Source organism: Melospiza melodia, chromosome 5 (assembly GCF_035770615.1).
Source record: "Melospiza melodia melodia isolate bMelMel2 chromosome 5, bMelMel2.pri, whole genome shotgun sequence".
Classification (NCBI taxonomy): Eukaryota; Metazoa; Chordata; class Aves; order Passeriformes; family Passerellidae; genus Melospiza; species Melospiza melodia.
The window spans coordinates 19,923,308-20,041,700 of record NC_086198.1 but is presented as its reverse complement, the minus strand read 5'-3'; the positions used below and the strand labels follow the sequence as shown (position 1 = coordinate 20,041,700).

The following is a 118,393-nucleotide window of genomic DNA, read 5'->3' as shown; positions in this document are numbered from 1 at the left end:
TAGAATTTCTCTTCTATTTATACATCTTTTGGAGTTGCCACAGGGACATAATGAGCCTGAATATGTGCGAAGGCAGCAGAAGGAAACTAAGTATATGCAGGAGTTAAAATCTCTCTATTTGTGTTCTTTCTCTACTTTATGAACTTCTGTATGGAAAAATTACTGGTTTAACAGCTTCTCTTGAAATCCTTCCAGGTGAAAATTAATTTCTCTCCTAAAAAGTGTTTCCATAAATGACAGGCTAAGTTTCTGCAAAAAGTACCTTCACCTTAGAGGTGAAATACAGCATTTTCTAAGCTTTTAGCCCCATAAATTTAATGCAAGGTCCTATTTGTGCACCAAGCAGTGTGCTGCTTTATTCTGTTTTCACAACACTCGACAACTCACTGTGTCCAAAGCCCCAGCTGTAGTTTCACTGGAGTCATATGGGCGTAGATTTGGCCACACGAGAGTAGAGTGATTAATAATTCTGTCTGTGCTGTGTGGAAGATAATTACAATCTGGTTCAGTTCCCCAGATCTAAAAGCTAGGCAGATATTTTAACACCTCTCACAATAATAATACCTGCTCATAAGATTACCTAAATGTTTCCCCCTATAAATCCAGACTCCCCACCACTCATCAGTATCACACTGCAAGCTGAAGGAAACTGGAAATTTGTTCTTTTCTTGAAATTGATTTTTTGTTTAATTTAGTATAATAAAAGTAGATTAATTTGCATGTTGAGCAGGTGGCTGGAGCAGATGATGTCCTGATGTCCCTTTCAACCTAAACTATTTTGATTCTGTGAAAATGAGGTCAATTATTAAAAGCTGCCTTGGGCTATTACAGAAATTAAGTGGACTGTGGCCAGCTTCAGTGTTTTGAAGCCATAATTTGGATTAGACTGTCAACTGCAGTTTTAGAGTCAAAGATCTCCATTATGTCACTTTGGGAGAAGCTACCAGATCTGCTGAAACATAAACCATAAGCATTTGAATTGATATTGCCATCTATGAGGTCGTTAATGGATATCACTTTATGGAGAGGGTTCCCACACATCCCTTGCTGCTCCACTCTTGGGTTCCCAATCTCCATTTTTTTTTCCCTTCTTATCTATCACCCAGTCATCCAATCTCAATTTAGTGTTCTTCAGCTGCAAGAGACAAAGAAGACACTGAGAATTCTGAGTGACCAAATGCCCAGACAACTCATGTCAGCTGTAGAAATTCCTCTGCACAAAGCAAAGGACACAGAATTGACAAAAAAATCTACAAAATAAGAACACCATTTGCATGATCCCTAGTTTTTGTGTAGACTCTACTATACTGCTAGCTCAACACAGACTGTCTTCTCCAAGGTCTCATTCAGAAGATGTTGAGAAGATGACCCCTTTCAAATCCTTTCAGTACTATGCAAAGCTTTAGCTTCCTTGTTACCCATGCCAGACATCAACTCCTGCTCCCCAGGCCTAAGGAGTGGCTATCAATTCAAGCCCTCACCACTCAGCACAGCATTTATCCCAACCTTTGCACTGCCACATCATAGACCACTTTATCCCATACCTAAAACCCAACATGCACACCCTTAGGGCTTGTTGTAAATACTCCAGTCCTGTGTAAGTGACAGCAGCCTATGGCAGCAAGCCAGGAAATTCAACACAGAACAAATGCTATCTGGTGGGATTATACTGATCCAGAAATGTGGAAGGTGGAGAATGACATTCAGAGCCCTTTGCTGCTGCCAAGTGCCAACCCAACACCTTTCAAACACTCTCTTGGCTCATGAAGACTCACTTTTGTGGTGCAGAAGGAATTTGCAGCACTACCACCAAGGTCTACAATATGGCCTTTGCACACACCATGTATCCGTCCCTGTGCTGCATCAGCTACTGCCTGAAATATCTCTGTTACTCACCAGCCTTCCTTAAGAAATGGGACAATCTTCCCAGGGAAAAATCATCCTTCACTACTGCCTTGAGGTCAGTGCTGCCTCTTTCCTGCTACAGAAGGTCACAAAGCCTCTTCCTGAAAAACAAGGCTCATGTAGGTATTTCAGCTGAGTCCTGTATTCCTGCAGGAAGGAGGCTGAGTGCACTTCCAATTGTCTAGCCAAAACTTTGAGATGCAGCATGTCCTGCACTGTGGAAATCCAAACAGCACAATCTGGGCAAGAATTCAGGAATGCCACAGTAAGTGGAGAGGAAGCTTCAGACCCTGACAGGCGTAGCCCAGCCCCACCACCACCTACACTCTTGGCTCCTGAATGGGAGAGGATCATGCAGTGCCATTGGCACATCAGTAGTTCAAGTTTAGAACAGCAGTGGCTCTAAACTGTTGGCCTGGCTAAAAGCCAAGTTTATATTCCAAGTACCTTCAAATGCTAGTCTAATGTCACCTATTGCAGACACAGTGCCCATATTCTGAAGAAGCACAGTGCTCCTCTTCCTCCCATCCACAAACCCATTAGTGGTGTTTCCTGCTTGCTCAGTGGAATCACTTGCCCCAATCCCCTGCAAGTCTGATCCTGCCGCCTGTCTTGTATCTATATGAGGATCACAGAGCAAACAGTTTTACCTCCTAAGTCCAGGGGTCGGGCAGCCTGAATATAAGTCCTTTCTTGGGTTTAAACTCTTCCAAGCCCCAACCAGGCTGTGCCCTTCAGACTTCTCTTCTGTCAAGTGATGCTGTTTGTACCATAAAAAAGTGGACCCTCGACTTCTTGCCTGGAAGGGCTGAGTGGACTGGCAAACACATGAAGCATTAGGAATGCAGAGGCAAGGATTCAACAACTCTCTGCAAGAGACAGCAGTTCTTCATTTGAAAAAAAAAAAAAAAAAACCAAAACCAACAAATTATTTACAGTTTTAAAAGAAATTTGAAAAAAAAAAATCCAGTGTCCTGAGGACACACAGGCATACACAAAAGGAAAAAAAAAGATAAAAGGGTGTTTCTAATTTATTGGAAGTATTCCCCTTTGCCTAGTGGATTAAATACAGCAACATCTTGCTTTCAGGACACCTTGTGAAACTGGTTAAAAAACTGCCATCTCTCTGCCTAGCTGATATCTAGCTGATGTCTCAGGGGTGAGTCTGCACCAGCAATTTTTTCAGGGCACTCCTCACACATCCATTAATTTTCAGAAATAACTGTTAGTAATCCCCTGCCCACCCATTTCACTCCTGCAGCACCCTGATTCTGGCCTCACAAGCAGCATAGGAGGAACCCCAACTAGCCCATCAGCTCTTGCTGGGCAGTTTCCAAAGAGACAGAATACACAACTTTATTACCATATTCAGTCCCACAATGCAAAACTATTATTATTATTATTATTATTATTATTATTATTATTATTATTATTATTATTATTATTATTATTATTATTATTACTACTACTATTCAGTCAAATTTGGCTGTGTACATCTGCACAGGCACGTGGGGAAGAGCTCTGGGTAGACCTACACACTGGCCAATGATGAACATTGCTGCAGTTGCAGGGGATTGCAGGGCTGTGAAGCCATGTTTAGGAACCTGTGCCATCCCACAGCAGTTTGTAGCTTGATAGCAAGAACAGAAGAAGAGGAGGCACCTGTTTTACGAGGGACTGACTTTCTGCTGTGCCTTTGTCACCTCTCTGTGGTGACAAATGGCCACAGTCTCTGTGTGAATCACCGCAGTCACCCCAGCAGGAAAGCAAGGATCTTGCCTTTTACCTGCAAGAGAGGTTATAAGTCTCTTAAAACTATTTGCTGAAAGGATTATTGCACTAGCTCTGAGATGTGTAATTTATGGATTTAATCAGTGGAAGTCCCCAAGTGCAAAGTTTGTAAGGTCTGTCGCAACATCAGAAAGAAGAGCCTACTTGAAAGGAACAAAGAAAGTGACAAGGAAAGAAACTGAATATTTTTACTAAGTAACATAAGGGGTTACGCTTGTAATCAAGCCTCCTAACATTAAAATCTAATTATAAGAAGCAAGACTCTGTTCCAAGCTGATGAAAGGTGGATGCACATCTGTGGTGAAAGGTCCTGCTTTTCCTTGGCATTTGCCTGTGGTGACTTTAGTAGTGGACTGTAAGAACTTCAAAGAACACTAGCCCAGGCAGCAGTGCCTTGGACTTCCCGAGCGGGCTTTGACCAGCAGCAACACCAGCCTTAGGAGGGCAGCGCTCGCTGCCGCCCACATCAGCGCTTTGGCTCGCTCGGGCCCAGCGGACCGGCAATCACGGGCCCGCTCCGACACTCCGGCCACCGAGAGCAGACCGGCAATTGCTGCCCCGCTCCGACACGCCGGCCACCGAGAGCAGACCGGCAATCGCGGCCCCGCTCCGACACGCCGGCCACCGAGAGCAGACCGGCAATCGCGGCCCCGCTCCGACACGCCGGCCAGCGAGAGCAGACCGGCAATCGCGGCCCCGCTCCGACACGCCGGCCACCGAGAGCAGACCGGCATTCGCGGCCCCGCTCCGACACTCCGGCCAGCGAGAGCAGACCGGCATTCGCGGCCCCGCTCCGACACGCCGGCCACCGAGAGCAGACCGGCAATCGCGGCCCCGCTCCGACACGCCGGCCAGCGAGAGCAGACCGGCAATCGCGGCCCCGCTCCGACACGCCGGCCACCGAGGGCGCTGCGGGCGGCGCGCTGCGCCAGGCTGGGACGGAAGCGCGAGCGAGCGCAGCTCGGGGAGCGCCGTGGCGCATGCGCGCCGCCCGGCGGCCGGGGCGGAGCCAGGCCACGCCGGGTGCAAGATGTCGGCGCAGGGGGACTGTGAGTTCCTGGTGAAGCGGGCCCGGGAGCTGGTGCCGGGGGACCTGTGGGCGGCCAAGGCCTGGCTCATCACGGCACGGAGCCTCTACCCCGCCGACTTCAACATCCAAGTGAGCGCCGCCGCTGTCGCACACGCTCGGTAGCGGGGGCCGCGTTGCGGCCCTGCTTGATTGACAGTCAGCTCAGCCAATGGGAGCGGGGGGGGGGCGGGGTTGCTGGGTGCCGCTGTGACTTCGCGGCTAAAAAACAAAAGAAAACCCTTTACTACTACTGCTACTACTGTACTTAGTTAAAGTATCTCTCCTCATTATGGCTTCTGTGGAATCTTGGGGGCTTTGCATTGCATTTGGCTGGGTTCAAACCCTGGTCAAAGGACTCTCTGAATTCCAAGTTTTCAGTTTGTGTAAAAATTAAGCCGGGTTTTCGCCATGGAATGTTAAGGGTTGGTTTAAAGATCATCTGGTCCAACCCCAGTTCCATGGGCAGCGCCACCTCCCACTGGACTAGGTTACTCCAAGCTCCATCCAGCCTGGGCTTGAACACTTCCAGATGTGAGGCACGCACGGCTTCTCCGGGCAGCCTGTTCCTGTGTCTCACCGCTCTCACACTAGAGAATTCCGTCATTATATATTATATAAAGTTCCCCTCTTTCAGTTTGTACCCATTACTACTTGTCCTAGCACTTCCTGATGAAGAGTCCTTCTCTGACTTCTCTGTTGGCCTCCTTTAGATACTAGAAGGTTGTAAGTGTTAATGATATTAAGTATATTTTCAAGAAGAATTTTATGCCTAAATTAATGTGTGATTAAATTGTCTAACGCACCTTCTAATTTCTGCAAATGTTGCAGTCCTTTTATTTTCTATTATTCATACTGCTGTGGTAAATCGAGGGCAGTTTTTTAGAGTGGAGGGACTGATGTGATTGATAAATATATTTGGGAAAGCTGATGTTGCGTTCTTGCATGCTGCAGTATGAGATGTACACTATTGAGAGGAATGCTGAGAGGACAGCGTCTGCAGGCAGGCTGCTCTACGACATGTAAGTAATCAGAGCTGGAACTCTGCTTTTATCCCAGGTGCTCCATTCATGGAATCAGTTTGGAAAAGACCTCTGAGATGATTGAGTCCAGACTATGACTAAGCACCACCTTGTCAACTAGACTGTGGCACCAGGTGCCACATCCAATCTTTCCTTAAACACCTTGGGAGGGTGACTCCACCACCTCCCTGGGCAGCCCACTCCAATTGTAATTACCCATTCTGTGAAGAAATTCCTCCTAATACCCAACCTAAACTTTCCCTGGCATCTTAAGACCATGTCCTCTTGTCCTGTCACTGCTTGCCTGGGAGAAGAGACTGACCCCACCTGGCTACAGCCTTCTGCCAGGGGCTTGTAGAGAGTGATAAGGACACTCTTGAGACTCCTTTTTTCCCGGCTAAACAACCCCAGATCCCTCAGCCACTCCTCACAGAACTTGTGCTCCAGACCCTTCACCAGCTGCACTGCCATTCTGTGGACAGATAAATGTCAGGATTTCCAAAAATATAAACTTAAGAGTTTTTGAAAATCTGTGTGGGTAAGTTAAGCACAAAAGGTCTAATTAATTAAAAATAAACAATGAAAGGTTTTATTTTCTGTTTTGCCCAAACACATACTTTTATGGGAAGGCTTTGTCTTTGAGACAGATTTTGAGATCATTGTACATTCCTTAACTTTGTTACAGGTTTGTCAATTTTCCAGACCAACCTGCTGTGTGGAGGGAGATCAGTGTTATTACATCAGCATTAAGGAATGACTCCCAGGACAAGCAGACACAGTTTTTAAGAGGTAAAGATTCTACCCTGAAGTAATCTAAAGATGAGCCCTCTGATTATTTATCTAGTTTGACAAGTAAATGTCAGTTTTTCTAACTTTGCCAGTGGACTGCAGGGTTTGTTTTTTTCTGTCAATTCATTCATAGCAGACTTCATTTGGTGTGTTAGGCTTAGGAAAACGAGGGAACATGACAAGCTGATTTCCATTGCTTTGTCTCTGATATAGGTAGGCCTACTCTGCCAGAACAAGAAGCACGGAGAAGAGCAATTGAATGGGAAATAAGTGGAATGGGACTTAAATCAGAGATTGCAGAAAGCAGTGTATGGTTGTAAAAATTGAGTGAATTCTTGTTGATGTAGTGAGGGATATAAAAATGAATGGTGTCCAGAAGGGCTTGGCATTCACTGCTGGCAACCACAGGCAATTTTGAAAGCAGGATGTACACCTGAGAAACTGTAATCTGCTGTTTGAATACATGCTTCAGAAGCTCTAAGAATATTCCAGTTATGAAAACATTTGATTTTTCATGGGATCTATTTATTTTTGAAAGCAAATGCCTAAAACACATGAGAGAATATGTGAGTTTCTTTTTAGTGCCTCACTGGATGTTTAAATTGAAAAAACCCTACATTTTAGTAATGAAAGTATTAATTGTAGAAGTAGAATGTAAGTAAAAAAAGAAATAAACAGTTTTGAGAAAGCATCTTGAAATGTCCAATACTGAAGTATTGGGATTTAGAGTATTCCACTTACTAGTAGTCTTACTTGTCAATTCAAGGTCCTTGCACCCAAATAAACACTATTACAGATGAATATTTATTTGGTCTTCTCTGAAAGAAACAGACTTTTTTTCAGATACGTGTGTTAAAAGCAGAAAAAGCATAAGGAAATCCCTTTTTGTTCAGCAAAGCAGGGTGATTGACTTTTATGCTTTGTCATATTTACAACTATTTGTCATATTGTCATATTTACAATTCAGACACCACAAGTTAAATGTTTCCTTTTTTTTTTTTTTTTTTTAAGGATTATTTGAGACCCTTCCTGGTCGGGTGCAGTGTGAAATGCTCCTGAAGGCAACAGAGCAGTGCTTTAACACGTTAGAAAGGGCAGAAATGCTCCTTCTCCTTCTGCGGCGTTTCCCAGAGACCGTGGTGCAACATGGGGTAAGAGAAGAGGAACTCACAGTAATTATTAAGGATATTGGCACTCGGTTTTTTGAGGTTCTGCTGAAATGTGTTTTCCTTAATGAGAGGGTGGGTCTTTTTATTTATGTTTAATTGTAACATATAGTTCAGACTGCTGTATCTTGAGCTTACCACCAGGAAGGGATTGGGCAGGATACAAATGGAAGCGAATAAAACAATAGTTTGTTTTGTAAATGAAAGAATAACAGTCATATATTGCTTTCATTTGTCTTTGTGTGTCATTAGTGAAACAGTTTCATGCACAGTTTTTCTCTTGGTCTGGTTTTGTTATCTTCTGACATTGCTTTTTATCTGCTATTAAGTGTGGATAGTTTAACTGTGTATTGGGAGTCTGGCACATACTGTTGCCATAGAATTGTTACTGAATTACTGTTCAACCCCACTGAATTGCAGTTCAAAAAGTTTCTGAAACCACTGGTCCAGTGTTTGATTGTCACCTCTGCTCACACAGGTAGGCCTTGGAGAAACATTATTAGATGCTGAAAGTATTGAAGACCAAGAATCTCCAGTGAATTGTTTTAGAAAATTATTTGGTAAGAAAATATTAATGTTCTTGTTTTACAGTGCTACTTTGTAGTGTGGCAATGTTCTGAGGTCAGTAAACTTCTTTAATGATGCTATGATTAGAAAACTGCTTTAGTCAGAAGAGGCTCAGGCCATGTTAATCCAGGCTGGCCATATGGTACAAGTTGGTCCTGGAGCCATTCATGTGAGGTTCTTTCTGGTGTCTGGTCAACCAAAGATGAAGGCTCCCATTGCTGATTGAGAAACCTTACGTAGGAGAAATAGAACAAAACCCCTCACAAACCTAAAGGATTTTTTGTTTGTTTTCTATTTTAGTTTGTGATGTTCTTCCTCTGATAATTAACAACCCTGATGTACGACTTCCTGCCAGCTTGTTATATAAATATCTGAATAAAGCAGCAGAATTTTATATTAATTATGTAACTAGATCTGCGCAGACAGAAAGTCAATATCAAGGTAAGAATATTTTCACAAAGTCAAGCTTTCTTAGAATGTGTCTTAGTATCACTGATGTCCATAAATAAAACATGCATTGTTTTTATGTTAATGTATCCCACAGACAAGGATACCACTAATAGTAGTATTTAGTGTTTCTTAGTTCTTTGATTCCAAAATACCAAGATGGTGCTTCAGCTACTTAGTCATGATGCTCATGATGCTTCAGCATATGAGAGGTGGGACGAAATGCCCTTATCTGGCCAATCTGCTCTCTTGTACAAAGGCAGAAATGCCTGCTGCTCCCTCTTAAACATAAGTTTTACATGTTTTCTTCTTGAAAATGCATCAGTTTGTTTGATTTCTTTATGAAGGGAAGAATGTGCTGGTTTTCCTAGGTTCACAAGATTCCTCTGATATTATGTCTCCAAGCAAGCGCAGCTCTCAGAAATATGTAATAGATGGTCTCACAGAGAAATCATCCCAGATTACAGATCCTTGGGAGAGGCTGTTTAAAATACTGTCTGTGGTGGGAATGAGGTGTGAGTGGCAAATGGATAAGGGAAGAAGGTAAGAAAGCTCTACTTTGCTGGGTGTTTCCCCTCATGGAGAATTTGGCTTTTTTATTCTTAATAAGAACAATTCTCATTGAAGAACAGTTTTAACACAAAAACATTTTTGGTAAGTTCACAGCACCTTTTCTTTCAAGACTGTACAATGGAAAGCAAAAATGGGGCTCTAGAAAGCACTTTCAAATTAGTCTCTAAAATCAGCTTTTGATGATGTTAAAAGTCATGCATAAGCACTATAGTGCTGTGGGTAACCTTCCCTATGTGCCACAGTAAAGAGAAGCATGGTAAATGTTTTGTGAAATTTCACTAGCATGTATTCCCAGCCTCCACTGATTTGATGCTGGGAGATATCCTCAGCAGAAACATTGAGATTTTCATACTCACTATGCATTCTTTTCTTTAGTTGCAGAGTCTGTGTAACATCCTGAATTCTTGTTCTCTCTCTTTCCCTCAGGAGTTATGGTGACATTCTGCATCGAATGAAAGATCTCTGCAGATACATCAGTAACTTTGATAGTGAAGCCCACATTAAATACAAGAATCAAGTAGTGTATTCCACGATGTTGGTCTTCTTTAAAAATGCTTTTCAGTATGTCAGCAACATCCAGCCATCACTCTTTCAAGGTTAGTTTCTAATGTTTCAACTTCTGTAACGATCCCTTCGTGGGTTCATTGCTAATGTCTTAAAGATACTTTCTCATTAGTCTTTTGAAACTTTCATCTCACAAAACAACATTTATATTTGCTATGACTTGTCATAATTCTCCCAAACCATTAAGCTTGCCAACAGTAGTTCATAACAAATGTGTAGTGGATCAGACCAAAGATCAGTCTAGCTTAGCACTGTGGTTTCAACCTTGGCCAGCATTAGTTGATTGTCTAGCAAGGAGAAAAGACAGACCAAATGTTATGGGAAACATCCTTAGGGTTGATTCCTACTCTTCCATGAGCATTGTGTTTGTTTCATTTCTCCTCTGATTTTGTTTCTTTGAAGCTGACATTTTCCTGCTTTCTTTCAGTCAAAATAAGTGAAGATATTTTTGCACTGGAAACACACAAATTTGTAATTAAGCAAACAAAATTGAATAGGAAAAGATTTCCTGACATTCACAAGCTTACAACTTGTCTTTCTTTATATAGCTTAAGCCTAATCTTTGAGGTGTGTTTTGCACATTTCTCCTAATTAGTTACCTGTGCATTTTCCTACCCACTCACATCTGCATTTGAGACATGCTAACATTACTTGGAGCACCTTGGATTGCTTGTTTTGGCATTAATTGGACTTTTCAAGGGTGGCCCAGAAGCTGAGGAAAGTTTTTTGGGTTGATGCTTTTGGGGTTTGTTTATAACACTCTCTGCTAGAAAACAATTAAAAACTCTGTAAACTTTGATTCTGGAGCTCAGACAGAAAAACACAGTGCTGATCTTTGTATGCCTGTGTAACTTTCAGTACTGTAAGAGAAGGTCTGCGGCCCCAGTCAAGTGTGACAGTGGATTTTCTTTTGTTTTAGGACTGGAGGTTTTGCAATAAAGACTGCGGTGTACTTCTAGTACTGGGAGGAGAATACTGGTTTGGAAAGCAAATCACTTAGCTGGCAATAATTTAAGTCAGTATGAGTCAAAGAAAAACCCAATATTTTTCTTCTCTGGTGTTAAAACTAGGCAGCTCTTGAGGTTCTAATGGTGAAACTCTTCCAGCATCCCAGTTATGGTATACTTTGCATTAATGAGAATCGGATATGAATCTTCTCTATTTTCAGTTTTCACACGTGAGATTCTGACATAGTGGAATACATGATGGTACAGGAGAGGTGATTGCAGTGTGCTGTAGGTGCAATTTCAATGGTGGAATTTATTGACCTGTATTTGTTAGGTAGAGCAAATTGGCTGTTTCTTCTAACAGGAGCTTCTGTTGTAGTGAACTCAGTACACATCACTTTTGAGTAGATGTGAAAAGCTTAATAGAAGTTTTTTTTTAATGTCAAGAGATGAAATGAATCATCTACTAAACTCTCAAATTAACTCTTTGCGGTTACAAGTGAAACCTTAGCCTCATATCTTTCTGCAAATAGAAGAAATGCACAAACTGAAAGTACTTGTTTGCACTAGTGTCTTACTGAGATTTCAGAAAGAGAAAACTGATTAAAGGATTCCTCTTCCCTTTACATTTCTCTTTGACTGAGCTTTGCACATCTATATGCAGCTTGATTGTGCAGGAGAAAATGGTTTTGGAAGGAAAACTGTCTCACTCGTGATCACATATCCATGTTGGTTGAGATTAAGAAGTGTTGTTCCTATTTTATGTCTAGTGAAACTTAAGCACTGGAGTGTGAAATAATAGGTACCAGATCCTGCTGAATGTGACAACAGTAAAAGTAGAAATTGTTTTCTGTGTTTCAAAATGAGTATTTTCTATTTTTTGGGAGTGAAGATGAGCTCTGGCAGTCAACTAAAGGTTTAATTCTGTTTACTAAAATTGGTGGGGACAAAACTGACACTGAGTGATCCTACTGGGGAAATCTTGTCATAAAATACACAAACTTCTTTGTGGGCTGGGTGCCTGTCAGCATATTGGTTTGCTTTCTCATGAGAAATATTTTGAGAATATTGTTGTGCTTTGCCATATTTGTGGCTGTTAACTTCAGAGCCGTTTGTGCTTCAGAGTTCATCTGTTGAATAATTTTACTTATTTAAAGCAAATAATGCTTGAACAGAGAGCACCTGCTGCCTGAGTATATTTTATGCCTGCTCCAGAAGAAAGGGATTCAGAAATACTCTGAAGCTCTCAATCAGACGCTGGTGATGTCTGCTAAATGCACTCTGACTGTATGGCTGCATTGAGGAAACCACTGCTTTACCAGAATAGTTTAAGTGACTTAATTTAAGATTGTTTTCTGTAGCATTATAGTCATTACTTGTGAAGGAAGAAACCCCAGCTTGCTGTAGGCATAAGACCTTTCAGATCAGTTTAGGACAATTGTGAATTAATTTATCTTTAAATCCAGGTCCAAATGCTCCCAGCCAAACTCCTCTGGTGCTTCTTGAGGATGTACCCAACATCTATGGAGATACAGATATTGATCGTAACAAACACATACACAAAAAAAGGAAACTTGCTGAAGGAAGAGAAAAAACAATGGTAACTTTTGTAGACTTTTTAATTCATAACAAGAATGGCATTGCTACTGGAATTTAAACAACAATGGCTTTGACATAGATGTAAAAATGATGTAAAAAACGTATTTTTAGAGCTACCCTGAATTAGCTGTTTATGACCACAATTTTCAAACATTTTTTTCCTAAAGCCAGCAAGAATGAAGCCATTTTTGCACCAATTGCTCTAGACACATGTTCTGCTGTGAATGCCTTAACTTAAAAGGAGTTCAGCAGAGGCACTTAAAAAAGTAGCTATAGCAGTCAGGTAATTCAGGTAGTAGCTATAGCAGTCAGGTATTCTACAGGTAAACTAACAAAGTAATTGACTTTTCATGATTGGAACTGTCAATATATCTATTGGTTTAATGGTAGAAAATGACTATTTATAGAATTTCTCTGCTATAAAGAGAGTACAAGGATTTCCTTTGCATTATGCCACTGTAGGCTTAAATGGAGTCGTAAAGTGTGAAGTGTGTATGTACAGATAATCTGGATGAAGCTCAGTGGTGGTAAACAGAATAAATTTGTTTGGGATACTGCTCATCACACTGTGCCACTGAGTTCTTGGTAGCAAACCCGATGGATCTAACCTTAAAGCAAGCTAAGTGAAAAATCACTTAAAGCCACTTAAACTAGGACTGTGGCACCTCTACATAACTGTCTTCTTGTGTTCAGTGGAACTCCTGAAGAAAGTATAAATTAAGAAGTTAATCTCTGTGTTTTATACTGACTTCTAAGCAGAGCTCAGATGATGAGGATCCTTCTGGGAAGGCAAGAAGTCGCCATATTGCAGTAAATAAGGCTGATCTTGCAAATTCTATTGAGGTATTAGAGAGTTTCAAACTGGCAAGAGAGAGCTGGGAGCTGCTTTATTCGATGGAATCCCTTGACAAAGGTAAGGTATTGCATTTAGAATTGCATAGACTTTCTGTGTAGAAATCACTTTTTTATTGTTAAAATGGAATTCCTGCCATTATGAATCCTTAAAATTGAAATTGCTTTGTGTCCTGAGTACTTCTGATAGAAGTTCCAGTAAGAAGCTTTATCAGTTGTTGCATTTCTGAATATTTTGTTGCTGTATTGCATTTCATTCTTGATGCATCTTTGCTTATTCACCCTTATTTCTCTTGGAGCAGTTGCTCAGTAGTAGGGCTGATAGTGCTCAGTGAGGATGTGCTGCTTTAGTTCATGATTAAGAACTTGTGTTTCTACTATGTCTCCCTTTCTGGTAATAACTGGTGTGATAATCTTGAAAAAAAAATCTCTCCTAAAAAGCAGGCAAACAGTACCACCTAGCTGCTTTTAGGTTTCTTGGACATGGTGAAGAGAAGCATAATCAAAAAATGAGTGTATAGGAAGAGGGTATCCTATATGTGAAGGATTTCATCCTCTTACTGTTTTGGTGCCATTTTTTTAAATTCTTAAATTCAGTTTATATATATATATATTATTGATGTTTAACCCAAAGCTGTGAAACGTTTCATATTCTCTTTGGTTTTTTCTTCTCTAATCATGTAACACAGAGTTCACCAGAATTTGTTTGTCATGGAAGACTGAAACCTGGCTTTGGTTAAGAATCTTTCTTACAGACATGATCATCTACCAGGTAAAAAAAAAGAATGCTATAAACTAGGAAAAACACCATCCTTGTGTTGCTCTTCTTTCTAGTAAATAGCAATTTACTTCTTTCTTGTAAATAGTAATTCTGATTAGCCAGTTTGACTGCTTATAGTGTCTTTTATGCCTTAAAGTAAGACTCTTCTGGGGATAGAGCTACACTGTTTGCACCACAAGCTTGATACACTGCTTTGGATGTTTCTGTCCCCATAGCTGTTGTTTGAGTCCAGCTAATTTTGGCATATGGAAAAACATCTATGTTCTCCACAAAAATTAGGCTGACTGTGCTCATTCCAATTCCATCTACAGAAGAAAGCTTGTTCTTTATTTTTCCTTTGTGAGTCTTTTATTTTTGCCGCTACTTGTGCCTGAACAAAAGCTATTTCAAACTTTATTAGTCTAAATAAAGTAATGATTAATTCAAGAATATAATTATTTGATTCAGTTACAAATATGATTTTGTAAACTGTAAATTTTCGTAAATTTTTAAAAAAGAATTTTGTTTGTCTTCTGACTGCCTTGTAAATGATTAACTCACACACAGTCTTGTACACAACTCATCACTGGAGATTATTTGTTTAGATTAAAATTTTGAAGGCTTCTTACTTGGACACGCACCATTTTGAAAGCTTTCTGTAAGAGAACTTTTTCTCTATCTCTCTACTTACTGCGTAGAAAAGACCCTAACAGTTTGTTTTTTTTAATATTCTTTTTCAAAGGGGCAGTACAAAAAAGCAATTAGCAGCCTACATCACTTGGCAGCTCTTCAGGGCTCTCATTCTCCCCAGCAAATTACAGGACAAGGATCTTTAGAAAATCAGCGAGCACTAATCCAGTTAGCATCGTGCCACTTTGCCCTTGGAGAATATCGGGTATGTACAGCATTCCACACCCTGGGCCTTCAGCAGCTGGCCCTGGGCTTCCCATTTCTCTTTTCCCTTAGAATTTTCCTGGGAGCCTGCTTTCAGCAGCATATCAAACATAAGCCAGGGTCTACTGAAAAATCCATGCTTTACTGGGAGAATTATACTTTGTGCCACATCAACTGACTGTCCATTAGCAACTCTTCATATATATGTGTATAGTCTTTTTGATAGTGAAGATTTGGGGGGTTTATTATGATTTTTGGTGGCTACATGTGTTTGAGTTGTCTGTAAATGTATCCTTAATTTGAATTCCTTGATTTTACTGAATTAGTTCCTTAAACTGAAGGGGAATTCTTTTAGATACAGGCTTCATGTGGCAGGGAAAAGAAAAAGTAAAGGAACTTCTGTGATAATCTTAAAAGAGAGTTAGTTATTAGCTGACGATATGAAAGACACCAGAACAATATTGTCTGGCCTGACCTCTGAACTTGCTCTACTTTTGCAATAGATGTTTTGTTTGCAATTTTTAATATTGCAGCAGTGTGTGATGGTCTGAGGTCAGTCAGAGTCAGCACTGACAATAAAGGCTCTGTCTCTAAGGATCTACCTCATCCTGGTACTGCTGGACAAGTGCTTTTGTCCCTTCCCTTTTAATACTTTTTCACTGGAAATGTGATCATATATTCCCACAGACTCCTTGCCAGAAAATAGCATTAAAAATTCATTGAATTTCCATCATGCTGTCAGATTGCCATTTTCCTTTCTATTTTTACCATGAACAAAATAAATTTTACAAAACTATTTTAATAATTAATTTAAAAACTTAATCCTTCAAAACAAAATAATTTTGATTGCAGTTTTATTGATCTTATCCTCTTGAAATCAAGAATGCCAATACAATTTTTTCGCAATTAAATTGATGTATGTAGGCTCTCAGAAGTTGTTTAGTGACAGCCAAGTGTTTTTGCTTTGCCAGACTGTACTGTGTATTAAGTCAACCCAAGTTCTGGCAAAGAATTTTGTGATTGATTTGTCCTTTTGTGGTGTCTGAATTTTTTTATCATTATTAACATATTGGAATATTTAAGAAGTTGAATTTAAATTTAGCATTATCATGTCCCTTCTTTTACAGCAAACGTGCGAAAAAGTGCTTGACCTCATGTGCTGTATTTTACTTCCAATTCAAGAAGGAGGTAAAGTACAAGAGGAGCAACCCAAAGTCAAGTCAAAATTCAGGAAAGGTATGGAGTTGCTATTACCCTAAACTCAGTGTTAGCTGAATTTTTGTATTATGAAACGGGAGGAAGTTTTTGATTTCCTCTTGGTTTTGTATTGAGGTTTTCTTGCTTGTACCTTTTAAAGTATATTGGTGGCAAAGTCCTACCACAGGAAAAGAGAAGTGAAGAAGAAAAATTTAAATGTTTCACTTCACATTTTGAATCAGTCATAATTTACATTTAAAGCTTTCCTCCCTACCTGAGATGTGGTAATTTTGGATTTGTTTTGCTCCATTTCAATTTCTTTCAACCTACCTGTTGTGAGACCCCTAAAGAACTGTTCTGTTGCAGGGTCTGATTTGAAGCTTTGGCCCTGTACCAGTAGAGCTATCATGCCTTACTGCCTTCATCTGTTGTTAGCTTGTTTCAAGGTAAGATAGCTCCAAGCTAATTGGAGCTTTCTTGTCCTTAAGGGCTAGTTTATGTATCCTGAAACTACATGGCCATATCCCAGGGCTGTGCCTCAATCCTTCTTACCTAAGTGGGTATGGGGAGAGTCTTCCTTCAGAGAGGGGAGTGGAGTTTTGAAGGAGGAGGGTTTGTTTTCTCTTTTTTTTCTCTATTTGTTTTAGTTTTGAGCAGAGAAGATAGAAGAGATCTCAGAATTTTTGTCTTTGTTCAGACTTCTCTTATAATCAGTGGGAGAGGATTTGGTATTTTGTCTGGAAATTTCCAACCTACTTCAGAAGTGTATTTCATTCTGCCTTAATATATACTTTTAAAGAACTTCTGTATTTGCACAGATCTAGGTGAGATAAATCCTATATGGTTTTGAAAGCAACGTGTATTTCCTGATTGTCTGAATATAATTTTTTCCCCTGTAGCTCAGAGCTTTCACAGACAGCAGAGATGATATGGCCCTGGGCCATGTAGTTGTTCTGCTTCAGCATGAGTGGCCAAGGGGTGAGAACTTGTTCCTGAAAGCCATCAACAAAATCTGCCAGCAAGGAAACTTCCAGTATGAGAATTTTTTCAACTATGTCACAAGTATCCTTTCTCTAACCAAGAATGTCTTTCACATCCTGTGCTGTAGTGTTGAAAAAGCTGTTCGTTTCCACAGCAGCTCTTTCTCTGAAACATATTCTGTATTTATTTTCATTCCAAGAAAACCTCTTGTAGTAGGCTCAGTTCACAATGGACTGTAAATATGCCTCCTGTGCCTTGGCACTTGAGAGTACCCTTAAGTACACTGCCATGGCATTTCCACTCAGGAAAACAGCAGGAGCTCAGGCTGCTCATGCAAGTGACAGCAATCTCTTCATTAAGAAATACAGGGCATTATGTACAAAGCTGTTAACAAAAAAGACAAAGTGGTACCTGTGCTGCAGAGCTGCATGATTTTGGCTCTTGTTTGTGAAATGCTTTCTGTGGGTAACATGTTTGGATTGAGTAAGATAATGAGCTATGTCAAAGATCATGCAGAGCATGTCTGATTTATCTGTTCAGCTGTCTGACATAAATTTTGATCATCGTACACACAAATTGACAGTTTCATGTTTAACCTAAACAGACAACTAGCCATGAGCCTCAGGAAGCAGTGGGGTCTAACTCCTATCTGTGACAACTGAATAAGCTGTTGTGTTAAAGGAAATGGAAAAAAAAACCCCCACAAAACAAGCAGCTAAACAAAGGATCAAAGTAGAAAACTAAAAAGGGTGATCATGTGCCACTGTGTTGGCCCTTGCTTCAGATGCAGTGTCAGTTTGCACTGCTTTCATAACCTGGAGTGCAGGAAAAGGAAGTGAAACCCAGGGAATTTTGAGATCAGCCTTCTTTACCTCTGACTACATACGAAGAAACAAAGAAAGAAAAGAAACTAACGGATGTGTTCTTCACTTTGAAAAGCCATTTCTCATCAGTTTGTGGAGGATTAGGAATACATGCTGTGATCTTCTTTATCACTTTTAATAATGAGGTACTTCAGTAGCTTTTTAGTTTGACTCTCAGCAGTGTGGCTTCAGATGGGAGGCATGAGAAAGAATGTTCTCAATCATCGTTTCCCTACTCAAATCTTTAACATTTTCTTCAGATATTGATATGTTGGAGGAATTTGCTTATTTAAGAACACAGGAAGGAGGGAAAATTCATCTGGAACTGCTGCCAAATCAAGCAATGTTGATCAAGTAAGGATAAAAAAGCATTTACTGTTTTCTTTGGCAAAAAAAAAAAGGGAGTATGTTCTGGTTGTCTTTGCTTTCATGTTATCTTCTGGATAGTTTGTCATGTCTTTGAGCTTAAATTTAATGAGTTCAAACAAGGCCGTGATTTTCTTTTTCTGACTCCTGCTGATCTATGTATTCTTTTGGGGGGGGGGTTCTTCAGCTTCAATTCCTGCTTTTACAGGACTTTATTTCTGAGTGTGGCACTTGCTTTAGAGTGATTGATATTAAAGTGATTATGGTTGTGCTCTTTCAAGTAGACACTTGCACTTTACAGGAATTCATCAAATAATTAGGCATGAGTGCAAGGTGTTGTTACTAATTTTGCTGAAGAGTAATGCTGAGCGAGAAGCACTATTTTGCTTATTTTTGTAAACAAAATTCATGAAAGACCACTGAATGATGAAAAATTTCGGTAAAAATATAAAATAAATTACATTCCAGCTACACTCAAGTAATCTTTCTGTTAGAATTAGCAGGTCATCTTATTCTGCTTAGCTTATTACAAGGTGCTGAAATAAATTAATCATTTGGATTAACTTCCTAGGTGTTTTTACTTGTTCAGTCTTGACTCATAACTATCTGCTGCAGGGTTTTAGTGGCATAATATTTTGGAGTATTCTGGTTGTTTATGAGAACTTGTAGTATTTTGCTTCCTAAAAGGGGGACTGCTTAAAGTTTGTTGAAATTCCACTTAGGGAGTTGTATTCTGGCTATTCACTAACCAGAAATAGGCTGAAGTTTTCAAAATGGGAGCCTAACATCAGACAATGGGATCCAAATTTTAACTAGTAAATAGATTTTCCAGAGATCTAGGTAACCAACACAAAAGTGAGATACTAGGTATAATTAAAGGAAAAGTAGAAATTCAAATGTTTAATTATGTGATGGAGAATTTTCTTTTTTAAGCTCTAGGTTTTCAAACTCTTCCCCTTGCCATATCTTAGTGCTTGTAACCAGCTGTATGAAAACAAGCTTCAGGGCATGCTGCACCACATAGGGTGTTAAGTGATAAGCTGTGCCAGCAAGAGGGCTTAGCACTGAGGACTCCATCTGGTAACTTTTACCTGCTGTCTCCGTTTCATTGCACTGGGTCAGCGCTGTTTCTCTTGGCTCCTTTTGATTGGCGTGGCCACAGTTACTCTCTGTTCTGACCCCCTCGGTCAGGAAGGAGGTGGGGAGAAGTGTTTCTAGCAGGACAGAATCTCTCTTTGACCTCCTTTTGATCTGTGATGTTTCCTCAGTGATGGAAAGGCTTGTAGAACAGAAGTCCATTTCTTTGTGCTCACTGAGCCAGAACAGTCAAGTATCCTGTCCAGCTGGAGAAGCTGTGTACAGTGTTTCATGTGGCTGTGTAGGGCTGGAAGCACTTCACCAGAGAGCCCATGGAAGGGATAGCTGAGGCCATAAGTCACTGGTCAGAGATGATGTTTCCTCCCCTGGTACTGCAGGTGTTTTTTAGCTGGACTGGCTGTGAGGCCCAGGGCTGATGTCACCCACCAGTGTTGACCCGGTTAGCTCACAGCCTCCCCCAGCTGGGGTTTTGCTAAAGTGTGCCACTGTAGCCCTGTTTCCTGGGACAATGGTTGGTAGGCTCAGTATCTGCAGACTGCTTATATCTTTCAAAACTATCACCAGTTCTGGTTGGATGAGCTGCTGCACCATCCTCCCATGAATTAGCAGGGACAGCTCAGATGCTGTTCATTCATGCTCAGAAAGACTCTGAGTTCAACACAACAGGCCAAAGATAAAGCAGTTGTTCCTTTGTCTGATCTTTTCTCAGCATAAATGTAGTAATCCTGCATCTTAATGGACGGGAAATGTATTGCAGATATTATATGTCTTTTATAAGGACTACTTTTTGATGACTGACAGGGCATTTACAGGTGAATTCCTCATTCTTCTTCCAGTACTTTTTTCTAAGTACTTTATACTTCATAGGAAATTATATTCATTTTTCTGAAGTCAGTACAGCAAACTATAGTATGCTTTTACAAAAGATGAAGTAAGATCTTGGTAGTCTGCAGACTTATAATTAGGTTCTGCAAAATATTTCCCTTTGCTTGCATCCACTGTGGGAATGAGAAGGTCCATGGTTTGGGTTTTAACTGGTGATACAGCCAGCTCATTCTCTTTGTGGTGTTAACAAGATTTGTTTTATGAGCTTTGAATCCAGCACCATTAAGGGCTTTTGAACTCCTGTCTAGAAAAGCCAAGTTTCACAGTTTATCTGATATTCATGTCAGTAGGGGCAGTTAGCTGGTGAGGCTAAAGAGGAAAAGAGCAATATGCAGGAAATTGCTGCTTAATATCTTGCTCCCGTTTTTGATAAATCTTTCTCTAATTAATCTAATCATAGCCCACCTAATGGCATAAACTTGATTGGAAAGCTATGTCCTTCCTTTTACTTATATTCCCATCACATCTCTCCTTGGGGACTGAGGAAGTTGCTTTGAAGTGAAACAAAGTATCTTGAAAGTGTAATTTTTACTCTGTGTACATGGGTATGCTTAGTTCTGACTGCAGATCTTGCAAACAGTAGTGAAGACACAATTGCACAAAATTCTTTTTGCAAACATCTGCCACTCTGGGACCAATAACATCTTGCTGGTCCTTTGTATTTTCTGTTTCCCATATCCATTTTTGCAAATACTGAACTTACTCATGCCAAGAATTCTTGAAAAATTATCTCATTTGATGGAATAATTTTTGTGGCTATTTTATTTCAGGTTATTGTAGCTGTATTAGAGTGTTAAATGTCTCATCTTTATTTGACTTCTATAAGCTCTGTATCTATCAATAAACCAGAGATGCTAACCCAAATGCCCACCTATGAGATCTGAAGGTAGGCACCTAACTCAGAATTACAGGAATCTAAGTGTGAGTTTTGCTTCTCTGCTCCCTTCATAGCATCTCTGGGGGTGAATGGTGCACTCTCTACTTCTTAAGATTTAGGTGACATAAGAGACTTCGATTAAGAAGCTAAACCTCTCTCCTATATACCAAAGTTCTCTTTTTTCTTCTCCTTAAGTGGAGTATTACTCTGGACTGAACCTGTTATTATCTTGTTCTAGATAGCACACAGAGATAGAAGTTTAATTTCCTGGAGAAGACAGACAGTCTTTCAGCTGAGACAGCTTTTGGTGGTTAGTTCCTGTAGCCCTGGTCATAAATAGGAGGTTGCTCTGAGCGGGCATTTGTGCTCTGGCATTGTACCATGCTCTAAGAACTGTTTTTATATGCAGTTAGAATTTGTAAAGGTGGAACAGTCCATCTGTGGGCTAAAGAAAAGATACTTGGGCAACCTTTAACAAATACCGCCATGTACTCAACCTGGCTGATACCCGCTGTGCATGCGCCCGGCTTGGGCTCAGCAGCCAATCCCTTGGCCCCAAGCTCTGGGCTCTCCCAGTTTGCTGACATGCTCTTGCCAGTACTGAAGGGAAGCTGTGGTATCTGCAGTGCTCCTCTGATTAAATCTTTTCTGACTGACATGCTTCCTTGGAAGAGCTGTGACAGTTCATCGTAGTACAACTGTGTATTGGTTTTGCACCTGCTGCTGTCCTTTCTCCTGGTGTAACTGTCCAAAAACATGTGTATATATTTAGACCACAGCTGTAGAACAGCCTTGCAATGAAGTCTGGAGATATTTGCATGTTTGATGCTGTTAGAGTCCTGCACCCCTTTGGCTGCTCGGTGGTCATACTGCTGTGTGAGCTCACCCTAGTTTTCTGTTACTCCTTTTTTGGAGAGTTGTTTTGCACCAGAGGGGGAGTTGGTGTGTGGGTGTTTGAATGCTGCTATTTGCTGTTTTTTAAAGGACCTCTAGCCCTCCCATGGGGTTACTGCAGCAGGAATTCATACCTGTGCTACAGCCCAGCATACAGACTGCTGACAGGTACCAAGTGGAAAAACCCTGCTCATAGTGTGCTGTGTTTTGTCAACATGTTTTACTGCCCATGATTTTCAGCAATTTGTTACTCAATATTTATCTTTTCTTTTTATTTCTTCATTTGTGCCTACATTGCCTGGCAAACCATGTTGTTCTATAATAACATTTATTTTTCTTTTTCCCATAAGTTGCCAGTATCCGTGTCCTTTCAATTTAGTAATCGCTATTGAATTTAAACAATAATGTAGAAATCCTCAAAAGTTTTACTGACGTTCCATCATATATTAGCAAGAGCATAACCCTTTATTTTCAAGATACTGGTTCCTGGATCCATTTGAGGCAACTTTTCTTCATTTAGGTTGTTCTGAATTCTGTTTTGTGTTTTCCAGCTGTAATATAACTCATCCTCCAAAGTGCTGCCGGCTTGCTCAGTAGCTGTAGGTTGCATATTCTCCTTTAGGCTGTAACTGACCATAGCACCCAGCTGCCAGCAATGTTGAAGACAATAAAGACTGAAAACAGGACTTATCCCATAGCCTCTGAATATATTGTAATGTCTTCAGTTTAGGTTTGCTTCACTTAGCATAGCTCACAAGGAATTGCCCAGTAGGCTTTGCCTTTTCCATGTGTTGCAAAGGTCTCTACTGTTTTGGCAGAGAAGTCTCTTCTCAAATGCCAGACTTACATGAAAGTTTTGTGGTATTGTTGGTGAGGGTAATCCTCAGATGTTTCCCTTCCTTGTTCCCAGCATCTCTGGATGGGCACAGATGCCCTCACCCTTTATTTTTTTTTTCTTTCTGTCTTTCAGTGGGCTTGCTGGGTTCGGACCAGCTATTCCCTTCTTACCCATGATTCAGGACTCATCTCAGCATTAGCATTATGCTTTTCTCTCTAAATTAATTTATGTTGGTTCCTTTAGTAGTGTTAAGGTTTTCATTTCAGGGCATGTCTTTTTCTCCCCTTCCCAAGCAGGGCTTGCAGGTAGATGTTACAAAGTCTTGATCTTACTTACCCAATTCTGGACCAGTGCAAGTAAAGTGCTTTGGTGCTGCAGAACATTGTTTTAAGGACAAGATTTAGGTGTTGAGGCCAGCATGAGGACAAAGAACTGTTCATAAAAATGGCCTTTAACAGAGCAATATCCCATAAGTTTTCCCAGCCAGCACTGCTTTAGCTTGCTCAGGAGCTGGACCTTTGTTCTGTTTAAAAATAAGTCCTGAACTTGTGCTCAGAATAAATGTAACCCCTTGCCTGGTGTCTAGTATCTTCATAAGAGCTGGCTTCTACAGATGCAGTCTGGCATGATTTGGGTTTTGTGAAGTGCTCACTGTGCCCTTCACTAGCCACAGCATTATCAGTGCCCACAGGGTTATAAAGCTCCTTCCTGCACTTTGATATTGATAGAAGATGCCCTCTGCTCTTTATGGTGGCACCTGTGCTCCAGAGAAAGCAAGTTCATCTTTTCACTCTTCTTTCAACCCCAACCATTTATAGAGGTGATTACAGGGAAGAAGTGGCCTAGGCAGCAAAGGTACAGGGGGAAAAAAATTCCTTTCCCCAAGCAAGGAGAACTCTGTACTTGCTGGGTTAAGAGAATAGATTTTCCTGTTATCCAGAAGATTGGCATTATTTCCCCCTTCAGCAGTCATAGTCAAAGCAGTGAGAACATAGATTTTTTTGCAGCTTCTGTTGAAAGACTTGTAACCTACTAAACATGATTTTTAAAAAATAGCATAGCTCAGGCTCTTTGACTCTCATTAAATAAACTCAGCTATGGACCATAAATATATAGTAGGTGACACACAGCACCTTTTAAAAGCCTGTAGTTCACTAGATAACCATGATTTGATGTTGTCTGTCTCTCTTTCCTCCACGGCTTAAGGCACCACACAGTTACCCGGGGTATAACGAAAGGAGTGAAGGAGGATTTCCGCCTGGCCATGGAGCGCCAGGTCTCGCGCTGTGGGGAAAATCTCATGGTGGTCTTGCACAGGTTCTGCATTAATGAGAAAATACTGCTGCTGCAGACTCTTGCTTGAACGGACTGGAACCTGATGAAGTGTCTTTTATGGAGAGAGGGGAAGGCTCTTTGTATGAACAGGCAGCATAGCAGTGGAAAATCTCTTGTTCAGAGGGTCAAGAAGTTCCCTGTAAGTTACAGGTTCTGCACTGCTTGATTTCTTACGTGAGTAGATCAAACTTTATAAATAAAACATTGTTTAAGAAGTCTTTATAATATCCTATTTGTTTTGGGTTTTTTTTTTTCCATAGCATTATACTAAGGTGTGTGTCATAGTTCTTTTTGTCTTTGCACATACACAGAGAACATAGCAAGGTATTTCAGGTTTTTTATTAGCACTAGTTTGGAAATCACAGCATGAGTGAATTTCCTGAATTTCCAAAAACTGTTATCTTACATGCAATTGATCTGTTAGGTCTTCCTTGTCTGCAGAATTCTACCTGTATTGCTGGTTTTCAGATTCAGGGTCCTTAAGTAAATTCATGTAGAAAGAGGATTGTTTTGATTGAAATTTGGTAATACCCAAGTGATTATGCAAAGTCAGTAGGAAATGGCCTTTCTGCACTCCTAGAGTGTAGCACATGAAACTCGGACCTCATCCATGCAAGGGGTGTGTTACACAAAGGCCCAGAACATGCACAGATGGGCTGCTAAACCTGTAGGAGCAGCCTGCTGATTAATAAGTCAATAGAGGAGATTTTAGGCTTCAGCAGGATCCTAAACTTAAGGGTTTGGTTGAATAAATGGGAAAAATACAATGAAGCATGATCAGCTGATAGCACCACCAGGCTGCGACACAAAGGTGCCCCCAAGCTTTCCCAGATGGTCACTGGCCAAGTTAAATGTGTGCCAGTAGCCAGAGGGGACAGGCATGCAAGAGGTGCCAAGGATATATACAAACCCCAGACCACCTGAGTTAGGGGGTTCTGTGTCAGGGACTGCTACCACAGGCCCTTTCTGACAACTCCTTGCAGTCACCATCCCCCATCCCTTGCAGTTCCTTTCATGAACACCATCAGGCTGTCTTAGGCTGCCTAACTGTTAGGGTATGTTCAGCTTCTCTGTATGAAAGAGGGAAATCAGTAAAATATTTACAAAAGATGGAAAACAGAGAGCAACTGTAATAGACTAGTAAGTTTTTGTTAAATAGAAAAATACTGTCCCTTAAATCACGTAAAAGTCTTGATGATGACTTCCATGGCACTGTAAACTTGAACTAGTATCCCTTTTTAGTAATATAGCCTGAGTGGCAGTATTTCAGGCTAATCCACCATATTTCAGGCTAATCCACTTGCCTCATCAGAATCTAGGCCTGCTAGACCTTGACGACCTCTATCAGATTTTCCAAAATATCCTTTTCCTGTAAAGTATGTATGATATTATGACCCAAAGAGTTGTTGCAGTGAGGTTTTGAGTCAGATGCTCTGCGTGGGATTGACTGTCTTGCATCTTCCACTTAAAAGGGAAGTAGTTTGCAAAAACTTGGTGTCCAATGTATACGAGGATTGAGTTCATTCCTGAAAGGAAGCACAGGGTTATACCATCTGAAAGAACAGGTATGGGCTTGCTTCAGAGCAAGCAGGCAGAGGTGTGCCAGGCTTATAAAAGAGAGTGGCACCAAGACAACAACTGCTAATGTCATTTGCCCCAAAGATGCTACACACTGTTTTCAAATACAGTCTGAGGGGTTCTCTCCCCCAAAACATTTATTAAAAGAAATACAAATAATCTCTGTGCTAAATTGAAAATACAGCCAAATCAGTATGCTGCAATTATATTAATAAGGAGAATAATAACAGTTACTGTTTTCAGAGTGGATGAGTGCCAACCAATCTGGTCAGATCTGCTGCCTGTACAAACAAATGCTGACTGCCCTTCAAAGCTCTGGGGTTTCTGGTAGGAGGTAAGATACCCTGCTGTCACCCTGCCTATTTTCCTACCCAGACAACAGGAACCAAAGTTGCTGAAAGGTCCCCTCTGCTGTGGCTTTGCATTCTCTACTCATGTTTGCTGTGTCCCCAGTGTGGTTAAAACCACAGTGGCATACTTTGGGAAACATGCTTATCTAAAATCACAGAGACACAACCTACACAGCAGCCCAGGGGATTTAGTCTTCCACATCTTCAGAAGTGGTATTACTCTGTTGACAGGCCTGTGAGTTTCCCATTAGGTTACACAAGTCTCAGCAGTCCCTTCCAAAACCAACTTTGAACAGCTGTGGTATTTTGCTTGGTACTAGGCAGCTGTTCACTGGGACCTTGACTTGATACCAAACTCAGAACAGTCATTAGGCAATAGCAGCTTTTAGTCCTCATTTAAAGAATTTATTGTCCCTCTCTCCTAAATATCTGGTCTCAAGTGTCCCAGTTCTATGTAAAGGTTCCACTCAATCATTCTGGAATCCTTCAGGTGACCTCAGTCTAAATCCCTACTTTCTTACAGACAATGGAAGCGAAGAAAACAAAACGATAGTATCAGTGCAGAAAGAATTGTAAGGAATATGTCTCCTGATGTTTTTACTGACCTGGGTATAAAAATGGAGCACCTGACCACCATTTCTTGACATCCACAAGGTAATATATCAGCAGTAATAGGATGAAGGCAAAACAGCTCATGGTTGTCACATATGATATTGACCTACAAACATTTTCAGTAGAAAGAGTAATATTTAGAGAACTATGTGATACAGACCTCAATGTACAAAAGATAAAACATTCTCTGAGCTAAAATAGTACTTTAATGAAATCATATAAAATGTTTGATCTCTGCTTACCATAAGTTCTTGTTTATGGGAATAAACCCTTCTTCTTTAGAACATTTTGTCAAGATAGCAGAAATAACTCCCTGAAACAGAAAGTCAAGTTTATATAACCACTGCAGCATGTTTCAGAAATATTTGCATTGCATTAAGATACGTGTCTTTTAAAGAGCTACATAACTATCAGACTTACCATTACTATGCCCCATATGATGAACCGACTCATAATTTGTTTGGGCTGGTCTTTGTAGAACAAAGTAATTTTTCCTGCCTTATAAAAAAATTACAAAAAAATAATTAATGCCCATTAATGTAACCACATTTCAAGAGCCAGATATATTTTCCACCAGCTACCTGTGCTAAGATAGAGACCATGAATGGGATTTCTATCAGCCAGGTTGCTGAAAGCCTCAAAATGAGGACTCTTTGTAAAGAATGGACACACAAGGGGAAAGTATGTAAATGCAACCCAATCAGCAGTAGAAGTGCACCTTTTCTCCCTTTCTTTCTGTTAACTGAGGAAGGGGACAAGCCTCTTTATTAGGTCAACACAACATAATTGAGCTCCCTCTCCCTTGGTAAGGAACACCACCAGAGCCAGCCCCAAGAGCTTCTCCACAGCATCCCTGACCCACCCAGAGCACATGCTTCTTTTCATACACCACTAAGCAATGTGTCCTGATAATTCACTCCTCAGTGTCACACTTCTCTTCCAAGCTCTGCCTCACAGATATTCCAAATCAGTTTTTACCCAGTGCTACATGTGGTAACATTTCTTTCCCAGCACAAGAGTTCCAGTTTGGTTCACAGCTGCTGCACCATCAGAAAAGCCAGCAGTGCATCAAAACTGCATCAAAAAGTGCAGTAGTTTAAACAGTTGTGACCTGTGAGCTTTTGGTGTTGGTAACACCAGTATGAAGCCCTGCATCTCTCTTGTCAGGGAAGGTGAGCACACAGCACCTGTGCAAGATGGTTATCACTGCACAACAAGCAGAAAATCTGCAAGGGGGAGCAAGTACATCTGCAACTTTTGAAACTCTTACAAATGAAGCTGTGCAGTTTGTATGTTTCAGCCTTATTTTCCAACATGCAGAGCCAGCCTACTCCCAGCATAAGCCCAGCCTTGAAACATCAGGTGTCTATTTTGCAAGCTTTTTGTGTCCATCCCTTACAAAAACTGAGAAGAAGTCTCAGTGTATCTAATGCAAGCTACTGCCATGTTAGTTTCCACTTCTCTGGCACTCACCTCAGGCTAAGCCATTGCGAAAGCATTGTTCTGAAAAAGGTTTTGTTAGAACCAGTCTCAGCCTTATGTAAAGAAACCCAGTTGCCTCCCCACTTCCAAGTTGCCTTCAAATCTTCCCATTATAGCATGCAGCCAGAAAAAAAAATGAGGTACCTGCAGTCCCAAAAATGCCATAACAATGCTATTTATGGTCCCCAGGATCCCTTCAGGATCATATGGCATCGTTGATTGGTAAATCACCTTAGAGAGAAAATAGCTGTTACAGAGAACCCAAGCAACCAAACTCCTTTCTTTTAAATCCCCCTGCACATATAATTCCCAAGCCACTCCTGACATACTGCAAACCAAAAACTACTTACACCTGAAGAGGGATGCTGATACATATGCTTTTCTCCAAGAAGCAAGCGGTCAATGTAACCTGCTGCTCCTCCAGTGCAGTTGGGATACTTTCCAAAGTCCCCAATGCCCCCAGGACCGAGATAGCCCCTAGGACAGAGGCAGAGAGGTTGTAGCACAAAATGTTGTTACAGTCCAGCTGCACAGCCACTGGCCCACTGACCCAGCACACTAAATGCTCTGTTTTCCCAGGCTAGAGGCACACATTGATGGCACTGCAGTGATCATGTATTGCTGCACACAGACCTCAGGGAGATTTTAGTCCTCTTCTTTAGATAGAACGGAAGAGTGACATCGCCTATACAACATCTGGTACTTTAGTACCAAAGTAAAGAAAGTTTTTTCACATGATGGATGCTTCTTTTAACACTGCTGGCCTGAAAGCTCTTCCCTCCATTCTTTCCCTATGGCTAATAAAATGTGCCCTCTACTCAGTAGAAGAGAACCAACTTGACACTCCAGATTAAGTTGTCTGAGTGCATGGTCTTACCTGGGACAATCTGGCACTGGTAACAAGAAGGTCAGGCAGAGCCAAATTGTTTCTAACACCAGAATAAAAATCCACTGTGGCCAGTAGGGGAGAATATCCTGCAGAGCAGGGAATCGTCCTTCCTGCATGAGATGGAGGGAGGGGGTGTTAGCTGGCAAGTAAAAACCATGCCCATGGGGACAACCTGCACTTCCTGGCAGCCAGTCTTGTACCCCAGATACAAGAGGGAGAAGTCATTACAAAACTGGGTTCTACCAATAGAACTTTCATTTTCACAAGCAATTTCCAGACACTTAGTTACTTGGGGCAGGGGGGAGAAACAAACCAAAACAAAAGCCCTTAATGTTTTTTAGCTTGGAAAATGTCAAAAGGAATTTTGATTCATGCATAGAACAAAAGCCTTTTGGGAAAACAGAAAGGCCAAAACCCAGTATTACTTTCCCCTGCTGTGAAAAATCCTTGCCAAAATTAACTGAACAAAACGCAGACTACAGGATTTATCAGTTCAGTTGTCAGAATCTCCCCACATAACTCACCCAAGTCCCACTATCAGCCCTTGTAAACAGGAGTTCAAGAGCAGCAACCACCAGGTATGTGAATCCCAGCCTCTGGAGCACGCCTGGAATACGCAGATTATCCCAGGACACTGGAAGACATGCAAGCAATGTGGAAGAGGAGCAGACACAGGCTCTGCTGTAAATACAAAAGTGATCCTTCTTCAGGGAGAGCTGAGATCCACTGCACCTGTGGGTACAAGGGACACCTCCACTCTGCCGTCCCAATTTTCTGTACATCAAAGTCCTGGGAAAGTCATTAAGACAATCAACAGTGGTTGGCACAAGAGTCTTAAGAGAGAGAATTTCATCAGTGCAGAACTGAACAGCACTCCACAAGATACCATCCAACTGTTAAAGTTTTTGCAGCAGCCCAGCCAAGGAGGCAGGAACAAGTTACAGAAATGCAAGGAAGACAAGTTCCACTCACAAGGTCCAAGGCAGTAATTGGGATTCACAACTATGATTCCCAGCAGGATTAGCACAAAACTCCTCCAGATGATTTTTCTAAGCACCTTCCACTTGGAACTTCCCCACCTCAGCACGGAGCCCAGTGCCAATGCTATTGATGTCCCCATGATGAACACAAACCTGGAGAACAGAGCAGATGGGAAATGGAGCTGACAGATGTCTCATAATATGTATGAGTGACAGCAAACACTAAAGCTGGCAGAGTGGCCTGCATTGGTCCAACAGAGATGCATGCACTGAGTGAAACTGGGTGATTTTATTTCCTCTGATTGCTAGGAATTTCTAGGCTACTGAGCTTGCACTATGGGACACTTCTGCCTTTTTCAGTGGTCAGTTGAGGTAGGGTTGTGATTGCAGTCGGCTTTTTCCAGCAATTCACATTATACCAAAAAAATCCATTACCCAGAATCAAATTAGCATCTTCAGAACAGCCAAACACCAGCTTCAAATCTATGATTCAAATTCAGAACTGACCTACTCCTCTCCTCTAGCTTAGGTTCACAGTCCAAGTCCAGCTCCCTACTCCAACAGAATCCAGAGCTGGTGTAGAGAAGCATGTTAGGGGCAGATGGGATAATTGCTTCTCCATAAGACCATTCTTTGGTTATAGAAATATCAGCTTAATCCAAAACTTATTTGGTTCCTTTATCTATGGATACACACCAGTCCAGCTTTGAATCTTGCCAGACTGGCAGCTTTTAACACAGTGGCATGGCATTGAGCTCCTCAGGGATACTGCACTTGCACAGGCAGGGTAACCCGGGCCTTGTGTGTGGGAAGGAGGAGGATGTGGGCACCAAACCACTTAGCTCTTCTACTGGTTCATAAGGGTTATGTTGTTATATGTTGTTATTTGTAGGGGCAGACTCCTATTGACTGTTTTACACAAATTCATCCCTCCAAATACATTTCCACATGGAGGCAAGGTGCACACAAAGTTCCACTTGCAATATTTAATACAAAGAATCACTTGATACAAAAACTACTCTTCAGGAAAACTTACCATGGAAACACCAGATCTGCCACTGTTAATCCTACAGAGAAATACAAAGGAGCGTGTTACCTATCTTGAACCCTCCTCACATTTAACTATATTACTGCTGATTTTCTAGAGGAATTGCAGGCTGCTAGCAACTATTTATGTCTCAAAACCTAAAACATGTTACAAACAAAACCTACAAAGAGCTAATCATATTGCTTCACTGCATTTGCCACTCTTCAAAAATAGGGTCAGAACTGATTGCTGTGCCTTGGGAAAGATTTCAGGGATGGGATCCTCGCTGTTCTCCCAGGCATTACAATGCTTGACTTCATCCCCATCAGCTTACCAATCAAGGCATTTTGTTTTTACAGCACTGAGCAACATCAGCTTGACTAGGGTCATTTAGCAACCCAGGAAAGTTAAAGATATGACCCTGTATCACAAAAGAAAAGGTTACACACAGACTGTGATGTGAAACCATGCTGTCATGAGGAGGACTACACTCTGCTTTGCCCATTTAACCAACAGGCAGATTCCCTGCTGAGGCAAACCAGGACAGCATCCCAGCCTTTGGCTGAGCAACAGCTCACTGCAGCAGCTGCAACACCAACCATTTCTAGATACTGCTGCAGTTAAAACCCAGAGAAACTGTCTCAATTGTACTTTACCATTCCAGCTCTCATGTTTGAAGAACCAGTACTTTCCTCCTCCATAGTTAACAAACACCATAATTACAAGAGAGAGCCTAAAAAGACAACAAAACCACAAAGTATCACATGTCGATGAAATGCATATTTATGAACACAAAGTTAATGATTACTACTCCCACTGATGCATTTCTAAATCTGAGATTTGATTTATTTTATTTTTAAAGCAAGATTTCCTAGGTTTCCAGCTTTACCAACCAGTAAGTCATGTTTCAAAAATCTTGGGTGGTGGTGAACCAAAGCAAGCTCCTTGTAGCATTTCCACACTGAATACGTTGTTTTTTTGCATCATCTGCCACAACTTTGATGTCTCCTCAAATTAGATCAATTACAAAATATTTTGGAATATCTGAGAATTAAAATCTTGGTTAACTTCCAAGTAAAACAGACCACCTTGAACTGTCCATCTGCTATATATTGCCACACACTGTCAAACCACTGGAAAAGTGTCATTCCCCTTGGAAGAGCTGCTTTTGAGCAACTCTTAGGCTCACCCTCGGAAGGTGTCCAGGGACCGCAGGCGCTGCCGCGAGCTCGAGCTCCACGACTGCGGGGCAGGATCACAGTTAATGGAGTCTGTGGTGTTCGGGGATCCGAGCTCCTTCAGGAACAAACCAGACACATGAAGAGCACATCAGCAGCTGCACCAGCTGACTGGGGAACAAAGGATAGTAAACTGCAAACTTTCACACACACAGTCTTCATTGTCCCTGTCTTTTGTCTACTTCTAACCTCTTCCTGGCTTCACCACATTGCAATAATGCCTGCAGATGCTCCAGGCTACCTTTGACCAGGCAGAAGAACGCAGTGAAATGAGCCTGTGCTTCAGACTCATCAGAGCTGGGTCCCCTCCAAATCAACCAGAGACTTGCCAACACTCTGAGTACTGCTTTACAACAGAGCTGAGCAGATCCAGTTGCTAACGCTCAAACAGGAGCCCCCCACCCATCAGCACTTGTCTGACACCACAGAGAGACTTTGGAGATTGCTCTAGAGCTCTGCTTCCAAGTCTTTTGATTCTAGACAGGTTTGGACCTCTTCAATATGAAGCCCAGACTCTGATGAACTATATACATTCTACTACAAAATGAGGATCCCATACAAATGCCGGTTCTAGGGGTGCCAGAGAAATTCTGACTTCATTTTTTTTGCTAAATTCCTGCTGTGCTGGAAGCAGTAATGAAGGCTGTGATTTCCCTTACACTGACTATGTTAGAAGGGAACAGTATTTTTACCAACACATTTGTTTCAAAGGAATTAAAGAGGGCACAAAGATGTATGTTCAAAACTTGCAAGAGCTTTACAAGGAATCCACTACACTTGCATGGAAACCCAGTCTAGCACTCTCCATTGACATAAAATTGCCTATCTGACATCAGTACAAGATTTGCTAAGGGGAACGCACACAAGGGGAAGATGATTAGTAATAAACAAGTCCCCAGATGTCCAGATAGTGTGTGTTTCTCAGAAATGCAAACATTACAGAATGCAAACTAAAGATACTGTGGTCACTCACGGAGTTAATCATACGATCAGTTGCTCTGGGATTCAGTTTCTTGTAAACCCAGTTTCTGACTGGATCAATTCTGAAAATGAGTAACAGTTTAAAACACAAAACAAAGCCAAAAGTACTTTATAGTTAATTTCACCTTAATAGAAGCTATTTAGCAGAATAAAAGAGAAGTTTTGACAGTTCCTATTTCTGTTTTTACAGCTCACATAGGTAATACTGAGATTCAGCCAGCACCTAGGATCTCAGTTAAGTCCAGCTGTGGAAATACACTGACACAAGCTCATGTTTGGGGGTTTTATTCTCGGGTTGCTTACAGGCAAAGATGATTTACACCTTTCAGTAAAGGGTAGAAGGTTGCATTTGTTACATGTACTTTGGTCTCACTGCCTTGGATTACTGATCCAGAACTAGACAAGGAACAAGGGACATCAGGGTGCAGCAGGGCATTTGTGAGGTTACAGTGAACATCAGTTGCTCTGCACACAAACTACCAAAGCTGCAAGATATCCCTTGAGTGAAATTGCATTACTCTGCATTTCTTGCCACATGTGCCACAACGTGCACATGGAACCTGATAACAGGATCTGATGTGCAAGCAGGGCTACAAGTGAGACTCCAAAGTATTGCCACACTGAGATGTGTGGTCTTAAACTGGCACGTGCAAGGAAGAAGTTCACTTACTTCATGAGAAGGCGCCCAGCAATCAGGAGAGCAAGGATCCCCACGTAAACCAGGAAAGCAAAGAGAATAGCTACATGAAAAGGGAAGAACACAACTCTATAAATGATCTAACAAAACCATCCAGCAACCTGGGCTTGGCCAAGTGAGACACAAACACGACACAAAGCCCAACTCCTCAATCATTATCCCCACTTCTCCATGCAATAAACATCCCAGAGGAAAATCAAAACCCACAGCAAAACCCCCAAACTACCCAACACAAAAGCAGGTTAGTTTCAAAGTGCAGCTCAGTGACTCCACATCTCGGCATAAAAAGAGCAAAATAAAACCACATTGCATCACAAGACACTAGTGAGAGAAAAGCTGATGTGCTGTGATATGTTCTGAAGAAGGAAGTAGAGATTTCAAAACAGCCTCAATGTGAAGAAGATAGGGGAAAGGGCAATACACCTAGTTAGCAAGCATGGAGAATTTTTCTTTACAGTTAGGAAACTGGAAGAACTGAAGAATAATGTAATGGAAAAGAACAGACACAGACAAGAGTTTGAAACAGTCCTGGATAAGAGATGAACAAAAAAGAAGGTAGAAGGTCAGGTTCTAAATTTAAAGTGCAACAACAAATAAAAATCCAAACAAACACTGTGTGAATTGTTTCCCATTTTGTGAGAGAAGATAGAGGGAAGAAGAGGGAGGATTCTGCATATATACAAAACCATGCAGGGAAACAGGAAGTAGTGTCTCCCTCCAGACACATACCCACTGATTTTTCTGTACTAATGCCTGCTGCAAAAATGTTGAGGGCAGACAGGATATCATGTGAAGAGGCCTGATCCTGGTCAGGGCCTCAAGATGGGTGTATAAAACATAGGGAGGATGTCAAGAAAGAAGAGGAGCAAGCCCATGACAACTCTCCAGCACAACATGAGTAGCTGCACAGGCTTCTTAGGAAGCTGGTTCTGCTGGGAGACATGTGGGCTGTAGAATGAAAGGGAAAAAGAGAGCGCTACATACGGAGGTAGCTGTTGATAGGGCCTTCATTGATGATTAGGTCACAAGAAACAGTTTGGTTGCTTGTACTTATGGTCTTTACCACGAGGGAATAATTGCCAAACTCTCCAAAATGATACTGAATTCTGCAAATGATAAAGGAAACAAAACTTGGTGAGCCACCCCCAGTACATGCAGGTACCACTGCAGCACTCAGGGGGGCTGTCAGCCTGAGGAAAGGCAAGCCAAAAACTTGGACCCAACACTGTGATCTAACACAGAACTTTCCTCTTCCAAGCATTACCCTCCCCTAACCCAGCATCAGTTCTTTACCACACATGCACTGCCATCATTTGTCTTCTTGAGCTAGAGACTCCCTGCAAGAGAAACCAGGTGCTTGCACATGCTGCCTCAATGAACATCGTTTTTGCTCCTGCTCGCACCTTTCAGCACAATTCCAAAGTACACCACACTGTTACAGCTGTGGGGTGAAGGCTGAGCTCTAGGTCTAAAAGTTGGGAAAAAGGAGGAGATGAGCAGGCAGTGAAGAGGCACATGGCTCCAAGGGAAAAAAAAAAAACCCAAAAGACCAACAACAAACCAACACAAATAGAGGATAGCACCTATCCATGTACTCCCTGGGGCTGGGCCACCTACTTGCAGAGATCTCTGTCACCCACAGAGCTGTTGAGCAGCAGGGTGAGTGGATGCTGCGTATCAACCATTACCGACGCCGTGCCTGGTTTTCTCAGGCTCTCGTTGCTTGGTGGGACAAACGCCAGGAACTGATACAAGCACTGTGGAAGAAGAGGGTGAAGGGAGCTCATTAGTGCCAAAGGAGAGTGAAACGGGGTTCTGCCTTGCACGGTGGCAAAGACAAGGAAAGATGCCACGGGGCTGGAGCATCTCCTGCGGAATTCCCTGCGTGCTGCTCGAAGGTAAAACCGAAGCGAAGCGACCTGACGAAGCCGCGGGGAGACGCCGGAGAAGCGGAGCAGCCCCGCCGCTGGCCGGGCTGTCAGAAGCGGAGGCCGGGGGTGACCCCCGCCCGGCACAGCCCCTCACCTGGTGGCAGGAGCCGGAGCGGGCAGCGACGTTGAGGCCCGGGGCGGGCAGCTCGTTGCGGACGAGCAGCAGCGCCTGGTCCATCCGCCCCGACCGCCGCCGCTCCGCCGCCGCCGCCGCCCCGCCGCGGGGCCCGGGCGCGCCCTGCCCGTCGGGCTGCGAGAGGCCGGGCGCCATCAGCAGCGCGCCGAGCGCCGCCGCCACCGCGGCCACCAGCCCCGCCGCCGCCGCCATCGCGCCGCGCTCCGCCCCGGGGCGGGGCCGCCGCCGCCCCGCGGGCCGCGCTTCCCGGTGTTTTCCGGGGTCAGGCGTCCCTGTCCGCCCGCCCGCCCGCGGCTCGGGCCCGCCTGCGCGGAAACGCGGGAGGATGCGCAGCGCGGCGAGCGTCGAGCTTGCGGCCGCCTTTAACACGTCCCGCTGCCACGCGTGGCCGCTCGTCATAGGCTGCAGGCGCCGGAGCGCGGTGCCTGCGGGACTCCTGGGCAGCCGGCACTGAAAAAGCCGTAAAGGCGTTCATCCCCCGGTTGGGAAGAGGGTTCTGCTTAGCCTCTGTCTTTCACGGAGGATGCGGAAGGCACGGCCATGGAAAAGAAACCGCATTTCGTTAGGAGGGAGCTTCTTCCCAGAGACGTGCCATCCATCTCGCTGGCGTTACTGCTTGCGGCCGTCCTGCTCCTTAATGCCTTTCTCTACCTGTACCTCAACAAGTTTTCCAGCTCTCTGGGACGTGTCGAAACGGACTCTGGCCTCTGCCCTTTTGGGCATTTCAAATTCGGAGCGGTGAAGAATTGTTCCCCGTGGCTTTCCTGCGAGGCCATAAATAGGGAAGTCAGGAAACTCAAGTGTGTTGGTGAAGGTGCTGTGAAAAAGGTGAGTTTGGATTTTCTTTCTTCTCTTCTTTGGATAAAGAGCTTTCACATTTTGCTGCCTAATTAACGCCAGCACTGCTGTTATGATTATCCTCTCAGCAGCTAATTACCGTAGGCATCCGCGACCATATGGCTACTGATAAGGCGAACACAACAGGTACGAGAGCATAACCTGGGCCACCTCTCTGACACCAAATGACATCCAGCTACACAAGCAGAATCACAGACTGGTGCAATCCTGGCAGAGTGAGACTGGCTATTTGGGTGATATAAAATAACTTAATTCATATGCATTGTCCATGCCAAAGAAAATGTAGGAAATCGTGATATAACTGTGGCATTGGAAGGGGCTTGCTGTGACAGGCACACGGCTCTACCTAAAGCTGACTGTGCCTGGTGACTGTAATTTGCAGTTGTGACTAGCCAGTCACAGGAAGAGGTCAGCAGCAGCTGGTAGCTGTTCATCGAAGAAGGCTCTCCACGTGTCTTATGTGTTTCTTGTATGTTCTCAGGTCTTTCTTTCTGAGTGGAAGGAAAAGAAAGTGGTCCTTTCACAGCTCACCAACTCCGAGCTGAAGGAGGACTTTCTCCATGGACTGAAGATGCTGAAAGCCCTTCAGAGCAAGCATGTTGTTCGGCTGCTTGGCTACTGTGAGCAGCAGTTCACAATCCTCACCGAGTACCATCCTCTTGGTTCACTGAGAGGCCTGAATGAAACTCTCCACATTCCCAAGTACAAGGCCATGAACACCTGGCATCGCAGGCTGATGCTTGCTATAGACTATGTGAGTGTCATTCGGTACCTGCACAGCAGCCCCCTGGGCACCTTAGTGATGTGTGACTCCAATGACCTGGACAAGGTTCTCTCCCAGTATCTCCTGACAAGTGACTTCCACGTTCTGGTGAATGATTTGGACGCTCTGCCTCTTGTGAACAGGAGTGCTGGCAGGCTGGTGAAGTGCGGTCACAGGGAGCTCCGGGGTGAGTTTGTAGCTCCTGAGCAGCGTTGGCCCTATGGAGAAGATGTGCCATTCGAAGATGACCTCATGCCTCCCTATGATGAGAAAACTGACATCTGGAAAATCCCAGATGTCTCCAATTTTTTCTTGGGCCATGTTGAAGGAAGTGACATTGTACGACTGCATCTGTTTGACATCCATGCAGCGTGTAAGAAGAAGGACCCGGCAGAACGGCCCTCTGCCCAAGAGGTTTTAGACACCTACAAGAAAGTTTTAACTCTGCTTATTCGGGAGGCAGCCATGCCTAGTACTAGAGAAATGTTATAGTGAATCATAAGGCAAACAACACGCTGGGGTTTTAAGTTAATGTCCTTCCTATTTATGTAGCTTGCCTGATGGGCAAAATCTCTGTCCCCAAAACTGAGAAGAAAAGAACAGCTGAACTTGTACCTCTTGATTAAAAGAAAAAAAAATCCCCCCAATCCAAGAGCTGTGCAAGCTTTCCATTGGCATGCTCAATCTACCGTTGGAAGAGGAGGAGGGAGAGAAAGGAAGTTGTGTGGGTGCAGGGAAAATTTGTTCCTTAAGAAATGATAAATTTTCTTTTGCAACATATACACAAAAAATATCTTAAAAATTAGAGAAAAACAGCTGAAAAAATATTGGTCTACCTTAACTTGTTGCTGGAGACTGGAGAGCAGAGACCATGGCATGCCCCCCACAAGCTTTGGGCTGATTACTGTGGCTTTGGCCTGTGTTGTACCCACAGAGCCCTCATCTACTTTCCCATGCAGTAAAAGCAGTGGTCACTCAGAAGGGAGTACCCTGTTTCACCAGGGCCAGAGCTGCAGTGGCAGTCTCTCCCTGCTGGCTGGGGCATAGGCTGTTTGTGGAGCTGTATGGCTGTTGCTCCTGTATCCCACAATAGCAAGTGTGTGGCCACTTCTGAAAGCAAGAAGATGATGCAGATTCTGAAGAGTCTGCTTACAGACACAGGTTCTTGGTTTTCAAGCCTTTGTCCTGTGTTATTCCCAGATGAGCTCTTCCAAGATGAAGCCGTCAAATGCAAGTCTCTCGCCCCTCTGTAATCCACAGAAATGCTGAACACTTTGGAAAAGAGCTGAAGCGTGTCTTTATTTTTTTTTTCATTCACCTATCTATCCTGGCTTAGTGTCATCATGATTTGATGGAGAGGAGAATAACAAGGAACTGAAAGAGAATGTGACTTCCACAGCAATAAGCATTAAACACAACCTTTGGAAAAGAAAATTCCTGTATTCAGAGCATACAACTCTTTTCAAAGTCCATTAAGGATAAAGGAAAGCTGCTAAAAAGTAACCTTTTTGGCGTGTTAGGAAAAAGCTTGAGGTAACCTACATGGATGTAACAGCCTGGTACCAACAGCTAGAAAGGAAGAGCAATGATGCCTTAATCCAGCAGTAGGCTGTGTTTGGTGGGACTGGGATCCAGGGTGTAGTCCCCTTGGTGAAAAACCAGGAATAATATGAATGAGAAACATGAACTCCACCATTGTCCACCTGAGGACTTCCTGTGCTGTGGACTAAATCTTTGAAAGGCCTAAGAGACAACTTCTATATTGTGACCTGAGAGGTGATTTCTAAGCAGAGAGGTACACTGTCCTTTTTGCTCCTTTTTGAAGAGTTTGGTTTGTTCTTGTCTGTGCTGCTATTCCTCTGCACATAAACCAGCCATGTTCTGACTGCACTGAGATCATGCAGTCATTTCATAATGTACAATGTTCAAATCTTGGTATCAGAATTTTATTATAAATTGGAAAAATCTCCTGCAAATAAGGAAATTAATTCCTGATATCATACAATACAAGCTGCTGATTATGCCTTTCCTTTCCCTCTGGGCAATGTCTTTTCTTAAATTAGACTTTTGCCATTTTCCATTTATTCATTCCTTCCTTGCAGCTTTCCTACTGAGGTTGTCAGAAGACAAAGCTTAGAAATCAACTTTTCCAAAAGAGAGCAGTGATTGTGGATGCTTTGGGTTTGTTTTGGACTTTGACTCAAAACGCCTAAAAGAAGCATGGGGAAAAGAAATGCTCTGTTGAAAATGCATCATCCAGCCCATGAACTCTTGACTTGTTATTGTTAGGGTTAGAGTTCTACAGTTCCAGTATGAATACAAGATATGCAGCAGTTGAAAAAGTCTCCTGTTACAGCACCTTGAAGCCAGGGATAAAGCTTTAAAGGGTCAAGAGTCACATCTTCTGCATGTTTCCCCCACAATAATTTGTTACCTTTTGTTAGCCATCGTGTACACTTGAAAGGGAAATCATCATCTGATGGCTGTAAATAACCATTCCATGAAGGGTTTTTAAGAGTGTAGCAAGGACAGACAAGAACCTGACAAACATCTTGTGCTGGTGTCTCTTGGTTAAGACAAGCTTCTGCTGGGATTCTTGCCCTGTTGTGTACTGTTGCACCTTGCAAACAGCCATATTAATTTCACCAAGTGAAAAAAATGTGGAAAAATTCTGGTTCGGAATAATTATCTTGCCATGGAGATGATTCCCTGTTCCTGGATGAAATAATCACAAATTTTTTTAGAAAGAGGTGTCTCCCTAAACATTCACCTTGAGCAGTGGCTTCTCCATGTCTCTTTCCCATTCCCTCCCCTTCAGCTTGTGTGTTGTTCAGCATTGTATTTCAGCAGGAATAAATCAGATTTGTTCTGAATACTATATTATGGAGCTGCAGTTTATTTTTTGGGATGTTGTTTTTGTCTGTGAGGAAACACTAGATGGCAGCATGAAGGTCAGTTTAGAGTCAGTTATTAGCAGCTGCCTCTGAAGCCCAGACATGGACAGAATCTGGCCTTGCTGCCAGTATTTTCCTAGCAAACTTCCCTTAAAGGTAAACCCCTTAAAGATATCATTGTGTTTGCTTTAGTGAGTTTGAGGGAACAAGACAGATAGATATAGGGGCTGACCTGTTGGCCACACATGCCACTTCCCCTTTAACTTGCTCATGGACTTTGTGTGATTTACTGTCCGTTTCTATCTCAACCTGGTGGGACCAAAACCAAGTTTGCATGTCACCTCCTTCCAGTCTTTCTGTAAAATCAGATGTTTGCATCTTTCTATTCTTCCTTGCTAGCTCCTTCTGCAGTCTCGTTTGCATGAATCCATCCAGTCCTTCCCACATTTCCAGCTTCTTTTCCCTTAAAGGGAAAAGGCAAGGCATGACAGAGAGGGGGAAAAGGGGCAGGACAGCCCTACATGCAGTAGTCTCCCCTCTTTCCAGTTCTCTTTTCTGGGCATTTCAGTCTTTACCACCAGTCACAGCCTTTGATAAACATTCAGGGACTTTGCTGCCTCAGTACAAGCAGCTCTTGTCTGTCCAGTGGAAAGCATCAGAGGATGAAGGGCAGGAAGAGGCCTGTTCACAGCTGGGAGCCTGCAAGTCCCCAGCCAGCTCTAGACCAGTGGCCATGACCTCCCCTGCTAAGACCACTGCCACAGTTCTGCCTAACCTCAACAACAGCTGCTGGTTCTTATCTCAAGCTCTGATCAAGTGTCCCACATTCCTTTCCCACAAAAAATGCTTCTCTGGCAATGATCATTTTCTTGTTTCTTATTGTATTACTCTTCTTCCATCCCAAAAAGCCAGTCAAAGAAACTGCACAACGATGCAGGTCACACAAGAAGGACAGTGATTGATGCTTATCTCCTTCAGAAAACTTCAGAGGAGGTTCCCCAAACCACCCTAGGTAATCAGTGCCAAGGCAGATATGATCCCAGTCATTCCAGGGCTTTTATTTGCTGTCATTATCAAGATGAAGGCCCTGGGTCTGGCCCCTTTCCAAGGGTCAGAGCAACCCTTTTGCTGAGGTTAGTGTAACCACTTTACCCTTCTCTTTTGGGCAATGCCTCCTCTGCCATCCCTGCAGCAGTCCCACAGCGTATTTCACCCACCCAGCTGCTAGACAAAGAATCAGAGCAGAAGCCCTCTCCCAGACTCGAGAAATGGCCCCTGGTTCCCAGACTGAGCTCTGCTGGGACACTGCTGTGCTAGCAGAGGAGGAGAGCAGGACACTGGGGCCATGCTAGCTGAGCCTGCTGACAGTCTGGCTGCGGGTGGCAGCTGAGTCAGGGCCCACTACTGCTGTGGTGCACTCTATCCTTGGCCCAATGCTGTTGCCAAAACAAATTCCCAGTGGATTTCCTACTAGAGTTTAGCTTTTACCAGGCAGGTTTGTACTGCAGGTTATAGAATGGAAACCACCTCAGAGGTCTCTGTCTCAGAGCAGAGTCCCAGATTCAGTTCAAACCCACTGCTCCTTTCATTTTCTCCTCAGAGCCACCCAAAGAATAGCAGTGTCAAGGTTATGCTGATTCCCTTTCTAGATTGCCTGCTGGCTGCACACTTCTGGGGGGTCAAGTCTGATGGAGCATTTCCCATTTTGTACTATGGATTTCAGAATCCATCCTGAAAGCACTCCTATAACACTAAATCCTCTTGGGGTGAGCAGCCTTCATGGCAACTTGTTTGTATTGTTGTGTAGGTCTGGGTAAATACGGAGGAAATAAAATGGACACAATGTATTTAATTGAACATTTGTTTGATTTTTTTTTTTTTTGAAGGATCAGTTGAAAATCTGTGTTACTCTGTATTTAATAGAGTGGTAACTTTTAAATGTATCACATGTTGTGAATACCGCACAAAGTTTTTTTAAATTCTGTCACAATCTCTTAAATAATATTTTCCTTTCCACATAAACAAAACATCAGATCATTATCTTTGTGAAACAGAGGCAGTGGTGTTTGCCAAATATAATTTGTGAGCTATTTGGCAGAATATGCAACTGTAAACCGATTCTATCATTATGACTGTAACGTCTTACCAACAGTCAAGAGACCCTGGGAACAAGAAAAAAGTGGTTCTCAAGTTCTTCTGGCATGATATAATTGTATATTTGTAGAGTCCAACCAAATAAATTATATGCTACAGGGTACTTTTAAAAAAGGAAAAGGATTTTGTGGTTTTATTTTAATTGAGGCACTGTATACTTGAGATGACCACAAGGTTTCCAATAATTGTCAGTCTCTGTTCAGAAGTCTACAATCCAGTATTTATCAGGGTTAAATGGTGAATATATTTACATTACAGTGATATTTACATATCAGCAATTTTTTATTCTGTTTAGCTCTGGGTAACTCAAAATGCATTAAAAAAGATGTATTTATATATAGACACACACACACACACACACACACACATGTTCTTTGGCTATAATTTTTAAAAGACCAAGCTCACTGTTTCAGCATTCACATTTTGGATATGCAGTAACCGGATTTTCAAAACTCATAATATTCAGTAGCTCTCAGTCAAATTTCTAGTAGTTGCTAATGACTTTTGGAAAGTGAATTCTTTCCCTGTAAAGCTGGAAGACCCTTTTCAGCAATTCTCTTGATAAATCTATGAGACTGAAGTGAGTACTTTTATCAAGTACATTCTGGATTTCTTCATGGAATGAACAAAGTCTCCATAAAAGTTGTGATTTTTAAGTGTTTTTCTCCGTAAGAGCTCATTCCTAGTATGAAGGGAGAGTAGGGTGCTGTGTCTAACTAAATGAAACCCTCCAGGCTTGTTTGCCTGTAACGTTGGAAATCTGGCCACTAAGCTTGGGTCTCCATTAACTATGTTTAGCTTTTGCCAGTGCCATATATTATCATTACATATTATTTGGTGCCTACAGGCTTTGGTCATGAGCCAGGATCCTGTAGGTCAGATGCTATAAAAGCACAGCACAAACTGACAGTCCTTTCCCTACATGCAGCTTTTGTACGAGAAAATATAAAACAACTTTTGTCCTCATGCATGAACAGCATGCACCATTATTGGTCATCCCATCCTGCCTCATCCAAGGCACAAATAAATGTGCTGCCTAACCTACATGGACAGGTAACACAACTTCTCACACAAAATTGCAACTGCAAGGACTGACTGTGCTCTGACTGAATTCAAGAGCAGCTTGTATTCCCACTTCTGAACGTGCTTTAGGAGCCCAAGACTGAAACAAAAGCCCAAGATCTAAAAGGAAATAACAGTGTACGAGGCAAGCTAACCTGTAAGAGTCCCATGCTGTTTGGGCCAGATTCTTCAAGGAAGTCATGTAGAAGGCCTGCACTCCCAGAACTCCTATTTCTACAGTCAAATAGGGGGAAGATCCCCCCTTTTCTTCAGGTTTGCTAGGCTGTCACACTCAGGGCAGCACCAGCTGTTGTGCTCCTCAATCTAACCCTGTCCTATCCATTGATTCACATTTACTAAATTCAGAGGGGTATGTGGAAGCAGAAAATCTGTCTCTGCCCGTCTTTTAGGTTGGGGGCAGGTGGATAATCAAAGTCAGAAATCAAGCATTTCATTAAATCCAATGAACTGGGCAATGCTGAGCGAGGCAGTCTGTTTCTCTGTGCTGGAGGCTGCAGAGGAGATGCCAGGACCTGAGCTCATGCTCTGTGGATGCAGGCCTTGGTTCCCTCTGCATGGGAGGCTGTGGGCAGGGTCCTGGGGTGTCCCAGTTCCTTCCCAGCTTGTCCAGAGCGAGCTGCAGGGTTAATACAAAGCGTGCCTTTAGTTACAGCTTAAATACAGCTTCTCTCCTCCCCATCCAAGGGAGCCTGATCTCAGCTGAGGTCTAGAGACAGTAATGCACGACAAAGAGCACCAAAGTTACTAACATTTGTTCTTTCCACTTTTCTTCAAAGATGTGTGGCGCTTTCTTGTCAGGCTTGTTAGCAGAGAAGTTCAACATACTAGAAAAGCAAACAAAAAGCCTCAACTTCACAGGAAACTGCTTAAAATCCCTCTGAAACCATGCTTCATTAAATGTCTTCTGTGTTGTTGCATAAGTGACTTTTTAAAAAATTTCTCTCAGTGGTTTCCACAGTTCTGTGCATGGGTGCCATCCCAATTTAATGACCTAGAATTATGTCTAATTGCTATTCTATCCTCCTTTCCCACACCATGTGGGGCAAGGAACTTTTCTCATGACACCAGTGCCTTAGGTTGGTTTTTTTTTTATATTGTCATTTTCACTCATATTCTTTTATGTCCTGATCCAAGGCCTCTTAAAATGAATCTGTTCCATACCATGGAAAGAGAAAGACTTGGAACATCTCACAGTGAGAACACAGGTCCCCAAAGGATAGAGTTTCCTCAAGCTGATTAGACATCTGCAAAGCAAGTGCCATCCAAATGAGGTGTCTAGACTCCTTGCATTCAGTAAGGGATCAGAGATTTCCCAGGCACAGGAGGCATGATTCTGAATGTTTGACACAGGTTAAATAAATCACACCCTAGAAATACCTGGGTTTTTCCCCTTTATTGTCTTATAAAAGGGTGAAGATGGATAACCATAACACAAGCACATACCCCAAAACAGTTCTAGTATCTGAAGGAAGCTATGGCAAAAGGAAGTATCAGAGGCAGAGGTGGATAGAAAGAAGCAGAAGGCTGTAGTGAAAAGCACAACTAAGCTGTCATGTAGCTCAAACATTCCACATCAGCCATTAGGGAAAAAGTCTGTGTGTGTGTGTGTGTGTGTGAGTGTTAGAGCAGCCTAGTTTACCTGCATCTCAGTAAGCAGTTCAGAAAACTTTTCCAGGTTCTGAGCTGAAACACTTGCTCTGCCAAAGCATAATCCTAGAGTTGTGATTTTTGGCAATGGGAGTTTTTCTATTTTGACAAATATAAACTGTCACATTTAGTTCCTATGTGAAAAGCAAGAGCTCACGACAATATGAACCTCTTCTTTATTTTTGACACCACGCACTGCATTCCACACAATTCCACTGAAAAAGCACCAGCCCTGCCACCTGACTCCTTGCCTGCCAGGCTCCTGGAGCTGCTGAATCCACGTCTCCTGGCCCCACATCCAGCTGCGGCTTTCCCTTGACACTGGCACGGCAAAGCCAAGGGACTTGTCTTGTTATATCTCCGGTGCCCCTGGGAGAGAAGCGGTCCCCTGTGCATGTCCTCTCCCCAAGGGTCTGGTACCTGGAGATGTGGGATGAAAGAAAAGAAAGAAAGTGTGGAAAGGCACCCCAGGGCCTCAGGGACAGTCCAGAAAAATTTGATTTGTTACCCGGCGTGCAACAAGCCAGTAATTACACACCTGAAAGAGAAATCGCTTATTCTCTCTACAGCTCCCTGAAAGGAGCCTGTACCCGGGTGAGGGTCGGCCTTTTCACCATGGTGACAAGTGACAGGGCGTGGTTTTAAGTTGCGCCAGCAGAGGTTTAGGTTGGACATTAGGAGGAATTTCTTCACAGGAAGGGTGATTTGACACTGGAATGGGCTGCCCAGGGAGGTGGCAGAGTCACCCTCCCCGAGGTGTTTAAGGAGAGGCTGGACGTGGCACTCGGTGCCATGGTCTGCTTGACAAGGTGGTGTTCGCTCACGGGTTGGACTCGATGGCCTCAGAGCTCTTTTCCAACCTCACTGATTCTCTGATTAATTTCACAGTGCACAAGCTCAGGTGCTGGGTGGCGTCCCACAAGCCCGGCGCGCCGACTATCACAATTTTTTCCTGCGTATACACTTTGGCCAACAGAGGCATTAGCGTTCCCCGGCACAGTGTATTGTCAGCGCTAATCACGGTGCTCGCCGCCCCTCGGCGCCCCCCCGCCATGGCGCCCGGCACCGCCCTGACGTCACTTCCCGGGGCCGGGTTCGCCCCTGCCGGCCGCGCTCCCCATGGCGGCGGCAGCGGCGGCAGCGGGGGCTGGCGGGGCGGGCGGCGGCGGCGCCTCGGCGGCGCTGGGCGACGGCGGCGCCATCGACTACTCGGTGCACGAGGCGTGGAACGAGGCCACCAACGTGTACCTGCTGGTGGTGCTGGCCAGCCTCGCCCTCCTCGTCTACGCGCGGCGGTGAGAGGCGGCCCGGGCGGGGCGGGGCGGGGGCTCCCGCGGGGCCCGCACGTGGAGGGGCGCCCGCCCTCAGCGCCGCGCCCTCACCGCCGTGCCCTCATCGCCGTGCCCCACTCCCTCCTGCTGCAGGAACAAGAGGAGGATCATGCGCATCTTCACCCTGCCCCCGGCCGCCGAGACGCCGCCCGAGCCCAACTTCTACGACAGCATGAAGAAGATCCGCCTGCGGCAGCAGCTGGAGATGTACTCCATCGGTAAGTCGGAGGGAAACGGGGATCCCCCGGGCCTGAGGGCTGCTGGGGGCCGTGCCTAAAGGGGCGGCCTGGAGGCTGGTGCAGCGGGAACGCCCCCGGTGCTGTGGCGCCCTGTGAGGAGCGGGGGCTCGGCCGCAGCCGGGGCCGCAGGACTGCTGCGTGAGGAAGTGCGGAGAGAGGGAGCGGCTGTGCAATCGTCCTAAAGCAAATGTCAAAACGATTCCTATGTTACACTTTGAAGGAGCTAGGAAGGTCTGGATGTTGTGAAAATGTGGGCGGACTTGTAAAAGTTGAGAGGACTGTGGAATGATGAGTAAGACAACCACATAAATTGAAAATTAATTAGAATTTTACTGTACCAACAAGTGTTGCTGCTCGGATCTCAATGCTGAAGGTCAGGATGGAGGCAGGAAAGAGCCCCAAGCCTGTGATATTCCAGTGGTCCAATTCAGAGAAACACAACCTTGCTTCACACCTGCCGTACATGTATGCCTAGAGGAAATACCGCAAAAAACCCCTTAGTGATCTGAAACCACCTTTTAAATGCAAAGACTTGATATAAAGATTCTTACATCAGGCCATTGCATTCTGTAGGAACAAAATTGGATGTTCTTCCTACAGTGGAATGCGTGCTGGCATTTGCTGATGGTGTTTGTACCACTGCACACAGCTCTTTGATCTCCCTTTGCCTTGCTAACCAGATTAATTTTGAAGTCAGTGTAATTGTTAGCTTGTGGCTTGTATATTGTGGAGGAGGTGAGAAATGTGCCACATCAGCCTTGTGACTGTTGAGCTGTTCACGTCATCAGTAATAAAACTTCTGAAGCCATAGCCTTTAATTTTATTTATTTTTATTTTAATAAAAGGACCTGAATGGAATCATAGTTCTCTGCCATTGATTCACTGACATTTTGCTATGACTCTACTGTTCAGCATTTATAAGGTGAAGTTCCACATGGTGACTGAAACTTCCCCTTGTGTGGCTGAAATGAGGTTCTCTGATGTTACGTCTGTTTCTTGATTATTGTCATAGTTACATGAATATATATAAACATAAATATGTACATATATATACATGTATGTAATAAATAATACAATAATAGTAATAATAATATAAAATAAATTGTATAATCAGTGTTGATTGGTGTTTCTTTTTTTCAGCAAGGAAGTATGAACAGCAGCAGCAGCAGCCACCAAAACAGACTGAAAGCGTACAGCTCTCAGTGGAATGAAGCCCACAGTTCTGTAGGAACTCAGGACATATATCCAGTGCTGATTTTAAGAGTCAATGTGGAGCTATTTTCAATGCTTTTTAATTGACACACAGCTGAAGGCAAGGGGGAAAGGGAGGGGACTGTCCCTAAAAGTTTGTTCTTAGTCGCTTTTCTCTGAGCCCTCGTGCGGTAAAGCGAGTGCCCACTGGAACATTCAGCATGAAAGTACCCAGCACAGGGCAGACCTGCTCAGAGGAACACGAGGGCAGGGAAGTGCAGTCTTAGCAATGTCTGAAACTATTTCTCTCTGCTAGCACCTTGGAAATCAGCTCCTACCTTCTCTGGCAACAGCACCCTGGAGAAAGCGAGGCAGTACCTGTCTGCCTGGAAAGCCTTGTGTTCCTTGGTGATGGTTGTTGAATTTGCTGAATGCAGTCAGTAAGTGTGACTGAAGGCACTGTGGCCGTACTGCCTGGTGAAGGTGAAGCTCTGAGAGCCCAGAGTGTCAGGTGGTAGTGTGGAAAAGTTCTGCTCTCTGTTTATTTGGGAGTTGTGTATGCAATACTGTGAACCTTTCCTGGAGAAACTTTGAGACATACACAGTGAACTACACATCCAGAAGACACTTAAAGCCACTACTCTAATGTTAATAGCAAAGGTGGTTAGCTTAATTCACTCAAATTGCTGTAAAGAATGGGTCTGTCTGTAAAAATCAGTATAAGCAGGTCATAGCTTGTCCAAAAGAGACTTCACACTGCAGTTACTTTTTCTTTCTAGGTAAATCTCAAAATCAGTTAATTGAAAGGATTCTGCAGAAATTACTTTTTAATAAAAGCATCTAATCATGAAAACTATTTGAAGATGTATCATGCTGTAATTCCTAAGGTTACACAAGGTGAGTTGGCCGAATGATGAACAACCAGCACAGCGCTGGGTGTTTATGTCCAGAGGTTCTCACCTGTTTTGCTCTGAAATCTATTAAGCCCTGGAGCAGTGGTGAGCACCACTGCGGTTACATTTGGATATTAAGAAACTTGGCTTTGAGCACCAAAATTTTACTATATTGAAGTGATCTGTACTTCAGTGTCTGTAGGGACTGTAAAACGTCACCCGGGCGGAACTGACAGTGGCAGAAGGTTTGCCCCATGGAAAGGCTCCTTTGGGTGAAGGGTGGCTCCCTGTGACAGCTTCCTTGCTGTAAGGAACCGCGGAAAACAGCGGGGTCGCTGCGCGGGGCCGAGGGCTGGCGGGCGCGGGGAGCGGGGAGGGCGCGGAGCCCCGGGGCGGCCGGAGCCGCGTCCTCCCCACGTTACTGTGCCCCTGTGATGACCCCGCTCCGCAGCGCGTCCCCGTCACGGCGGGGTTTACGAGGCACAGAGATCCACGCCCAGCAGAGCTCCCCGGGCGCAGGGGAAATCTCCGGTCCGCATCCCCCTCCACCTCCCGGAAACCTCGCCGTTTCCCCTTGGCGCGACCTCACTTCCTCCCGCGCTTCCGTCTCCGGGACGCGCCGGCTCCCGCTGCTGCCGCCGCCACCGCCGCTGCTGCTGCTCGGAGGCCGGAGGCGCCCGCCGGGCGGTGAGTGGGGCCGCGCCGCCCGAGCCCCCGCCGCCCCCCGCGCCCGTCCGCGCCGAGGGGAGGGCAAGGGCGCCTCGCCGGGGGCCGTGGCGAGGTGGGAAGGGGCCGCCCGAGGAGAAAGCACGGTCGGGGGCGGGGAAGGGGTGTCCGAGTCCCGCTCCATTCCCGCGGGAGGGCTTGGTGCCGCCGCCGGGCCGGCACCGCCGTCCTCCGCGGGAGCGCTCCGCTCCGTCCTCCGCGGGAGCGCTCCCCGCGTGTCCCGTGCCCGGGTTCGCGCCGCGGCGATGTCCCGGCACGGGGGCTCGTGGCGGTCGGGACAGCTGAGCCGTCCCTCCTTCCCACCGGCCCTGCCCACCCGGCGGGCAGGCAGGGAACGGAGCCTTCCCAATGGCGCATCTCGGCCGGCGCCGCAGCCCGCCGCAGCCCCGGTGCGGCTCCGCTCGCTTCAGTGGAGCGGCGTGGCGGAGAATGAACCCGCGCCCTGCCGCTTTCCCGGCACAGCCTCCTTTCGAGCTGCAGATAATCAGTTCACGGTTTGCCTCTCAGCTCAGCTGAAAGCAACGTGAAGGGCTTCGAAATCTGGAGCAGCGTGCGGCTTCGTTTGTAATCATGGACCTGGGGCGGTGGCAGGAGCATCTCAGACTTACTTGTCCAGAACAAAAGGCTTGTAAGGAGAAGTAGCAAAAGCAAAAGGTTTTCTAGGGCCCGTGCCTTTTGCCTGTGCTAGGGTGTTCGAAGTGTGCTGCTTGAGCCATGAGCGAAGGGCAGCGTGGTTTGCTTTCCCGGCAAGTGCAGCCACGGGAGTTCTGTCCCGGTGAAACTATACCCTGTTCTGCAGGGGGGTTTATGTTTTCAGCTGTACAGTACAAGTATGTGTTGGGACAGAAGGTGTAGTCAGCTTTTGAAATTTTACTTCAAATATCTGCACTGATTTTTACCTGTTAATTCATGATTCCAAAAAAGCAAAGGCAGATAGGGTAGAGAGACAATAGATTTTTTTATGCATCCATTTTCAGTAGTCAGGCTTATAGGCATGCACAGGAGCAGATTCTCAGACTCTCATGGAACTTAGTTAATGCAGAACTTTGGATGTGCTGGATGGGGAAAGTTATGACCTAACAAAAAATTGGGCCAAAGTTATCTTCAGTTACATTTATTTTTGAGAATGCTGTACAGAGGGAACTGTTTCTAGCTTCCCCAATAATGCTTTAAAAGCTATTACGCTGTGTAGATTGAGTGGTGTCTGATCACATGAAGCATGTGAGGAAAGGCTTTCTAAGCAGTTAAAACTTTACATCTGTAAGATACTGCAGAAAATCATTAACAAGTTGCTCTCAATTATAACTCCAAGATTTTTGAGAGTCTGACCACTCTGTTGTCTCCATGTGAGCTGCTGAATGTCAGATCTTTGTAAACGCATTCTTCAGATGGCATTACAACCATACCTCTATAATCTTATGTGAAAACTATAATCTTCTGTTAAGTGGTGGAAAAGTCATCTCTCTCCTCGTAACCCAAAATGTGGCTGGCTAGGTTTTTTACTCAGCACTGCACACATCAAAGGATTTTGATACAGCTCTATAAGTTCTGTGACAAGGCTCAAGAGGGTCTTAAATATTTAAGCTATGAGTATGTCTGTGTTTAAAGAGGACGTTTTAAACTCTGAAGGCCTTGTAGTGAAAATTTCCTCCCTTGTGCCACGAGCATTTCGAGTTTCAGTCCAGTGTTACATGCCCGGATAGTATGAGCTGGTATGTGCAAGCCGAGCCCAGAGGAGAACGTGTCTTGCAGCAGCTGCCATGATGCCTTATAGCCAGCCACAGGATTTAGGAATTTCAGCAGAGTGATGTGTGATTGGTCCTAAACTTGCCCTCAAACTTTCCTTCCAAAACTGCCTGACCCATTGTTAAGGCCCGCAGAGGAAGCCTTTGCTGTACCACTAGTACTAATGATGCCGGTAGAAACTCTGAGAATGGAGAGAAGATCGCAGTGCTTTTGTCTGAGGACAGTTTGAAGGGAAGCTTCTTCAGTGCAATGCAAAATTATTAATTATGAATATTCTAACCAGTGATGAATCTTTCTGTAATTTATGTTTTGCATATATGATTAAGCAGCATTGGCCAAAAGCCTGGTGACAGCACAGGGCTCTGGAATGTTTTCCTGTTGCCTGGGCAGTTTATTCATGTTAGCTTACTTCCGTGAGCTTTAATCGCTCCTTTTAAAGTCTTCCTGAACTCAGGAGTGCCCATGCTATTGAGCAAGCTGAAATTACACACGCTGCAGGGAGCAAGGTGGGGATGTTGCAACTTAACATCTCTTTTGGAGGAATTGAAAAGATTTTGTCCCAGCCCTAATTTCTGCATTAAAGAAATTGAAAATTGTCATTGCGTGCCTTCTTCAACAGGGAAGCAGTGCATTGTTAGAAAACGTGTTATTAAATCCATGATGTCTTCGGCCTGTTATGCCTAAAGAGCAACAGCAATTGGAGGAGGCTTGCTGACAAAGGGGAGTCTTCAGTCGTGGTTGCTTATGCTCCAGATCAGAAGCAGTGATCAAAAGGCGTTCCCTTTCCCCTCCAAACAATTAAACTGTGCTTTAGTCATGGTGAGGAGCCTGGGTGTTGTTTATTAACGTAGTCATGCAAACGAAAGGCAGCACTCGGTCCTGTCCTTGAGACAGGGGTGCCGCTGAGGAGCAGAAGGTTTCAGTGCCTCAGGCCCTCGAGAATGGAGGTAAGAGCCTTCACTTTGCAGCCCCGCATCTGTTGTGGCATAAGAGTTAAGGGCTATGATCCAGATTTTTGTAGTCTAACAAGCTCCACCAGAAGCTGGCATTGCCCGGGTCGAGAGGCCTCCCTGCTGGCTGAGGGAGAGGTACAGAGGATGACCAGAGGTACTGACTGCTGGCAGAGCAGCCCCGAGCCAGCACAAACGTCTCCTGAGAAATCTGACATCAGGGAGTGGAAACCAGTGCTGCTTCTTCTGTAACAGAAGGCAAGAAGGGAAGAAAAAAAAAAAGACACATGTACTCTTTGGAGCAAAAGGATCATGATTTTTTTAGGCAGAAAAATAGAAAAATCCTGCCTTAATTACTTTTTTCCTCAAGTCTCTGATAAAAAATGGCTGATAAAACTTCGCAGTGCTCAGCTGTCTTTGTGAAATTTGTGTTTGCGTTGAAAAGACTAAGAACCTTTTTAAGAATGAAGGTGCTTTGCCTTATTTTTGAAAGGAATGCCTAAGCTTTGGGTGTTACTTTAATAAAAATAATTCCTGATCTTTTTATGGAATATATAAACTCTGGGCGTTACTTTAATAAAAATAACTTCAAACTCCAAGATTAACAGAATTGCTAAAAGGAATTAGTTCTCAATATGAAAAACAATAAACTAACTTTGGAATTTCTGAACCAAGCCCTCAAAGGCAATTTGTGGCAAAACTCCAGGAAAAAAAGCCTCATTTTTATAAAATTATATCTAGGCACTGTTTCAAAAAGTGATTCTCTCCTTGCAAATGCCTAGGAATGAGGTATTTTAAGAGAATTTGGTTTAATTTTAATCTAGCAGTGAAATAAATTAATCTTGAAAAGGGGCTGTTCAGATTTGGGGTTTACTGAAACTGTAGTCTGAGAAAATACTTCACATTTGCATATCTGAAGAAGAACTTAGATCCTGAGTCTGTGAAGGAGTAGTCCCCTTCAGTTTCTGCCAGGCTGTCAGACCTGCTGGAACTGGTTTTGGATATCCATGATGTATAAAATGCACAGGTGGATCTACAGCTTGCTCCTGAGAAAGACCATGGTTTGATAAGATGGTAGCAACATTTGTCATTTTCGTAATGGAGTAGAACAGGTATTTTGAAAAGACTCAGCCAACAGGAGGGCTGTATTACTTTCCAAAATATCCTCTGGATCATCTTGGAAACATGGTTTGTAATATGCTCTTGAGTGACAGCGAAGGGTGCGAGGCGTGAATTCCTGAGCAGGGAAGATGTATGTGGGTTGTGCAATGGGAGACTCCATGTGATGTCGTTATTTATGGCGCTTCTCTCAGATGTCTTTCTGGGACTCAGACAGCTGCTGTGAACTTTACCCAGCACTGAGCACTAGGTATGTTTGAGTGACTATTTTGCTGTTGCTTGGATCATGGTGATAAGCAGTACAGAGCCAGGTTCTGTGACATTGGTTGAAAGAACAGAGCAGAATTTGTACTGGTTGATGAAAACCTTGCAAAGGGGAAAAAAAATGAGATTATCATCTTCCATAGCTTTGGTTGGTGAACATCAGGGAGTGGTAGTTGAAGGCAGCCCATTTCTTTCTGCTGTAATATGGAAGCAAGGGTGGACTGACAGAAGAGGGAGAGTTGCTTTTTCTTTTCAGATAGAGGAAAAGGTGCAGGTTTTTCCCTCTTACCTCTTTTCTTCATGACTGTGTTGTTAAATGGCAGCAACCATTGTTTGCAGGAACTTTTCATTGCTTTAGTAAAGAGCTGTGGGTTGTCATGCGTTTTGATATGTGGCAGTGCTGTTGTTAAACAGATCCAAATCTACAGTCAGATAAGGCTCGGAATAATTGATGTTTTTAGCTCAGCTAAATAACTGGGCTCACATGATCTGTAAGTGGCCAGCAGGTTTTTTCTTAGGCAAAGTATGTACTGCTTGTATTGTACATTTATTTAAAGCTAATTTTATCACAACAGATTCAGAATTCTAGCAACCAAAAATACCTGACTTGAGTCTGTTAAAAAAGTCTCCTTACCCAAAGTCTGCTTCTGTGTGTGACAAACAGAAAATATCACTTCTTTTTGACTTCAAAGTCAGTAATGACCCCAAAGTGGTGAAAGCATTGCACTCTGTGCCTCTGAGATTACTTTTGCCACTGCTGATGGGAGAATTGTTCTGTATCATTATTGTCTTCCCTTTCAACCTCAGCACATTCTGGAAGGCCAAGGGCAAACCGCTCGCTGGCTGATCCGAGGCCCTGGCGGTGCTGGTATGGCAGTGCTCTGAGCCTTGTGGCTTGGACCACTCTTTCAGCATTGCCTAAGACATTGTACAAGTACCCAGCTCAGTATATTGTCTTTACACATGTGAGACTGAAGGACAGGAAAACGTTTGTGGCCTCTTGCAAAGAAACGGTCAAGATCCTTGCTCTGAAACAGAGTTTCTAATACCTCTGTAGCTATTAAACAGCACGAAGAGGTCTTTGAGAAATACATGAAAGGACAATTTTACTGCCATTATGAGACCTGTCACTTTATTGACTAATCAGTCTCTGATACTCAAATAGAGAAAAAAGTTGCAAGTGTTTGGATTATTTAATGAGGTAACTGTTGACAAAGTGGGGCCTTTTACCAGTTCTGTTAGTGCTATTTTGATCATTAAAGAACTTCATTTGTTTCTGAACCATAAGCTGGAACAGGCTTTTTCTCTCACCCCCTTGCTTGCCTGAAGGTTGTTCCAAAGAGAGTTGAAACAGTATAATTTTCATTTTGGTTGAGGCAAAGAAGTATTCTCTTACCATAACTCACCAGTTCCAATCCCATAATCACAACATTTGTGGTCAAACAGTGATGACTGTGTGGTATTTCTCACAGATGCTGTAAAAACTCTGTCATCTCCTTGGGAGGCCATCTTCCCATGAGATACCAGCCTTTCTCTCTTTCTTTCCTGAAGGCTTTCGGACTGAGAACCTGTGGCCTGGAGTCCAAAGTTTTAGCTTCAAAGGCTTGGAGAAGAAAATGCAGCCCAAGTAATGACTGAAAGCAGGTTTTGGGGAGACATGAGGATCCAGAACTTCAAGTGTGCTTTAAGAGTCTCCCTTTCTTGTCTGCTGCTTGCATATATATATATTTTTTCCCCACCAAGCTTTTGTTGAATGAAGGTGTGGCTTTATACGTTGATGCATACATTGTGTGAGCAGAAACAGCAGAGAGCACTGGAGCTTTAATAAGTACTTGGCACAATAATCATGATGAATGTGCCATGAGCTCATCCATAAGGAACTAAAGTAGCAACACAGGCTAAAGTTATTGCACAGGGGAACCTGCAGCCCACAAGAACATCAGCCAAGAGCAAAATAGGATTGGTGTTGCATGGTTTGGCCCTGTTATTCTTTGTTCAGGTATGGAGATGAGAGGGCAGTTCTTTGCTCAGAGAGGTTCCTGTACAGCCCTCTGTTCTAAGTAAATGTATCAGAATCTTGAAGGAGGGTTTCAAAGTGCACAACATAGAGCAAAACATCTTGCTTATAAGAGTGGCATCCCTGGAGTGGAAAACGACATGAAAGTGAGCTTGCAAGCTCTAGAAGAAGGGAGAGCCTGCTGAAATCTTGGTGCAACTGCCAACTTTCCTGCAGATCCCAGAAGTGTAGCTTGAATGTTGCTAGATGTCTAATAGAAGTTGCTCAGTAGTTTCCTTGAAGATCCTCAGATTGTGTCCTGTCACAGGGCATAGTGTGGCATGGAAATTTATGGTGCAAGGCAGGCTGGAGCTCTTGGAAGGGGAACAGAGGTGGTTAATGGTTATAGTAGTTCCCATAGTGCAAGAACAAAGGGATATTTAAATGACATTAGGCATAAATACACACCACACAATATTACTGAGAGCAAAAGTTTACTCGGATTCCAAGCAGACTTGGGCATTTATATGTATAATGACAATGTCCAGAGTTGCTGTAAATGGGATTAAAAATAAATTAAGCACATAAACCTTCATCCTTATTGATGAGGTCAGGAAGGAATTTCCCTTTTGGGGGAATTACATCATTGCTCACTACCTGAACTGTTCTACCTTCTGTAGCATCTGGTCCTGATCACAGGAGGCAGGATTCTCAGAAAAACAGACCAGCAGTGTGACCTGTCGTGCCAGTGCCTGGGTAGGATCTTGTTGAAGGGCTTGAAAAGCATATTTTTTGGGGGGGAGGAGGGGGGGTTTCTGAGGCCACCTGTGCTGCAGTGTATGTCTGCTTTTCCAGTTTCCCATTGGCGAAACAGGACAGCTGTTGTCCAAGTGCCTTTAATGAATCCTGAGAATTGCCTGTTGACATGTCAGCAGCAGGCCACGTAGAGATGGAAGATGTGATGGGCTCTTAAGGCATTGCTGTATTGCTCCACAGATTCAAAGGTAGCTCTGTGAGCAGCTGAACTAGTGAAGATAAATCTTTCCTGCAGCTCTCTTGGTTTTGGTGGCACTGCAGTGCCTTACACATTTTTCCTTCTTTCTCTCTTTCCATTACACAGCAGTGCTGTTAGCATCCCTGATTTTCCCCACAGCACAGTGCCTGAGCAGCTTCTCACTGCCTTGTAGTTAGTTCTTGGGTATATTTAATCAAAGTGTGCTGTCTCCCTGATGTTTGAGAACCAGACCTTTTGCTCAGGAGACTGCCTTGGTTGCTTACTTTTGCAAGCCTGCTGTAGGAATTGAGCACTTCTGAAATCTCCTAACTTTTGCATGAGATTAGGTTGAAATTGGCCTTATAGTTTACATTTCTGTGCATGGAACAATCGGTGTGGTTGTATAACCATTGTTTCTTTGGGAAACAAGGAACACTTTCAGTCTTTCAAGCAAGTTACTGAAGAGTTTTTTCTCTCAAAGCAATCAGGTGAATGAAAAGCTACACCAAATAATTGAGGTGTGTGTACTTTTAAAACATGCACTGTTTAATCTTTTCAGATTTTCCCCAAGGTACAAGGGGAAGATTTCCTTGCCAAAATACTGTAATTGAGTTAACATTCTGGGAGGTTTCTGTGTTTTGTTACTGAGCTACAAAGCTTCAGAACTTCTGTTACTGAGCTTCTGCTGGTGTTGGAAGGAAGGAAGATCAAAGTTAGAAGCACCAGCCTGCCAGTAAATTGTCTCTTCAAAAGAAAACTGAAAATTCCTCGGTTGTTTCAGGTGGCAGCCAGCATCAGATCTTATGGACAACTGTTAACCTTTTCCTGCAGTTCTCTTTCTGCATGCAACAGTCAGCAGCCTGGATGTCTTGTAGTCTGTATGGTGTGTAAGCTGACTGTAGGCATTTGATTAACAAGTGAAGATGTCAATAATAGATTGAATTGCTTGTCCTCAGTTAATTTCTGCTGCTCAGACACAATATGGAGTTATGATGACTATGGAACAGTAAAATTATGATTTCTGCTTCTTGTATACAGTGATCATCATGATAAAAGATTAAGAATCACTGTGGTGTAAAATAATTGAATGGTATATATATTATAAAATAATTCTGGATGTCCTGACAGCTGGACATTTGTGACTGCCTCAGCTTTATTGCTTTTGAAAGCTTTTAAGCTCTTGAAATCTGTGATAGTTAACCTTTCCTGAGTAGCAGTAGCATGTCTCAGTAGCAGGCATGATCACTGAGGCGCAAGCTTTCAAGACTTTGCCTTCTGAGCACTTCTGAGGGTAAGGACTCAATCAAGAGTTCAGAATTGGGGGAATATGTGTTTTTCTTTGACATGTAATCCCAGCACAGCAAATACTTTTCTGTCCAGTTACTTAAAAGGTGTTTTTTCTGCAATTCCCAGAGTGCTCTCAGAGGGTTTCTTGCTTTGACTAAGGCTCAGTTATCTTCTCAACTGTGATGTGCAAGAAGTAAAGCCAAAACTTTGTGCTCTGGTGGGACTCTGTCCCTACAGCTGTCCCTCATTTCTGCTGTAAGAAAGCCAAAATGAGCCCTGTTTCACAGGGAGGAGTTGAGGAAGGACTACACTGTCTTTCTGATTCATGCATATGGAGCATGCTGCTGTCAACTGTTTTTGCAGAATAAAGAAGGATTTTAGATGAGATGTGGAATTCTGAGAAGTTTCGGTGATAGCTGATAAGATGTAAGGTCTGCTCTGCTTCTAGTACAAAGAGGTTTTGATGCTAATGTTTATTTAAATGTGGCCTTAACCCTAAAAGGGAGAGATAAAATGGCTTTCATGCTTCTGTTTCACTGAGAACTGGCTGGCAGAATGGTTTTGGTGCCTCCTTATCTGCTCTGAAGGCTTCATGGCTGGGGAGGCTGCAGAAATAATTCTCCTGTACCCCCTTATTCAGCATTCAGGCAAAACTGTAAAGCAGGCAGATGGTTTAAGCTGCAGCTTTGGACACAAGAGGGTTGTGTCTCCATTTTGCAGATGAGTCATCCCTTTGCTGTTTTGTTGTTAGACTCTAAACAGTGCTGCTCTTGGCTTTGGGCCTGCTTGACCCCAAGTTTTGGATGGCAGAAACAGGCAAGTGTCCTCTACCCCAATGCCAAGTTTTATGACAGGTTGAAAATACCTTAGGCCGTTGTCACCTAGTAGTTAAGCTGCTGTAACACAGAGAAAACTTTGTCTTCTCTTGTACCTGATAAGTGTATAAAACCACAAACTGTGTGCTATGGAAGTTGTGCAGATTAGGGAGCAATGGGAAAAGCAGAGGAGAGGCTTACTCACATCTTTGCTTTTAATCTAACTTGTGGGCTAGAGCTCTACTTGGACAAGTGAGTGCTGGGTAAAGATAACCGGCATTGTTTTCAGTAGCGGGTAAGTCAGCAGATGGGTCAGCAGTTTCTTTTAGTTGAGCTGGCTGCCGCAGACTAGTTCTGCAAGCTTGGCACCAGGTCATATTTTCCACAGTGTGTAAGGCTAGCTGGTGCAGGATTTCTCCTGCTCATGGTGTCAGGATCAGAGATGCAGATTGGGAGATTGGTTACCCCGTTTTTGGCACGCGATGTTTTGCCAAACTAGGTTTGTAAGCTTTGCACTTGTGAAAGGAACTCTGATTTCCTAAAAGGAACTTGAATGAAAGTTGGGATTTTATTAAAGACACAGAGGCATATTATTATTCATCTTTCATTGCTTCATCCCTGTGATGTTTCCTGTTTTGCTTCTTGAGATACAGGTGTCATGATGAGGAGCTTCTCAGAAACAGAAGTGGATGATGAGTGGAGATGAAGAAATCATACATTTAAGAAGTTGGCTCAAGTTTCCGTTACAGGCATGGAAAGTTTCTGAGACCAAGCCATGCGAGAAGAACATGAGTAAAGAAGAGGGAGATGTAGACCCAGACTTTCTAGAAGGGATTGCAGGATTTGAGAGGACGCTGCACAAACGTCACGTAGTTTTCTTGCTTATTCATTTACCTGCACCCCTGAACTGTAATACTTTGTTTGCATGTCTGTTTGGAAATTGAAAAATGCCCTCACATCTGTGTCTTTAATATAATCGTGGCTTCAAGCTTGTTTTAGGAAGAGCAGAACATCGCTGTAGTTTTCATTTGTGGATGAGATAGCTGCTGCTTTGTACTTGAAATCAATTTGGGGTTTTTCTTGTTGAAACATACATTGAATATGGAAAAGCTCAGACCATTACAGAATAGGAAGTTAGGGGTTTTGCTCAAGTTTAATAAACAGCCTTTGCATAGAAAGTATGACGACAGGTGCATAGGTAAAAGAAAAAAAATAGTGCTAGCCCTATGATTTGAGTAACCTTATAATGTATTGTTCTTATGGTGTCCTTAGACAGATGCCAGAATCAAATATCAATCAATTTTATCTTTTCTATCTGACGTTGGTCAGAAAAATGTTCTAGGTAAGATTTCTTGCCAGGGTTGTAGGGTTATAAGTGCAGATTTTTTAGTCAGGAGAGAGCTTTTTGGAGAGAGAGTTTTTGAGCATCTTGGCTGTGCCGTGAAGTATCTCTTCCTGCCGTGAAGGAAATACTGGCCATGCAGTCCAACAACTTCATGATGCTGTGAACAGATTTGATTGTAGTAAGTCTCTGATACAAAGTAATTAAGACTTTGATGTATACGTATTTAAAATTTTAAAAGTAAATGTGTTTTCCTGTATTGAAAAGTATTGGTGGTAGTGGCAGGCAAAGAACATCTTTATTTTTCTTATGAACTCCTATCTGGTGTCTTATCCTTAATAAAAGGCTATGGTTATTTTTGTATACTGACTGAATATTTGGCCTTTAAGAGTATATAATTAGATAGAAGAGTAAAAGCAGTTGTTAAAGGACCATTTTTTTAAATGAAAATAGTTTGAAATCATATAATTTTAGTTTCTTCCGAATAGATGTGATTAGTGTGTTGGAAATAGTTTTACAGTGGATATAAGGGGAACAGTTGAGAGACAGTGGCTGAGAATGTGTCCAGCTATTTTTGTAGTTGTATTTTTCCAGTTAGATTTTTTCAGTCTCTTTACTTAGATATTTCCATATAATTGAGCTGCTACATCACAATGGGATACAAAAACTATTTGCACTTTATAATATTTACATTTTAAAATAGGGTTTATTGTAATTACTAATTGGTAAGTAAATTGCAATGACTGTGAGAAAATCCTAGCCTATTTTATTACTTTGATAGAAATTTGAATATGGGATAGTATTGTCTGTATCATATAATAATGTTTTCATGGATTTTTAGCTGCTGAAACTAAACTCAATAAACTTTAGCTACTGTTGTTGACTGGAACAAGTAAATCTGCACATTTGTTTTCTTCGTGTTACCTGCACCCCTGTGTTCACCTAGTGTTTCTGCCAGCATTACTCCTTTCATGGTGTTTGCCCATCAGGCACACTCAGCGTGGGCTCCTGCATGTTCTTGTGGAAGACTTTATTGATGGGGAACTGTGCATTTGAGTTTGTGCAATTAATCTGTTTTCTAAATAAACCTTAGAGAATCTCAGTCAAAACAGAATCCCAGGATTAGAGTAGCCAGTAGATGAGTTTGTAATTTTTTTCCAATTTTAAATAGATTTTTCAGTAATTGATGATAGTGTTTGCAAGTAGATAGAGAATGGTCTTTGTACCCCTGAATTTCACATATGATTAGTGCACCAGTGTATCCCAGATGGAAAGTACATTAGTGAATAATACAGTCCAGGTTCTGGATTGCTTTAGAGAATGGAAAATACTTTTTGCATAATTGAGGAATTTTTTAAACTGAAAAGTATTATTTTTCTTGTAAACCCATAGTACTTTGGATTTGAAAGAAACAAACTTGTAATATAACCCAAATTTATTGTAATCTATTTAGCTATTAGTACTAAATTAAGTGATTAAGATATATTCATGTCTGCTGAAGTTTTAAAGAAAAAATCAAATTGTGAAAGATATCTGGTTAAAGGCTTGGAAACAGTGTTGATTGAAGTATTAAGCCCATTTTGGGAGTAATATATTCCACTGTTTCAGAGCAACTCTTTTCCTCACATAATTTTATTAATTTGATTTAATTAAATATCTGTTTAATTCAAAGTGGAGAAACTGATTGATAGTTGAAGAGATGGCACAATTAATTTTCCCCTTTTTAATTTATGTGTAGAAGAGATGGAAGAGGAAATTATTTATGTGACTTCTGAAGGTCTTGGTGAAAAGAAACCATTTTTGAATTAATTATAGATTCCTTGATTACTTCCTTAAAGGAAAAAATACTTTATATTTTTTTTGCCTGTGTATTCAGTGTTCCTTGTTTATATGATTATCTACTTGCTTGTTTGTTTTACGGATAACAGTGGGTAAATTTTCCTTATCAGTATGACAGAGATAGACCTTGTTCCCTTCCAGGTCTTGCAAGAAATGTGCTCTGCCATTTTTTCTTCCATATTTCAGAGGTTCTTCCATATTTCAGAGGACTCTTGACATGGTGTTATTGTCATGCGTGGCTGCCATAGACTTAATTTTATTTATTTTTGGGGGTTATTTTCTCTTTTTCTGCTTGATTTTTTCAGCTAATTCTGGAATTTACACCCTTCTTTGGAGTGGTGTGGCTCTTCTCACAGCGCTTGTGTGGAGCAGAGAGGTCTGTGTCAGTGCCACTCCCATTTTTGGGTTGGCCATTTTCTGCGCGGGGGATGCATAGTCCAGAGAAGTCCCAGCCTGAGCCACGGTGGCCACAGCAGGATCCTGGCATGGCCAGCTCTGGTTCTCACACCGGCAGGCAGGGAAGAAGGGAAGGTTCCTCATGGAATCCCCTTTGCTATTCCTGACCTCTCAGTGGCATCCATTGTATCTCGTCTTCTCTGGGCAGCCATGGGGCTTCTGAGATGCGTCAGTGTCGTCATCACGGCTTAGCTAGGAATGCCTTACCCTGAGGATGAGGCACAGAGGCCACCGGCCCTGTTTGCTGGTGCCAAGTGCTCAGATACATTCTGCTGCCTAATACCTTCCTCTTCCCTGCAGCCTGTGTGTCAAGCAGAGAAATTTTAGTTGTTCAAGCTCTTTTGGAGGATGAATACGCTCATCAGTCCGTGTGTCCTGTTATCTTGCCCAAACCTTTAGGAAGACTCTTGGTGCTCCACCTGGACATTGGCACTGGACCACTGGGTTTGCTCCCTGGCCTTCCATGAGAGATAAAGCCTAACTTTTCTCAGCCTGCTTCATATGACTACACACCCTTAGTAAGCCCTCTTGGAGGTGTTTGCTAAGCCAAGAACCCAGCTGTGGGACACTCTTCATTGACAGTGATTTAATCTGTAGCCCATGTCACAAGTCTGTTGGGCACTTCTTTGTTCAATCTACAGTGAAGCTACCAGCAGGTTAATGTTGCCTGGTAGGTGGAACTCAAGATATTTGCTTCCCCATCATGCTCCTCATGCCTTTAGCAGCAAAGGCTGCAGCAGACAGATGTGGATATTACATGGACTCAAGAACAGAGATCAGCAGCTGTTGGGCTTTGAGGGGGCAACAGGCCTATTAATTGGCAGATGCCAAGCTCTGCACGATAGCCAGGCAGCGTAAGCACGAATATTTGGCTCTGGTTCCTGTGAAATGAAGCCAAGGTCACAGCTTTCATTGCTGTTTCCCCCTTTATATCTCTATTACTGCAATGCTCATAGGGAAAAAGAAGCAGCAAAATTTCCATTGCCAGAGTTTACTGGCTTAATCTATTCCATTTACTCCCATAACCCTGGTTGACACCTCTGTGAGTGTTATCCGTCCTCTGTTTGGTTATAGCCCCAATCCTTTTCTCCTTTTGACATTCAGCTAGATCAGGAGTGCTTGGTCTTCTGTCCTGTGGGCCACAGCGATTCTGGAGGTCGGCAGTGAGAGCCAGCCGGTGTGGTTTGGCATGTTGATAGCCACTCACTCCTGCAGCTCTGTTTGAAGAGAGGGGGTTGCTGGACTCAGGGGAGCTCCAGCCATCTCTTCTGGCTCAAACAGAAGGCTCCACAGTGGTTGTTCTCTGAAACCCAAACTGAAATGGAAATGGCAGGCAATCTGGGGCTGGACGTGTCAGGTTTCCTTTATCTGAAAAATTTGCATTGTTGATTTTTGGCAATGTTGGCAACCACACTCTGGCTTTTCACCAAAGGCATCTTTACATATGCCTCTGAATTTGCAAAATGCATATTTTTGGATTGCCACAGGAGTGTTCAATGGGCAGTTTTTATGTTCTGTGTAAAGTCAGTACAGGTCTGTTAGTATTTCAGTATAATGCTCCTTGAGTTGTCAGCAGTAGCCAGGGCTTTTATAGTACTGTGCCCATGCTGACTGCTTGGGATATGGGACTGGGGAGGGGAAGATTAAGCTCAGGGTGGCTCTGAACAGCAGCTCACCCTTTTCCTTGGTCTTAGTATGGACATGAGTGTGCCCCAGTCTCTGGTCAGTCGGCTGGAATCACAGGCAATGCAAGTCCAGTTCCCAGCATTAACTGGGAATGGACCATTCCCAGCTTGAATCAGCACTGGCCAAAGCCTTGCTCCTTCAGCATTGCTTTGCTGCCTTTGAACTCCTCCTGGCTGGACATGGGCTTGTGCTGTGGTAGGGGCTGGAGTCAGCATGGCTCTCCCAGGCCACACAGCACCCGGAGCCTGTGTCAGCCTCTGTGCCAGCCTTGGCCTCCAGCAATTCCACTTGTGGGTTCCTCCCTTTCATTTCCCAGGGCTGGCTCACTCCGTAGACAAGTGTGATCTCAAGCAGAGTCACATGCTGCAACATGGCAGCTCTCCATGCATGCCTGTGCAAGCACAGCTAATTCACCTCGACCACTGGGAGTGGAAGTCCCTTGACTGGGGTGGGATGTCCTCTTTGAGAGCCCGCAAGCTTGCTGGAAAAAAAAATGTTTGGATGACAGGGTGACAGAGTTCAGAGCCATCAAGAAAGCCCATCCAAGGGATTTGATTCCTTAGAGGAGTTGCTCCATCCCTGAATGCTAAATGAATTCTTAATTTTTATGTCTACTGCATTAAACTTTCCAGAGAGTCCCTGAGATGGTTTTCTTGCAGTGAAACATGGATGCATCTCCTTTGGAGATTATCCTGATAGAATGTTTCAGAACTTGCTATCCAATATGCAAAAGCAGATGTGCTTTATTGGCTCTTTTTAACCTAAACTGTGTTTGCAGCTCTCTACAGAGCAGATCCTCAGAGTTTTGTTGGTATTCATTGAGCATAATAGAACCACTAGAGCTCCAAGAAGAGGTGTTGTGTTTGGTAGAGCAGGTTTGGTTAAATCTCTGTTAGTCTGAAGGGCCTCAGGGCTGATTTCCAGGTAATGATTGGCCTGTGATGTCCTTCAAGGCTCCCATGGTGGAGATGGTCATGGGGGCCTTAAGTACCAGAAAGAAGAGGGCTGGAGATTTCTTTGAGGTACAATGGGCTGCTGTCTGTCACCCTTTTCATTCCTCCTCATTGATTTGATTTCCTTTGTTTATAGATTGAGGGGGAATAAGGGCAGGGTCAGGGTCTCCAGTTCCAGATGCTTATGGCTCCCAATTTTAGAGTACCAGCAGGTATGTGAGAGCCCAGAAACTCCTGTAGCTGGTCAATAACCTAGCAGCTTTTGGATGTTTTTGTTGTATTTCTATTCATGAGTAAATGCATTTAACAGGCATTCAGGTTCCAATTCTTAGGGGCTTTTATGTTAGAAAATTATACTCATCCCCCATTATTTTCTACTCAAAATGTAGGTGTTTTAAAATCTGAATAATCATTTACATATGTAGCCTTCCAACCTGAATGGCAAAAAAAAAGCCAGTTACCTTTGATATAAAAGTATAAAAGTTACCCTTAGTTGCAAAATTAACTTTGTTTTAGTGGTCACTGGGAAATGAGAACCTGGGCATCTTTCAGAAAATAGCTCATGCAGAAATGCAGAACAAAGGGGGTTTAAAATTAAATATTTAAATTGGCTTGTCCTATTACCTTATTTAAGCCTGAATATAAATCTGCCTAGCATGAGTTTGTTGAATCAAACAAGTTTCTATCAATTGTTGATTTACTGAAATAAATTACAATTAAACCAGAATTATGATATCTGATCGAGATTGTAATTTATCATTTCTACAAATATTTGATTTGATGGGAACCAAACTGGTGCTGCCATTTCCAAAACCCAATCCTCGTAATTTATTCTGTGGTCTTATAAATTTTCCTTTGCTTGCTTCTTTAGTGGTGTCCCAAATTATAACTCTTTCTAATGGTCAACCTATCTTGGCTTGAATTTTCCCATGCCTGAAGTCCACAATGCTGATGTGGCAGAACAGAAACTTTGAAGATATTTCCTTTTCTCTGTGCTGTTTATTATATCCTTTGCTTTGCGTGTAGACCGAGCTCTGCAGCTTAGGTCAACAAGAAGCCACCGTTGTGGCCAGGCTGGCTCGTGGGAAGCAGCACTCAAATGGTTCCAGTTTGCAGCTCTCCTGGGTCTGAGATGCTTCCCACAGGTCAGGCTGGCAGCTTCTGGGGCTGGGAATTGAAATGGATACCCCTCAGGTCACATGTGCCCTGGGCAGTGTTTGTACCTGCACGCTGGTGGTGGCTGCTCTAGGCTGGGGGAATGGTCCTCAGCTTCTCTAAAGGAGAATTAGGGTGGATTTAACGCTTACTGGGTGAGGCAGACATCAGCTATAAAGAGAACATGGAATAATATTTTGCCTCTTTTTTTTCTTTTACCTTATAAAGTTAAACAAGTGGTACAAGAAGTTTCTGCGCTTATTTATTCGCTTTCTTAAAACTTTGGAATCCAGATTTATAAATACAAGCTGACTTAATGTTTACCATTATGGTCGCTCTCACTTGAATTGATGGGTGCTACTTGTTAGGGAAAAAAAAAAGTAAAAAAAGGTATTAAGATATATGATCTGCAGGAAAAGATTAACATGCTGTTGTTGTTAAAATATGTTGCTTTTGTCCATAAGGGAAAACCACTGTGAAAGTCTTAGCCCCTCAGTTTTCTAAAAACTAGAAGCCTGTTTGTCAGCTATTACAGGAGCAAAAGGAAAGACATCACAACCAGACTAAAGAGATGTAGCTTTTCATAAAGGTAGCAGATGTATCACAGACTTAATTGTAGTGGGTTATCGACCTTAAATAAAGAATCACCATTTCTTAAAAATAATAATGGCTCAATAGGTATAATTCTCTTTTTGGGGGGGGGGGGGGAAATTTTAATGTCATTTCTTCATTGCAGATTTCTAGTTGGAGTTGTTTCCTAATTCTTTTTAGAGGGTGATGTAGGCTTGCTAGTCCATGTGAGTTTTCTTAAGAAATGTAAAATACTTTTCAGTATTACCAAATAACCCATGCAGATGTGCAGCTGAATTTAACCAATTCAGAAAACTTTTGACTTCTTGTTAGGAAATATCCATTTTTCAAACTTGAAAAAATAGATCAGGAAGGATTATGTTTCCAAGTCTGTGTTTACAAAACTGAATTGATTTGGTTTTTCTCAAATGTTCAGGACGTGGAAAATGTACAGATTTAATTATGTTAAGTTCTAATATCATTACACACATTTTAGTGACTCTGAATGAAGTAAAACCTAGCAGATAAATTTATAAACCATAAAGGTGTGCAAATAAATTTTTGTCAGTCAGATTTTTAACTGTGACAATGCAGTTTTGATTTTAATTCCTTTTTGCTGAATATGATAACTGAATGGCACTATATGATCTTAAAGCAATTATTTTATATAAAGCTAAGCCGGGTACTTTTAGGCAAACATTAGTTTTGCCTTGATTTATGTGCAAAAAACGTTTCCCACTTAAAGGAAAGCGGTTGAAGGAATCTGGATTGGATAATTTAGGCTGAACTGTTGAAAGTGAAGTTGTTTGCTTAGGCATCGATCCAGACAAAACTCGTGCACATCTTTAACTTTCTGCAGTCTGTGTAGCCTGTGGGACCTCTACTGACATGGATAAAGTAGCAAGAGTGCAACATCATTCCCAAATTGGATCTGCATACCCTACTGTCACAGGCACGTGAATTAAAAGTGCATTTAAATGTGCTTGCAAGTAAAAGATCTGGGACTCCTCAGAGATTACCTGATCCCACCAAAACACCCAACTGACAGTCAAAAATGAGATTTCCTTTCTTGTCTATGCCTATGCCTGGGGGTGGGGAGGGGGAAGGGAACGTTTTGTTGCTTTTAATACGAGCTTCATTGGATTGGTTTGTCTCTCTGGTGCAGTCGTGACGCAGTGTTGTGTTTTATCAGTGCCCACCCCCAGCAGAATTCTTTGCTTAAGAGGAGGCAGATTTTCACCTACTGAATAAGAGTCTGGACTCGCATTGATGCTTCTCAGTGTTGTCTTGTGTGCTCTCCTCCTGTGCCAGAGTGAATTTTATCCCCGGACTGCCTGGTGTAAGTTACAGCCCTCTTTCTACCCTCTGAAAATTTGCATGTTCAGATGTGACTGTGCTGAATGATAGGATATCTATTTTAGACTTCAGCCTGTATTTCTGATCAGGAGGGAAGGTTGCTAGAAGAACTTTGCTCATTTTTCTCTTGAAAGAACTTTTAAATACTGGGTGAGTTTTAAAGACTTCTCTGCATGGTTTTCTTTTATAAAACTTGTTTTCTGTAACCATGAACACTTGTTTTCTCTGAATGGATCTTGAAAATCTCCGGTACTGAGTCATAAAAACTACTTGCCTGCTAGAAAGACTTTGTTCACTCACTGAAGGATCAAATTGTCCTTTAGTTAGAGAAAAATATGTTTATCAGCAAATGCATGAGAGTTTGTTGATACTTCACCTTTCTTACTTGTTTGGAGAATTGCTTAAAGTGACTGCTGCCTGTGTTTTTAGTGTTTTCAGCCATAAAATCTCATGCTAGATATTTTATATCCATTTTTGACCTTTCAGTGGTGGGAACAGAAGGTTGATAGGGACTAGGAAAAGGAAGCATCCTCTGGAAGTTTTGGGAGCTGACAGTGACAGTCCCTCTCTGCAATGTTAAACTGGACAGGAATCCTTGGAAAGCTATCAACTTCAGTTTGTTTCCATATCAAGTAGTAGCATGAAGTATGCTTAAACACATTGTGACTGTATTAAAATAGGAACTGATTGATAGAAAAACCTGCTTCTGCTGATGTGGTAATTGATTTTTTTTTTTTTATAGTAAGTTCAGAGTGCTTTTTGTGTACTGGAGCATTAAACTTGCATAATGTTTGGCCTTGTGACAAGTCCTGTGCATGTAATTTAGAGCCATATAGGGATGTTCTCAGTCTTGAACCACTTGATTCAATACTACCTTTCATATCATGAATGTAGCATTAGTAATTTAAAGTAAATAATTTGTGAGCCTTGTGGCCTGAGCATGAACTGGAAATGATAAGGACTATTGATAAGAACCACGTTAGTAGCTCTGGTTATAAACCAGGCTTGGTTTCTATGCAGTGCTGCTTCAGTACCCGGAGACTGGAATGCCAGATCTGGCCTGAGTTTATACACATAGTTGGGAACCTGACAGATTGGTTTTATATAAAAAGCAGAGGATATAAAAGAGAGGATATGGACTAACCTCCCAGGAGCTGCTGTCTGGTAAGCATTTTAGACAGACTTTTCCCCCACTGGTAACTAGAAGTGAACCTGCCTGTCAGTACAAATCCAGTGCCGCTGTCAATCATTAAACATCTACTGTTTTCAACACGTCAGAGGAAAAGAAATTGTCCTCCCTTGTCTGCCTTGCCATGATGCAAAGTGGAGTAGTCATATAAATTATTTCGGGAAATGCTACACTAGCTGCTGTCCTTTGATTTTTGTTCATACTTGGGCAACAACAAATCAGTTAAAACTGGGATGTCTCAGAATCTCTGTCCCATCCAGAGCACAAGAAAATTTTCAGCTGCAGCGTGGGGCAACTTCTGAGGGTAGGAGAGCTGCATGCAGCATGATTTATATATGGTATGAGCTGCATACTTTCAGTGCCTTACAAATGCTCTAGGTTTTTCCCTAATTTTCAGTGAAGAGAATATTAAAGGATATTTATGGGATCTCTGTTACTTTATGTCACACAGTCGGATTGCTAGATGGTAATGCACTCTGGTTACTTCCTTAGAATTTGAACTTAGTCCTGAGCTTTTATTTATCCATTAATTCCTGCTGTTTGATACTTCTCTGTTCTCTTTAGCACCAATTCGTTTAGCAAAAACAAAAATCTCCAAACCCTGACATCTCTGATTTTCAAATTTAGTATTATTTTTTTCACTAAAACTTGTCCAGGCTCAGTAGTGTACTCTGAACAGCTTCCAGGAGACCTGTCTTAGTGAATGTCTGTATATAAACATGTCCTAAAATGATCTCATGCTTAACACGAGATCCTAACTTTTTCCTGAGGATTCACTTGTCATTGTGCATGAATTGAGGTGCTTTTTTACCTAGGTTTTGTTCTCATCTCTCCCTTAGGGAGGAAATAGCACTCTGTCTTGACAGAGTTATAACAAGCTGTTTAGTGAATAATAAAATACAGTCTGAGGGCAGTGTCTGGATCATCTCCAGTGAGGCAGAGGGACGTGCTTAGCATTTCCAAAAATCAAATTTTTCTTGCTGAGGTGCAAGTTTCTAAGTCCATTTAAAAGGCTTCAACTCAAACCTTGTAAGTATGGTGCACTGACTGTAGACCATAAGGAAACTCTATTAGCTAAAAAACTTGCCTTAATGCAGAATTAGCTTCTTCCAGCTTGAAATGCCATCTCTGTGCATTTCTCTCCATCCATCAGAGATGCATGCCCCAGCTTCAGGTCCTGCAGCTCCTGGTCCTAACACAATTCCTCTGCCCTGCTAGTGCCCAAGTGTGAGCTTGCAGCATGGCAGAACAAGTTGGGCTGGTTCAGGAAGAGTTATCCAAAGCCTAAATAGGGAAATGTACTTTTCCACCGAGTGTGCTGTGGTGGCAGAGCACACCTGACTGCAGAGGAGGTGTCAGTCCCGGAGGTGACTGGGAGGATCAACCAGGTAGGGTTGAATTGCATTTGGGTTGCATAGAGGCACGTTGATGAAATATGAGAACAGGAGAGACACAGGCTGGTGACTTCCAGGTGTCACACGTGGAGCAGATCACCTGCCATTCTCTCCTGCGTGGTGTTTTTTCCAGTTTCTTTTTCATCCCATTAAACAACATCATAAGCTCTTGGGTTACATTAGGTGATGAGGGGCATAGTTCAGCATGTCTGAGCATGCCAAATGTATTTTGGGCTCTAGAAAGAAGCAGACTAAGATTTAGTCTGTATTTAGTCACTGGCCTGCTTTGCAGGATATTTTGCATTTCTGAAAACTTTCTCAGCAGAAATGTGCCTTTTTTTCCCTTTTTTTCTATAAGCATTTAAAATCTTTTACTGTTTTTTAAGGTTGAAAGTAGTAACACCTAGCCCTTCACAGGCAGCCTACATGGTAATTTTTAAACATGTGTTTATTTCCTTTTTCCTTTTGACTTCCATCTTGTTAAAGACACAGCTTGGCTGCTGCTGTGCTGTTGCTTGTGCCAACACAGTTGAGCCTCTCAAGTTTTGGAGGAAGCTCTATTTTGAACCATCACCTTGCATAAAATGACAGGAGGGGTGACTTCTTACTTAAGACATCCTTTTCTCCTGAGGCCACGTATCCTGTTTCACAGGGAGGGAGTTTGTGTAGCTGCCTCTGAGAGCCCTTTGCCAGAAGCCCTGCTGGCAGTCTCCTGGAGGCTCTCTGGCCTCCATGAGGCGATTCAGGAGCGCACATACGCACTCTTGAAGTCTTCATTTCTTCGGGACCATCTGGAGGAGTTCACCCCACCCTCCTCCCAGGGAAGCTAATAAAGGCAACCTTGTGACTTAGCGGTTTATTTTGGAAACTGCAAGAACTCGCCCCGGCTGGAGCAGCCAGATTTGGCAAACATTGTCCCATGAACTCTCTTGTGGTGGGGCAATGTCACAATGGCCCTGCTCTTTCTCTCAGTCCCAGGAATTGGGCCACCACAATAAATTGGTAGGTTGGTTGATAAGTGGAGGAAGGACAGATCTCTGTTGGGAATAAGGGTGTTGCTTTTATCTAGCTGGTCCAAAGAAATGGGTCTTGTATAATCACAGTCTGTGGGTGCATGCGTGGACCTCAGTCAGCTTTGCCCATTTTCAGGAGAAGAAACTGGGGCACTGAGGCTAACTTGGCAAAGGTACTGTGGAAATCCATGCAGGATGAAGAATTTAATCATTAATCTCCAGGATCAAGGAAGGACCCTAGTCCAGAACTTCATCTCCTAGCAAAAATCTGACATGCATAATAGAAATTTTTTAACAAATGCTTTTAGTGGGGTTTGGTCTTCATTCACAGGCAAACAAGTGTTAACTGTAATTGTTTCTTCCAAATATCATTAGCCTTTTCTGTTTCTGTCAAGTCCTTTTCCACCCAATGGGCTGAGTGCTCATGAATTATAAAAAAGCAACAAGTCTTCAAACAGAAAACATGCTTTGGTGCTTCGTTTTCTCATGTTATCTCATAGTATAAAAATCCTTATACAAATGTTTTTAGCCATTAAGACCTTCTGAAATGTTATTTTAGAGTGTAAGGCATTCAAGGATTGATGTCTGCTCCATGTCTGGAAAAGACTGGAGCAACAGTTGTCCAGCCAGTTTGGAGCCTGCAGAAAGAAAGAGGGACATCTTTTTTTGCTGAATATGTTTCTGCAGAGAAAGCATCAGTCGCTGACATCAATTTTAGAGTTTTCTAGGAAACATTTATGGGTAGAGGTTTTATTTTCCTCCTGGTTGTTCTCAAGGATCCGACACCTCAGGAGTATGCAAAATCTCTTTTAATTTTTTAACTTTGCTGTTATTTCAGGGGTTTCAGAGACTCTCCCTGCTACTGCAGGACTCAAATTGCATTTGGATCACTGAAAGAAATTAAGCATGATCTTGAAACCGTCCATTTGGGAACATTGTGTTGGAGTGACTGTGGGGAAATAGTGAGCATGAGGTGGGCTCAGGGCTTTAATCTGACATCCCCTGCTCTCTGGAAGTGCTTCTTCAAAGAGGTGGAGTTGGCTGATGCATATTTGCTGCTAAATGTTCATTTAACCCCTTGCCACAGGACCACAGGATGTCTTTGTGGGGGCCAGTAACAGAAGGGAATTGGCCCTTGGAGGAGGCAGGGGATTTGGAAAATTTGCTTCTAGCTTTTGACCATCTTCCTGTCACTGTGGGCCTGATCACTCTATTCAACAGTCTTTTGGATGATGAAGGTTTTATTTTTTAAACTCCCTTTCTCCATATCCTTTTTTTGCTTTGAAGAAGCTTACTCTTTTATTGGACTAAGAAAGATGTAATTCAAAAGGCAGTCATAAAACTTAAACTGTCAAAATAAATACACAAAGATATCTGTGACAATAGTTTGAATATAATAACTGTTAATAATTGGTAACTATCTATAGGAAAAAGCAGAGTTCAATGATTTCCTTGCACCTTTTTCATAGACTTCTCTAAACCAGTAGGGATACATGGAAATATTGAAATTATTGTGCTGTTTCAGTGGCTGAAAAGCTTCAAAGAAATTGTATTCTTGCAGCATGGGATGTGATAGCAACAACAGATGAATATTAATGTTCTTCAGCGTATTTTCAGTGGTATTTCCTAGACAGACATGCACATAAAATGATTTTTCAAAGGAGCATATCCATGGCTGCAGCTGATAAATGGTGAGAGCTCTGCTGAGGTCAGTGGTCAGGTGTTCTGTATCAGCTGGGAGTCAGGCTGTGTGGTATGGTCTGTGTACCCTTTGTCTTATATTCTCTGGGTGCAAAAGCCAAGAGAAATCGTCCTGCTAAAAAGGGGGCTTGTTGCCCTGCTTGGTAAATTCAACATAAATTCTCAAACTTTCTAAATCCTTTTAAATTGCTCAAAAGAGTTTCTTGGTCAGTGATGTTGCAAGAAACATATTGCTTTGGAGGTGACCTAATTTGAATCTTTTCTGAATTGCTTTATGATTAGAGCAGTCACATGCTGAGGTAGGACCCCATTAATGGGTTTAAATCATCTGTTTACTTCTGAAAACACGCATTGTTATGAGCTCTGCTGAGTGTTCCACCCTTTTATTTTAATTTTCTTTTTTCTTTTTTTTTTTTCCTCTGTTGCAGGACAGAACATCGCAGTCCTACCGGTTTGGAAGCAAAATATGGAATGTGTTTCACTGCTGACCGAAGGCAGCCAAATGAACAGTATTTATAGTAGTTCGAAAATCAGCAGTTAGCAGTTTCTTCACATTCTAACACTACCCAGCACTTTCCAGAGAGAACTCATTGTTTACAAGAAATCTGCTTTCCAAATCCGTGGCGGTGCCCTCCAGCCTTGACTATTAACTATTTGCAAAGGGGAAGCTAATCTACACTTTGGGGAAAGATGGCAATGGATGAGTACCTGTGGATGGTCATTGTGGGTTTTATCATTGCTTTTATTTTAGCTTTTTCTGTCGGTGCGAATGATGTTGCAAATTCTTTCGGAACGGCCGTGGGCTCTGGTGTTGTTACTTTACGCCAGGCTTGCATTTTGGCTTCAGTTTTTGAAACCACTGGCTCAGTGTTACTGGGAGCGAAAGTAGGAGAAACAATTCGGAAAGGTATCATTGATGTTAACCTGTACAACAACACTGTCCCGCTGCTGATGGCAGGAGAAGTGAGTGCAATGGTTGGTAAGTAACACTTTCCTATTCCAAGTAGTGTTTGTTCTGTGTTTGTCACCCTGTTAACCGTGAGCATTGTTAATTCAGTCTTCCCATCTTCTGGACCTGCCCGTCTGTTTTTGTGTGAATGCAGGGGCCTGTGTTCCTTTTTAAGTCTCCTATGTTTTTTTAAAATACTTCTAACAATTTACATTTTTCAGTGGTTCAGCCACTTAACTAACAGATGGAAAGGAATGTTTAACACAGTGGATCCTATATGTGTGTAAGACGCTGAAAAAAATTATTTTGGAGATTTTTGTGATGGTAAATGGAAAATATAAAAGTTTAGCATTTGTGTCTGTACAGAAGACCCTACAGAATCAGCAGTTTGCAATGAGTGTGTATGAGAAAGAATCCTTTTTAAAAAGTTTCAGAAAATCCAAACACTGATTGCCTGGCTGAGTGATTGCAATTAGTCCTACGTTTCACCCTTACCCACTGCAAAACTAAGGGAGCAGTAAAAATAATCACACATTTAAGGTCTTTTTAGTTTTTCTGACCCAAATGACAGCAGGTCAGCTCTTAGAGTCTGCTCCCCTTGCTTGTGTTTGTAGTTAACTAAATCTCTGTTCAGAACAAACAGCATATTCTGAGGTAAGTAACATTAAGCCACGGTATTTACTCTTTGTTTATGTGCAAGAGGCTTTGTGAGCTTTTAGAGAGCTCCCTCCAGGAGCAAACCTGCTCCTACAGGGCAGCAGGAGGAAACCCTTTATCAGTGGGAGAGGCAGCCCCGGCAAGGGGCCAGCCCTCCCACCTCGGTCTGGCAGCCTGGTCATTTACACAGGCACCACAGCATCCTCTGCTTCAGAGGGATGTTCCACTTGAACATTTTCTTCCTTAAACCTACTTGAACCTGACCTAAATGTTATTTCCACCTATCCCTTCTGACCTCCTCACACTTTTTACGTGAAACCTGCACAGGAGTTAGGTGAGTCTGTGCAGAGATTTACTACATGTGGTTATTTTCCTGTTTCCTTTGGGAAAAGGCAAAATTGAGTGCCTTTTAAAAAAATTTCTTTTATTTTTTATGGTTCGAAATGGACATTGAGTGACAGTTTCGGGAGTTGTCAGAGGTGGCTTTGTGTGCCTGAGAGTGGGAAGGTTCTGTGGCTGTTTCTGAGCCTCCTGAAGATTGGGCACCTTTCCTTGCCCAAGGGGCAGAGGGGTTGGCCACCAAGAGATCACTGGGGCAGCAGCCACTTCCACAGATGGTCCCACTTTAACCCACCTCAGGTGCTCCTGCCCCTCCACCCCATCAGTCCCTCTCTCCTGATCCCTTGCAGGGTCAGCTGGAGGTGTTTGCTCTTTCCCTCAAGGTGCAGGGTGGCTATTTAGCCCCATCCCACTGGCACCTGTTATCCCTGTGCTTGCTGAGATGGCTCAGGCTCTCCCATGGGTGGGCTGGGAGCACTGCACAGCGCCGGGAGTGCGAGTGACCTGCGTGTTCCCGATTCCCTTTGAAGGAAGGGTCCGTTTTCTTCCCTGGATCTATTTCTGGTCTCCTGATCCTAGCAGGGCAAAGTTTTAAGTCTCAGATACCCCCTGCAGAGGCAACTGGCCAGAAGCTCAAAGAAAACAACTTATTTGCATGCCTATTTACATAAGCCTGTGTGAACTTCATGACCAGTTGCATTCCCTTCCTCCAGTAGGGGCATTAGGAAGAAATTCCACATTATAAGTCTCAGAATTAATCACAAGTTACAAAATGCAGATTTCAGTATTTTTTTTCCTCAAATCCATCTCCAGCTTTTCTCTGGATGTATGATATTTTTTCTGTGTTTTCTCTTAGCCTTTTTGGATGTTTACTTTTTCTGTTTTTGCTCTGCATTTTCCCCCACCCTGTTCTCTCATGTCTCATGATCATGTTTTTGCAAATGGATTTAGCTTCTGAATTTCAATAAGGTTAAATGAGTCAACGGTCTGGGAGAGACCAAAAGTCACTGTATCCTCTTTCCAGATGTTGGTGGAAGATCCTTTGATGCTTGCAGCAAACAGCAGATGTAATTTTCAGGTCAGCCTTTTCTCCTAAGAGAAAAGGAAGCGGGAAGTAATGGGATTAAAGTTTTAATATGTAGCATTTTGTAGTAATTTGGAGCACATTCGGATGTTGTTTATTTGGCAGATGAGAAGGTAAGGACTGTTGCTCTTGGGGGGTAGATTGTAGTACTTGCCCAGCATCAATTAGCTGTCAGGTTATTGTCAGGACGTGCCCGTGTGTTGTTCTGGAGGTTCTGGTGCGAGCTGAAGTCAGCAGCTGATGCGACTGAGGAGATGCCACCAACAGAGAGGACATCCCAGCCAGGATTAGCAGAGCCAAGTATTAATCTAGTCCTGCAGGTGACCTGGTGTTTGGTGTGGGCTCACAGCTGGCACTGAGCACTGGAGCCCAAGGAGAACGAGGTGCCCTCAGTGGCAGGGGAGTGTGAAACGCACCCTGGCCAAACGCTGGGGCAGGCTGCAGCCAGCCCTCTGTCTCCAGGGGATGTTGACCCAGAGGAAAGGGTGTGGGCCACAGTGTCCACAGGTGTGAAGGGTCTGAATTTGGGACTCTCTGACCCAGCCTAGTGAGCCTCCTGCTTCCTAAGTTAGTTTTGCGAAGGTAAAAGCTGAGAAAATACATTTTATGTTAAAGAGGATTTAAAGCTTTGATGTAGGTAGCTAAAGCAGTGCAAGTCCCAGAGTAAAGTCTTGCTCTGGCTTCCTTTGTAGTTTCTTCTGTTCCTTAACACTTCCTTAAACTTCTTTAGATTATGCATTGTCCTTGTCAGGCCATCCATTGGTCCTGCACCACCTGTTTCTTTCTCTGCTACTTGTTTTCAGTAGAGCAATCTGCTCTAGTGGAAGGTGTCCCTGCCCATGGCACGGGGTTTGGAATTAGATGATTTTTAAGGTCCCTTCCAACACAAACTATTCTGTAATTCTATGAAGTTAAATAAACAAGCAATAGTTCCATAGTCCCTCTATTTCCCCCGACAATAAACCCAGTCCTCACCAGACATTTGCAGTGCAGCTGTGGCTTGGTTCCATTTCCCCTTTTTTTTATACTATTTTGTAATTACATATCTATGGGTAGCTTATCTTTTTATTTGGCTTCTTTCAGATGTAACCGTCTGATTTCTCCTTCTCATCACTTCCATTTGCTGGTATCTAAGTTCATGTCAAAGGTTTCAAAGTGTTTTTATTTTTATTTTAGTACAGGAGAAAAGAAGCCAAAAAATTGAAGAGCAGGTGTTCCTTGATTGATCTAGAATTTCCACTAGCAAGGGAAGTAACAGTTGTTTTGGGATAGTATGCCAGGAGAGATCAGTTTTACAAACTGGTTGACTTCCAAATGTGGCCACATATGATACCAGCAAATCACTGTTTGCAGATGGCTCTGTTTCAAGACCTTCAAACCATCTTCTCGTGTTGGAACTGAGGATGGAGCTTGAAACTTTGGGTAGTCTGCCAGCATATGTTCAGTGACCTTGCTTTATCACCTGTATCTGCTGCAGATCTGTTAAGAGAGGAGGCATGAGCCAGAAAATTCAGGATCTCTTATGGCAGTCTGATTGCTGCCACTGGTGACTCAATGCACGAAGATTTAGTCTTAAGGCCATGAAGTATTACCTCATATTAATGAGGTCTTTGTAAGAATTCTGTAATATTAGGGGGGGTCCACAGAAAGCTGGTGTCACTCTCAAAAGTATTTTGCTGTCCTGAGGTTAGTGCCGCTGCAAGAGGAGCAGGGATCTTGTGTCTTTGGAAAGTGAAAGGAGTCAGAGCATGAAGCTGCATGCTCGAGAGCTTGGTGGCCAGCTGTGTCTGGTCTAACTCCTGAAAGAGGTGCTTGGGATACTTTTTTTCCCCCTGTACTCTTGGCCAGCATTCTTCCTGGAATTCTTGCTGGAATGCCAGATGTTGCATTTACTTTACAGACCATTACCCGCTGTCCCTTAGTTGGTTAGGGGAACTTATTTCCTTATGCCAGGGTATCTTTGGCTTCTCCATGACTAACATAAGCCTTTTCAGCAGTCTTGAATTTCTCCTGGAATCCTTCTTGAATTTCTCTGCAGCAATGAGCTGCAGACGAAGGCAGTGAGAGAGTCTGTATTCTTTCCTCAGTCCATTTTTCCTGTAGAGGACTGGATGGCTGTGTATCACTGAGATGAAGCATGAAATCTCTCTGTCCCCCAATTTGAACCTTTCTCTGGTAGTATCCAGCTTTAGGAGCATGGGTGGTTCACTAGTGAAACGGTGAATGCCTCCTCACGCTGATCACCTGGAGGCTTGCAGGGTCAGCTCTCAAGAGGGAGGTTTGGGAGCAGTTTGTGTACCTAATCAGGCTGTAAATACTGAAAGCAGAACTGTCATGGATTGTGGGGAGCTCTTAGTCATAAACAGTCATAAGTAAGATTTAGCATTCAAAGCTGCTATTAAACTGTCTTAGTATCTGCTTTTAGAGACAGAACAGGAACAAAACCCTCTTTAGAAGATCTCTCTTATGCATGAGGAGTGTAGGCAGCACTTGTAAAAGAATGTGGGCACGTGGTAAAGAATTTTCTGCGTTACATTATTGTTGTTTATACCATATGGTTCATTTATTTCTAGGTTCTGCTGTTTGGCAGCTAATTGCATCGTTCTTGAAGCTCCCAATATCAGGGACCCATTGCATTGTAGGTGCTACGATTGGATTTTCTTTGGTGGCAATTGGCACGCAGGGTGTGCAGTGGATGCAGCTTGTCAAGATTGGTAAGTGCTGTCTCCTTTTATGTGTGAGAGTATGTGAAATAGTGTGTGTTGCCTGCAAAAAACATTCCCAGAAATCTGCTTTGTGCTGATAGCACACTCTCATTGATTTATTTTCCACCCCTGTCACATCATTCAGAAGATGCACTGGTGCCATATTCATTAAGGGCTGCAGTGTGTCTCCAGTGGAGAAGGGGGTAAGGCAAAAGGTGTGTTTCCCCATTGGTAAGCTAGGGGCACATTGTCCCTCAAGAAACATGCCTCAAGGTGACATTCCTCCTCTTCTAATTCTCTTTGAGGCAGCTCATACTACCCTGTTCTTGCTCTCAACAATATGAATGCTATCATGTGAATGCCCACAGTCATGTTTCTCCACCCACCACCACCTTCAGGGCACACAGCACGTTTAACTCACAGCCTCCCATTGCCAAGAACAGTGGCACATCCAAGCAGGGATGTGATGGAGTGTTTTCTTATTGTTTTGGAAGCCTTTGGAACTTGAGGTGCAGTCTAAAATCTCTATTAGAAGGAAGTTCTAATATATTACCATGCCCTCTACCTGAAGGCATGGTAATATATTAGAACTTCAGCAATGCATGTGCGTTTTTAAAATTATGTCAATAGTAAAAGAGTTTTCAGTGACAGCAGAATCAATCTGTTGACCATGCTGCAAACAATAAATCACTGTGGATGAGATTTCCAGAGTGCTGCCCTAATCCGGCTTTATAGAAATCAGTGGGAGCTTTGCCACTTACTTCAGTTAAATCATCCTGGACACTTGCAGTGCTGGCCTGCAAAAAATGTACATGCATCATACATTACAGTTGATGTTCCTGTGGCATTTTGGAACTCAAGACTCTTACCCTGGGAGCAGCCAGTCATCCCATTAGATGCAGTTGCTTTCCATTTGCTTGCGACATTCATGGTCGTGGTGATTAGGAAATTACAGTACTTTCTTGGTCTACTCTGATTCAAACTACAAGAAACTTTCCTAAGGAGTTTGATTGCTAAACTTGCAAAATTAGCAGGAAATTCTTTGGCTGTTGTTTCTAATGGTGCTTAGCATTACTTTGACTTTCATGAGTGTTGGTGGACATTGAGTTGCACCAGTTGTAAGTAAACATACAGAACATTCATTCCAGTTGTACGAGAATTGTTTGAAATTTATTGCTCATTAACAATGTACTTAACTATTATGCAAGAGTACTGTTTATTTCAAGTTCCATTCTTTCTTCAACACAGTTGCCTCTTGGTTTATTTCCCCATTGTTATCTGGCTTGATGTCTGGAATCCTATTTGTGCTGATCAGATTCTTCATTTTAAACAAGGTAAAGAAATCTCACTATTAAAATGAGTGCTTCGTATGAAAGTTGTGTTTTAGCCTCCCATTGAGTGCTGCCATTTCCATAGTTGAAAGTTTATGACTTCTTTTTGGACAGGAGACCAGTCATTTTTTTAATAGCCATTTGAGTTATACTTGCTCTTAGCAGTTCTGAAAGCTCTCAGTAAGTAATTTGACAAGTATTTGAGGCTTAGAAGGTGCTGTGTGATAATTAATATTGTATATTCTGTTAGGCCAGAGGATAGTATGTTGAGGCTGCTTCTGTATTAGCACAAGCTTGCTGGCATTGACTTAGCCTCACAATTGCTGTTCTCTCTGTAATTTAAACAGAACAGTCCTCCCTTGGAGATACTCTAACTGGATTTTAAAGTCATGAAATTTTAAGTCTTGGTTTTCCAGCATTAGAAATATGGGCATCTGCCTATTGTGTAGACTCTCAAGAAACCTGAATCAGTGGGTTTTAGTGACCCGAGGTAACATTGGTCCATGTATCTCCAGTGCAAAAGATGACTTGCCTGCCACCCAGCATGGTCTGGAAACCTGAACTGCCTTTTCCATTTCTCTCACACCATTCAACTTGCTAAAATGGGCAAGTGAAGAGCATGTCAGTGACCTAAAATAAGGGACACTATATTAGCAGTTATACAGGGAACTTAAATAGATGAGGGATTAATTCTTTTGCTATAAATAGCACCACCTGTAACCTCAGCTTCATCGTTCTTTATTTCTGCTCTAAATAAATGTCAGTGATAAAAACAGATGATAGATTTGATAAGATTCAGCTTTGAATATGAAATAACTCAAGTTGCATGAAAGATAAGGAAAGGTTCCACTATTGTATTTAAAGCCTAGCAACTTAACAAATTAGCCATCAAAATCATGTGAACTCTGGTATTAAAGCTGTATATTTAAGCATTCAAGAGGCAGAAAAATTCAAGTTAAGGAAATTGCCTCCCAACTGCAGTCTGTGCCATTCACAAAGCAGTAAGATCTGTAAAATTTCTGACATAAGCAGGTAGTGACTTGTGTGCATGCATGAAAAAAGAGCAGCTTTCTGGCTTGTGAGTCTGTGGCCTGTTACAGGGCTCCATGCCCTTGCTGGGGATGTCAGTGGATAGCAGCTGGCCCTGCAAATGCAGCCCATCTGCATCCTGCTTGGGGACCAGGCACAGCGCAGGGGGACCACAGCCTTTTCTCAGTTCCCTTGTACAGCTCATGGCAGCGAGAAATGAAACCACATTAGCCAGCCCTCAGCTTTGCCAGGCTCTTTGCAAACACGTGGAGCCCCTGGAAAGGCCGGAGCAGTCCCTCACAAAGGCTCTGTCCGTGGCTCACACGCGGCGTTTCCGCTGCTCTCTCAGCTGGGTCTTTCCTTGTGAGTGCTGAGGGCAGCAGACACTGTGCTGTGCTAAACATTGCCTGTTCACTGTGTGTGTGTCACCTGCCTAATGCAGCCAGACACCTGGGATTTCAGGGGTTTCTGTTAGCTGGTAAGAAGTGCCAGGCTGTCTTGGTCAAAGAAGAAAGCTTGGGAATATGGTTTTGAGATGGATGCCTTGTTCTTGTGCTGCTTGTAGCACAAGTCCAAAACATCAAAGCTAAGTGAAAGGGACTCCTCATCTTGTACACAAAATAAATGACAACACACCTGCAGAAAGAAACCTACCCCCAGGTCACTCAGCAGCTGACTGGAAAGTACAGCATGAGTCCCTGGTTCCCACTGACAGTGTCAAGCTCCCCCAGAGTGCTGGTACTTGCCAGGACCAGCATTGTGGACTTGGGTGTAACCAAACTGGTCACTCTCCTTTCTTTAACATCCAAAAGCTCCATCTGCCTATCACTGATTTGGGAGCACATGTTTTCCACATGGAGGTTCATGCTGACATGAATAATCTGTGTGAAATGCAGCTAATGTTTTCTTTTTTCTGTGGTTTCTCTGCAGGAAGACCCCGTGCCCAATGGTCTCCGTGCGCTCCCGGTGTTTTATGCTGCTACCATAGCTATTAACGTGTTTTCCATCATGTACACTGGGGCTCCAGGTGAGTGAGCGGGGAGGCTTCCACAGTGTGTAGGGATGCTCTGCCAGTGTCACCCAGACACCACAGGGTTATCTCCTCCTGTGTTAGGAGTTAACAAGGGCAGGAGTAAATCATTCACCTCCCCACGTGCTTCTGTTTGTGCGTGTGTTTTTGTGACACCCTCCTGATCGCTCTGGTTAGTGGGGAAGAGCACAGCTACGAAAAGAATCCCTCTTTAGAGGAGGGGAAGTTACTGAGAGGCAGCTTTGGCTTTGTAAATCTGAGCACATGCTAGCTCTCAAAGGTGTTCTAGGTTTGTGCATCAGGGAGTGAAGGTTCAGAGTGGGGTGGGACAGCAGGTGCTGTTTGCTCTCAGTGTGATACCTTCACTCCTTCACTCCTTCACTGACATCAGCAGAGTCGCTGTCCTGGCACATCTGGCTCCAAGACTGTTATTTAAGTTGACTTCTTTGTTTTCCTTTAATGATAAGAATTCCCAAACCTGTTTCTTCATTGAATGCATCTCCTGTCTTTGGTGTTGTGTTTTGATTGCAACTCAGTAGAAGGAAATGAAGTTGAAGGACTTTATATTTTTGTATATTTATATATTTTATGTGTACTTACATGTTTGTGTTTATTCATGTATATATATATTTATATATGAATTTTTGTATTAGTTGAATTTTTATATTGTTATATTTATGTTTGTATATTTGTATTCTCACATTTTATGTATTTGCATTTATATTTTTATAGTTTACTGTAGTGGTGTATATTTAAACACACACTTCTAGCAAAAGGGTTCAGAACAAAGATGTTCAGTGATCTCAACTACTTTTTTGAAGACTCTGATCATTAAATGTTGTCTTTAGGTTAGATTATTGTCCAAGAACTATGAATGAAGAGGCAATTGAAGATAGACTCCTGAATGTGGCCCTGAATTAAGAAAGCAGGCTTAGAAAGTGACCTTTTTTAATGGAAATATTTCTCTAAAATCCAACATATTAGATGTACTAGAAAAAATCAATTGGTAGACCCTAGTCCATAGCATAACATTACTGGAATTAATAAAAACTTGAGACATTCCCAATTTGAAGGTAACATTACTATTTCTCTTAAGTCTAATTGGCTGTGTATCCAAGATGGTTAACAGTAAATCAGCTGTATAACTCACATTTCCTCATTAGTTGTACTGCAGAAGTAGGTCAGGCACTCTGCACTGACTCATTAAGCAAAATAAATGAAATAAGAATCTTAATGTTCCCTCTGTTTCAGCTTAGCAGTCTCTAAAGTGTGTGAATAAAAAGGTGGGACTCCATTTTCGATACTGGGGAAAAACATATTTACTCTCCAAGGCCTCTGTTCTGGCAACATTTACTCACAAGGATGAATTAATCATGTAGGTTTCAAGATAGGCAATGTATATATGGGTTTGAAAGATCAGAGTCCAAGCTCTTTCTTCATTGAGAGTTAGATTGTTTCATTGAACAAGTGCAAGGATCTCTGTTGGGGGAATAATGACAGAAACACGAGTTGTTGATGTCGCTGTGCAGTGCAGGGCAAAGCCTCAGCTGCATTAAGCTCATATTGCAAGCAAATAAGGGCTTAGAGCAAGCTAGGCATCAGGCTTTATGGACCAGAGCAAAGGTCAGCTAAACACTTAACCCTAATGGGCAACGTGGTTTAATGTGCATTCATTTGTAAAAGCACTGCAAACTTGTTTTAGCAGCCCTGATGTGGGGCTCTTTGGGAAATAACATCACAGTGGGGCAACAGGAAACTGGAAGACTAAACCTGCAAATGTTTTCATGTCAACTATGCCTTTAAATACTGCAGTAACTGGTAATGTGTTAAAAGTCATCAGCTCCTTCATGTTGGCTTTGAATACACTGTGGACACTGGCTTTTCTGCAACAGACTGCTCTTCCACTGGGATAATTAAATCATGTTTATTAATGGCTTGCTTTGGTTTTATTGCTTTGTCTTTGCAGTACTGGGACTGATCCTGCCAATGTGGGCCATTGCTCTAATATCAATTGGTGTGTCCTTAGTATTTGCTGTCTTGGTCTGGATTTTTGTGTGTCCCTGGATGAAGAGAAAAATAGAAAGTAAGTAGTTATTTGATGAAATGTAATATTCCATGAACTGAACCCTGGTTCAGTTCCCACAGACAGGAGGTGCCTAAACTATTCCTCATGTTTTTGTGTAATTTGCTCTGAAAAAGCTGCAGTGGTAGAAATTCAAAACCTTGTTAGGCAAGCCATTGTAGTACTAAGTTCTGAAGTCTAGCAGAAACAGCAAAATAAAACCTGGAATATAATTTGTTTTATATTTTATTAAGAAAAAATTAGAGAAAAAGCCTGTCAGAATGATCATCTTTAAGTAACTGTTTTAGCTTTACAATAAGTTGGGCTGATCACAGCTTTAGTTGCTTTGCTACTCTCAACAAATGCAGAGAAACGTGTCAGGTTTCATTAACAGATGAACAGCTCAGTGTTTTTCTTCAGTTACCTACTTTGGTGAATTTTATCAGAAGAAGCAAAGATGTTCTAGAATTTTCACATATGAACATGGTAGAGTGTTAGAAATAAGTAGCGTGTGTATGAAACAAAGCTTGGTTATTGTAGCCAAGTTAAACCATGCTGTTGATGCAAACAGTGGAAACTTAAGTAAGGAGAGGTGTAGGTTGGGTTTAAAATTACAGTACTATTCTTTCCTTAGGCCGGTTAAAGAAAGATGCTGCACTGTCAAGGATATCAGATGAAAGTCTTGATAAAATTCAGGAAGAAGAAACACCAGTCTTTAAAGAGCTTCCTGGTGCCAAAGCATCTGATGAGAGCACGATTCCCCTTACTGGCTCAGTAACAGAAGCTGCTGGGGCATCAGATAATATTGCAAATGGAAACCATCCACGTGTGCCCTATGGTAAGGAGCTAGGACAACTTGGACGGTTTGTTCTCTTCCTCCTTCAATGAGGTTTCTTAACTTCAAGTAGGTCTCTGCTGTAAATAGTAAATTGGGGTTTGGAGTTTCCATCTCTAATCCCTTTTCAGTGCTTGTTTGCAAAGATGCTCATTTACAAGTGACATTTTCTGGAGAGGACGTAAAATCAATTACATTTTGTTTGGCTGTATTTCAATTTTAGAAACAGCTGAAAAAAAATGACTTGCCTTTTTGCGTTGCTTTGCTTTGTATTCGTAATGGTGTTTCCATCCTATCAAGCAGTGGAAAAATACAGAGCACACAGATTGCTGATGTATGAAGGTTAAATTCAGCATAAAGATGATTAGCATACTACAAAAGGAGATGAAAAGATTTGGGCTTTAGTTGATAAATGTATGACCATTTGGAGCGTGTCCACTGGAAAAATGTCACACATTGTTTTCTGAACATATGTTAGCAAGAAGTAGACTTGGGCATAAAGCTCGTTCTGTTCTGCCACGTGGTGGGAACACCCCCCTCCACTCAGCGGTCTGCTGACTTTGATATCGCTTTGCTAACATCTACAAAGCCCTGTAATTTGGTTAATAAATGCCTGATATATTCAACTGGTTCTTACAAAATCAAATAAATCATGACGTGGAGCCCTTAGAGTGTGTGCTTCCAGTTTAAAAATAGCTAAACCCAGTTCTGAATGTTGCACAATGAAAATCCAGGCTGTCAGGAAATGAAAAAGACAGTTTCTTCAGAAATATTACCTGTGATACATTTTGATGTGTGTCCTGCAGTGTATGCTAACATTAAATGCATACAGTGGGAATATACATCATCATGTTCATAGAACTAGTATATAGAAAATGTTGCAATAACTAAGGAAATACTTCTGAAGAATGTGAATTTTTTAATTTGTTTTTTTTTTTAATTATTTTTTAAAGCTATGTAAATGTCTCCTAAACAAATGAATGTGAATTAAATCTCTTAAACAGATAAGTCCCAGTATGAAAATGCAGTAAACCACATTTCAGAAATCCTAATTATTCCTATTCAATGTAGACAAAAGCTCAGAAAAAGCAGAGCTTGCTTTACAAGGAAGGAATTTATTGGAAATTTATATTTTCAGAGAACCTGAGGATTTAACCATCAAGTATCACATTCAAATAGCTGATCCCAAGTGATTTGCTGGAGGTCATGCAGCATGTCTGGGGAGACTCAGGACTGGAACAAAGCTCTTTTTGCACAGAAGATGAGAGTCTTTATTTTGCAATGAATTGAATCTTGGTTTATTCCTACATGTAGTGCAAATGGATCTTCTTTGTCCTGTATTCTCAGATGCTAGCCACAATATTGTCTTGTGTTGGAAGAAGGGGCCTTTTGTATTGCATTTTGTGTGAACAAAACCTCTGAATCTCTGCCTTTTTAGGAAGGGCATTTTCGGTGACGCACACCTCGGTGAAATCACCTGTTTCCAACGGCACCTTCAGCTTCGATGGCCACGTGAGGAGCGATGGCCACGTGTATCACACTGTGCACAAGGACTCAGGTTTATACAAAGACTTGCTCCACAAAATACACCTGGACAGGGCCAACGACGAGAGGCCCACTGCAGAAAACAACTACAAACTCCTACGGCGCAACAACAGCTACACCTGTTACACTGCTGCTATCTGTGGCATGCCCGTGCATTCCTCCTTTAAGGCAGTGGATGCATCTACTCCAGAGGACAGCGAGAAGCTGGTGGGAGACACTGTTTCCTACTCCAAGAAGCGAGTCCGCTACGACAGCTACTCCAGCTACTGCAACGCAGTGGCGGAGGCGGAGATTGAGGCGGAGGAAGGCGGGGTGGAAATGAAGCTGGCCTCTGAACTCGCGGATCCCAACCGGCCCCCCGTTGATCCCGTGGAAGAGGATAAGGAAGAGAAAGACACCTCTCAGGTCCATCTGCTTTTCCACTTCCTCCAGATCTTAACAGCCTGCTTTGGATCCTTTGCCCATGGAGGCAATGATGTCAGGTAAGAGGATGAGATCTCACCAGCCAGCAATTTTACACAAGTACGTGGAGCAAGGCTTACCAGCTTTGCTGGTTGGAAAGCACATTCATTTCTGCAGGTAGATGATCATCAGGGCTGTGTAACGTCGGTGTCCTCAGTGCTTGCCAGGAATTGCACTGCTTATGGTTCCTATTCTATGGTTCCTTTTCTTCTCAAGGGTAAAATCTTTTTTATTTGCAGCTAAATAACTGTGAAGTAATTAGTTTAATTTACCTTTAATTTTGGCAGTCTTGGAAGCATTGAGACTCCACCCAACATGCCAGCCACTGTAAAGGCAAACAGGACAATCCCAGACCTGCAGAATTTGAAGCCTATTTTAACTGCAAAATCATAATCTTTCAACAGACAAGAGGTTTTAGACTATTTTTACCATTAGATGAATTTCATCTCCTGTCACACAGCACCTCGCCATCTCGGTGGCATGTGGCTGAGGAGCAGTTTGGGTGGGTTTGCTGTGCCCCTGGGAACACTCTGTATTTTTCCTTTAGGATTTGGCTGGGCTGCCTCTTCCCTAGACCTGGAGCAATCCATTTGGTATTTAATAGACGCTTTTTCCAGTATCATGATAGAGTCCCCTGAGAAATTCTCTCAAGTGGCTTGTTGGAGCAGCTGTCTTTATTTGAGTTGTGGCTGGGGCTGTACTGAGTCCCCTTCCTGCTGGACCCTTGCCGTGTCATCCATGCCCTGATGGTGTTGGTTTCAGTGTTTTCAGCAGGACTTTACAGCATTCATCATTTTCATCGTCCTCCTTAGCCTTCTGGGCACACCCTGTCCCACTCTTCAAGGACAACACTTACTGCTTCTTGCTCTTGTCAGCCTCCTAATTTAACTTGTTACTCATCATGAGAACAATTACAAACATGTTTCTTTGCTCCCTGTCCATCCTGCATCCTGGGAATTCAGACCAGGGCTTTCTGAAGAGCCTTTTGTACTTCCTTGGTATCCACAGGGATCTGGCTCTGGGAAGGAATCCAGAGGCCCCTCATCCTCTGGATCAGAGGGCAGTGGTGTAGCTTTCATTCCTCTCAGATGGTCTCTGTTGTTAAAGACCTTTGCTCTGAGCATACTGGCCAAGAGCAGAGACCCATGGGAGTCAATATCCAAGCTCTGCAAGTGGCCAGCAGTGAGTGCTGAAGGGAACACAGGGATAAGGACAAAGACTGCTGATATTTCTTGTAATGTATCCTGGGAAATACCAGACTATTATGCAGAAAGTTCACAGCCTACCTCAGCAGGTGTCACAGCTCCTTTATTCCCTGCAGGTGATACTTACGTTTATGCACATGTTTATGCATGCATCACTTGCATGTTATGTAGGAGGAAAGGGTAGTTGATTTTGTTAGAAGTGATCTGTAAGGATGCAGTTAGTTCAGAAATCAGATTTGGTGTTGACAGGAGCTGGTCAGGATGAAATACAAAGTTCAGACTCTGTACTGTGTGTGTTGTTGCATCTTACAGTCTAATTCCCTTAGAATTTTGCATTTGGACTAGCTTGTTACTGTAGCAATATCCTTTCCTGAAAATGCTTTTAGTGTTTTTCAGATCCCTAGTTCTGTTGGTGATCCTATCAAATTTGCCAGGAAACGTGTTTTTATTAAATGCTGTTTATTCCAAAACCTCTTCTTAAGCTGAATTCATATAATTGCAAAACTAAAGAACAAGTTGGCTTCATTTTGTCTAAGCTGGTAGAAAAGCAGGGAGGTGCTCATGTGTCTAGGATATTGGATAGGAATCCATCCTTGCAATTCTACTGAATTCCAGCTAAACAATAAAATTAAAGGCCCTTTCATATGCCTAGAAGATTTATTAGATAAAATTCCCTGGGAATGCCGATGTCTATCCTGTGGATCATATCGCAGAGATGTTTTGTCAGTCTTTGTCTAGTGGAGCAAAAGATGTCTTGGCTCTGCCACATGTTGCATGGAGATCTGCAGGGCTCAAAAGGCAGTGCATTGTTTAAAAGATGATGCAGTAGAACCCAGTGAGTAGCACAGCTTTCTGTTCACATTTATGTAAGAAAGTAAGCCCTGGCAGTCCACCTTCCACTGACTGCTATCTTTTCATCTCCCTCCTTCATTCACTTTCCTTTGGCTCATTTTAGGTGCTGCTGTCAAGCTGTTTCTCTAACGTTTTTCCTCAGCCTTGAATCCTGTTGTTAAAATCCTGCTTTCCCCTGCATTTGGTTTTAAGCTCCTCACTCATGTATTTAGGATAGCATCTCCATTGTCCACACCTTTTTTTTGGACTTGACTGCAACATTTTCTTTCCATATCCTGGAACTTACTCTTGTGTCATGTTTTCTATTTATTTTCCTTCAGGCTATTTGCAGGAGCAAAGACATAAAAATAAAAAGCCAATATGAAACTTAAAAACTGCAGGTGATTGCAAGGTAAACAATTGGCCTGTTTTAGAGAATATTTAAGCATGGGGCATACAGAACTGTGATGCAACTCAGAAAACCTTCATGGATAAGAAGTGCCCCATATAGTTTGGACAGCACTTTGGTGGACAGAAGATCATATGGAGAGCTCTCTTGTTTCCTTGTCCAGGATTTACCCAGAGACCTGGAAGAGTTAAATCAGTATTTTTCCCTTGACTGCAGAACTAATTCTTAACTAACTCATGGTGTAGTTATAGACTCCAGTTTGTTCTAAGATGAGGATTTTTATGTTCTTAACAAAATCAGCCATGTTTGCTGTGGGAGCTGATGTTTGTGGCCATCAGGGCTCGTGTTCAGGCTGACATCAGCAGGGATGCTGGCTGGGGCAGCTGTGTGTTAAAAGGAGCAGGCAGTGAGGGTAGCTCCTTATTTGGGTGACTGTTTTGTTGGGACCATCCTCTCCTGCCCTGCCTCCAGGCTTATGTGCACTGTGTCAAGGGTGCTGGAGCCCTTCCAGGGCTGGGACCAGCTGAGCCGGGCCCAGAGCCTTGTGACACCACCATGCACATGGACTGAATGAAATCTAAAGAAATTAAAATCCCAAATAAATGTGCTGGGACAGAACCGCTGGGAAAAAACATTGTTGTTGAAGTTAATTAGCGGCGCCAAGTGAGCAGGACCCACTGGCTCAGCAGTGAGCACAAAGGGAGTGCGTCAGGTCAGGGCAAGGGCACTGGGAGAATAAAAAGGGCAGGGTGGAAAAAAGACCTGGGCCAGGAGCGTGACACAAGGAGAACTGCCAGCTTCTAAATGCTTGTTCAGAGCCAGCTTTCCAGAGACGCCGGGAGGCTGGGCTTTGTTGGCCAGCAGGGATTATATGCACCTATGGCTGAGTTGGACTGAGCTTATTTTTCTGTAGATATGAGCTGATTCAGCAGGAATTGTCATCTGGAGCTTCAGTGCTGCAGCCACAGCAGCCTACCTGTGTAACAACAAAATAGCAGAACAGTTGCTCTAGCTGTAGGGTTTGTGCTATATTTTAAAATCTGGAAGCATGTCTGAATTTACTAGTTCTCAAAAATAAAGGCAGATGGGCAGGCTGTTTTGGACATGGCTAAAAAGGATTGCTAACCTCAAAAAACTAATATGAAACTTAAAAACTGCAGGTGGTTGCAAGGTAAATTATTAACCTGTTTTGGAACCTATTTAAGCATGAGGTATACAGTACAGACTGAACTGTGATGTGGCTCAGAAAAACTTCATGGATCAGAAATGCCCCATATAGTTTGGACAGCACTTTGGTGGGCAGAAGAGCATAAGGAGATCTCTCTTATTTCTTTGTCCAGGATTTTCCCACAGACCTAGAAGAGTTAAATCAGTATTTTTCCTTCACTGAAGAACTAATTCTTAACTATCTCATGGGGTAGTTTAAACCCCAGTTTATTCTGAGATGATGCTTTTTAGCATCATAATGAAATCAGCCATCTTTGCTGTAGGAGCTGCTGTTTGTAGCCATCAGGGCTCCCTGTTGAGCAGGGGTGCTGGCTGGGGCAGCTGGGTGTTAAAAGGAACAGGGAGTCATGTTTTCTCTGGTGCTCAGCACAGCAGTGGCTGTGTAAGCTCTGCTACTGGGCTGGGAATGAGAATTGAACTATGAGCAAAGAGTGTGTTTGCCCCACAGTCCTATCCTAACAAGTGGGAAGATGCTTTTGTTGATTGCTCAAGCAATCTCTGGAGCTTGTTATTCCTTGAATCCTTGCAATCAAAGCAGGATGACCCACAGAGAGAGGCTGTAGGTCAGTGTGAGTTTTGCTGATTAAAACATGCTGTTTATGCTGTGAGGAAAGCCTGAGCCTTGTACTCCTCCACACCTGTCCGTGCATGTGTTCAGTCATTCCTCACACAGATTCCTTCTCCTGTAAACGGGCAGCCTCTGCTGTCCCTTCCTCCTTCAGGCCATCACTCCTGCTGTCACAGGAGAGACCCTGGGGTGACAGAATGACCTGTGTGCCCTGGCTGGTGTGGGCAGGCAGCTACCCGGGCCCGTGGAGGAAGGGTGATTTAGGGCCCTGATGGTGGCAGGGGTGAGATGCTGCAGCTGGGCAGGGTGACCAGGGGCCCTGGCACCCCCTGTGTGTGTCTGTGCTGCCGAGGGACAGGCTGGCTGGTAGGTGCTCTGGGGAGGGGAAACCTGCCTGCAGCCATTTCACAGGATCTCAGTTTTCCTGAGTTCCTGCTGCATAAATTGTTGGACTGTGTCTGCTCTAATTAAATTTCCTCTGGAGGACTTCAGGACTCCCCTTGTGTATTTGTGCTTAGCTATTAGGAAAAAGGGGTCATTGGAGTTACAGTCTGCAGGTAATGTCATACAGGTTTATGGCACACGTTTGAGAAAGAATGCCTCTCATTATCCAAACAATATAGGCTACTTTACTGACAAAGGGATTTAAACCATTTCAGAGCTATAGTGAAAATATTTAATTTAAAAAAAATATTTCTGCACATTCTTTCAGTGATTTTAGGGAAGCTGAATTCTTTTTAAAGCAAAACAGCTTGAGGAAACTAGGAAATGTGTGCTTGCCCAAAATACATGGAGAAGAGCTTTCTCCTCTCACCTTCATACAAATTTCACTGGAGTTTAGGTCAGAGTGCACAAACAGCAGTAGGATTCACCTTTTCCCTCTCTTCCTAAAGTAAAGGCGATGGGATTAAAGGAGGGAAGGGCCAGAGCATTGCCAGTATCTCACTGCACATGGAGAGCTTAGTGGGATTCAGCCTCTTGGCTAAATAAGGAGTCTAAAGGAGCTATAGTAAGGCTGGATTACAAACCAGGTATTTCTTATTTCCTCCCTGAGAGCTGTAGTCAAGATCACTTCGAATATTTAGGAAGCTAATCTGTCTGTTATATATAGTGAGGGAAGCCTGATTTCTGATTTCTTCCCTTTTTAATAATAGTCCATTCTGTAAGTTCAGCCTGTGCCCCAAGTGGATGTGAATCTTCATTTCTGTCCTTAACTGTGCATGTACAGGACATTTTTGTTGTGCCATGCAGGCAAGTCAGAGAAGAGCAGCAGGAAATGGGGTCTGCAGTGGGTGTGGGAATCCCTCCCCATCCCTCTGTGAGCAGGGCTCGTGCCTGGGCTTGCCTTGCCAGGGGAAAAGCTGATGCTGGTGGGCACAGACCCAACCCTGCAGGATCCAGGGCTGGGGGTTCAGGGCGAGTATTTGCAGGACACAGAGATGAGCTGCAGGAATAAAAGCATGTCCACCCTGACTCATTAACACACCCAAAGCTTGCGCTTCACAGGGCACAGCTCTGACACACTTTTATTGTGCTGTGGTAGATGTCAAGGCTGTCCAGTAATTTGAAGTAGGATAAAAGTCTACTGATAATCTGATAACCTTGGAGATTAGAGCATGTTTTTTTTTCCTGTTGCTACCTACAGGCATATCTTTCTTTCACTCTTGCTCAGCTGGGTGATGTCTCAAGACATAACTGCAGCCTATTTAGAAATATCTTCCCACTGATTTTCCCAGTGGAAGGTTTGTTTGTGAAATCCTGGTTTGAGAAATTGTCAAATGGCTGGACATTTTGTAATTGTAATTTTGGACACCTAATACAGATTTTTCAGATGGCTGTTTTGCTCATCATTCAGCTTTAATTTGTGATAATGTACAATTCAAGGTTCTTTCACTCAACTAGAAAAAGGGACTAAAAAGCAATCTCCTTTTTCAGGTGGCAGAGAATCTAAGCATGGTCATCAATGAGTCTATACATTATTCACAAAGAATATTCAGAGTGTAGTTTTCAAATACAATTAGATTTTCTTTTTGAGCAACTCACTACTTACTCCCCTCAAACAGCAGCCAGGAAATAGCAATGTTGCTGCTTCATAACATGTTACTACAAGCTTGATGGGGTTTGGTCACAGAGCATTCAGCTGATGGCTGAATGACTGGGAAAAAGCCCCTTGTTTTTTACTAAAAAAAAAAAAAAAAGTGTTAGTCCTTATTCCTCCAGAGAAGGTCTTGGACTTGTGACCCAAAGGTACCTAAAAATTTCTGCTTGTGTGTGTGTGTGTGCATGGGAAACTGTCATTTCTAAGCCTGTCTCATGATAGCTGAATGTGGGGTGGTTATTTTTGTTGGTAATACTATCTGTCTCACAGGGGAGAGGAGAAGCCAGCTCTATTTATAGTTCAGATTCACTGTCAAATGCTATCTTTCACAACAGTTTTATAAATGCTGTGTGACAGATTCTAAACTGGCACGAGCAGCAGCAGCAGAAGAGAATTGTGCCAATTCACGTTAGCTGAGAGCGCCAGCAAAACCATCCCGAGGGTCAGGCAGCACCTCAGAGGCACGGAGCAGCCCCCCAGTGAGCCCCATGGAACACCTCTGCCCGTGCAAGTGCTGCTCTGGGTGGCATGAAATCCTGCAGTGCACCTCCAGGGAAGGCAAACAGCCCCTGTGCAGCACCCCAGCTGTGCCCTGCGAGTGACGGGGCTGGGGGAGCCCAGCAGAGCTGGGGAAGGTGCTGGATGTGAGAATACACTTTGCAGCAGGCAGGCTCAGGAGTTGGGCTTCTTATATAACGTTTTATAAACTCATCCTAAAATTAACTCTATTGGCCACCCCCTTGTGCTCAGTGGGAAAGTGTGTATTAGGTGTGCAAAATTAAAGTAATACCATGACAGGAGCAGCCTATTTTCTGTTTTAAACCCAACAGGTAGATAATACAGCAAATTCTTTAAAGCACTTCAGTTTCATAGGAACCTGAGGGCAGTTTTACATATAAATAGGTGTGGATGGGGGTTCAGAGCCCTTGTGTGACCATTTTTTCTTCTCTAAACTGCCATGGATAAGATGTGGAGCTCCAGCAGAAAGGAGAGTTAGTTACGGTAAGTAGAAACCTGGGTGGGAGAGTAAGAGAAAATAACTTATGGAAAATAGACTTGTGAAGTGAGTCTTAGCCAAATGCATGGAAGATTTGAGGTCTGCTTTCCTGCTAGTCATGTCCTGAATCAAGTGAGCTAGAACTAGTGGGAAATACTGTGAAAGCCACATCCCAGTCTAGCCAGCATCCTTGTGGTTCATCTGGTTAGTCACTCAGCTGTAGGAGACATCTGTTAAGCAAACTGTCTTATCTAACAATGCCTTTTTTGTTGCTGGGTTTTTTTAGTGCGTTGTTTCTCCCTTGCCCTCTCTTACTGTGCTGTTGGGAGTGGCTTTTTGTCTTCTACCTCTGTGCAGAGCCAAGATGATAGTCTCTGCAGTGCCTGAGTCAGGCCCATTTGCTGTGAGCTGTTGGCAGTTTCATGGTGGGACAGGCCCAGCAGCTTCTTCTAGAGGTGTTTTCCATTGGCATGGGGAGCATTGATACCACAGGCCCCTTGGAATGCACCTCCTGGACAAGTTTGGAAGCTGAAGGAGCCCCTTGGAAAGCTGTTGTGGTGCTAGATTCAAGCCACTGTTGTTGCTGTTTGTAGCCACTTGCAGATATTCAGGCTGGGACATGCCACTCTCCCTAAGAGCTGAGCATTTAAGTCCCATTGAAAATGATTTACTGGGAGAGGAAAAATGTCCCTCCGGTATAGATAACCAGTGATGCAGACACCCACAAAGTAAAATGAGGTTAGTTTTTACCTTTTTGCCTTTCCAAGCCTATCATCAGCACATCCAGTGATGTTTGGCTTTCTTTTCTTACAGGGAAGGTATCAGAAATGCTGCCTCTGTGGGCAGCAGTGTCATCTCTTCTGCTCTGTTGGACAGAATCAGCCACTCAGATTCTCTGAGGCCGAGCATAAGTCAGCAGACTTTTGGCTTGTCTTCCCTTGCCACAAATAAGAACATTTTCCTCAAGAATTAAGCTTTGTTGATTCACAGAGGTGTAGCATTTGCAAACAATTAAGACTGGGCTTTGATATGGAAGAGCATAGTTTGCTGCTGCAGTTTTGGGAGCCTTTTCTGCCTTTTCATTTACGTAGGGACTGACAAATACATATGCATAATTTCTTCAGAACAGTCAGGAATCAGTGCCTGATCTCACTTCAAATGTGGCTGTTATTTTCAACAGGGAAGTTTTTTTCCATGTCATACAGCACTATAAAAAGGGATGATCAGTTTTGCCTTTATTCATCTGATCAATGTATTATTTGCCTTTATCCATCCTTCAGCATCCATCAGTTTATTCGTGTACCTTCCTACATTGAATTACTTTCTTTTTCTGTGCTCAAGAAGGCATTTAAGTGTGCAAGTAATTTAATCCACACCTGAAAACACTGGAAAAACAATTTCAGGTTGATTTCAAAATATTAGAAGTGTTTCAGTCAATAATCTCTTCTTCCATGGAAGTAAAATAATTCTTGCATTTAGGCCCTAAGGACTTTTCACATACTGTCTTTTCAAAACTGAACTAATTGAATGCTTACTTGGGCACAGTATCAGAACAGAGTTTTAAAGTGTTCTAGCTAATCAAAATCACTCTTTATTTAGAGTCTTTAGTTCTTCATTGTACTACCCAGTGTCTTCAAACCCACTGGATTTTATTATTCATGTTAGCTCACTAATTTATTTTCAGGATTTTCCTCAAAATCTGTAAAAATTAGTAATTCTTTTTTATAGCTAAGAGCATTTTTAGCTACTTTCATTTCCCTCGCAGCTTGACCGTTGCTGTGTGTGTTTACGAGGGAAAAGCTTTTCCTTATTACTTTGCTTCAGGATCACTTCTCAGGGCTCAGAGCTCAATTTCTCAAGGGCCAGATGAAGGCAGGAGGGTCCTGTGTTGCTGAGATGTGCCAGCTTTGGGCTGCTGGTGGCCCTTGTCTCTTGGCAATCACCACTCAGCCCCTGGCACCTCATATCTGGTAAAGACAGGATTGAAGGAAATTGTTAACTGGCATGTACAGTGGCCTGGTTTGCACAACATTTGACATTAAAACTGGCCCTTACTCCATCTGTGTGCTTTGGAGTGGGACCAGGAGCTAAATTTAGCAGGTCCTGGCTCCAGGGCGAGCATGGCTGTCAGTCCTTCCTGCCTGCAGTGCTCATTGTGACCTGCTTTCCTATTGGTTTACAAAGAGGGGAGCTTCCCTGATAGTTTTCATATTTTTGGAATGACATTGGTCAGGTTTGTTCTGCTTTTCTCACTCTTATTTAGACATAAATATAGCATTGCTTCTCTAGTTATTTGGTGAATAAATGCTGCTCAGCAAGGCAAGTAGCTACTTGGTTTAGTAAAAGAGCTGAAAACAAAAGGGATGTTGAAATTCTTATCTGCTTTTTACTATTTACGCCTCCAAAGTAATTGGATACTGGCTTTTAAGTTTTTTCTTCTAGCTAGAAGTTTCTGTCTAGAAACTTGATGCTTTTTTAGAATAAACAGAGCCAGAAGTCTGACTCCAGACATGAGTATCAGATGACCTGCGTTAAGAGTGGGGACTTCAGTGCTGCTGACTTCCAATGTTTTTCCAGACAGTAGCAGCAAAAAGGGCTTACTTCAACTCTGTGTCACCAAGGGCTCCTCTCTGATCCAGTCCAACTCACTCTACAACATCTTTGAAGATAACTAAGTCACCTTCCCAGCTGCACTCAGATCAAATCCCAAACGTTATGGGCTGTCAAGCTAGATAATATTTCTATATTCTTGTCTGTGATGGTAATTTTGCTCATTATTTTCCCCTCTTTGATAAAAAGAGCTAATTTGATACTTGAATTTTAAAGATGCACTGCTCCTCAATTGGTAAATTTTAAGGTATTGGTAAATTTGGTAAATTGAGGTTTTGGAAGAATTTGAGGTTGGTAAAATTGTTAAATTTTATGTTTCAACGTGGTACTGATTTTTGTCACAGACAAAAATACTGATTTTTGTCACAGACCAAACATAACAAGATACTTCCAACTCTGACATTTCAGGAAACTGTTTGTAAAAGAGAAATTTCTTTCAGGCCTTGCTCTGGTTATCAGTGAAGAAGTGACAACTGAAAGGACAACCCGATAAGAGTCTCCTGCTGCACCCTTTCCAACTGAGAAAGGGTCAAGTCAGAGTAGTGCTGCACCCATGATGAAGAAAAACCATGCAGAAAATAACAGACTTCTTTCAAGGGAACTCTGTGCGTTTTTGTGACTCAGGTGACACGTTTCTGTTTCTCCAGCAATGCCATCGGTCCCCTCGTCGCACTCTGGCTTATCTACGAGCAAGGTGCTGTAATGCAGGAGGCATCCACTCCCATCTGGCTGCTGTTCTATGGAGGTGTTGGCATCTGTGTGGGCCTCTGGGTCTGGGGAAGAAGAGTTATCCAGACTATGGGTAAAGACCTCACTCCAATCACACCGTCAAGGTAGGTCCGCAGGTGTCATTGTGGTTGTTTGAACTTTGTGTGTGAGCCAGTCTGAGAAGTTGCTGTATTTTGTTTGTAATGCAGTTTGCTGGATTTGCTGTGCTTTGATTTTAATGATAACCTGGCTTTGACTTCTCCATCTTTCTAAAGAAAAAAAAAAGAAATAAATGAAAAAGGAGAAAAAGAAAGCATGAGAAAAAAAAAGAGAGGAAGGAAAAAGGATAACTCTGTAATACTGAATGTGTTTAAGGCATAGAGGTCTGCATGAACAGGCAGCAGAGTCTTGTGCTCATGACCTAATTAGCGTGGTAGGAGTTGCATTTGGAAATGGCAAGATTACAGTGGCTTTCCCAGTGTGCTTGAGACCATTAAACCCATATGTATTCATTACAGTAATTTTTGTCTTTAATGCCTACTCGACCTCTGCTGGTACTTAACCAAATTACTAATTAGGCACGATCCACAGCAGCGTAGAGTAGCCGAGGTCTTTGACGCAGTGAGCCGCGCAGACGGGGTGCTGCAGATGACTAGCCTGTGCCCTGCCCATTGTTCAGCCCTTTCTTGTCCTCTTAACTTACTCACATGACCAAAAATCAGTTGGAGATAAGAGTCGAAAGAAGAAACGGGTAAGACTTTGGCACGCTGCATGGTATCAGTCCGAGCTGATGCAAAGAGTGATTGTGAAGTGTTTTCTTATGCTTCCCGCAGTGGATTCACTATTGAGTTGGCTTCGGCGTTCACAGTTGTGGTAGCTTCCAATGTTGGACTTCCTGTCAGTACTACACACTGCAAGGTATGCCTTTGCCCAGCGACTGCAGTCAAGGCAGTCTGGACTATTCATCTTAAAATTGTGCTGCTCGAGCCAGGGATAATGGCACCGTGAGGGGAAAGCAGCCGCTGGCAGAGGATGGTTAGGTAGGGGTGCCTCATCTTGGTCACGCCAGCAGCGTGGGAAAGTAATCAAGCTTCCAGAAAATGTGTTGGAGTTGTCACATTAAAGTCACTGAAATTGGCCACAGCATAAACCCCATAGCTGCTGGTGAAGAAGAATAGCGCTTGCAAAAGCCTGACCTCAATTTTAAAGCAAACGATTGCGAGGAAGAGCCTGGTTTCCTCTGATGGTGCCATTTGAACCTGGTCGGGTAACATTTCTCCCTTGTTCAGAGGCTGCGCACCATTCATCATTTTTACTTGACTTTTCTTGATAAGTGCATGGCATGGGATTTCCTGCATATAACTCTTTTACTACAGGTTTTCCATCTGTCTTTTTTTTTTTTTTTATTTCTTCACAGTGGATTTTGCATTGAAGTAATGTGTGCGCTAACGGTACTTGTAGCCTCAAATGTGGGTATTCCAATAAGCTCCACCCATTGCAAGGTATTGGAGTTTGCAGTGATACTATCAGTAAATCACATCACTAGGACAAACCATAACAAAATCTGGGAGATACCGACTGTTGCAGATTGCCTTCACTGTGCCGTGCCCTGCAGACCGTGACCGCAAAATAACGGGGCCCGCTTTTAAAGGCAGTACAGCCAAGCAAAGTCAGCATTTTAACTAATTGCACAAAAGTCTGGACTGTCTTTCACTCCTACATGGTTGTATTGAACTAATATAGACATATTAAAATAACATAGATTCGTAGCCTGTGTGAACCCAGTTACGTGTATTTTAAAACCACCTGTATGAAAAACACTGCTACATCATGAAGCTAATATTTTAATGTCTCTCTTCTTTTAAACCCAATTGTCCTCACTTTTGTGCATTGTAATACAGAATCTGGCCCTTGTAATTAGTCCTTTGAACAAAATACTTTGCTTTTTTGTTTGGTTTTTTTTTTTTTTTTAAAGAGCGCTTTGTAGTATAGATACAGGCTGGGTAATGAGCACAATTTAATTGTGTCATGAAGACATTTGTATAGCTTGTAGACAAGAGGGAGCTTGTGGACATTTACACTACTGGAAGATCATAATGGGAATCTGGAATTTTGTTCCCTGGGAAATTCTCAGGTCAAATATCCTGTCTTTTTTCCTTTTGTTTCTCCATGGACTCTCAAGCTCCTGGATGTGCAGAGCTGTTTGTTTCTTTCACCCTCTGGCAGGATGTGGGGAAGCCCCTCCAAAATCAGAGAACCCAGAATGGCAGTGCCTCTGCATCATTGCACACCACCAAGACAAAGTCCTAAAAAAAGACAGTGCCTGTAGGATTCCCTGCTGCAGCCTGGGGAGCCCCTGGCTGGGGCTGGGGCAGGCAGGTTTCCGGGGATAACTGCTCCATGGCATGGCAGGCAGGCTGGCAAGAAGCCTGGCAGCCTTGCCTGTGACATTGACCTGCTTTCCAGTAAAAGAGTCAATGAAATCCGCACATCCTGCAAAATGCCCAAAGTTGGTTCAATTCGCCTTTTTCTAGTGCAAACCATTTCTTCAGAAAGCCTTCCTCTATTGCAAAATCATTTAGTTCTTTTACCCTGGTGGTCTTTGAGAAGCAGCCAAGACTGAGCTGCTCTGAAAGGCTGTTCAGATTTCCTGGCATTGACAGAACTCTGGTTCCTCTGAATAAGGCAGGGAGGGGAAAAATAATAACAATGTTATCCACTTCTAAAAATGCTAGCCTGAAACCACCTCCCTTTAGGCTGACTGGTATATCAAATGCATGATGAAGAATTTGCCAGGGAGAATAATACAGCTTTGATTATCCCAGTTGCGTGCCTGAAACACTTCTAGCCAACTGTTGTAAAAGAGAAAACATACTTTGGTCCAAACAAATAGACTGAATTTAAAAAGAAAATGTCTTTGAAGCCAGAAGCTAATGAGAGGGGTATTCATTCACTCAATGCAGCTAAAAGCTTGGTCTTTTCTAACTGCAGAGCAAAATAGTTCTTTTTTTAAAAATACTTCCATAAAAGCAGCTAATGTGGTTAGTCTGTGTCTGTTCCCTGTAGCTTGCTGTATCTCATTAGATGGATCATTCTTAATGGGAAGATCCACTTTGCAATAGGATTAGACTGTTCCAGGGATGTCATGTTATTATAACTGACTCTGTGTTTCAGCAAAATGAGATCCTGAGTTGAAAAATCCTAAACAAGCAACACAAGATAAAGCAAACACTTGTAACTGATGTATTCTTGTATTCCTTGCTTTCTTTGAGGGCCAGGGAAGGGATAAAAGAATTGTTAAATATCATTTGGTCCATGTGAAAATGCCTTGCTGAAAGTGCTGTCAAACACCGAGTCAAAAACGCCTTCTTAAAAATCAGCAGAAAAATTATTTTGCCTTAGAAATCCAAAAGAAAACAAGTTTGAGGTGAGCATAATCTTGAGCCTCCAGCATCAGGGATTGGGATTTATTCTTTTCCTCAATATTTGCTCCACTGCAAAATAGCATTTGCTTGAGTGGAACCCTTCTGAAGGGGTGTCAGTCACCTAAGTGTGCAGCAGCTGGATAAACTGATGGCAGATAAGGAGCAGCATGAAACAGATGAGGTGGAGGGAAACCTTTTTGAAGTGAAACAGTAGACTGTAATGAAAAATGGAGACCAAGTCTGAAGCTCGGAGCAGCAGTTTTCAGATCTCACAGCAGATGCGGTGGCAAACTGGAGATTGGTAGCAGGAATAAAAGCATTTAGCTTCTGGGAAATGTTTGTAAAGCCCTCTCAGATCAGGACCTGCCTTTGGTCCTAAACCAGAGCCTTTGGTCTCTATGAGGTGTCACTGCCCCATGTGCCTGTCCCACATCAATGGCCAAGCAGCGTTTTCACTCTCAGTGCCTGCTGAGAGCCTGAACTGCACCTTCATCTTTGCCACAGGTCCAAGAGGAGAGGAAAGACCCTTGAAAGCCTCCAAGTCAAGAGGGCTTGGAGGAAAGACCTTATCTTTTGAGCCTCAGAGGAATTTGTGGGTGTGAATGCAGTAGCCACATTGCTCTGGCTGCGCCAGTTCAACCTCCCCTGGGATTTAGCACTGGAAAGCCAGAGGGTGGGAATGCATTCCTTCCCTTTCTGCTGCCCAGGTGGGCAAATGATCACACAGAGTCTTAGAGTGCCTGTTTTTTGTTCTCAGATTGGAGATTTAGAAATAGGCATTTCTTAGCTGTACCAGAGTGTGTTCATGTAAGATAAAATTAGAGTGCAGCAGTTAAATGCTTTTCCTCTGCAAAAGTGACTTTGCTGAGGTCATTCTGCCAGCTCCATTTTGCCATTATGATTTTGCGGTTTTGAAAAATATTTTCTGTTGCTATGATTGAATTATCATGTTCTGTGTGTTCTTATTATACAGCATTGCACAGGAACAAGAGAGCCAAAAGCATTTCTGTAATGCTTTAAGCAGAGCATACTGAAGGCAAACTGCACTGGTTTCAAACCAATCTCAAAGTAGATACCATCTGAAATTCTACAGAAGGTGTAGTGTGCCTACACCCAAGGATTAGATTCTCTCCTAACCTCTAGTCTATCAAAAATCACTATTAATAAACTAAACTTTAATAATGTTTAAAACAGATTGCCAATGCCATCATTGCTGATACCATTTCAGTTTCAGGAAGGATTTGGGGATTAGCGTACGTAGACTGCAGCCTTGCTCAATAAGTAACACACACCAAATGTAAAGCTGAGCCTAACAGCTGAGCTGCTGAAAACCCAAATGCTCTTTTCTTGGGTTAATACTTTGATGTAGTCACAAGTGTGGGGTTCCTCTTCACCTAAGTACACCTCCACCTCCTCAGCACACTTAGCCCTCCTAATTGCAGAACAGCATATTGATCACTCCAGGAGTATTCAGATGAAATATCCAACAAATGTCATTTTTGGGTCAAATTTTCAACAGAGACCTTATTGTTCATAGAATATCAAGTTTAGTTTTCCCTTGTTCTGTCACAGGCCCCCTAGAGTTACAGGGTCTTCCACAAGTAACTCTTCTCCAAAAAGAAATGTTTAGCAGTAGTTAGAAGCTGAACAGGTGTTAGCAAAACATGCAGATTTTATATCCCCAGCTATCTATCCCTGATTCCCTGTACTCCTGGCATGTATCATTTTCCTGGCTCTGTGCAAGGGGAGCAACCCATCTTTTGATCTCTAGGCAGGGACTGATACTCCCATTAAGAAAATAAGCAGGGAGGCAGGGATGGCACTTCAGGGAGCACATGCCCAGCTGTGTCTTGGAGTTTCCTTACCTTCAAAACAGGACGTTTCTTCCACATTTCTTGCTGCTTTACTGTGCACTTTGAATAGACTTACACTGTTTTTGCTAACAGCATGGAAAGCACTTCCAGGGCGGAAAGAAAATGTAGTCTTTATGAAATTCTTGTATCATTTTTCATTGAAAATGTTTTTCTCAGTCCATTTTTTTTTTCTTAAAAACTGATATGCTGGGTTTATACCTGAGTTTATAAAGTGAAAATACCTTTGAAGGAAGAAAAGGTTGCAGCTTTGCCCATAACACAGTGTGTTTTGTCTACAAAACCACTGACCTACCCAGCTGCCCTGGTGGTAATGTCTTTGAAGGATATCTTGGTGTTTTATCCATTCCCCATGATCCTCTTGGTGTCTGGACAGTTAGTGTGCCCCATAATATAGTCTGGTGCCTTTTTCTGCAAGACAGGATTTTAGTTCTGGATGCTTTGTTTACCTCACAGGGCTCAGATCGATGGGTTTGATGTACTGGGTCTAAGCCTGCCCTGCCTTTCTGCCCCCTGCCAAGGCACCATCGCTGCCACAGGGTGGGCTCAGCTGCTTTTACCCTGCCCCTGCCATCCTGTTTGTGGCCTGCAGTACTGGAATGTGGATGTGGTGTTTTGAGGCTGGGCTGTGAGCTGCACAGAGAGGCAGAACAGGCAGGGCATCCCAAACCAGCAAGAGGACAGGCAGTGGGACAGGAGCCATACTAGCTGTCCTGGCCTGCCCCATGAGATGCTCTACAGCAGAGCCTTAGAAACAGCTTTCCTGGTGTTTTCCTGATTTAAATTGCAATCAGACCACAGTCACTGGACTCTTGCTCTCTCCCCCATGGACTGAGTCAGGTGTAGGGCTGCCTCAGTTGCACTGAAGGCTCATTTAGGAGTTAGCAGGGCAGAGAAAAACTCACCAACATAGTTTATTGCCTTTGGCTGACCCCAAGACCCATGAAAAATAGGACAGCATTGAAAAACAAAGGTTTAAGTAGCCTGGAAGTGTCACCTTCCTGCTACCACACCAGGACAGCGCCATTGTCATCCTCAGGGGCTCCTTTACCTCAGGGCATCACTTGGTATCAGCTGACTGGCATTGGTGTGGCCGTGGGCATGTTACAGGTGCTCAGACCGACCCCTCACCCCCTGCCTCCCTCTCTCTTCCCCACGCTCCCAAGGTTGGCTCTGTGGTGGCCGTGGGCTGGATCCGCTCCAAGAAAGCCGTGGACTGGCGCCTGTTCCGCAACATCTTCCTGGCCTGGTTTGTGACTGTGCCCGTGGCCGGCCTGTTCAGCGCCGGCGTGATGGCGCTGCTGATGTACGGGATCCTGCCTTACATCTGAGGAGCTTCCTCTGCTGGGAAAAGGGGAAATGGCCGAGCTACAGCCCATGGGAGAAGCGTTCCCGTGAAAGAAGCAGTCGGAGAGGATCCATCTTCCATACCTAACTTCTTATCTACTGTACATAACAATGTGTCATATTGGTGACATGGTGATGTGGTGCCATTTCTTATATATTAAAGAAATATATATGCATATAGTAGGTAACAATACCTAAGTTATATCATCAGTGGGGTGAAAATAATTGCCTAGAACTTAATATTTAGTAAAATTTGTACATAGTGTATCATTTTGGTGGCTATTTTTTAATCTTTTGAAGAAGAGTATGAATTAGGAAATGTTTCTTGTCCATTTGATATAAGAAGAAGCGAGGTACAGGACTGCGTAATACATGACTTTTTTAAAAGCTATTAAGATACTGGAACAAAATAAAATGTGCAGAAGTGCTTTTCATGAAATAACTTTGTTCATATCATACTGATTTTCGTGTATCATAGCGTGATGGTTATGGCTGTGTAAATACTTATGAACAGTAACTTTTAAATGGTGCATTTCCCTTATATATTTTGGATAAGAAAGTTTAGGAAGTACCAAAGAAGCAGGGGAATAGCTTGCCGGTATTATGTTGTTGTCTCCACGTGTGTTGTGTTTCCCCACCTCTGATTCAACGTTGTTTCACCGAGCTCTGGCAAGTGAGGCCGGGGTAGTACTGTTCATGTCTTAATGTAACTTTAAAAAAGAAAAGCGCACACAAAAAATTAGTTCTCGTACTTAGTAGGCAGCCCATGGCTCTCCACATTAGCTGATAGTAGACTGACTTCATTCTGTGGGTTGATACTCGAGTATCTCACTGCTCACCTTCTACCTTCCCCCTTCAAGTCTCAGCTCCCGGCTGCCCTGCTGTGGGTTCCTGCGGAGCGCCAGCCTCCCTCCTCCTCCTCTCCATCAGACACAGCGCACTCTCAGGTACAGGAGCGGGGCCTGGGGCACCCCCGCGTGCAGAGGGACGGGCAGCAGCGGCGGGACAGGGCTCAGCCCTGGCTTTGTGCCTGGCGGCCATGGGCGCCCACGGGAGTGCTGATCCATGCAGGGAGGGCGTGAGCAGGTGCTGCCTCCCCCCTGGCAAGCGCCGTGCCAGCCGCAGCCAGCCAGCCTCCTGCTGTGCTCCTGCAGCAGGGAGGGGACGGGTGCCTGGCCCTGTGTGGATGGAGGTTGGATGGTAACCAGCATTTGGGATGAGATTTTTTTCACGGCAGCTCAGGGGAAAATGGCCAGCTACATCCCCTGCACGCCTTTGGAAAGCACATTTGAGTGAAAGTTACTGATTTATGCGTGGGAGGCAAAGGGCAAGGGGTGCCCAGAGGAGGTTGGGAATCTATTACTGTTTAAATGCTGCTAAAATTTTGATAAAATGTTCTTGGTACTCCATTGTGATTTTTCCATTGGTCATTCATACCAAATTTATAATAAAAAGATAAACAGCCCCTATAAGTGCCTCTTGCGTTTCTGGAGTGTTACTCAGCTGTAACGGGAAGGCTCCCTGGGCAGTTAAAGCCTACTCCTTGGCATCTGCCGCCCTTTGTCCTTTGTGTGCCGTGGTCAGTGGGATCAAACCGTGCTCTGTGTGGCGCTGACAAAACCTCCCTTTTCTCCTGCTGTCCTGGCAGCCCCAGAGCCCAGCCAGCTCTGCCCGGGCTCGGCTCACAGGCGTCTCTCGGTCGAGCTTCGGGGGCTCGTGGGCTGCTTCAGACACATTGCCTGGGCACTCGCTGCCTCCAGCTGCCTCCCTCACCCTGGCTCTCTTCCTGAGGCTCTGGAAGCATCCCTATTGCCATGGCAGCGTGCTGCTCGGTTTCCAACCCCTCTGAAACCCTAGAGCTGTGCTATAAATAGTGCTGGCAAATGGGTGGGATGGGTGGGCAGCAGCTGAATGCCCAGAGCAGTCAGTAAATGCACAGAGAAAATTTGGGAGCTGTGGAAAAGGGTGGAAGAGCTCTCCTTATCTTAGCGCTTGCATAAAGAAATGCCTGCCCAGTGGCCCAGCAACTTCCCACCTTGTTTTATCTACAGAGACAAACCAGAGTTCTCTCTCTCCAGTGGCAGGGACGCAGCTGCAGCCCTGCCAGACACAGGCAGCATGCAGAGGCTGTGCCAACTCTGGGGGTATGTGATAATCCCCCAGCACACACAGCTGGGTGTCTGTCAACACACAGATATATAAATAAAACTGCTGTGAAGGAAATGGCTGGCAAGGGAGGACCTCCAAAATATTCCTGCCCCAGCTACAATAACCTTCACTGTGGAGGGAGATGGAGAATCCAAAGCGACTTTCTTCACACCACAGAGGTGTCCTTTGACACCCCAGAGAAGCAGAATCTGCACAACTGCTGAAACATGGTGCAAATATGGGCACAGTTAAAACTCCCTTTGCCCAGGCAGCAATCAAAATGGGTCTGTTTTCAGCTCAAGAGAAGGTGGGCGATTTGCATTTTTTCAGCAGCATCGGAGCTCAGTGGGGCTGGAGAGCTGGGCTTGTTCAGCCAAGGCCTATTTCACAAGCAGATGCTGATAGACCTCGACAGAGACACGGGATCTTGGCACCCTGCAGGGCTGCCCTGTCCCTGACAGAGCTCTTCCCGCCGTGGATCACAGCCACCAGGGCTGCAGCCCTCCTGGGCAGGACACAGGACAGCGGGGCTGTCACCAGGCAGACCTTGCTGCGTGCTGGGGAGGAGTGTGCACAGGCTGCTGGGGCTGCAGGAAAAGTGAACTCAAGAAACAGGTCAGAAGAGAGATAGAAGGCTGATGGAAATATTTGTTACAAGTAGAAAGTGTTTTAGGCAAGGAAATGCAGCCTGAATTTCAGAAACCAAGGTGCCTGCTGGATCTCATAGATCAGTGGTAAATCTTTGACTCCAATAAGCCTGAGGAGAGCCAGCTGGCAGAGTGAAGGTGCTAATAGAATAATTACCCTCATCAACCTCTCCTTCTGCCCCCAGTTTTCACCCCACTACCAGATTTCATGGTTTGCCCTGGGAGTTGCTTTGCCTTTGCATGATGGTTGCTGGGATGGTGCTGGGACATGCCATTGTCACCAGCTCTGCTTGTGCTTCTTGGCAGATGCCCCGTGATGGTGAAGTTGCTGTGGCATGGTGACCCGTGCCTCCTGCTCTGTCCTCCCCAGCAGAGCAGCCCTGTTTTGCCAGCTCCCTGCTGCTGGTCTCCCACCTCCCAGGTGAGTGTGCTCATGGCTGCTCTGCCTGGCCCAACACCCCTTGGAGCACGAGCTCTGCCCATGCTGCAGGCACTGAGGTTTGTTCTGGAGCTGGGCACTAAGTGCTCCTTGTGGGGACATGTGAGGTGAGAGAGGCCAGGAGATGCAGTGGGGAGGAGCATGGGGCAGGACAAAGCAAAGGCACAAAGCCCTTTGTTTGTGGTAGAGAGACCTGGCTTGCTTTGAGATATCCTATTCCAGGCCTGGGAGCTATGTGCTCCTGGACTGCAAGATGGTACTGATGGACAGATCCACATTTTGGGAGGGCAAAAGAGTGTTTGAATTAGTGTCCTGTGCTTTTGCTTCTCTAGAGAAGGTAGATGATGGGGAAAGTGGTTTATTCTGGTTCTGGGTTTCTTTTTTTAAAGTTAAAGACCCTTGGTTTTGTGTTCCTGCTTTTGTGGAGCTTGCTCTGGTGACACTAATGATTGGTTTGATGGAGCATTGCCTCCACCTGCTGGTTACCAAAAAGAAGTCTGAACTGGAGTAAGATTTTTATTGCTAATGTGAAGCTTTGTGACCCTCCTTTTTCTAAGCACTAAAGCAAAGCAGAAATGAATTATACATAACAAAAATGTGGACTGTGCTCTTTCCAGGTGAAAATTGTAAGTACAAACATGTAATTTAGTTATTACAAATAACTAAATCTTGCACACTGAGTTTTATTTCCAATATCTTAGGTTCTAGGAGAAAAAGGTTGCACTGAATTAAATTACACTTTCATTCTGATTGATACAAAAAGATTTTTCTTCTACTTGTCTTGCAAAAGTAACCAGTATGTCACTTGAGTTCTTAAAATTAGGCTTTTTTTTTTTAGCATCACTGAACTTCTACACTGGTCCTATTTTAGCACTGTATTGATGAGCAAACACTTTGTCCAGGGGTAGCATTATTATACCCCTTATTCAACTATTTGCAGTTTTCAGAGGGGTATTATTTTTCCAAAGTGAAATAGTATTTTTAACTTGAACAAATATGCTGTGCTGCTGCCAGCTTTCAGGTGCAGAGGTTTTTTCTGTGAGAAGGTGAATGTAAATAACAAAAGCTTGTTTCCTTCCTTAACTGCAACCAGCTTCAAAACAAAGAGCCTGGAAGCCAAGCACAAACAATGTCTGAGTTCCATGGCTCCTTGCATCTGCCCCAGCTGACAATAAACATCCAACTTCAGGAAGATGACTTCTCATCTGATAAACCCTAAGTTCAAGGATGTGACATGTGTTACTGCAGTGCAAATATTTACTGTAGATCATTATTCATTGCTGTGCTTCAGGAAGAGCAAAAGGAGTGGCAGGTGTCCAGCTGGTGGCCAGTCCTCTCCATTGCCCAGCTGCAGCCAGCCCCTGGATGGACCTTCCCACATTTTGGCACAGTGCATGCCAGGGCCTTTGCTGGGAGCAGCTCATGCAGCTTACAGAATTCAAGCTGCTGCTGAAGAGCTTGTTCCTGGTCTCTCATTGTAAGGACAGTGGGGTTCTCTGCCTCTGAAAGCTGACTTCATTCCCTAACTAGGGATACCCCACCAGTCCATATCCTTCCCCTGGCACAAAGGGAGAAGCTCCTTGTACCTGCAGATCAAGTTCTCAGTGTCAGGGAAAGGCAAGGAGGGTGTAGTACACTGCTCTTATGTGAAACAGAGAGATGGCTCTGAATGGAAAGCACTAAAGCATTTTTTGATGATGCTAAAACTGCTTTCTGACTGTGAGAGGATTTATCAAATGTTTTGCTGGAGGGGAAAAATATAGGAAGGTTAATCTGAAAATGTTACCTTGCTATCTTGATGTACTTTGTAATGGATGATCTTCTCTTGATCTTGCAAGACAGTGTTGAGAATCCTTTTAATTCCTATGGAAAACAGGCACTCCTGGAACTGCCCAAAGTTTCTGGTCTGAATAATTTTCTGTATGCCTGATTCTTCCACTCATTCTTGCTTCTCATGGAATCCTGGTGATCTCTGTAATGGAAATTTCATGTGACATGTCTTTCACACTCATGGGCTTATCAAGGTGAAGCTGACAGTTCCTCTCTTCTCAGTCTCTGACTTTGCATGACAACCTGCAGTAAGTCTGGGCTGCTCTCTGACAGATGGCTGCTTCTGTTTCCCGTGGGAACAGAGATGCCTTGTTGCACTCATAAAGTGCCTGTCAGTGCTGGGGTCAAGTGCTGCTCAAAATACACCAAAACCAATGTGGAACTGGCACAAGAAATTATGAAAGGGAGAAAGAGAACTTGAGGCTGGACCCAAGGACCGCGAAGAGCTTGGTCACTTTATGGGGACAATGTCACAAATCCAGTTCTGAGGATGAGCTTTGGATGGCAGACAAAGGTGAATGCACCTGGATTTTTTAGGTCACGGCCATGTGCTGCTTTTGCCGCTTTCCAAAGCTTTAGATATTTTTTCCTGAGCACTTAGAACAATTTGGATGCAGAAATCTGTGACCCGAATCTTTGAGACAGCAGTTCAAGAGCTACATTATGTAAAGGTCAGCTAAAAACCTTTTCTTATATTTGGGTTAAGGTTTCTAAGCACTGCAGAAAGATGTTAAAAGGCTTTATCAACTTGCAGGCTGTTCTCTTCCATAAAACACTGTCCTTCCTATTCCAAATAATGTTCATTAAGGCGGTTTTCCTTCCTTTATGAAGGCTGGAGTAAATGCTTTTAGATATCTTTTGAAGAAAATCTCCTGGATTCACATTATTTGTCATATTTATTATGGAAAAGACTTCTTATTTGTTTGCTTCATCCTTTCATTTCAGATAGTTTGCATCAAATAAAGATATTTCCTTTGTTATTGAAAATTACTCCAGATCCCCTTTGCACAGGAATGTACAGAGACAAAATTTTCTAATTTGGAAGAACCAGTTACGAATGTGAGGAGTTTGCAGATGGTGTTGATAAAAAGCACTAGTACCAGGATAAACAGAAAGGATAGAAATAAATGAGGTGGGAAGGGCATACTAACAACACCAAAATAGCCTTCAGAGATCAAGAGATTGTGGCTGAGACAAATAATGGCAGAAACACAAGCTTCTGATCCAAAACCAGAAAAAGAGCATTGCTGCAGAGATGCAAATGGCCTTCCTCAAAATTCACCAGCTTTGAGGGGCCTCTGTTAGAGTAGATTCAACTGGCAATCTTGGTTTTATTCTCATGCCAACATTAGCTCTAGGGCAGAGGTGGGTTCTGACTTTTCAGATGATGGGCCATAGATAAATAGTCACAGAGCAAACTGAGCAGTCTTGCTCCTGCCCTCGTTATCCTCCAAGCCACCAGGGTGCTTGCTCTTGCTCTGCTCAGCCAGTCTCAGGAGCAGCACTCAAGGACTAAATTTCCACTTAATTTAATTGAGAAAATGGCTGTAGGGCTTTTCTGCTATCATTGTTTAGCAGGTATTTTTCCTGAAGCTGTAATTATCACAGGCAATGCCATTCCGTGGGTAATGGAGGAAGTCAGGACAGGAAATTCTTCAAAAGCTCTCTCTGAGAGGCTCTCAGAGATGTTGAAGTTCAGATACAGCTTGTTTACATCCTCCATTAAGGTTCTGCATATAAAGAGCTAATAAATACTATAGTACATTTTTCATAAAGTCATAAAACCCATCAGACCAGCAAGTTGTTCTGCCTGATCTGTAACCCTCTGCAGCATTTGCTGATGTATTGATAACCCTCCAGCAGTGCCTGGCAAATGTGATAACTTAAATGTTAAATCTGTGCCTCTGAAAGCTGACTTCATTCACTAACCTCTGAAAGCTGACTTCATTCACTAACTAGGGATGCCCTTCCAATCCAAAATATTCCATGATAACAATTTGCACTCTTATATGGCCCACTGGAGTTTGTTTCTTTGATATGTAGTTGGGTCATAATTGTATTACTTGGAGGACAGAAATTAATTTCCATTTACAGTTTAGTAACAAATGCGATTGACAAATCTGCTTAAAACCTTCTGATAGAGTAAACAGGGGGCAAGGAAAATTTCTTATCCTTGGGAAGCAAGTCTCAGTAAGGCAATGACAAATTTCTTACCAAATCAACTGAAAAAAAACCTAATTATCCAGATATGATAAAAATGGCAAAATGCAGGGCTTTTTTGTATAATTATTTTGTACACCCTGCTTATTTTTACTCAATACTCAGTGTTGAATGCTTTAATCAATTAAACAGGTAAGTTCATGATTCAGAAGAAACAACTTTGGGCAGGATGTGCTGCTTGACTTGTGCTGCCTTCAGCCTGCAGTGTGCTAATGCAAGTGTGCCATCAGGTGGTACAGAAAGAAAGAACTTTGCAAAGCACTGGGCCTCCAGCTCAAGCCTATTAAACAGGGGAGTTCACTAAAATGCCACATTTTCATCCATCAAAAACGAGTGCCAACTATTGATGTGCCACCATAACACTGATGGGAAAGAGCTCCATGGCTGGGCTTACTGGGGCTGTAGCTGCAGGGACAAATGTCTGTGGATTCAGCAGGCTTTGAGGCTCTTAGGCTTGTATAAAGTTTAGCCTTTTTAGACTCTGCCAAAGACACTACCCCGGAGAGAGGTGTGTGTCCCACCTGACAGAACTAAGCAGCTCCCTAATGAGCCTTCTGAGGAGCAGCAGGACCTGTTCCAGCAGATGATACTGATTTAAATGCAGCTCAATTCAACCCAGAAGGGAAACTGCAGCTGGAACATGCTGGTAGTGCATTGTTGGTGGAAACCTGCACACATCTATGGGGACACCAGGAGATCCTCCATGCTCCCCCTTGCATTGCTTCCAGCTATGCCAGAGCAGGTAAATTTGGCTCAGAAATGTCACATTGGGGTCAGGGATATAAAAGGACACAGCCAGGCTGTGCTAGCTGGTCTGAAGTTTGCTGCTAGTGGAGCTGTGTCAAAGAAGGGCTGAAGGCAGTGCTGGAAGCAGAAACCCCAGTGACAGAGCAGCAGCGGGATGGACACTGCCTGCCTCTCTTCCCTGCCTTAGAAATTATGAAGTTGGCTTAGATGAGGTTTTAATTGAATTTACCTTTTCCTTTCATCTGCCCTCAGTAAGGCTTTTCCAAACTGGCTAGGTTTAGGGCTTAGAAACAGTAAATTGTGCTTTTTGAGGGGGCTTGAGAAACAAAAGAAATCTTGTGTTTCACAAATGTGAAACCAGACTCATCTGGAGCAGTTTGAGGTTTTGAAAACTGATATCAAGTACTATGTTTTACTTCTTGAAAAACTGTCCTGAAGTCCTGCATTGTTGGGGCTTGGAAACTGGCTCATTTGGGCAGGTTTGGGATTAGCAAATTGGAGACCAAGTTCTGCACTGTTGAGTTTGGAAACAGACACCAAGTCATGTGTTTTTTTGGGCACTTGGAACTAGATTCATTTGGCCAACTTGGAGGCCAAAAAACTGAGGCTAAATCCTGTGGTTTGAGAACTGGGGATTAACTGGTGCAGCTTTGGGGCTTGAAAGGAGGTTCATTTGGTCATATCTGGGGCTTGGAACACAGGAGACTAAGTCCTGTGCTGCTGTGCTCAGAAGCATAGAGAGAACTCAGTGCTGGGATACAGCTGGTGAGAGCCTGGTGCTGGTAGTGCCAAGCTTTTGGGTTTGATCCCTGTGAGGGCCACTCACTGAAGAACTGGACTCCACAATCCTTGTGGGCCTCTTCCAACTCAGAATATTCTGTGATTCTGCTTTGGGTCTGGAACCAGGACCGTGCTGCTGTTCCCAGGCTGGCAGCAGAGCCCTGACCCTGCGTGTTTGGGCTCAGCCTGAGGCTCCCTGGCTGATCCTGGGGAGGTTTGGGGGCAAAACGCAGCTCCCAAGTCCCACACAGCCCAGTGCCAGCACTGCTCCGATGGCTGGAGGAGTGGGGAGCTCGGGGCAGGCCTGAGCAGATCTGAATCCTGGCAGCTGCTGCCTTCCCCAAGCCCTTTGTCATCATCATCATCATCGTCCCCCCACCCTGGACCTTGTGGTGCTGCACTGGTGAGAAGAAACCATGTGGGACAAGGGAGCCTGGTGGTAGGAGGGGTAACTGCCCAAAAATATCCCAGAAGATTTTTAAACTTAACAAGAGCAGCTGTGTGAGGAGGTGAGCTGGACATTTTCCTGGAATGTGGTGCTTCAGGGACTCCCATACTGTCACCATCATATTTTCTGAAAAATCCTCTTTGAAGGATTCTTCTCCGAGGAAGCTGAGAAGCCTCAGAGAGGAATGAAAACAATAATTGTCTGATTGCTTCTCCTGGTTTTGATGCTTTGGAATGTGGTTGGAGATTGCTTATCCAACAGGTGGTTGTTTGATTGGTTTAATGTGAATTGTTTTTACTTAATGACCAATCACTGTCCAGATGTGTTGGGACTCTGAGGAGTCAGTCCCTGGTTCTTCATCAGTATTTTGTTAAGCCTTCTGTAAGTATCCTTTCTCTATTCTTTAGTATAGTTTTAGTATAGCATAATATAATATAATATAATATAATATAATATAATATAATATAATATAATATAATATAATATAATATAATATAATATAATATAATATAATAATAAATTAGCCTTCTAAGAACATGGAGTCAGATTCATCAATTCCTCCTTTGTCCTGGGGACCCAGCAAATACCATTCCCATACACTGCTCTGATTCCTGCTCATGAGGCAGTGGTGGTGGTGAATTCTTGTGTGTGTGTGTCATCCTTCCCTGCAGCACCAGGGTTCCACACAGACAGGTCACTGGGCAACAGAGCCCTGACAGAAAGTGTATTTCATTAAAAAAACCCTGTCCTTATGGAATCTGGGCTGAGACAAATATCTTGTTCTTTATGCCTAGGACTTTTATGAACAATTTTAAATGAGGTAAAGATTTTTCAGTGGAACACGAATTACTCGTCTTCACACCTTTTCCAGTTAGTAAATATTAAACTCTAAGAAATAAGTATTGTCTTAGAAATGGCTTGGCAACACGTCTCCTTTCAAAAGAGCCACAGAAATGCAAATTTGAGGATGTGTTTGATTTTTTGTCCTGCCTGAGTCACTTTGAAGACAAAAAGAAATCCTGCCAGCCACGCTCGGTTGTCTTTTGTAGCATTCGCTGGGGGGCAGCAGTGATGGCAGATGTGATTAACGAAGCTGGTGTCAATTAGTTTCACCTTTATATAAACAAATGGTCCACTTAGGTTAAGCCCTCAAGCTCCTGGAAAGCTCTCTGTGCTATTTCCATCGCAGCATCTGGACTCCCCTGAGATGGTAACACAGCTCAGCGCTGCAGCCACAGCAGTGATGACTTTTTAACAACACTGAGGTGGGCCAGACCAGCCCCTGCTGTATCTCAGCAGGCAGTGAGCATCACCTGTCTCTTCAGTCGGCTGTGGCAGACTTTCTTTTACTTCATGTCGTACCTGCCAGCTCCATTTTTTCATTTATCTCCGTCGCATCCCACAGGCTGATCCCACACACAGGTAAGGTGTGCAGCCTTACCTAACAGTGCATCCTGGAATTCAAGCGTGTTTTTTTGAGCAAGAACTGTGTCTTTGAATGAGGCTCCCACGTGAAAGACAATGACTTACCCATTAGTGCACTAAAACACTTAAATATAATTTCTGGGTGTTTCCACTGGACAACATGAAAGTGCCAACTTCATGGGATGCAGTGATCGTGGGATCACGAGCTGTTGGATGCTTGGGAGCACTTTCCTGCTGGCAGCTGCCCAGGCAGGCAGAGTTCAGGCTGTGCATGCCCAGTAGGTTCAGCAGCTGAGTGGGAATTTTCTTGTGGGATTGTTGGGGAAAATACACACAGTCGAAAAATATGTTTTTCTTACTGGAACTGAGACCAATAATTTGTTACTGAGCTGAGTTCAGACTGGTCACTGACTTTTTTCCACATTCTGAAATGACTGCTTGAAGTGTCGGCCTCCAACAGAAGTGGGAAACCAGAATGGGGAAGTGTGAGACGACCTCTGTAGGGCCATGCTTGGTTTGTCTTGGCTCCCAAATACAAGCACTCTGTACCTCCCCAAGAAAATCACTGTTTTCAACCCTTCTTTCATTTCTTACAACAGGATTTTGCAGCATCAGATGCACAGAAGTTTGCAGGTACTAATGTAAAACAAATAATACCATGTGCTGCCTTTATGGTAGTAAACTCTGCCCCATGGGAGATCCCTGATCCTATGTTGGCATCTGATAATGTATCAGATAAGTTACTGGGATGGAAATTTCTTAAACGCCATTTTTTCACTGTGTTTTCTTCAGGCACAAGGAAGGTATGCACAGGCTTTTAAAGAGACATAATATGTTTTAACCACACCCACCAACAGGTTTGGAATTCAGGTCTGCACCACTGTGGTATGTTTTCCAGGGAACTCTTCACTTTGAAGAGCACATCATAGTAATGGAAAACTATTATACGCAGGTTGAAGCAGCATAAACTTGCTGGTCTTGCAATGTCATCCCACATTAACAGAGCTTTGATATTCCCTTAAATGATGTTCCCTTTTATTTATGCCCTTCTTCCTTTCACCTTTACAAAACAGGAGACAGTCACCTTCAACAGAGGAAAGGAGAAATTAATCCAAGTTATATGAAAAATTTAACCAGAGTTGTAATCTTTGGGCTACCCCATTTTTAATGCTGATTTCAGCTCCATGTTTCCTGTATTTTTTGGCTCCCTGGATGAAGTATATTGAGCAATGCCACCTGTGGCACTTGCTCCGTGGATCAGGGCTTTCCTGGCTGCGTTTGAGTCACCTGTCCAGCTGCAGCAGGCACACAGCAGAGGTGATGGCAGTTGTGGTTCTGCTGGCTTGGTCAGCCTGGAGTCCTGAGCCCCAGCAGGAAAGGCTTCGCCGTGCCCTGGCTGCTGTGGGAGGCTGTGCCTGCCCAGGCACCCGTGCGCCGCTGAGCTGCAGGAAGGGCAGGAAGCGCTGTTGCTCTTGAGCAATTTCTGTCACACTGCGAAGGGAAGGGCTGCTCACATCACTGGCCACCAGATTATCAGCTTTTGTGGTCACGAGCAATTAAACGTCCAACCTAGGATGCTGGGGGCACATTGCTAAAATGGGTGGTTTATTGAGCAAACCAATGCACGCAAGCAGAGTTTGGCAGTAACTGAAGAACATAACCGAAGGTAGCTCCTTTCTTCCACTTCAACGGTCTAACACAGACCATTATCAGCTGGGTGGTTCAAAAGGAAATAATATCACTTCTGCCTCCAAACTGGAGGCATCAGATACTTGGAAACAGAACAGTATGAAGCAAATATAATCTGTGTTATCTCAGACATTAATCTTTCAGTTAAACCAGGCACAGTCGGAGCAAAGACAAGGTTAGATCATCTCTGTGGCCTAGACTGCAACGTGCTCACAATCAAAACAGGAAATGAGCAAAAAGGCAATCTCTGCAGAGGACTTAAAAGGGGTCCCTTGCACTGATGTTTCTGGAAGAGGACAAGTGAAATAGCTTTTATTTGTAGCTGTACTAGAGAACAGGAAGAAATTTGCTTCAGAGGCAGAGTCTGGTCTTCTACTCTTGCAGAATACCATCGCATAGCAACTCTTTTGAAAACAACCAAGTTTTATCCCAAAAGCTCTTTCCAGTTCTTGTTGTCACTGATGTAAATCTTTCAGAGTCTTACTCAAATGAGGGTTTTGCCTAATATGTGGACGAAAGTTACTAACAGTTTTTACCTAACTACCCTGCAACCAGCATTACCCTTTCACTTATGCTTTGGCCCAGGACTTCATTTTACATTTAAAAACAAGCCACCTTCCATTAAGATTTCAATGAAAATGTTTGAAAATTTCTGTACCACATTATATTAAAAATAAGATTTAAAAAAATATCAGTGCAATGCTATGGCTTGTCACATGTCTAGTAAAAATATCTCCAAAACATCCTAGGATTATTTTTTTCTGACAGTCTCATCTTATTCTTGGCTCCTGTTCATCCAGTGTGCAGCTGAAGCTCCAGCTATCCTCTGTCCCTTCCAAGAGATGAGCTCTTAGGTGTCTTTTCATGAATTCTGAGCTATATGATCTTGCACATCATACTATTGTAAATTTACTT

General features: G+C 43.2%; 5 protein-coding genes across 20 annotated transcripts; 4 read left to right on the top strand and 1 right to left on the bottom strand.

Annotated features, from left to right (window-relative positions):
- Positions 1 to 4,700: 4,700 nt before the first annotated feature.
- On the top strand, positions 4,701 to 24,503 carry INTS10 (integrator complex subunit 10). Of its 8 annotated transcripts, none has more exons than XM_063156506.1 (18): positions 4,701 to 4,855; positions 5,717 to 5,784; positions 6,470 to 6,573; positions 7,585 to 7,724; positions 8,218 to 8,299; positions 8,607 to 8,747; positions 9,125 to 9,296; positions 9,753 to 9,922; positions 12,304 to 12,437; positions 13,196 to 13,349; positions 13,978 to 14,060; positions 14,791 to 14,943; positions 16,070 to 16,178; positions 16,506 to 16,585; positions 17,039 to 17,201; positions 18,244 to 18,337; positions 22,194 to 22,271; positions 24,148 to 24,503. In XM_063156506.1, exons 1-18 carry the CDS (start codon positions 4,727 to 4,729, stop codon positions 24,302 to 24,304), a joined length of 2,211 nt encoding a protein of 736 aa, XP_063012576.1. In that variant the 5' UTR covers positions 4,701 to 4,726; the 3' UTR covers positions 24,305 to 24,503. The 8 variants fall into 8 exon arrangements, with proteins under 8 accessions (XP_063012576.1, XP_063012574.1, XP_063012575.1 ...); XM_063156504.1 differs by having other exon boundaries at positions 18,235 to 18,337; XM_063156505.1 differs by having other exon boundaries at positions 13,193 to 13,349.
- Positions 24,504 to 24,600: 97 nt separating this feature from the next.
- HGSNAT (heparan-alpha-glucosaminide N-acetyltransferase) lies at positions 24,601 to 36,232 on the bottom strand. Of its 3 annotated transcripts, XM_063156511.1 has the most exons (15): positions 35,728 to 35,858; positions 34,084 to 34,153; positions 33,406 to 33,475; positions 32,384 to 32,490; positions 31,851 to 31,927; positions 31,204 to 31,234; positions 30,160 to 30,320; positions 29,712 to 29,821; positions 29,176 to 29,297; positions 28,649 to 28,775; positions 28,443 to 28,529; positions 27,237 to 27,314; positions 27,059 to 27,129; positions 26,810 to 26,922; positions 24,601 to 25,802 (listed from the first exon to the last, which is right to left on the bottom strand). In XM_063156511.1, exons 2-15 carry the CDS (start codon positions 34,086 to 34,088, stop codon positions 25,621 to 25,623), a joined length of 1,341 nt encoding a protein of 446 aa, XP_063012581.1. In that variant the 5' UTR covers positions 34,089 to 34,153; positions 35,728 to 35,858; the 3' UTR covers positions 24,601 to 25,620. The 3 variants fall into 3 exon arrangements, with proteins under 3 accessions (XP_063012581.1, XP_063012582.1, XP_063012583.1); XM_063156512.1 differs by lacking the exons at positions 24,601 to 25,802; positions 26,810 to 26,922; positions 27,059 to 27,129; ... (2 more) ...; positions 28,649 to 28,775; positions 29,176 to 29,297 and adding exons at positions 35,095 to 35,216; positions 36,136 to 36,232 and having other exon boundaries at positions 29,791 to 29,919; positions 35,728 to 35,867; XM_063156513.1 differs by lacking the exons at positions 24,601 to 25,802; positions 26,810 to 26,922; positions 27,059 to 27,129; ... (3 more) ...; positions 29,176 to 29,297; positions 29,712 to 29,821 and adding exons at positions 29,837 to 29,976; positions 35,095 to 35,216; positions 36,136 to 36,232 and having other exon boundaries at positions 35,728 to 35,867.
- Positions 36,233 to 36,509: 277 nt separating this feature from the next.
- Positions 36,510 to 40,676, top strand: POMK (protein O-mannose kinase). Its single transcript, XM_063156502.1, has 2 exons — positions 36,510 to 37,005; positions 37,517 to 40,676. Exons 1-2 carry the CDS (start codon positions 36,718 to 36,720, stop codon positions 38,288 to 38,290), a joined length of 1,062 nt encoding a protein of 353 aa, XP_063012572.1. The 5' UTR covers positions 36,510 to 36,717; the 3' UTR covers positions 38,291 to 40,676.
- A 6,019-nt stretch (positions 40,677 to 46,695) lies between these two features.
- SMIM19 (small integral membrane protein 19) lies at positions 46,696 to 49,193 on the top strand. The gene is made up of 3 exons (XM_063156498.1): positions 46,696 to 46,871; positions 47,001 to 47,125; positions 48,287 to 49,193. Exons 1-3 carry the CDS (start codon positions 46,696 to 46,698, stop codon positions 48,355 to 48,357), a joined length of 372 nt encoding a protein of 123 aa, XP_063012568.1. The 3' UTR covers positions 48,358 to 49,193.
- Positions 49,194 to 49,697: 504 nt separating this feature from the next.
- On the top strand, positions 49,698 to 106,577 carry SLC20A2 (solute carrier family 20 member 2). 7 transcript variants are annotated; one of them, XR_010027760.1, is made up of 12 exons: positions 68,321 to 68,467; positions 74,210 to 74,760; positions 79,384 to 79,524; positions 80,764 to 80,849; positions 82,806 to 82,902; positions 84,872 to 84,988; positions 85,602 to 85,805; positions 87,241 to 87,829; positions 98,402 to 98,587; positions 99,296 to 99,380; positions 99,880 to 99,964; positions 104,925 to 105,057. XR_010027760.1 is itself a non-coding variant. In XM_063156494.1 (12 exons), exons 3-12 carry the CDS (start codon positions 74,472 to 74,474, stop codon positions 105,087 to 105,089), a joined length of 1,959 nt encoding a protein of 652 aa, XP_063012564.1. In that variant the 5' UTR covers positions 68,337 to 68,467; positions 68,550 to 68,634; positions 74,210 to 74,471; the 3' UTR covers positions 105,090 to 106,577. The 7 variants fall into 7 exon arrangements, 6 of the variants coding, with proteins under 6 accessions (XP_063012563.1, XP_063012565.1, XP_063012567.1 ...); XM_063156494.1 differs by lacking the exon at positions 99,880 to 99,964 and adding an exon at positions 68,550 to 68,634 and having other exon boundaries at positions 68,337 to 68,467; positions 104,925 to 106,577; XM_063156493.1 differs by lacking the exons at positions 68,321 to 68,467; positions 99,880 to 99,964 and adding an exon at positions 49,698 to 49,917 and having other exon boundaries at positions 104,925 to 106,577.
- Positions 106,578 to 118,393: the final 11,816 nt, after the last annotated feature.

Bases quoted from the DNA above. Each gene is read 5' to 3' on its own strand.
- INTS10 (XM_063156503.1), top strand. From the start codon at position 4,727: ATGTCGGCGCAGGGGGACTGTGAGTTCCTGGTGAAGCGGGCCCGGGAG. The intron at 7,725-8,217 runs GTAAGAGAAGAG...CTGCTCACACAG, and splicing joins AGACCGTGGTGCAACATGGG to GTAGGCCTTGGAGAAACATT. The intron at 18,338-22,193 runs GTAAGGATAAAA...TGTTTTTTAAAG, and splicing joins AATCAAGCAATGTTGATCAA to GACCTCTAGCCCTCCCATGG.
- HGSNAT (XM_063156511.1), bottom strand. The intron at 32,491-33,405 runs GTGAGTGACCAC...TTGTTCCTGAAG, and splicing joins CTGATCGTATGATTAACTCC to GAGCTCGGATCCCCGAACAC. The intron at 28,776-29,175 runs GTAAGACCATGC...CCTCTGTCCTAG, and splicing joins CCAGTGCCAGATTGTCCCAG to GGGCTATCTCGGTCCTGGGG.
- POMK (XM_063156502.1), top strand. From the start codon at position 36,718: ATGGAAAAGAAACCGCATTTCGTTAGGAGGGAGCTTCTTCCCAGAGAC. The intron at 37,006-37,516 runs GTGAGTTTGGAT...GTATGTTCTCAG, and splicing joins GTGAAGGTGCTGTGAAAAAG to GTCTTTCTTTCTGAGTGGAA.
- SMIM19 (XM_063156498.1), top strand. From the start codon at position 46,696: ATGGCGGCGGCAGCGGCGGCAGCGGGGGCTGGCGGGGCGGGCGGCGGC. The intron at 46,872-47,000 runs GTGAGAGGCGGC...CTCCTGCTGCAG, and splicing joins CTCCTCGTCTACGCGCGGCG to GAACAAGAGGAGGATCATGC. The intron at 47,126-48,286 runs GTAAGTCGGAGG...TCTTTTTTTCAG, and splicing joins GCTGGAGATGTACTCCATCG to CAAGGAAGTATGAACAGCAG.
- SLC20A2 (XM_063156493.1), top strand. From the start codon at position 74,472: ATGGCAATGGATGAGTACCTGTGGATGGTCATTGTGGGTTTTATCATT. The intron at 74,761-79,383 runs GTAAGTAACACT...ATTTATTTCTAG, and splicing joins AGAAGTGAGTGCAATGGTTG to GTTCTGCTGTTTGGCAGCTA. The intron at 85,806-87,240 runs GTAAGGAGCTAG...CTGCCTTTTTAG, and splicing joins CCATCCACGTGTGCCCTATG to GAAGGGCATTTTCGGTGACG.